This window comes from Diceros bicornis, chromosome 2, assembly GCF_020826845.1.
Source record: "Diceros bicornis minor isolate mBicDic1 chromosome 2, mDicBic1.mat.cur, whole genome shotgun sequence".
NCBI classification, from domain to species: domain Eukaryota; kingdom Metazoa; phylum Chordata; class Mammalia; order Perissodactyla; family Rhinocerotidae; genus Diceros; species Diceros bicornis.
The window spans coordinates 12,455,568-12,599,746 of NC_080741.1; the positions used below are offsets into that span (position 1 = coordinate 12,455,568).

The following is a 144,179-nucleotide window of genomic DNA, read 5'->3' on the forward strand; positions in this document are numbered from 1 at the left end:
GAACTAGTTTCCAAATATCTCTGCAATTTTCTTCAGGCTTATGACTTTTCTCTGACTCTGCAGACATCATGGGAATGGTCTTTTTTCAGAAAGGAGAAGTTTCCCTGGCATCTATGATCCCTTTGAACCGTTCAGATGTCAACTCATTTACACCAAATTGTTCAATTCCATTTATTCATTTTATCAGCAGGCTCCTGGCACATTCTCCTTCATACAGAGGGGAGAACAGGCTGTCTTTCTGGAACATTCCAAAGCATACTTGAATAAAATTATGATCTTATAACAATCAGAGAAGGATATACCACACCACAGATGGAAGGAGCCTCAAGATGTTCAATGCTTACAAAGTAACAAACAATGGAAAGGAAGGAAGACAGAAATGGGATTTGCTAACAGGTGGTCAGTATGAAAATCTGAAATCCTAATTTAGAGATGCAGATATGTATCTTTATGAAAGAAAAACTGTAAATGGTAACTAAAAGAGTAAATATATAACTTTTTTTCTTCTTATTTAAATCTCATTGAAAAGATAATTGACTGTCTAAACAAAAACAACAATGAAAAGCCCCAATAATGTGGAGTTTATAATATATGTATAAGTAAAATATATGGCAACAGAAGCAGAGGACTAGGATGGGTGAAATGAAAGCATATGATTGTAAGGTTCTTATACAGTATGAGTAGTGATAAAATATCACTTGAAGGTATAGCATGCTAAGTTAAAGATGTATAAACCTTAAAGCAACCACTAACATAACAAAACAAAGAGCTATAGCTTATAAGCCCAACAAAGGAGATAAAATGAAACATAAACAATATTCAGTTCATCCAAAAGAAGGCAGAAAAAGAAGAAAAAGGGAACAAAGAACAGATGGGGCATGAACTCCTTTTTTTAAAAAACAAACATATTTCTTGTAGGCAGTATAAAGTTGGGTCTTGTTTTTTTATCTACAAAGAAAAATCCAGGCACAGATGACTTCATTGAAGAATTCTATTAAACATTTAAGGAAGAAATAATACCAATTCTACACAAACTTTTCTAGAAAATTGAAAAGGAGGGAATCCTTTCCAACTCATTCTATGAGGTCAGCAGTATCCTGACACCAAAACCAGACACAGGACATTACAAGAAAAGAAAGCTACAAACTATATTCCTCACAAAGTTGATGCAAAAATTCAAAACAAAATGTTAGTAAATCAAATCCAAAATCTGTAAAAAAGGATAATACGTAACTGGTGAGTTTATCCCAGGAATGCAAGGTTGGTTTAACATGTGTCAATTGATCAATGCAATTCACCATATTAATAAACTGAAAAAGAAAAACCACATATTATCTTAATACATGCAGGAAAACATTTGACAAAATACAACATCCACTCCAGATAAAAACTCACAGCAAATAGCAGTTCTTCTAAAGGGAATTTCCTTAACTTGTTAAAGGACATTATGAAAAACCTATAGCTAACATCTTTGTTAAAGGTGAAAGGCTGAATATTTATACACTTAAGATCAGGAACAAAGCAAGAATGTCTGCTCTCACTGCTTCTATTCAGCATGTACTGGAGGGTCTAGCCAATGCAATAAGGCAAGGAAAAGAAATAAAAGGCATTCAGATTGGTAATGAAGAAGTCGAGCTATTCTTATTTGCAGATAGCATGATCTATTACGTAAAAAAATCCTATGAAATCTACAAAAAGACACTGGAACTAATAAATGAGTGTAGCAATGTTGTAGGATACAAGATCTACATTTAAAAATCTATTGTAATTCTTGGGGCCAGCCCGGTGGCTTAGTGGTTAAGTGCGCACGCTCCGCTACTGGCAGCCCGGGTTCGGATCCCAGGCGCGCACGGATGCACTGCCTCTCTGGCCATGCTGAGGCCGTGTCCCACATACAGCAACTAGAAGGATGTGCAGCTATGACATACAACTATCAACTGGGGCTTTGGGGGAAAAAAAGGAGGAAGATTGGCAATAGATGTTAGCTCAGAGCCGGTCTTCCTCAGCAAAAAAAGAGGAGGATTAGCACGGATGTTAGCTCAGGGCTGGTCTTCCTCACACACACACAAAAAATCTATTGTAATTCTAAATACTAGCAACCAATGATCCAAAGTAGAAAATTTTTTTTAAAAATTTACAACAGCATCAACAAACATTAAATATTTAGAAGTGAATCTCACAAAAGATGTTCAAGACTTGTCCACTAAAACTACTAATCATTTTTGAGGGAAATTAAAGAAGACAAATAAATGGAGAGAGAGATGTTTTTCATGAGTTGGAAGACTCAATATTGTTAAGATATCAATTCTTCCCAAATTGAACTATAGATTCAGTGCAATCTCTATTGAAATACAAGCAAATTTTCTTTTTGGGAGAAATTGACAAGCTGATTCTAAAATTTGGATCAAAATAAAAAGGACCTAGGGTAGCCAAAATGAATTGCATAGAGAACAAAGTTGGAGGACTAATACTAACTGATTTCAAGACTTATTATAAAGCTACAGTAGTTAAGACAGTGTAGTATTGGCATGAAGATAGACAAACAGATCAATGGAACAGAATAAAGAGTCCAGAAAAAGACCATACATATATGGACAACTGAGTTTTTACAAAAATGCAAAGGCAATTGGGTGGAGAAAGGATAGTCTTTTTAAGAGACGGTGCTGGAGGGCCAGCCTGGTGGCATAGTGGTTAAGTTCGCGTGCTCCGCTTTGGCGGCCCAGGGTGCATGGGTTTGGATCGTTAGCACGGACCTACACACCACTTATCAAGCAATGCTGTGGTGGCATCTCATATAAAGTAGAGGAAGATGGGCACGGATGTTAACCCAGGGCCAGTCTTCCTCAGCTAAAAGAGGAGGATTGGCAACGGATGTTAGCTCAGGGCTAATCTTCCTCACAAAAAAAAAAAAAACAAAGAAAGAAAGAAAGAAAGAAATGGTACTGGAATATTTGGATATTTGTGCTCAGTAGCATGACATTGATCAAAGCCTTACACAATATACAAAAATTAACTCAAAGTGGATCAAAGACCTAAATGTAAAACCTAAAGCTATAGAAATTCTAGAAGAAAATCTTTGTGATCGTGAGTAAAGCAAAGGTTTATTTAATAAGACACCAAAAGTACAGTCTATAAAAGAACAAATTAATGATTTGGACTCCAATGAAGTTAAAAACTTCTGCTCTTCAGAGAGCCTGCTCAGAGAATGAAAAGACAAGCCACGCACTGGGAAGAACAAAGCATACATCTGATAAAGGATGTGCATCCAGAATTATGTAAAGAACTCTAAAAATTTTATTTAAAAAATAAGCCAGTTAAAAATGGGAAAAAGATTTGAACAGATATTTCAGCAAAGAAGATATATGGATGGTAAATAAGCATATGAAAAGATGCTCAACATCATTCGTCATCAGGGATCCGCAAATTAAAACCTCAGTGAAATAGCACTTCACACCTAAACTTACAAAGGCTGATCATATCAAATGTTGGCTAGGATGTGAAGCAAGAGGAACTCTTACACACTGGGAATATAAAATGACCCAACAACTTTGGAAAACAATTCAGCAGTTTCTTAAAAAGTTAAACATACACCTACATACATACACCAGCACTCCACTCCTAGGTATTTACCCAAGAGAAAAGAAAGCATATGAGCATTCATAGCACCTTTATTTGTAATAGCCCAATCCAGAAGCAACCCAAATGTCCATCAATGGCGAATGGATAAACCAACTGTGGTGCATCTGTCCAGTGGAATGCTACTCAGCAGTAAAAAGGAGCTATTGCTGCACATTAAAAAGATGGCTGTATCCTAAAATAATTATTCCGAATAAAAGAACCTAGATAAAAGAGAGCACACAAGAACCAAATATGTTCATTAGTGGTCAAAAATGCAAATAAGAAGCTATTACACTCTAAGTTTAGACTCCAGTCAGTGAAGAACACATTGATGATAGAAAATTATTAGTGACCTGGAGATCAAATCATGGAATTTTATTTTCATTTTCAAAGGTTGATGAGAAATAGCAAGTTGATTTCAACAGTCAGAATCCCCCGATTAACTCATGTGATCAGATGTAAATGTTCATCCTTCCAAATCAATTCACCTGCAGAGAATCTGTTCTTTTTATTATTATTATGGACAATTTTAAACAGTAAGAGTAGAATGAACAGTGTAATAGACTGTCATGTTCCCGTCTCATCCATTTTTCCCCCACCCACTCCCTGTGCCTCCAGCCCTGACATCATAACATTTTGTATGGAAATATTTGTTTCTATTTCTACAAGAAAAGGATTACTTTCAGTCTCTGTTTTAAGCTTCTAATAATTCAGAACCAGTCCTGGGAACTTCATCTGAAAATCTTGGAGGGGTTTGGGAGGAGTGTGGGACTGCCACACACTGATAATGGAGAAGGGATTTACCTTTCAAGAGATTTTTCTAAAGAAAAGGCTTATCTTCTCTGTTTGCAAAAAAAAAAAAAGTTGATTTTTCTGTAGCTAGTGGGCAGTGATGTCCTCTTAGGCTCTAGGTGAAAATCCCACGGGGCTGTTGTGTAGTATGACCATTATCCAGGAAAGTGAGGTACATATATATATATATATATTTTTTTTTTTGGTGAGGAAGACCAGCCCTGAGCCCCGGCGTCTGATGCCAATCCTCCTTTTTTTTTTGCTGAGGAAGATTGGCCCTGAGCTAACATCCGTGCCCATCTTCCTCTACTTTATATGGGACGCTGCCACAGCATGGCTCGACAAGCAGTGCGTTGGTGTGCGCCAGGGATCCGAACTGGTGAAACCCAGGCCACTGCAGCCGAGCGCGGGCACTTAACCACTTGCGCCACCGGGCCAGCCCCAGGAATGTACATTTTTAGATGGAAATGTGAAATTCTAGAAACTATCCCCTGTGTGCAATTGGGCTGGTAAGGGCATCCACACTTGCTTGACAGGAGCCACTTGATAGGGGCGATCACCGAACAGGTGTCGTGCTCCTGGGAGTGCTTCCAGGACACCAGCTCTTTGGAGACATTTTCACGAGACAATGGGATTCTTTGTTCTTCAGAACCTTCCAATCTCTCAACCTCCTTTTCTTTCTTTTTTTTTTTTTTTTCCTGCTGTGGAACCACCTCTCTTCTCAGATGCAGTAACTGTCCTAGTTGCTGTCAATGGACATACTACATTGAACCCAAAGCATTTCTAGCGAGAAAGAAGTAACCTCATGAAAACAGAAATTTGGGGATCCTGCCCCTTCCCTCCTTTTTTTTTCTTGAATTTAGGTATTCTATACATAAACAAAGTACACGAATCCTAAGGATATAGTTTGCTGGATTTTTACACATGTATGTGTTTGTGTAACCATCACCTAGATAAAAACGTGGAACTTTTCATGGACCCCAGTAAGCTCCCTCATGCTCACTATCAAGATCAATAACACACCCCCGGCCCCTCCAAAGTAACACTATTCTGACTTCTACCACCAGAGATCACTGTTGCCTGTTCTTGAACTCACCCAGCTGGAGTTGAGTATTCTTTGATGTCGAGCTTCTTTCATTGAACACTGTCATGAGAGCCATCCATGTCGTGTGTAGAGGTAGTCTGCTTCTTTTTTTATTTTTTTATTGTTTTTGCTGAGGAAGATCAGCCTTGAGCTAACATCTGTGCCAGTCTTCCTCTATTTTGTATGTGGGTCGCCACCACGACGTGGCCTGATGAGCGGTGTAGGTCCGCACCCGGGATCTGAACCCGTGAACCCGGGCCACCAAAGTAGAGTGCAACAAACTTAACAATTATGCCACCAAGCCGGCCCCTGTTTCTTTAAAAAAATATTATATAGGGGCCAGCCTGATGGCATAGTGGTTAAGTTCGCAGGCTCTGCTGGGGCAGCCTGGGGTTCGCAGGTTCAGATCCCGGGAGCGGACATGTGCACAGCTCATAAAGTAGAGGAAGATGGGCACGGATGTTAGCCCAGGGCCAATTTTCCTCAGCAAAAAGAGGAGGATTGGCAACAGATGTCAGCTCAGGGCTAATTTTCCTCACACACACAAAATATATATACATTATATAGTATACCATTGTATGCATATGTCACAATTTGTTTTTTTCTTCTCCTGTTGATGGACGTTTGGGTTGTTTCCAGTTTGGGCTTGTTAGGAACAGTCGTGCTATCCCTGGTCAGTTAGTGTGTTGCAACTATTTTCTTCAGACTGTGCCCTGCCCTTTCTCTCTCTCAATATGTCCTTTGATGAAGAAGAGTTGTTAATTTTAATGAAGTTCAAAATATTTATCTTCTTCTTTATGGCCACTGCATTTTGTGCTGTAAGAAAGCCTTGCTCAACCCAACCCAAGGTTTCTTCCTGTTTTCTCTAGGAGCTTTGCTCGTTTTACTTTTCATGTTTAGGTCTATAATCACTTTCAATTTAACTTTTGTCTCTGATGTGAGATGGGGGTGAAGATTCATGTTTTTCCCGTGTGGACATCCAACTGACACAGGACCACTTATTGAAAAGACCATCTTCCCCCACTGGATTTCAGTAACGCAATTCATTGACCGGGTAAGCGTGGGTCTCTTTCTGGACTCTATTCTATCCATTCATCTATTCGTTTATCCTTATACCAATATCAAACTATCTTAACTATTATATCTTTGAAGTAAGTCTCAGTATCTGGTAACGTGTCTTCCTACTTTGTTTTTCTTTTTTAGGATTGTTACAGTTATTTTAGGTCCTTCGCATTTCCAAATGAATTTAGAATCAACTTGTCAATTTCCGTAACAAAACTCAGAAAATTTTTATTGTTATTGCATTGACTCTGTAGATCATTTTGCGGAGAACTGACATCTTAACAATATTGAATCTTGTGACTGACATGGTGTATCTCCCTATTTATTTAGATTTTCTTCAATGTCTCTTGACAATGTCTTGTAGTTTTCAGTACAGAGGTACTGCACATCTTTCATTAGATTTTCTTATTTTTGTTGCTATAAATGGCATTGTTTTAAATTTCATTTTCTAATTGTTGCTGATATGTAGACATACAATTTTCAAAATGTTGACCTTGTGTCTGATGACTTTTCTAAATTCTGTCTTATTAATTCTTTTTTTTTTTTTGAGGAAGATAAGCCCTGAGCTAACATCCATCTTAATCCTCCTCTTTTTGCTGAGGAAGACTGGCTCTGAGCTAACATCTATTGCCAATCCTCCTTTTTTTTCCCCAAAGCCCCAGTAGATGGTTGTATGTCATAGTTGCACATCCTTCTAGTTGCTGTATGTGGGACGTGGCCTCAGCACGACCGGAGAAGTGGTGCGTCGGTGCGCGCCCGGGATCTGAACCTGGGTCACCAGTGGTGGAGCACGCGCACTTAACCCCTAAGCCACGGGGCCAGCCCCTGTCTTAATTCTCATAGTTTTCTATAGATTCATTTCTATGTATACAATGATGTTACCTGCAATGATGGTTTTATTTCTTTCCTTCTAATTTTTATACATTTTCATTTCTTGTTCTTGTTTAATTGAACCACCTAAGATTTCCAATATAATGTTGCGTAGAAGTGAGAGTGGCAACTTTTCTTGTTTGTCATTTCAAGAGGAAAGCATTCAATAATTTATCATTAAACATGATATTAGCTGTAGGTGTTTATGAGATTAAGTCCCCCTCTTCCTAGTTTTCTGAAAGTTTTTTAAAAAGTCATAAACAGGGGCTGGCCTCGTGGCTTAGCGGTTAAGTGCGTGCGCTCCACTACTGGCGGTCCGGGTTCGGATCCGGGTGTGCACCAACGCACGGATGCACCGCTTGTCCGGCCATGCTGAGGCCGCGTCCCACATACAGCAACTAGAAGGATGTGCAGCTATGACATACAATTATCTACTGGGGCTTTGGGGAGAAAAAGGGGGGGAAAAAAAAGGAAGAGGATTGGCATAAAAAAAAAAAGAATTAATTGGGACTGTCTTAAAAAAAAAAAAGAATCATACTGGGGGAATCTGATTCCAGCTGCCCGGTGGTATCCAGGAGCTGGCTCATACTGCCTGCAATGGTGGATGGTTAACATTTCAGGAATTTTGCAAGCTGGTTATTGATTACAGACATTATTAAAAATTAAACCATATAAACTTGCAGTTAAATAAGTTATATTAAAAACAAAGATAATACATACTCAAAACTCATCACTTTTTAATTATTTTACTATCCTCTTCGCCCTTCAGGTAATTTACATTAATTGTATCTATATGGTGGAAATACTGTATAACGGACGGCTACAGATCATCTTTTCCCAACTCTGCATTTAGCGACATCATGTTGGAGCTTGAAATTGACCATGGTGGGAGTATTTACACTATGGAAAACAGCAAACACTACAAATCAGGGCTTTTTGTTTTCCCTGGAGAGCTGGTTGTTAAACATTTACAAGCGCACCATGGCAGGGACCCCGCCATCTGCTCCCTACGTCTCGTCTCTTCTCTCTTGAGCACCATCAGCTTTCTCTATATTTACCAGTTTACCTGCTTATGTACCTTTCCTACAGGAACATAAGTTCCATGAGGGTGGAGATTTTTGTTTGTTTTCTTCATGTTGGTATCCTTAGCACCACCAGCAGTGCCTGGCACACAGCAGGCCCTCAACAAATTTTTGTTGAATGAATGAGTGAATGAATGAATGGGAGTGTCCTCACATCTTCCCTTGCCTAACTCCTGCACGCGCTGCATCATAAAGCCCCAAGGACTTGGCCCGTTTCACCAGCTCTGTCTTCCCCAGCTCCCAATCCCGAGCCTTCATCCAGGCCTTCCTTCTCTCCCTGACACCAACAGCCTTTCCCTTCATTTCTCCACCTCTGCTCTTGCCTGCTTGCTAAGCCCCCCTCCACAGACCCTCCACGACATCGGGACCTCATCATTCCTGCTTCAGACTCGCTGTGGCTCCTGCAACGGCGTTTCTAAAAGTCTCGTTCCAGACCCTGGACATGCTGCTTCTTGTTCCACAGTAGGGTTGTACTTTGGGAAGAATATAATTTTGATGGCAGCCTAAGGCTCCCTTGAGAGCTTCAGGTGTTGAGCATCCGATGTTCAGGTGGGAGAGGTACAGGAGTGGGGTGCAAAAGCGCCCCAGCACAGACATTGGAACAAATTAGCTTTTATCTATTTATACGCTAAAGTTTTGGATCTTTGCAATTTTGTTTGAAAAAAGAATTTTCAGATCTATGGGATAAAGTTTACTGAATATTCTCCTCTTGATACTCGTAGATCCACCCTCCTTCCTTCTCCGCCCTGCTCTGTAGGACCTCGATGGACAACACCAGTCAGGTTCCCCTGCCCGCTATGCTCCCAGGGGTTTCAGCCAATGGGAGGTACTGATGGGAGACGGGAGGAGGGACAAGAGATGGTCAGGTTGTTATGGCCCGGCTCCCTCCCTGCCAGGCTGTGGTTGGCACTGGCTGTGGTTCTCCATCTAAGGCTGTAGCTCCTGCTGGGTGGCCCCTCTTACAGCTCCAGTTCCCCCTTTTCCAGTCACTGCTCCCTTCTCTTAGCCCTCCGAACCTAGGGACGGTAACTATTTTGCCTTCCCACTGCTGCCGGCCCAGGGTCCTTCACCCTCAGTTGTTAGTTTCCTGAGCCCTGCCCACACCTCTGTACACAGCCCCTTCATTAAACTCTCCTCGGCCTCCCTTTTGAATGTGCTGGCTATTTCCTCCTGAACTCTGACCCATACCAAGCCCTATTCTTGAGTGTGGCTTACAAGGCCCTCATCCTTCATCGTTGCACCCTTCCCCCATATAGCTTGTCCTCTGTCACCTGGGACCCGTCACCATGCCCTATCATACTCCAAGCCGTTTCCCACCTCCATGTATTGCTTCTGCTGTGCCTTCTCTCCTCTGGGCCTTTGCTCATACTGGCAGCAGGGACTTACCTCTGGCGTGTGCCCGTCGGTCTCCCTGCTGGGGTGTGTGGGTGCTCTAGGGCAGCAGGAGCAAGATCCCCCTTGGATCTGACACAAAGCCTGGTACAGACCCATTTGTTGACTCAAAGTCATGACTGAAAGGCAATTCTTTCCTTCAAATGCCATCCCTGTGCAGCGAATCATTAGCATATTATCTCCATTGGATGGAAAAATCCCCGGGCACCAGGACAGTGTTACTGAGGCCTCTGTGCTGGTCAGAAGAATGGGACATAACTTGAAGAATTTGAGATAGTGAGACCTGGCTATAAGAATGGCTTGGTTCCTAGCATTTCCAAACCTTGCTTCCTTAAGCAAGATGACACATTAGGCCAGACTTCTGGGTGGGCTGGGGAGACTTTTTTCTGGTCTATGAGAGACATTCTCACTAAGGTCAACTGCATCTCCACTGAGATGACTTACTTAAGCACCTCATCCAGTGGGGCTCAACCCTGGCTGCATGCTAGAATCACCTGGAGAGCATTAAAAACTACCGAGGCCCAGGCCCACTCCCAGAGGTCCTGAGTTAATTGGTCTGGGCAAGAGCCTGGGCACTGGGACTTTTGACAAAGTTCCTCAAGGGATCCTACCGTGCAGCCAGGCTTGTCTAATCATGTCATCCAGCTCAGTAAAGGAGGACCCACGAATTCTTCTCCTCGTCCTTTAGGAGTCCACCATCTGACCAGGGACACACACGTCATCTGTGGAGTCTGGGCAGAGATCTCAGTGTCTGTGGGTTCCGTGGGCATCAGTGGCCGAGGCTGTGAGACACTTCCAAGTCAAGTCCAGAACTAGCAGACTCCCTGCGTGAAGCCTCCCTTGGGGTGTGTGTGTGTGTGTGTGTGTGTGTGTGTACACTACTCACTGATGTGTGTTGCAGCAATAGTGCAGAGAGGCAAACTCAGAAGCCTTGACCTGGACCCAGACAGTTAAGGCCCGCGAGGGAGGTGGGCAGTGAGAGGTCCCGATGTGCCGCGGGAGGGGCGGACCCGGCGTGGATCACAGAACAGGGGCCCTTCTCAAGGGGATGTCACTACTCAGCTGCAGCCAACACCACCATAAAGGAATGTGGGCCTGCTCTTAACACATCTCCCTACTTTGCAAGAGAAGTCAGAAAGCTGGCTTTTCTGTTAAATTACTTGATTTTTTTCTGAGTTGGGCTCAATTTTATTAAACACACACAGACACTAAACGGGACGACAGCACACGTGCAGAGGGAACGGCAGACCAACTCCTTGTGTTTGGGACTAATGGTGGAGATTTCCACTCCTTGTTAGGGACCTGAGGAGTAACGCTGCGTGGTCCCCGTCCCTTTGCTGCGGTGTGGACGTCCTCCTGTTGAGGTTGCAGCTGGAGGAGGTCTGAGGCGAGGGCACAGCTGTCCTGGCACCAACTGGTCGCCATGTGTTCTTGCTACCTGCCGCCACTGTGGCTGTAACATCGCGAGGTGATGAAATCTTTGATTCTTAGTGAAAGATGGCCCCCAAAGAAGCCAGCTGCTGGCACGAGTGAGGAGAAGAAAAGCAAGGGAAAGAGGGATGGCTTTTATCTGGAAAGTCGGAATGTTAGACAGGGTGAACTGGGGAGCTCAGCAGGGTCAGAGCCGTGGGGACCGTGCCTACAGTGTGCTCTGAAACAACGGGACTGTTTCAGAAAGTGCCTCGTGAGAAACGGGTCAAGGAGAGAAGCCAAACCTCAGAGAACGTGCCAAGGATGGGAGGGGGCTGGGTTACCACGGGCACTGGCCCTGGGGAGCGGCCAGGAGGCTCCCAGGATGTCTCCAGGGAGAGGCTTTCCTCGGGTATGTGTGTGTGTGTGTGCGCGCGCGTGAGGGAGGCGGCCTAATACACAAGGAGCCCTGGAGACATGTCGCATATTCGCAGGCAAACTGAGCTGGAGCCCGGGGCAGAGTGGCAGTGCCGTGGCTCCCGACCTCAGCTCAGCTCACTGGGACACAGAAGCTCGGCATGGAGAAGGATGGGACGGCAGGAAGTCACCCCACCCAGAAAGGACCCACCACTCACTCCCTTTCACGTGTTTGGCTCTCTCTCATTTTTCCAGAACTCAGTGTCTCCCTAGAGGCCTTCCTTGCTCACTCCCAGAAATGGGGTCCTCTGCTCCCCGCTCTCTAGCCCCCACCCAGCTCATCTCTTCCCTCCATGTGTCATTGGTCTCCCCCTAAGAATGTGAGCTCCAACAGAGCAGGGCCACAGCCCTTCCTTCCTGTCCCCAGGCAGTGCTGGGCACACACAAATGCCCAACAATACCTGCATCCAAGCTGGACACTGGTGCTGAAACTGGGAGCCCATAGTTGGGAGAGGCAGAGTCCTCATCCACCGGTCCAGCCCCCACAGTGTGTAGAGGAGGAAGCGACTTACCCAAGGTCACAGCATATAAGTGACAAAGCTGAGACTCAAACCCAGGCCTCCTGACCCCAAAGCCTGAGCCTGCACCTCTGCAGGAAGCTGCCTCCCACAACCAAAATGACAGAAACCTGCCGGAGGCTGGGCCCAGCCTCCAGCCCCGAGGTGAGAGCAGGAAGAACACTCCCCCCTAGGGGCAGGGGCAGCGAGTCTGGTTCCTTTGGTCTGTCCTCCCCAAGGTTGTCTTCTCTTAAAAAGCAGGTGTGGAGTGCCTCTTCCTCTAGGAAGCCTTCCCTTCAGGCCCTGTCTCCCCCACCCCCTTCATGAGCCCCCTCTCATTTTATTAGGCTGCGTTGTAAACGTCTCCCCTGGGGCTGGGACACACCTGCCTGGGCTCTGCGTCCGCGGAGGCTGGCACAGTGAGTGCTGGCGGCCCGTGCTGCTGGATGAGTGTCGTGCAGTCCTGACCCAGACCAGCCTGAACTGCTCCTGACCTGCTCCCAGCTCCCAGCCTGGCTAAGACGCACACTCGCCCTTCAGGAATTCGCACTGCTCCTTGGTGACAACATGCACTTCCAAAGTCACAGCCAGCCCCACTTTGGGTCCACTTTGTGACTGTTGTCCCATAGGGTTGACCCTGTGCCCCATGCAGAGCCACCCTTTGGACATCACGGGGTTAGGAATTGGACCTGGTTTTCCACCATCACGCCTGGCTTTGCACAGACCCAGGACTCAGGCACACTCGCTCTTCTGGGGCATTCGCTCTTCTTTGTAAATGACTAGAGTTTGGGCTCAAGCGGGGACAAGACAGAAGACACGAGAAGCACCTGGAGAAGGATTCACATTCCTGTGTACTGAAGTCTGAGGAGGGACCAGCCAGGTCATGGAAGAAGCCCACCCAGCCCCTCCCCAAAGAGCATTTAATACACAGCTGACGGACTGAACGACAAACTTTATTAGAAACGCTCCTCATTCATCAGTCAAATTCACATTAAAGTGGGGGGAGGCAGTGCCGTCTGGGGCTCTGGTATCCCACTGCTGTGACAATTTCCAGTTAACAACGAGTCTGGGCAGAGAGCGTCAAGAACACATGAGAGATGCCCAACGGTGGCGGCGGCGACAGCAGCAGCAGCAGCGTCTTCCACGAGAGGACCCGGCTCCGAGCGGGCGGAGAGGGTGCCTCCCACATCCGCCCTTCCAGTTACAAGGCTGCCCCCAAGGCCCCAAGCTGATAAATTAACAGCACAGCACATCTGAAACAGAAACAAACTCGTACAGTCTCCTAAAGTGAAAAAATAATTCGCTCAAATAAAGCTTTGTGGCAGCCAGGCTGCCTCCTGAATGCATGGTTGCCTGGAGCCCCTCAGCACCCCAGGAAGGCTCCCCAGCCTGAGGACATCACCCACTTGGGTGTCACAATGCCCCCAATTCCCCTCATAGCACCTTTGGACCAAGTACTGCCCTCACCACACTCCTCTTTTAAAATGCAACGCTGCTTAAAATAATACTACTAAAGGATATACTCTGTCCCTGGGTGAATTAGTCAGACTCAGCTTCCCTGAATAGAGGTGCCTGGAGCATCCGGAGGATGTGGGGGGCAGGCAGGGCGGCCCTTGGAAGGGAGGTAAAGGACGTTCACAGAGGTGAGCTCCCAGGGTCTAACACCACTTTGTCCACTTGCCAGTTCTGCAGCTGGGCATCCCCGGGTAAAGTCTTCCAAAGGGGCACAAAGTCCTAACGTGTCACCACAATCCCGCTGCCCTGGCAAGGGGTGGGGCCCGGAGGGGCACGGCCATCAGGCTGCTCTCCTCAGTCATTATTCAGAGGCAATCTTCTCCCCGAGCTGGCCGACCCTCCCGCAGCCCTGTCTGCACCGGGGCGCACGGCAGAAAGTCTCCCGCCCAAACGCCTGTTCATTGTCTGGAGGAAGGAAGCAGGCTCTCCGATCAATACCAGCGGCCGCAGCGTCCCGGGCGGCGGCAGGATCTCGGCGGGCGCAGGCTCCAGACTCCTCGTGGCTTCCAAGGAGGTGTCTGACGTGAGGGCTGCGGCCAAGGCAGCAAATACTGTCGGCAACAGACATATCGCGTCCAAGCTTGGGAGCACGTCCTGGCCTTTCAAAGAGCTGCACGTCCCGGGGGGCGGGGTGCGGAGGACCCCTTCCTGGCCGTACTGCGTGACCGTGAAGGACAGCGCGGCCCTCGGCCCGCTCACTGGTACTGCAGGTAGTTTTTGAGAGACTGAGGCAGCGGCAGGGAGCCGATGTCCTGGAGGCGCGGGCGGCCCAGCGCCGAGCGGATGCATCTCCGGCACAGGTCCATCAGCGGCAGGGGCTCGGCTGCAAGGACAGGGAAGCGGGTTAGCGTCTCGCCGGTGCCTTCCTCCCACCTCCCCTCCCCCGCCCACCCGCTGCACACCACCGGCCCACCTGCTCCTCGCAGCGGACCTTCAGGGCCCCGGGCTCCTCCTCTGAGGAGGCTTCTCTGGTTACATTAGCTGCAGAAGGCTTAGAGCAGTGTTTTTCAAACTCTGGGATGCAAACCAATTAGACTAAAGAATCGTGGGGTCAATTCATCGGGTGGTGACCAGCAATTAAAAGAACAAAAAGAAGAAAGAGAAATGGAGAGCAATGCCCATAGCAAGGGCAAATATTGTTCCATGAAAGTTTTGTCTCCGATGTGGGTTTTTAGTGGGTCTCAATGTAAGAAATGCTTCTCTCTGTAGGTCATGATAACAATGAGAGCCGCTGACCCAGGGTGGATCTACAAGGGCTTCCTCTTAAAAACAGGGTAGGTCAGGGGAGGCTGTTTGAAATGCCTTTGAACCCTCAAACTTATCCTATAGCCTCTTTTGATGGTCAGCAGAGGGATGCATTTTCTCCCAATATCCAGTTCTGGAAAAATTCATGAATTAAAATCCATAAGCCATGGAACCTCTGGACGTAGGACCAAGTTTAACTAGGTTTATTGCAGACATACTTATTAAGCTCTTATTCTCTTCCAGGCCCTTTGATTGGCCCCGGAGATAGAGAGACAAGTAAGCCAAGGCCAGAGGGAGCCCTGGAAGTGGAGGAAGGCTCGTGGTCTGGGAGTTTAAACAGGTGAATACCTGTAATAGAGTGTGACCTACGCAATAATTCCTAAATGCATAGGGCCAGAAGCTGGGCAGTTCCTGCATGGAAGAGTTGTTTCAAAGCTTCAAAGAGAGGATACTTGAAGGGGGTTTTGAAGGGTGAATAGGAGTTTTATGTGATGTGAGGTTGGGGAGGGTGTTCTAGGCAGAGAGAACAGGCAAAGGCACAGAGGCATAAAACAGGACAGGCTAGGAGGTCTGGAGGAGAGGAATGGTGCCACTCAGCTGGATCAGCAATGAAGATGATGGTGGTCACACATTGTCTCGTACGGCTTGTACAGGCCTAGTTTCCCAGGCCTATAGGAACGTGCTAGAGGCCTGAAGCTGCATCTTAACACTTTTTTGGGACCTAAACAAGTGATATTTTAAAAGCATTCTATAATGTGCTAAGATATAATGAAACCATACATGGTAAATACTGACACAAGAGTTGTGATGGGAATACTATCACAAGGGAGGGGAGCTGGTCAACAGTGTTTCGTAGGGATTTCCACTGACTAGAGCTGCAGCGTTAACAAAGAGAGCCATTAGGATGAAGCGGGACTCGGCTGGGGCGTTACGCACAAGAGTGTATCCAGCTCCCCCTCATATGAGGCGAGGCCGCATGGGGCAAATCTGCATGGAGTGTTGGTGGCTTTAAACACTGTCACCTGCGTACCCTCTTTTGATCCTCACACAGACCCTTTCGGTTGGCCAGGGAGGCCTGGGCATCCCCTTTTCCAGGCCCAGAAGGCAGATCACTCACTCCAGTCACATGGTCTCACAGTCACCATGCCTAGGCCAACACTTGACACCCCCTCAAGGCGTCCCCATTTCTCCCCTAGCAACACCCCTGCACCCAGCTCTCCTGCTCCCTTTCCATACCTGGTTCTGCTCCCAGCTTTGCATGCCCCCCAAATCATGCTTCTGTGAACCCCTTGCCCTCCCCCTGACCCAAATTCTCCCGTCCTCCACATCTTGCTGGAAGCTGACCTCCCCCTGCAAGGTTCCAGGGTCTCCGTTTAGTTCCCATAGCCCAGGGCTGCCTGTGCCACTGGATGCTGGGGAGAAAGAAAACCAACAGACCTTGTTAAATGAGCAGCTGCTACCTACCTACCAGGTAGTGTGAGGAACGCAAGGGACTTGTAGCTGCTCTTTACGGAAGGCTTGTCAGGGGGCCAGGTGCTGTGCCCAGCTCTGTATTTGTATCAGCTCACAGGCATGTATGTGAGCTCAAACTCAGACCACAACAACCTCTTGGGGTCGGAACTATTATTATCATCCTCATTTTAAGGAGGAGGAAACGGAAACACAGAGAGGGTAAGTCACTTGCACAAGGACAGACAGCTGGCAAGTGGTAAAGCCTGAAGTCGAACCCAGGCAGCTGGAAGCTGGAACCTGTCTTATATCTTAACCACATTTATTGAGCATCTCTTCTGTCCCCTTTGCTACGCTAGGTTTATCTCATTTAGATGTGACCGTGCCTACTTTAGAGAAAGGAAACTGAGGCTCAGAGAGATGTCCAGAATCATACAGCCCCAAAGCCTATATTTAGAGCTGCGTGCTGCCTCCCTGAAACACCGTGCTTTAGAGTGAGAAGTGAAGGAGAGGGTCTCCTGTCTCCCAGGCGCACTGCAGAATATGACACAGTCCACAGGCTCTTACTTGGGCTCCGACCCCTTCCCAGCTCACCCTCGCCCACCTCTCCCGCGGTGAGGTCTGCACCCACCTCAGCCGCTGCCCTGCAACCAAGATGCCTTTTCTGCTCCCACACCCATCCATTCCAGTGTGGACCCCGCCAGCCACATTCCCGTTCTCATGCTCTTCGGGGCCATGTTGGACCCCACCTCCTCCGCACATGCCCTCCTGGGGATCTCCAGGAATCTGGAGTCTCTGATTTTGAGCTCTGCCAACTACAAGTTTGTGCCTTTGGGAAGCGTACTCTGAGCCCTTGTTTCTTCATCTGTAAAGTGGAGCAACAATTCCCAGGTTACAGAGAGGATGGAAGGAGAAGGCATGTGCACAGGACCTCACCCGGGGCACCGTGTGAATGGGAGCTCCGGAAGCGCTGGTCCCCACTCACGGCCGTTGGCGGCACACACCTGGGCACCGTGCACCACCCTGACCGGACGTGCTCTCTTCCTCCACTCAGACAAAGGTGGCAAGGATTTTCAGTTTCATTCATTTATCAATGAATGGTCACAAGGAGACTCTGAACTTCTTAAAGGACATGACCCTGACCCATCTGTCTTAGGACCCCCACCCCCCAGCCTGGGTCTGTCACAAAGGGATGGCCCAGAAATGTCTGCTAAATGAAGGTCTGACTTGCTGCTTTGGGCATGTCTTCCGTAGCTGTTTTAAGCTATTGAAAGGAATTGCTCTTACCTGGCGGCATTTCTGTCTTAGCTCCCCGCTCTCCTGTGAGCCCCCTGAGAACAGGGCAGGTGCTAACTGACCAGAGGCTCGTGGTGAGGGTCAAATGAGTTAGGAAGTGGAAAGCACTTGACATGGTGACCAGCACACAGTAGGTGCTTCATAGGTGCCCTCCTAGCTATCTCCTCCCATCTGGGCATTTGGTTGGTGGCCCTTTGTGAGGATACGCTTGGGGAGGGCCGTTAACAAGGTCGGCTCTGGCTGGGGGCCAGAAGCTCCTTCTCCAAGTGAGGGGAGATGGGCTTGCATTTTGCGTCAGGAAATTTTGAGCTGTTAACGTTTGATCATCATTGCCAGAGCTTCAGAGCTTTCTGAATCCCTTCAAAATTCTCAGCACATACTGGGTCCTCAACGCCTTGCGCCTGAGCCTTGTCAGCACCCAATCCCTGTGTGTCCTCTGCCTGGTTAGGAGCTGAAGGGGAGGGAAGAGCCCCGTTTATCCTCATTCCTCTGCAGTCACTGCAGTCAATCCAGAGCCCAAACGCGAAAGGAAGCGAGACAGAGGATGGAGTTCGGAGCACGTCTCAGCTCTAAATGTGAACTATATCTCATCCTCCCTCACTTCTGGGGGAACTTCACACTGACGACTGCACGGCGAGCCCCAGTGCACAGAGAAAGCCGGTGGTGCAGCTGTGGGGCTTCCAGAGCCCCGAGGATGCCCGGTGTCGGATGCCGACCTCCGACTCCTCTTTCTCACTCCCGCTGGCTTTGGAGCCCTTCGCAGAACTGCCAAATGTCGAGGCTTAGAAATGATCACCCCAGTGGGGAGAGAAACAGAATCTTTCAGCATGGGAGCCATTCTCAGAAATATTTTCTGACTAAAGATAAAATTAAGAAGGAATCATTGTTTGCAAAAGCAAATATCCAAATGGCCAATAAATATACGAAAAAGTGCTCAACTTCATGAATCATCAGAGAAGAGCAAATTAACACCATCATGTGACTCTGCTGTATCCAACCAGAATGGCTAAAACGAAAACAAGACAGCAAGTGCTGGTGAGAATGTGGAGCAACTGGAACTCTCGTAATGCTGCGGGGGAGGGGGGGCATGTAAAATGGCGCAACCACCTTGGAGAACTGGGAGCATCTCCTACAGCTGAACCTACGGCCTGCAGGTTTACTCTGGCGGACACACTCACCAAAGTGCACGTGCACAAGCGCTCATAGAAGCAGTATTTGTATCCACACGGAACCGGAAACAACAGCTCTACTGTCCGTCAACAGTGGAATGTATACATAAACTGTGCGTCTTCACTAGTGGAATACTCACCAGCCCTGAGAAAGAAGGAACCACAATCACAGCAAAAACATGTGAATCACTCAAACATAATTTTGAGTGACCGAAAAGTACATTTTGTGTGACTTCATCTGTATAGAGTTCAAAAACATGATGACCAAGTTAGGGCAGGGGTGACATTGGGGGAGCAGTGATGGGGGAGGCAGGAGGGAACTCCTCGTGGGGGGTGTTGTTCTGCTCCTTTATCTGAGTCCTGCTACACCAGTGTGTTCAGTTGGTAAAAATCATCAAGCTTCATCATCTGAGATTGGTACACTTTTGGCATATATGTTCTACTTCAAAAACAAGTTCACATTAAAAACAGTAAGTCACTGACCGAGTTAGGAGTGCCTCGGCTCCACAGTGGTGGGTGTGGACACAATGCAAACCAGGCATCGTCCCACCTGCAGCAATGGGGCCAAGTGGGGAAGGCGCTGCCTTGGAATCCCAGCTCCCGTTCCCACAGGTGGGCCAGAGAGCCGGCTCACCTTCTCAGAGCCACGTTTTCCTCATCTGTGAAACGGGGATAGCGACACCTCCATCCACGTGTTGTGAGGATGGTATGACACAACACGCCCCTTACCTTAAAGGTGTTCTCTCTACAGTATGTCTTATTTCAGGCCATCAGCCCAAGAGGTACCTTTAAAACTAGTGATAATTTACTTATTGTGGTTCTAAAAATGCCTCAGCATCATCCTAATTGACAACAATGCTCTGCTCTTGATGAAGATTTACTGGAGCCAGGGCTGGGTGTCTGGTTCTGTGCTAAAAATATCACAAGGCAATCATTTCCACAGTTCTCCACTGACTCGAATTTTCCATAATTCTCCACCACTCCCCACTGCACGACCCCGAGTAAGCTACACAACTGCCCAGGGACTCTGCTTTGCTGTTGATACAGTGGGGGCGTCAGCTCATCTGGTCACAACAGTCCACAACAGATGGAAATGGTGGGGAGCTTGGCACAGGGACTGGGGGTCTGAGTTGCTCCCCTGGGCCCTTTGAAGTCTCCTCCGACTGCAATGGGGAGATAGCAAGACGTGAGTCACCACCTACCCGCATGCCTGCATTTGTATTTTGAAAAAACATCAGCGTTTTAAGGTTAAGAGGTGAAATTCTTTTGCAACAGTTTCAGACAACGGTCAGCAGATGGGGAAGGCTTGAGTGACAGTCCTGAAATCTGAACTTAAGGAGACCTGGGCACCGTTTGTTTCCCAGAAAAGAAATGAGAAGACACATACATAGGCAAGCACACACACACTGTGCGTGTCAGACACTGTGCTAATCACTTGTCCACTGACACCTGTCCACTGTCCAAAGGCTCAGAGAATTGCCTGCATGCCTCCGGGCCTCCCCTCATGCTGCTCCTTCAGCTAGAACACCTTTCCCTGCACTGCCTGCCAGAAGCCTGCCTCCTCTTTCAGGACCCAAATCAAGAGTCACCTCCTCCCCAATGACTTGGTTCCTCTGCCCTCTGGGTCTGCACCTGTCAGGTGTCAATCCACTTAGTTAATTACACAAATGGACAAAGGTGTCATTACCCACTTACGTCTAAAATATGGCATTTCTGGACCTCCTTGCTCTGTTGTGGTCGACAGACCTCAGCTCACATCTCGAAAGCATTTGGAATCTGGAGCTTTTCCTTAGCAGTTTTCACTGTTTCCCCAGCGGAAAGGGCTGTGACTGCAGCCGGGACACAAGCAGCATCTTCAGATGAACTCTGAGCCCACAGGCGTCCTCGGCACAGATGGTGCCCACAGCCACGGTGGGGCCCTCATTTTCCCCCGGGATAGAGGGTGATCAGGTCACCTCGTGTGCACAGAGGAGTGTCGTACAGCAAGCGTCCCAAACAACGCACAGCCTTCCCAAGCCATACCGCAGAGCGAGGGCGTGGGAAACCTCCGAGGGGAGAACGCAGAACAGGGGGTTCTGGCTAGAAAACGCCGCCTGAACCATATGGGGCTGTGCTCAAGGGGGCAGCCTGGGCCCACACGCTTGGACTCCTCCGCCCAGCATCCCCCTGAAACGACAGAAGAGGGGTGAGTGTGTGAAGGACCTGACAACAGTGCTGGAAAGCAGGAAAGGCAGTCAGCAGCCCGGACAGGAGGGCAAGTTCCAGGAAGACAGAAAGCAGTGGACAGGAGGGTGGAGAAATTAGGCAGAGAACCAGCAGCCCCACGCCAAGGGGCACGTGGCTCTTACCAAAGGAGCCCGGAGAAGCCCCGAGCTCCAGCAACGAAGGGCAGACTGGGCATGGAGCAAACGTCGGGGTCATCCCTTAAAGAACTCTAAGCCCAGCCTCTGGGGCAGCTGTGTGCCCCTCTCTGCCCCAGCTGAACCTGCGCCTGTTCTCTGAACGAGGTGCGCAGCCTCGCGGAGGCTCCTGGTCAGCGTCGAGGTCCAACAGAGGACCGAATGGAACATGAGTGAGCCCTTCTCCACAGCAGAAGCGGCCACGGCGGATGGTGGAAATGAGAAGACACTTCCACCTGGATGATGTGCCCAAGGGTCTAGCCGGCCCACAAGCTCCCTGACCCAGTACCCAACAGGAAAGTATGTCCAGCAAAATATTCTCACCCAAAGACTCCACGGTAGTCCCAGGCAGAGGGGAGCTACTCTGCTGCAGAGTAAACAGCCACTACATTTTCAGATGTGCCCAGTGGCTCTAAAAGAAGAGCCTCTACCCACCCAGTCTGAAAGTTACTCAAGGAGGTGCTCCAGCAAGATTAAAAAGGATTCCGAGAAACAGGATGGCACGAGCTTCCAGGAAAAGAGGAGAGTAAATGAAATACAGAAGCAAAGGAAGGTAGAATGAATGATACGAAGATCCGTTAGCTCATGATGCTGGGAAGAGCCTCCTTCCAGTGGCCATTGTTTCTCTAAAGTGCATCCCCCATAATGCTCTGTGCCTCCTTCCCTCCAACGCCAGCCCTCAGCTTCCCCACCACCCAAATCTCCCATTGCGCCCTCTGGAACTGCTGCTCCACACACAGAAAACTGCACCCCCACCTTCTGAGCGCTCCCTCCACCTCCCGCCTTAACTGCACCGAGTATGCTCTCCCAGGACACCACTGCCCTTCAGCCTTCTCTGGGGGCTGCTTGTGCTCCCAGGGCCAGGGGGTGGGGCAAGGCTCCTTGCTCCCTCTTGCCACACGTGAAGCTCTGCCGCCTCCATCTGCTTGGGAGAAGTCCCAGCTCCTCCATGGCTCATGCCACTCGGCTGCGTCCTCTCCCGATTGATCCTTGCTGCTGTCATCTACTGACCTCTGGCGCCTCGTTTGTCAGGGCTCTGCCCTGGCCTCCCAGGTCCCCTCTCCACCCACACCTGCCATCCCCGATGACAGAATCCTCCACAGGCACAACCCTCTCGTCACTCAGGCTCCTGGTTCTGGACCGCCTCATCCTCAGGGACGCTCTCCTCTACCCAGCTACCCCTCGCTGGGCCACACCATGGACCTCAGCCTCACCCCTAAATGCCCCTTCCAGTACCCCGGTCTCTGACCACCGGATCAGCCACTCTCACTGTGACCATTATTTCCCCTCACGGAGACCTCTAGGCCACAGAGCCCCCACTTTTTGCTCAATCCATCGACATTCCTTCTCTTCACCTCCCTCCTCACCCAGCTCAACACTTTCCTACTCCTGGGGACAAAGGGTCTGGGGGCAGACAGGCAGGATGGGATGGCTGGTAAGTGGGGGCGCAGGGGGGGTGCTGGGGAATGAACTGGGAGCAAGAAGCACCTTGAGTTCAGCTCATCTCTGCTCAGTTCCATTTCAGGGCCTCCCTCCCGATCTGCCACACAGCTGAGCGGAAAGTGGCTGCACAGCTGGCAGTCCTGGGCTCTGGCCGGCCTCGGCCACCAGCTGCCAGAGTGGCCACGCCTTCCTCCTCAGGGCCCCAGCCTCTACCAGTGCTGCAAGTCACTTGGCAAGAAGGCCCAGGGTTCTTTCCACCAGCTGACACACTTGGCACAATAGAAACCACATTTCACCCTGGCAATGGAAGGACTCTGACTGGGCCCAATCAAATTAGGTTTAAACGCACATGAAAAAGTGAATGGCAAGGGCTCTGATGCTGGGAAATAAATGTTACATGAGCCTTGGAGACCCAGGGCCGTGGCTCCCAAGCTGCTGGCACAGGCCAGGTGGGCTTCCTGGGGGAGGTGGTGCTGAGCCAGGCCCAGGGGGGCTGATTGGCTATAACCTGCTGTTATTTCTTAGGCAGGGCTGGCTGCTTAGAGACTGCACTCTGCTTTACCGAGTGAGGCTCTTTTTAGCCACAGGTTCACATTAGCATTGTCAAAGGAATGTGGGATCTGGTGACCAGAATCCCTCATCCGAGGGCCTTCTGTCCACAGGCACTCTCCACCACGCTGGCTGAGATCTCAGCAGGGCTGGGGCTGCCTGTCTGCTCACTGTGCTGCATGCTCTGGGTGAGCCGAAGCCAGGTCGGGGTTAGCTAGTGCCCTCTCCCAGCTGTGAGGAAGAATGAATGGCTCCAGGCAGGCGTCAGGGACTCAGGCCCTCCTGGGGGCTTTGTGGCCTCGGCCCCTGTTGGGCCTTCTCAGCCTGTAAGCAGATGCAGCCTGGAGGAACCTTTGTGTGTTTGGGCTGGGAAGGAGTGGGGGATGGAAGAAGGTCCCGTCACTTGCCGGCTGGGGAGCCTGGCTGGGGTGGGGAGCTGTACTGGGGAGGAATCCCAGCTCAGCCCCCACCCCAGGACAAAGCCAGGGACCCTCTCCTTCAGCAGCTTGAAATTTCTCTGAATAACATACGATGTCTTCATTGGCCTGTTCTGCAGAAGGAGAAATCAAGGCATGAAGAACATCACTGTTTTAATTAAAGCCTTCTCAGGAAGAGTTTGGAAGGATACCCGAGTTCTAATGTCATTTTGTGGACTTGGAGGATAAAGTCTTATCCCACTGGTGCTCATCACACATGCACGTATTCACCAAGCTTCTACTTACAAACTTGCTTTGTAGGACCCGTGCAGGGAGCAGGGCACAGAGAACTTCACAGGGCTAGAGACAGGACAGGGAGACCTAAATAAATAGTGGCAGCCAGAGGGGTCCGTGCTTAAGAGAAGGAATTGTAGGGGAAGCTGCGAGAGCCAGGAAGAGGGGCACCTAACCCAGCCTGGGGGTATCCAGGACGGCTTCCTGGAGGAGGCTGCAGCAAAGAAGTTTTAGAGGATGAATAAGAGTAGCTCTACTGCAGGGTGAGAAGGATGTTTATTGGCTCCGAAGACATATCTCTGAGACATAGTCAAAGAAATCTCTTTTACGTAACACTGGGAAAACTATTCCCAGATGACGCTTTGAGGAAACATTAATCAATTGTTGGAGAAAATCTCTTCTGTTAAAAAAAAAGTCACTGTCCTCACCTCATGGGAACAGAGGCTGTGCCCCAGATATCTTAGTCAAGAGCCCGTGCAGGCGCCCAGGAGTGTCGGGGGATGAATCTGCCAGGGGACGTCCTGGGCATCACTTGATGTGTGTGCATCACTTTTCCAATGAAAACATTTCTAAAGAGGCACATCTCCCCTTCCTTTCTCCTATCCCTCAATTCTGACCAGAATGATCAATACGGGTATTCCTGAAGCCTGAGACACTTTTATTTTGGAGAGGAAACTAAAATGACTCCATAGACCGCAATTTAATGTGTACTTAGTGCCTACTATCACCCGAGTTAGGGATGCCGCCACACCAGCCTCCACCCTGGCTCGAGTCTGGGACCCCAGTGAGCTCGTCAGAGTGTGGTCCGTGGACCAGCAGCCTCGGCTTGGCCTGGGAGCCTGCTGGAAATCGACTGCATCAGAACCAGCGTTTTAACGAGATCCTCAGTGATTCCCACACACCCGTCTACAGACCTACTCCGTGGGGTTGCCCCACAGACACCGCAACACCCTGCAGTGAAAGCAAGTACCTCCCGTTCCTCCTCACCACTGTGCTTCTCCCATGGGATCCCTGTCCTGGGGGCCACGTCCCAGGCTCCCAAGCCTGGACCGTCAGACACACTCATCACGCCCCTCCTCTGCCCTCCAAGTCCACCCCACCCCCAAGCCCTTCCATGTCCACCTTCTAAACATCTCTGTTCCATCTTGGCTTCCCATCTTCATGACCAGCCCTCTGGTCACTTCCTGACTCCACCAGAAAGAGCAGCCTCCCGTTTTCTCTGCCTCTGCCCCTCCCCATCCAGCACAGCTCATGCCCTCTGCTGGGAGCGCCTCCCTAGGTCTCAGCATCCCCCTCCCCTCTCATCACTATGGTGACTGACTGAGGAGTTTATGGGACAACCCCAGTTGGAAACAGCCTGTTGTGGTTGTCAGACATCATTGTCTAATTTTCGGTTCAGGAAATGTGGTCTCCCAGCCCCCGCCTGCCATAAATCCCTGACCCCCTGCCGTGCTCCAGGATGGTTCCCTGCTGGGGGTGTTATCTTCACCCCGTAGACCGTGGGCTCCCACAGGAGGGACTGGCTTTTGTCCTTGCTGCCCAGCCCTTACAGCTCTGCTTCGGCCATCCTGGGCGCTTGGTCAGTGGGAAGGAGCAGGCTGCTGTCTGGGAGAGGGGAGGCAGCTGCAATGAGCCTTCGTCTCTACAAAGGAAACTCCGGCCCAGCTCTTCTGGTGCAGGGAATGAATAAAAACAGTCGTCCTTTCATACTGTCCTAAGTTGGCTAAAGAACCCTCCAGCAAGGTTCCCGTAGGCAGACAGAATTAGTAACACACTGTGCCAGTTCTCGGTCTGGAGGATGCTCCTGACTCAGCTGAAAAAGTTCCCAGAAAATCTGACTGTTCTGAATTTGGAGCCTGCTCCAGGGAGCTGCACGATGGCTGGACACCCCGGCCTCGGAGGAGGACAGCCCCTGGTCACGTGGGGAGAGCCTCGGGGGCGAGGGGGCCTCTGGCTGGCTTGCACCCTGCACCACGGATCATCCGAACTCTGCCACTGTGGGGGCAGCCGTGGGAACAACCTGGCTGCCCCCACAGATACCGAAAGAAGCACATCCAACATGGGGAGACTGGAGAGGGAAGCAGAACAGTCCTTCAGAGACAGTTGGTGCTCATCCCATCCAGGCCAGGGTGGGGACACTCAGGTGGGACCCCCATTCCTTGTGGCGTGTCCACTTCTAAAGGAGAATGAGGAGTGTAGGGGAGCAGGACTTGCCTACCAGATAGGAAGACTTACTCAAAGCCATAGCAATGAACAGAGTGTGGTACTGGCATAGGAATAGACGAGCTAGAAAGTTCGAGAACAACCAAAAGTAAACAAGGCATTGTTTAGTCACACATCTATATGCAAAAATCTATAAAGAACAATAAACAAAATTCAGAGGAGTAGTTGCCTTGAGGCAGAGGGATGGGGGTTGGCAAGGATGGACCAGGGAGGGGCACAAAGATACCCGACTGTGAATGATCTAGTCCTTGGGTTGGGTGATGGATTCACGGTGGCATTAAATTATAAAGAAGTAAATACATGAATAAGCAAATTAGAATGAAAGAGGGCTAGAGGGCTATGCATGGGACCAATGATGACAACGTATTACAACTAAGGATTATGTTTAATCCAATTCTGTGTTTCAAATGTTCAGTTAAAAACAAAAAAAAGAAAGAGAGCAAAAGTGAAGGAGAAAAGTTTTGAGTTGGCCTCAAGCTGGCTCAAACGAGAGCTTGGCCAGAAGATGAATTACAGTGAAATTCTAGTTAATGAGTAATAACAGAGTCACTCTCGCCTGCGAGAACTTAGCACTGCTCGGGGGATGGCATCGCTGGGAAGGAGAGGTGGCCAGGCCCGGAGTGAGAAGACCTAGAGCACGCTCTGGTCTTACATGGTCTTACACGGCAGGCCATCTCCTCTGTAGAACGGGGACCGCGCCGGCCCTGTGGGGAGAGTAGGGAGGATGAGACGTGGGGCAGAGGAAAGGTAGCCAGCTGAGGCCCTGGCCTATGTGGGCCATCATCAAATGACAGCTACGATTGTTTCAGAGTAGTTACTCCTTTAGGACAAAGTGAAAAAAGGAGGCAGCTGGTGTGGAGAGCTGAGGACTGGACTCCCCGCTGAGGACTGGACTCCCCACGGAGGATGACACCCCCAAACAATTCCGGCCGGAGGTCTGAGCAGGCCAGAGTAGCCCGTGCGTCAGGGAGCCGGGGTCCCAGTCCAGCTCTATGGGACCCCAGACTCCAGCCTGTCCATCAGCCTCTTCTATTTTGGGGATGTTCCTTCCAATCTTTTCATCAGAAGCAGAAGCATGAGGAAACCCACGAGTGTTGACATATTTTCCAAGTCCATCTTCTTCTCGTTGGGCTCTTTGACTGGATTATTGGCAATAACAACGGTAATAATGTGACCAGACATAGGATTGACACAGCACCTCCTGCGTCATGAGACGTTCTAATCACTTGTACGTCTTGCTGTACTTCCTCCTCTATGAGCCAACGAGGTAGCTACTGTTATGAATACCCATTTACAGAATGAGGAAATTGAGGTACAGACAGGTTAAGCAACTCGCTTAAAGCCACAGTTAAGTGGTGAAAATAGGATTGGAACTCAGGCAGTATGGTTTGGGACGCACTCTGTTTCCAAACTCTCCCGGGGAGGTAGGGTGACAGCCACTGCAAAGGACACCCAGCCCTACTGACTGTGTCACTCACTCTCAGTACCCCCACGCCCCTGCCCCCAGCCCCGCTCCATGTGGTGGTGCTGGCTTGTTTTCTGTGCATTAGAGACCCTGAATGGACGGGAGGTGGGCCCCTGACCCAACAAGCCCAGGCATGCATGGCAGGTAAGCTGTGCAGTGGCCTGGATGAAGGACTCTGCCTAGTGGGGGACAGTTACCGATGGGTTGTCCAGTCCACCTGGTTCTGTCCGGGATTTGGCCTGAAGACTTTGGAGGGAAGAAGGAAGCCAATGCAGACTGCGTTAGGGGGTCTTCTCCCCTCCAGACCCAACCACAAGAATGCCCCCATCCCTCCTGCAGCAGCCCTGGGCTGTGCTCCTCGCACCCACTGGGGCCGACCGGCACAGCTGACCGCTGTTTTCCAGCAAACAGCCAAGGTCCGGCAAACTCCCTTCCACTTGGGAAACGTCATCACTTTAGCCTCTTGCTAAACAGCACAAGCCCCAGGGGCTGAATACGCAGGCCTTCTAACGGATTATCATGTTTACTTGACCTTTCCAAGTGTGAGCTCAGAAACTGGCCCAGAGGAGGACGGTGGAAGCTTGTTTTTCTTAAATTAAGCAAAACCGATGAGTAAAACGAATTCTTGGAGGGAGTCTGCCTAGTTTTCTCACCCAAGCTCCCCACTCCTTTAGTTAAAGGATCCAATTAGGCTCAAGAGGAACCCCATATTCACCCTGGGACAGCTCTGGAAGAAGAAGACTGTCCACTAAGAAGTGGTCAATGATGAGGTCTGCAAATAAATGTTTTCAGTTGTAAAGAGCATGATACAGAACAAGAGCTGGCGAATATGGAAACTGCTGTTCTATTTCTACTTCAGTTTTCAAGGCGAATGGTTTCTTGTTTTAGGTAACTTTTCAAAAAGTTAACGATCAGCGCATGAATGAAAAGCACTTCTAGGATCACAAGTATGTTTGGATTTTAGCCCAGAGGCTGCAAACTCTCATGCCTAGGGGCCAGGCAGGTAACCTAAGTGAGTAGTGAGGAGCAGACGCGAGCAGTGGGCCTGGGGAGAGTGGGGGGCCCATGGGCACTGAGACACACACAAGGGGGCCGTCATTCACCTCCAGCCTCAGCTCCAAGCAGGAATGTGGGCCTGGTGTTATCAGATTTCCTGTTCGTTCCAAAAAAAAAAAAAAAAAAAAAAACGGGAATCCAGATTTTTATGTGACATTTCTGTGTTATTTGAATTTAGTATGGCCAAGCAAAATACTTCTATGCCCAGACACAGCGCTGGGCTGACAGTGTCACCTCTGCTGTGGAGTGAAGCTTCTCCACCACCTCTCTGGGAAGTCGGTCCCTGCCACCCGACCTGGGCGCAGCCCATCCCTCGTAAACTGCCAGAAGTTCTGATCCAACCACAGAGGCACAAACTCGATCCGATCCAGGAGTTGCTCACCGTTCTTCCATGCTGCGGACGACAGTAGCTCTAATATCCATAACTACGTGTCAGAAAACAGAACGTCATGAAACCCCACTTTCTCTCTCTGCAGTCTCTCAGCAGGGATTCTGAGGGTCCAGCTTGGGAAGGTCTCATTCATCTGGTCACCAAACCCAAGCACTCCTTCTTCCCGCCCAGTTTTCCTTGTGTGGGCACCAGGTTGGTAAAACGTACGATCCCCTGGTAAACCGTGCAGGGGTTAGAAGGCCTGGGAGTCGGGGCGATATACGACGGCCACAGAGCAATAGTCGTGTCACCACCACTCCTCCACCAATAATAATAACGGCTACTGCAGAGTGCGCCCCATGCCAGGGGCTGTGCCACGCTCTTGCCCTTTGGGAGCTCATTCAGTCCTCACAGCACCCGATGAGACAGGGCCCATGCTGACCCCCATTTTAGCATACTCAGGCACAGAGAGGTCTCCTGATTTCCAAGGTCACCCAGAAGTGCGTGGCAGAGCCGCCAGCTCCAGAGTCTGTGTTCCTTACAAGCCACTCCTCAACGCCCAGCACGTTGATGTATTTGGTGTAAAATGCCTATAATATCTATTTTTCCATAAAATCAGATACCTTCTTATTTCTTATTTTACTCCAGACAAGGGGTAGCAGATGGTAGAGGTTTATGGACAAAAATGTATTAGTAGAAGAAAATGACAGACAAAATTAACATTTTTGTGTGTGTGAGTTGGGAAAACAGAAAAATAACTTAGTTCAGGTTGTGGCAAAACCAGTTTCCTAAAGGAACATAGATTGGGAATCCCCTTGACCTTGCATAACAATAATAATAACCCAATCATACTGTATTATATACTTGCAAGTCACTAAGAGAGTAGATCTTAAATGTCCCCACCACAAATGAGAAACAGTAATTATGTGACATGATGGTGACATGCGGTGGTAATCATTTTGCCATACAGAAGTGTATCAAATCAACACCTTGTAAAGTTTAAACTTCCACAAGGTTATATGTCAACTGTAGCTCAATAAAGCTGGGGAAAAAAGACTTATTTCCCAATTTAAATCATAATGATAATGATAATAATAATCTAAGGCAAGCAGCAGCTGCCCTCTGCTGAGCCCTGCCTCTGGGCCCGGCACGGCATGGCCACACGGGGTTTAGATGCATCATCTCGCTGGGCCGGCACAGCGAGTCTAGGCACAGCACCACGGTCTGGGTTATTTCGCAGTGAGGGAAACAGGCACGAGGCTAAGCTGCTGGCCCAATACTGCAGAGCCGGCAAGGGGAGGGCAGAGCCCATGTGCACTCACTGTGTTTCTGTCAATCACCCCCAGGAGTCCCATGTTTCTTGAGGATCCCCTGTGTGCCAGGCCAGGTGCTTCGGAGTCAGAAATGAGTCAGATGCCCTCAATTTGGGAAGGGTACAGCCTCCTGGGGGAATTTGGGGGGAGTGAGGGTGCTCCCCCAGTGCCATGCTCAGGGTGACTGAGTCCACCCCTTGCATATTTTCTGCATGAACACAATTGCCCTGTTGACTGAGGTCTGGTGACAACTTCCTTGCACTGTATTTTATTTTTTGATTGAGGTGAAGTTTACATAACGTAAAATTAACGGTTTTAAAGTATATAATTCAGTGGCATTTTGTACATTCACAGTGTTGTGCAACCATCACCTCTATCAAGTTCCAAACCATTTTCATCACCCCCAAAGGAAACCCTGTGCCCATTATGCAGTCACTCCCCATTCCTCCTTCCTGCAGCCCCTGGCAACCACTAATCTGCTTTCTACCTCTATGAATTGATCTATTCTGAGTATTGCATATAAATGGAATCATACAATATCTGACTTTCTTCACTTGGCACATCTTCGAGGTTCATCTATGTTGTAGCATGTATCAGAACTTCACTCCTTTTTATGGCTGAATAATATTCCAATGTATTGATACATCACATTTCGTTTATCCATTCATCCACTGATGGACATTTTGGGGTGTTTCCACCTTTTGGCTATTGTGAAAAGTGCTCCTATGAATATCCATGTATAAGTGTTTGTTTGAATACCTGTTTTCATTTTTCTTGGGTATATACCTGGAAGTAGAATTGCTGGGTCATAAGCAGATTCTATGTTCAACTTTTTGAGGAACTGCCAAACTGTCTTCCACAGTGGCTGCATCACAGTACACTCCCACCAGCAATTTCTCCATATCCTCACCAACACTTGTTATTTTCAAATACATGAATTTAGTTGGACAAGATTCGTGGAGTAAGAGACAGAAGACACAGGTGCCAGCTCTGCCACAAACTCACTGTGAGATATATACATATATATAATATTAATAACAGCCAGCATCTCTAGTGTGTTTACTGCACCAGGCACTGTTTTAAGAACTTTCATAAGTTAACTTACTTAATCCTCACAACAACCATCAATATCTTCCTCTACAGATGAGGAAAGTGAGTCACAGGGAGGTCGTAACCCGCCCAAGGTCACACAGTTAGTGGGTTGGGACTCCAACCCAGGCAGTCTTAACCCCGGTTCTAAGGGCCACATCCCCGCCCCTCTGGGCTGCAGTTCTTAGCTGGTGTCATGGGAGAGGGCAGGTCTCTGCTAAAGCAGCAGAACCCTTGAGCCAAATGAAATTTGATGTAGAATGCCAGTCTGTTTAGCAGACAGAAGGAAGCTGCTCGGAGGACGGGGTCTCAGTTTCCACCCTTAAGGTGGGGCTTGAGGACTTTGGAGGAACAGGGTTCTCGAACCCCTCTTTGCAAATTCCACGATTCTGAGAAGCGAATGATAAGACAACACCTCAGACTGTTGCCCGAAGGCTGGAAAGGGCACAATCTTTTAAATTCAAATTTAATGTGTGAGAACAAAGCATGTTATCTTTTCCGAGGATCTTCACAAACATCCTATTTACTGTTCGAGTGAATCATCCCACAAACACACTCAGGGATTTACGAGGCCCTAAAGGACCTCTGTTTACCAGGACAGAACGCTCAGGACCAGGGGGATCCGATCCGCTGATCTCAGTCACGTGCAAACGGGAGCGTTCCCACTTCTTTCTGGCTTTGGCTTCAGCTCTGTGGCATCTCTCAGGAGCCCGCACCTCTTTCCTGCCGTGTCAGTCCAATCCAGGGCCCAGAGGAAACACCGATTATGGAGCACTTACTACGTGCTGGGCCCTGGGCTCAGAATTTTTGACACATCACCTCTCTTAATCCTCACAACCCCAGGAGGGAGGCGCTACAGATCTGAGGTCACTTATCCAAAACCCCGGGGCCAGACTGTTCCAGAATTCAGAGAGTTCCAGAGTTCAGTAATTAGACTGCACACACCATGTATCGCATAACATCCCAGCGGTCTGGGGCAGAGCCTGCAATCAAACGCATTAATATTTCTACAGTGAAACCTATGAATATTCACACGGAGTGAAATGGGGAATGACTATACATAGCCTCACACTGGTTCAGGTTGAGTCTGGCTGCCAAATGAGTTTGTCCCAAACTTAAGAATAAAGTTGTGGTTTTCAGGACACAGTCCTGCACTAGTACCGTCAGTTTACGGAGAACGGGGGTTCCGAGAGGTTAGGTGACTTGCCTAGCGAGCGTAACATAGCTGGTGGAGACTGGAGATAGGATTGAAGCCAGAAGTCTGATCTGAGAGCCCATGTCTATAACCACTTTATTACATGGGGAAAGAACACAGATTTCTGGGGGAAACAGCTGAGTGTTAAATCCCTGCTCTGCCACTTAGAAGCTGTGGGATCTGGGCAAATCGCTTCACCCCTGGGACCCTCAGCTTCTGGGGAGGTCGTTAGGACTCTTCTCAAATATTCCAGCTCTCACCCACCCGGCACGGGATCAGCTTAGCATTCCCCACTCACTTGAAGGTAGGTGTGGCCATAAGACTTGCTCTGGCTAATGAAGTGTCAAAGGAAGTGCTGTGTGTCCCTTCCACCGGAGGCTTTCGGGGCCAGTCTGTGCACTGCCACCTTCTCTTTTCCAGTGGTGACCATTCGGGGCTGCTCTCATCCTGGGCCTGAAGTGAGGACACACACCTTGTGGAGTGGAGCCTCCAGCTGACCAGCGATGGGCACGCGGCAAGAGCAAAAACTAACCTTGGTTGTGGAAGTCAGTGCGACTTGCGGCTCGGCTGCTACTGCAGCAAGATCTGGCCTATCCTGACTGATACGGGCTCCTTCTCTATAAAATGAGTCGTGTGAAGACTGAATAAGGGGGAGCGTGCAAAGCCCCAGGACAGTGCCTGGCGACCGACATTAGTTATTCGCTCTCCCATGCGCAGCCTCAATTGCCCAGCTGTAGGAAATGGGGTAATAGTTAAGATGCTTTGTGTGAATGAGTGAAACAGATTTGTCAACCCACGAGGTATTCATGGAAGGATTCTGTGGATGTTTACTCATGTATTCAGTCATAGGTGTCCCTCATCCCTGTCTGGCTTTGATGAAGAGGCTGGGGAGAGGCGGTGGGAGGTTGGGGACAGAATCCCAACCCTGAGACAAACGGCCACCTGAGGACTCCAGGTCCTGCTGGAAGTGTGGACCAGCTGTGGACCAAACATCCCCAAAAGCGGAACCACAAAAGGCCCACTGGTGTCAGGAGGAGGTCAGCAGGGCCAGGCAGCCTGCTGACAGCTGCGGAGTGCAGAGGAGGCACCATTTCCCCCGGGGGGGAATGCCAGGCGGAGCCTGCTTGGATGACAGATGGAGGGAGGGAGGCTGTGGGGAGGAGACGCTCCGTGATGAAAATGTGCAGTTGCCACGGGACTTGCATTAAGACCCCATTTAGCAATACCGATTAAGGAGCTATAAATAGCACCTGGGCTCTCTCACAGGCCATAAAACACACTTGCCTGCACCACTCCTAGCCTGCCTTAATTGGGGCTCAAAATAAAATACCTGGAAGGCCACTTTTTGACGGAAGGCCCTCGTTGTCATAGTGACCAGTTGCTGGGACAGGGATGGGGGGAGGCTTGACCCAGGGCTGCTGAGGCAAAGCTGGGGAGGAGAGAGCTAAGGAGGGGGAGCAGGAGGAGAGAGGAAGCGGGAAGGGAGAGAGCAGTGATAAAGGTTACTGTGGAAGTCTGGAATCACACATCAAGAGGCCAGTGGACACAGCAGCCTACCGCCTGTAATGGCTCCAAAAAATGGCAGCCTCACCCATTACCTTTTCCAACTGGTGGTCTGACAAATGAGGACCACCAAGGCAAGGAAGTGGGCCTGGCTGGCCTAGGCAGATATGAGAGGTAAAACACTGGAGTTTGAGTCCTGGCTCAGTCACTGAACAGCCAGGAGACCTTGGGTGGCTCCCCATCTTCCTGAGCCTTCAGTTTCTTCCCCTGTAAAGGAGGGGCAGGATGAGAAGGGCTCCAAGCTGTTGACGCACAGCTGGGGCTAGACAACTAACTCCCACCACTGTCGGGAGGAATGCAGAAGCCTCCCTGTGCTGAGTCACCTCTACGATGCAGGAAGTGAAGATAGCAAGGTGCACGTCAGGGCCTGAGGGGAATCTCTGTGTTTTTGCAGAAAATATCTTAGAAGAAAACACAAGAATCTGACAGCATCGGGTGCCTCTGGGGAGGACGGCTGGGAACAGGGGTGGGCAGGAGACTCATCACTGTCACGTTTTAATTAAACTTTATGAATGTATTTCATATAAATAAAATCTAGATTTAGAAAAAGTACTAGACTTCAAAAGGCCTGGGTTTTAATGAATGACTAAATGACCGACTAGACTAGTGGATCTCCCTCTGTGAACTGGTCTCTTCGCTGACTACTCTCTGCCGCGTATGCTCCTTGAACTTCCTGCAGTCTCCTGAACTCGGCTATGCGTCTTAAAGTCTCTGTGCCTTTGCACACGCTGTACCCACTCCTGAAATGCCTTTCTCAGCCTTTTCCATCTTGGAATATCTTTACATCTCCACTCCAGTGTCCCTCCTTTGTGAGCAATTCCCCAATCCCACAGCTGCCCCCAAACACCTGTTATTCTCTCACCTACACTCCTCCCACACCCCTTGGAGCGCTCTACTAATGCTTATCTCACCCAACTATCCTTATTGTGCAGCTGCCCCAGTAAACCAGGAGCTCTTGGAGCCAAGGCCCGAGTGTGACCCTAGGGTGTGTGCCAGGCCCTAGCACAGAGTGCTGCTCAGGACAACGCTCTGCATCTCTGAGGGATCAAACACACACAGAGCATCTGCTCCAGATGACCCCCTTGTGGTTTATCTGCCGAAAATCACATCTCTGCTCTCACGATGCTTCCTCCCTTGGCCTCATTTGAATGTGCTGGGAAAGTTAATTTTTAACATTAGCCTGAGCAAAACACAATTAGAAGGGATGCCCTGCAGCAAGAAGTAATTGCAGAAGATGCACCCAGCAACGCACACAGTGAGGGGCCCGCCCCACTGCTCTGCCAGACTGTGCATAACTGATATTGTGGACTATTCACAGCAAAGGTGTCATCTGGGCCTTCACCTCGGCTGCCTTCCTGCCTGCCCACTTGGGAATCCCACGGTAATGAGGCACCCACGGGGGTGGCTGCCAGGCAGAGGGTCTTGCCTCTGCAATTTAACTGGCTGGGTGACCTCGGCAAGGTCCCCTGACCCTCGCTGGTCCCTGTCCACAGCATGAGGCGCTTGGACCAGGGTCCCTAAGGCCCTGCCCATGTCGACACTCTACGTGGAATTTTAAACATCAGCCCAAGCAGGGCAGAACAGTGAGAGAAGCCCACTCTAGATAAACAAATGAAATCTCCAAGTGAACGTCAGAGCCCAGAGGAGGGGATGTAAGAATGTCCCAGGAATGACAGGATGATATTCACATGCAAGACACACTCCCTAGGTAAACCCAGAAACCTAAGGAAATAGATCCCCTCTTCCAGGTCTCTGAATTGAAGTCACCACTGAAATGTGTCTTCACCCGGCTTGTCCCCGTGGATGGCAATGCGAGGAGGACGGGTACAGGTGCTGCTGAATGACACTTTCCAGAGTGAATGAAGTGACGCTATCAGGATAGCCTGTATTATTACCCTGATTTATCCGAAAGATCAGTCATTTATAAACTTTCGTTCTACTAACCCTTATGTTAGTTACTAATGGATTTCTGATGGCTTTGCCTCCAGCATCCTTTGCCTTCTCTTTTAGTGAAACATCTCTGGATTCCCTTGGGGAGTGTGTTCGCTGGGAGACTTTGCCGCATCCCAGCTCCAGGAGTGGAGCCTGTGACCAGGGCTGGGCCAATCAGCACATTCCAATTCAGTGGGCACAGTGATTGATTGAGGGGTGGGCATGTGACCGAGCACGGCCAAAATGCATTCCAGGACTTGTGCCAGGACAAGGCAGGTATAAGCATGCAGGCTCCTGCTGGGTAAGGAGGGAACGGGTGGTCCCAGGGGTTCCCTGCAGTCATTTGGGGGCTTGAGAAGGAAGAAGACCCCAACCAGGGGGCCTCCAGAATGTGTGTGTGGGAGGGGCTTTGGGGTGGTGCTCTGTGGGAGATGTAGGGATCAGAGGGGAATCACTGTCTTTGCTTAGATTGTGACTTTTCACGTAGGTTGAGTATGGGGACCTAAAGCCCCATGAGACACCCCTGAGGCACCAGTAGACACGGAGGAAGAAGAGCTGAGAAATGGGAGAGAGAAACCAGATCCCGGCAATGGTTTGAACCCTGGATACAGGTGAGGCTGAAGCCATTCTGTCCCGGGACTGTCAGTGAGGAAAGCACACACCTTCCCTTTATTAACTTCAGGCAGTTTGGGTCGGGTTTCCTGTTCCTTACGAGAGAATACAACTAATACCACCCCCACTGTGCTAGGCCTTCTCTAGACCTTGGACTTGAGTTCTTGAACTGTGATCAGAGGTGGTTCCTGATGGAGACACTGGTGTGTGCAAGAGGATCTCTGCTCCAGGGAAGAAAGGCAGGGGCTGAGAACCGGCCCTAAGAGGCTTGAGTCAGAGACCGTCCCAGAGAGGTGAGAACCCCCGGTGGGGAGGAGGTGCTGCCTCCATGGAGTTGCCTGAGGGCTCTGGAAAGCCCTCCTTGCCCAACACCACTTCTCCCACTGGTGCCTCAAAATCCACCTGTGCGTTTTTTCTTCAATGTCAACATGAGAGACAACAAGAGTCAGGAAATGTCCAAGTTAGAAGGGGTCTTCAGGGACACCAGTCCCTGCAGGCCCTGCACACTTGAGGATCTGCTGCCCAGAGAGCTGAACTGGCTGACTCGATGCCAACACGGCCAGTCTGGGGCAGAGCACAGACCAGAGCCCCTGGATTCTCACTTCCAACATGGAGCCCCTTCTATCAGTCAACTGCTGCCGTCTAGATAAGTCTTTGCTCATCCTTTCTAACTCTCTCTCCCTTGCTATGCAAAAGCTCTGCCACCAGGTGGCGATGTGGAGTCACCACATGCGGTGTGGAACTGAGGGACGTGCCCATCATGGATTTGTTTTTAAGACACTGTATCTTTACTCATCTCCAAAGATAATTAGCATATAAAACTACGATTAATTTGAATACAACTTCAAAGACAAACCAAAGAATTATAATTGGGGTTATGTACACTGTTTCCACTAATTACTTGCCTCTTTCTAACCCTGCCAATAAGGGAGTGGAAAGAAGCCAGGCTTTGAAGTCAGACTGGCCTGGCTTTGAAATGCAGCTCTGCCTTGTATTAGCTGTATGTCGTTGGCAAGTCACCTCTCTACGAGCTCAACTTATGCATCTGTAACAATGGATTCACTGCTACTCTCTATAAGGCCATTGAGAAGGAGAATTTCATTGCTGCATCCTCGGGGGCTCGCACATACATAGTAGGTGTTCAGTAAATCTCAGCTGAAGGAATGAATGTGGAACCTAGTGAAGGGCTGGGCATAGCATAGCAAGTAGCCAGTAAATGACACATATTGCTAGAGGCAGAAGGGAAGCAGGCTCCCAGTGAAATTACAGGCCATGGGCAGTAAGAAAGGGGGTTTTGTAGGAGCTGTGGGAACTCACTGGAAGGCCAGAAATCACAGCACGGCCGTGGCTGACCACTCACTCACTGATAAGACTGATGCTTTTCAACCTCAGTGTACAACATCCCCTCCCCACCACACGCCTCGGCTCTGAAACCTTTCTAGAATCCTCTCTGCCTGTGAGGGACTTCTGCAGGAGAATTCCCACTCACCCTTCTCTGTGAGCTCCCTGGCCTCCCTGTGAACAGGAGGCTAACGGCTCCCTGGAAGCATAGTGCTAAAGAAGCTTCTTACGGACCTGGGTCTCCTCATCTAACACCCTCTCACGGGCTGACTTCCAGGCTCAAGGCCTCATGCACTCCGTCTGCAAAACCTGCCCCTGGCGTGGATGGTGCCCATGTCCCCTCCAGAGGTGGGACCCTGGGAACCCCTCCCCCAGGCTGACAAGCCTTCCCAGGGGCACAGAATTCTCTTAACTTCAAACCTCCTTAGCTCGAACGGAGCAAATTATGTGACACTTAATTTTTCCCAGCTTGAATGGGCAGAGCTAGCACCTCATAAAGTGACAGGGAAAATATTTGGCTGGTTTCGTAAACCGGGGCTACAAAGGCTCACTTGTGATGGCAGCCCTGCCCCGGTCTGGGCAGCGAGGTCGGCAGACACCACTGCCCGCCTGACACTGGCCACCTGCGTGCGGGCCGCGAGGATTGGCAGCCTCTCAGCCCCGCCAGGCCATCTCCCCCCACACACTTCCAGAACCTCAGCTGCCAAAAACAACCCCGGCCATCAGCCCTGCAGAGGGGATCCTCGGGGGCAGGCCTGGGAGGCCCTCAAAGAAACTTCTGTGGACCGGTCAGCGCAGCCACCCAGGAGATGTCTGCAGTGTGTCCGGGTCACAGTCTGGCCCCAGCAGGCTCCCCTCAAGGAATCCACCCACAGACTTCCCTCGGCCCAGACTCAAGTGCCTTCCGGCCGCCCTGCCTTTGCTCCTGGCATTGCCCCGCCTGGAACGCAGCTCCCGTCTCTCCATCGAGCCCGCTCCTCCCCCTTCCCGGCCCTGCACAGGGTCCCCCTCGGCCCAGTCTCTCCGTAATTCCGCACCCACAGGGACTCTTCCCCTCCTCGAGCTGTCATCACTCACCGCCTGGGCCCCTCATCAGATAATTCATCACCCTTCTTGGGGTGCCTTTATTATTTAATGCTGGGATTAGTTCACTGACACCTCATTTATTCCAAACTTAGGAAAAGAGCTTTTTCAACATCAGTGAATTTTTCTGATAAATTATCCTTTTAAGTACCAACCTTCTTTTAGTTTGAACTTGTCGGGTGGGAACTTTTCTAAAAGGCATTATGCCCTCATCTTTTTCTTAATAATTTTTTCCCTGTTTTATTGAGATATAATTGACACATAACACTGTGTAAGTTTAAGGTGTACGACATAACGATTTGATATACGCCCTCATCTTACACCCATCACCCTAAAACGTAATAGAAACTGTTTTTAAGGATTCAGAATTAGGAAAGAAAACGCCACTTTTGGTGCCGTGACCTTGCTCTGCTCGGCTCCTGAGCTGGGGCCCCTTTGCTGAGGGGCCCCAGGTGGCTGCGCCTGGCGAGCTCCTGCCTGCTGTCCCTGTCCTGTGTCCCTCCGTGGGGCGGGCCTGCGCTGCGGGCCGCGGTTGGTGCGCTTCCCTCTGGCCTCGCCTCCCCGCTCTCACTTGCCGTCTCTGTTCTGTGAAGGGAGTGGGAGGCCGACGACGACGGAACGAGGAACGACGGAGCGGGTGTAAATGCGAGTAGGGTGGAGGTGAACAGCAGATAGTATCTGAGAAGACTTTCCTAAACCTCAAAACAGAAATCGGGTTCCTTCCAAGGCCCAGAGTGAGTCTTCCGTTCATCCCCAGGGTTGGGTTGTAAGGAGGTGCGGGTGCCCCACAAGGGAGCTGTTCCTGTGTTCATGTCTCCTTGGGGTGAAGAGCGAGCTGGAGAGAAAGCTCTTTGTTCCCCTTCGTGGCCCCGCTGTGCCCACGCTGTGCCTGACCCGGAGGGCGCAGTGATAGGTCCCAGCAGACTCTCTCTGGGCAATGTGTGACCCGCGTGCTCACCCAGGGCAATGCCCTCAGGCCTGCGTTAGAATTAACCGTGTCTCGACAGAGCAGGCTGGGCCTGGAGTGGAGCTGGCCCGGCCTCATCACCGCCCCAGAGGGGCTGTGGCACCAGGTTGGTGGCAGCTGCTGTCTCCAAAGGATGCGCCTCTGGGACAAGTGGGGATTTCTAAGGTCTTATTGCAGACTCGCTGCGTCTGATCTCTGGCTCCTGGGAAAACAGAGATGTCAAACAACTTGATGCGGCGTACAGGACAGGCCTGGCCACTGAGCGGCCATTTCCTTTCTTGTAAGTCACCACAGCTAGTTCCGGCGGCAGTAAATCCTCTTTGAAGGCCCGGGATTGGGGGGCTGAGCAAAGAGCAGGGCTGGGCACGGCGATGACAGAGCCAGTCAGGAGCCAGGGACAGCAGGCGAGACGGGGCCCAGGAGGCCCCTGGTGTGCAGGTGGGAGGTGGAAGCAGAGCTGTGGCCTCTTACCCACAGGCCGGGTAGCCTGCCTCCGTGAGCCTTGAAGAGCTCTGCCCAGCAGTCTCCCCGCCCCGGTGATGCTTCCCCGGGCGGCCACTTGGACCACGAGGCATCTCAAAGGTGCCACGTGGTCACCCGAGTTAGTGAGTTTGTAATTTCGCCCACACCCCAAATTATCCTCACTCAAAATTCTTACATACACAAAGCTGTACTTCCTGCTTGCTTCCTTGAACCTTCGTGAGACACTGCCTGCCTCCCAGCCTTGTTTCCTGCCATGCTCCATGCGTGCCACCTGCTATCTCAGTTCCTAAACTGTACCAGGTTCCTTCTCGCCTTACGGCCTTTGCACATGCTGCTCTTTCTGCCTGGAATAGCTTTTTCTTCACTCCTGCTCCACAACAGACACCTTGCTGGTTCATTCCTCCTCTATGCTTAAAGGTCCCCTACCTTGGCCTTCTCTGAGCCCAGGACAGGCCAGGCTCCCCTCAGGCACTCTTCCAGCACTCTCTGCTTCCCTTCATGTGCCACCCAGCACAACAGTAACCACAGGATAATTTCTGTAATCAGTTGTGACATGTCTCCCTGTTATAAGTTCCATGGGCTGGGGTCCCTGCTGCCTCGTTCACTGCCTTATCTTCAGCGCCCAGCACAGGGCCTGGCACAGAGTACCTGGTCAGTAAATACTGACTCCGTTCATCAACCACCACACCCTTCACTCCAATTCCGGCCACGCCAACTGCCCCAGACGCCAAGCCCTCTCATACCTCTGATTTTCTTGCTCTTTCTGTCTGGATACACCTTTCTTGCCTAACTAATTCCTCTCTTTGGTGAAGGAATGGATGAATCAACGAAAGCATGAACAAATGAACAAGCTATTAGAATTTCAGAGGATTTATATGAGAATCATGAGGCTCTGCACTGCATAATGGGAAGGGCCCTGAATGTGTGGCTGACGAAGCGTCCACAGAGGAAAAGAGCTGTGAGTGGAAGTATTGTCTGCAACAGAGCTCGATGAACGCACAAGCGTCCCTCTAAAACGCTTTCAGGAAATCCTACAAAGTGTCTGGTGAGCAAGGGCTGGGGTGTGGCAATGAAGAGTGCAGAAACTATGATGATGAATTTAAGATGGGCGTATGGCATCCAGGCATCTCATATTTAGTGTGCTATCTGTTGTGCAGCTTAAGGGAAGGGAAAAAGATTCATAAGGTGGAAAGAATCTTATGAATTCTTTCCTACACCTAGGTGTAGGACACCTAGGTGTCCATGGTTTGGGGACTATTATGCACGTAACAGTAAGAGCTGGCTGGCGGTGACCACTTCTATGTGCCAGGACTGTGCTGGGCAGTTTAGACCCATTGTACTATTTAATCCTCGTTGACGGAACTTTGACAGGTGGGAGTTATTATCTCTATTTTACAGATAAGAAGATGGAGGCTTGGAGAGGTGAACTCGGCCAGGGTTAGGGAACTGGCTGTGGCAGAGCTGGCTCTACCCCTGGCTCTATGCCGAAGTCGCTGCCCCAGCAGAGTGAGGAGTTGGGCAGGGGCCCCCAGACAGGCGTCCCCCAAGCTGAAGATGAAGTGCTGCCATGGAAACGAGGTCCCAGCCTCTGGTCCTGCCAGGTCTGTTTCCCTGAGTCTGTAGTCAGGCCTTCCCCAGCCTCCAGCCAGGGTGCCTGCAGTGGCGAGGGAGGAGGGGAAGGGTGGGCCCTCAGGCCACTCGGGCCAGGCCACATGCAAGGTCAGCCTGCTGGGGGCTGTGGCAGTCTCCAAGGGACAGCAGTTGGGCTCTAAGGTCCCCCACCCCTCTGCACAGGGACCTTCTCCACTGGCAGCCTTGGAAGGTCTGAATGGCACGTTCTAGGGCCAGTGCCATCCACCTCGGACAACCCACACCTTGTCCTCCTGCAGCGTTGCAGGTCCCATGAGAAGACAGTCCTCCGCCTCCTTGAGGTTACCTTCCCTGCGTGGTCACCAGGTATCGCCCCCACCAGAGGAGCAGCCTCCTGGCTTGGGCCCTGGAAAGGGTCCTCTGACCACTTCACAGGGACTCCTTGTCAGGTTTATGCAAGAAGCTTCCCCAGAGAGCGACCACGGGGTACAAGGGCACCCTCACCTTCTCTCTAGGCTCCAGGCCCACACCCTGGACCCAGGGTGCCCACTCTGCAGGCTCTGCTCCCCTCACACCCCTCCTCACCCATTCAAGCCATCCTGATATGTCCTTCCTGAGCACATGGAGGCTCTTGCTTCACATGGTTGAGTAGATGAGCCCTTACCCCGTGTCTTAGTTGCTAGGGCAGCTGTAACAGAGTGCCACAAGACTGGGCGGCTTACACAACAGAAATTTACTGTTGCACAGTTCTGGAGGATCAAGGTGTTGGCAGGGTTGGTTCCTTCCGAGGCTGTGGGAGAGTCTGTTCCCTGTCTCCCCCTAGCCTTTGGTGGTTTGCTGACGATCTTTGGCGACCTTGGCTTGTAGACATGTCATGCTGATCTCTGCCTTCATGTTCACATGGCATTCTCCCAGTGTCGTGTCTCTGTGGACAAATTTCCCCTTTTTATAAGGACACCAGTTATATTAGATGAGGGCCCACTCTAATGACCTCATCTTAACTCACTACATCTTATTTCCAAGTAAGCTCACATTCTGAGGTGCTGGGGGTTAAGACTTCAACATATCAATTTTAGGGGGACACAATTCAACCCTTAACACTCTGTTTACTTCATGTAAAGGAGATGAAGGCTACTAGGGAAGAAAAAGACACATCCCGGCAGCTGACCGCAGTGTGGCTGGGTTGAGAAGACCCCCAAAGACACCACTGGAGAGCAATGAAGGGAAGAGGGAGACACACGTGCAAAAGGCAGCACAGAGAGGCAGAGCCGTGGAGCCAGAGGGAGAGGCCACGTGGCTGCTGCGTGGCTCACAATGACCACTGCCACAGACTCGTGGCTCCTGGGGCCTGGGCAGGACCAGTCGAGGCAACATTGGGCACGTGTCTGAGGGCGGTGCGGTTTACAACCGTCTCTCTGAAAGGATTCTCAGAAGAAGGTAAACGCAGGCTGGACTTCAGCTCAGGGTACCCCAAGAGGCCAGCCTCGGCCACATCTCTTGTTCTTAACTAAATCTGCGTTACAGTAAAATGCCTTCCCGACGAGACTGACAACCAAGCTCACTTAATACAAATCCCTCTAAGGAAGTGGTCTCCCAGTCCTGAGATTCTGCAAGGCACTAACCACCGTTTGAAGCTTTAAAATATACATGTTATTAGTTTAATTAATTTGAGAAGCCTTTTCTGGAAAATCAGTTGACATTCAGTATCAGCAATCTCAAAAAACAGTTCATATTCCTTTACACATTATTTTTATTCCTAACAATCTACCGGGCTGATATACATGAAAAAGACAGCACTTGTAAGCAAAAGCACTCACCGCAGTGTTATTAAGAAAAAGGAAAAATTAGGAACAACCTAAATGTACAGAATAGAGGATGGTTAATTAGATGATGATATAACCAAATGGAGACAAATTATTCAGTCATTAAAAATTTTATTATCCCACCAACACCAGCACTGCTTATCACTGTTCTGTACGTTCTGGCCAAACGATGAGACAAGAAAAAGAAGGGAAAATTGTCATTATCTGCAGACGATGTGACTGTGTACCTAGAACACCCAAGGGAATCAAAAGAGAACCTACTAGAGAAATAAAAATTCAGTGAGGCAGAAAATTACTGGTAATCAAAAATCAACAGCCTCCCTCTAGACATGTAACAAGATAGGAAATATAATGGAAGATAGGATTCCTTCCATAATAACAACAAAAAAGATGAAATATCTAGGGATAAACATGACAAGAAATGTGTAAGGGTAAAAACTGAAATCCTGCTGAAGGATATTAACAGACAACTTGAATAAATGGAAAGACATATTTCTATGCTTGGGTTGGAGCACTTAAGCACACAAAGGGGTCAGTTATCCCTTAAAATCATCTATGGATGCAGTATGATCTCAATTAAAATACCAACAGGATTTTGGGGGACCTTAGCAAAGTGATTAAGTGAAGTTTATCTGGAAAAGTAAACACAAAAGAAGAAACAGGAAAATACTAAAATAAAGAGTAGTGAGGTGGGAGCAGTCCTACCAGCTTTAAAGCAGATTTTTAATCATAGCATTAGAGTGATTAAAACCATTTGGTGAAGGTCTGGAAAGAGGGGTCAATGGAACGCTGCATTTCTCCAAGAATTGGCAAACACTGTAAGAAGATGGTCTGGTAGAGAAGAAAGGGCGAACCTTGAGAACCAGACGGACCTGGGCGTCCTCTCAGCCTGTGTGGCCTTGGACACTGTGCTGTCTGCTCTGAGCCTGTTTGTGTTTCGTGTGAGTATTGTGAGAATTAAATAAGGTAATGTATGTGAAGTGCTCAGAATAGGGTCTCAAATGTAGTGGATGCTCACCGAAAGGTCATTATTATTATCAATAATTTATTTTTTTTTATTTTAAAATTACTTTAACGATTGAACATTATCACTTTGCCATCCCGGCAGAGGCCCACTGGCCTTCTGTCCTGTGGCACCAGCCACATCCCAGCTCCTCTCTGGCCCTCCCTCCCAAATACAGCTGCCTGCAGATCCCTGAGCCCATCCCTCTTCACTTAACAGAGGGGAGGCCAGTCCCTTCCATGGGAGACAAGCAGAAAGTCAAAGTGAAGAGGCCTTAGGAGATATTCCCGAGAAAGGCTCAAGACTATGGGGAATGTGGGTCTTTGGAGAGAAACGTAGGCAGCCTCAGAAGCACAGTCACTGTTGTTTGAAAGCCTTTGTCATGGGCCCAGGATGGTTTTACGAAGCTCTTCCCACTCCCAGGCTGGATAAGAGCAGGGACAATGGTGGAGATGGAGAAATCAGCATGGTGGGTCCAAGGACCAAGAAAGCTGGCCTGACTTCAGGGATGGCCTATGTTAGGGCAGAGGGACACTGAGTCACACGGGAGCTGGATGCTGGTGATGGACAGCCCCCATGCAGGCTGAGTAGCCCGGCCTGGTTCTGACTACCAACAGAGACTGTCAAGAAAGGATGGAACAAAAAGAAACAGTATTTCAGGGTGATGAATCTAGAAGCCATGCACAAAACACACCAGGTTGAGGATGGGGGACCCAGACACAGGAAGGTCAGCCAGGACGCTGGTGCAGCTGACTAGAGAGAGGGGAGAAGACGATGGGCCTGCTTCAACCGCGGGGCACTCCAGGCACGTGGCTCTGGACTACAAATTTTCCAATGGCCTTAAAAAACATTTGAGACCTGGGGTGAATTTGTTGGTTCAAAAACTACTGAAAGAAAGTTGCTAAATTAAAATTAATACATTTTTAATTCAATATCTGCCACAAAGAAGAGAATTACATCAGAAAGTCAAGTGCAACTCAACACAACTCGACTCAGTTACACCTTCATCATATTTAACGTAGGATGTGGTGTGTTTTAACATGTTTGTTACGATGTTACCAAATGTGTAGGCAGCACAAGCTGGAAAGATAGATAATACCGGGTATGGAATTAGAAACCCAAATGGTCTCCATACTCTAGGAAATTTGGCACAGTGCAATAAGATGGAACCCATCAGGGATGCCTATGAAGTCCTGCTTTTAGCCTTGGAAATACATCCAGCTGGCAGGACAGGGAGAGCTGGCCTGGCAGGACATTCTATGAAAGAGGGTCACAAGCTCCCCGAGACTGGACAGGGAGAGCTGGCTGCTCAGTTAGCCAAGACTAACAGGCTGCATCAAAAGAAGTATGAGGTCCAGATGAAAGGAGGTGAGGTCCCACAATAACCGGGGTTGGAGAGGCCCCGACTGTCCATCACACCACCTCCTTCCTTTGGTCTCTAAACTCACTTGCTGTCTTATTAACCTATTTCGCTGCTTCCACCTGTGGCCCTGGGGGGACATCACAGCCCAGGTTTGGCTTCTCTTTGGAGGGAAGCATATAAGAGGCTTCTGGCTGAGGCAGAAGGTGCCTCCAGTTCTTCTGTCTTGGGTGTTATTTCTACCCCCTCCATGCTCTTCTTATGGCTCTTAAATCCGGACCTGGACTCTCAGCCCAGACTTGCTCGCAGGGGTCTCCTGGCTGCCCACCAGTTTGGACCCAAGATGTCCAGTAATGACACATCTGCTCCCTGGTCCTCCCAGCTCCACCCTGCTTGGCCCCTCGCCCAACCTCCTAAGCAGACAGCACGGGGCAGATTACCTAAAATGTCCCAGGGGGACAGGGCACAAAGGATCCCAAGCCACCCCTGTGTTCCGGGTCCCAGCTGCTTCCCAGGATGTTTGGCTGTGCACGGGCCTCCCCATCCATTCCCTTCACTTACAGGGAAAGGGACAGTTCCCTCCTTCCTCCTGATGTCTGGGGCCCTGCAGACAACAGAGCCACATGACACTAGGATTTACGTGAGTTTTGACAACATCAGGTCCCAGCAAAGTCTCCAGGGAGCTGGGCAAGGAGCAGGTGGGGAAGCGAGGAATGAATAAGTCAGTTCTGAGCCCCAGGACAGCCTCTTCCATTGTACATTTGTATTCCGCCCGTAGCCATGGCGCTCCAGGCAGCGGCCCAGACAATACAGAGGACACAGCTGTGGAGGCGCTTACAGTCTCAAATGTTCCGCCCGGAAATCCCTTCCTGAACGTGCCCTCCGCAGGCTCGGCTGTCCAGAGCGGTGCCCCCAACCCCCCGGGCCGCTGCAGGCGCTGTGGCATCACCGGCGCACCCAGCAGCAGGCCCCTGCCCCAGGCCGCTGCCTCCCCATCCCTCCCCACCGCCAACTGGACGCCGGCCCAAGAGAGGGGCCGCGGCGTTCTTCGAGTGGGGCCGGACTAGTGACGCCCTGTTGGGGAGCAGAATACAACGTAGATAGTCAAGACTTTAGTCACTGCTTTTCCTCATAAGAAGCTTCCCTGGTGGCCGGTGAGGACCACCACGTTCTCTGAGATAAAAGTGCAGCCACAGAGAAACTGGAGGGGCGGGGACAAGGGAGCCGTGGGCAGTGGAAGGTGGGGAAGTGACGCTAGGAAGGGCATGTTCTTCAGCCAGTAACCCCTGGGGACCAGAAGACGCACTCGGAGCGACCCCCTGAGGGGCGAGGGAGCTGGGGTGTTTACACAGCAGCCCCGCAGACAGTGCCTGGGGGCTGCTCCCGGGGCGTCGTGCACAGCCAGCCCCACGGCGAGAGAAAGCCTTCAATCCAGTCTGCTCAGGCCCCCGAGAGTGAGCGGCCTCCTCAGGTAGGGTCTCAGCCCTGGCAGGTGACCAGCCTCCTCCTCAAGGTGCAATAAAGTGGTTTCTCCTTGAAAGCCTTTTGTTACAGGACTTTTGGGGTTGGTTAAAAAAAAAAAAAAAAGCCAGGAGCAAACATGAGATCCAGACCATGTTCTCTTCAGGCCCTGACTCAAAAACTGCCTCCTTCTTCGCTGAGCTCAGGCACGGAAATGCGTGGAAGGAACAGCTGTCCAGCTCCGATCCCTCGGAGGTGAGTGTGGGGACGAGGAGCTGCCCCATCCCGCCTCCTTCGCCTGCTGAGGGCTGCCCGGAGGTAGCCCGCACAGATCTGCATAGAGCCGGAGCACGAATTCCACGATTCACCGAGTCCCCCAGCACCTTCTCTGTGCCAGCCTCATGGTGGAGGGAGGAGGGCTAGGCGGTGCCTGGTCAGCGCGCCGAGAAGAACGGGGCTGCCGGGGGAGCCACAGGAGGGAGACGAAGGGGGACAGGAGCTGAGGCAGCCGCACAGGGTGACCACTGTACTCCCGCTGGCCCCAGGCAGCACGGCCGCTGCAGACAGTGTCAGAAATAGAGGAGCATGCCCAGCTACCAATAACTGAGGGGAACCGGGCCAGGCCAGGGGGGCATTTGTGAAACGTGGACTCTGTGCCAGGCACCTGGCTGGCTTTTTATAGACACCACCACACCAGAGCCCCCTGGCCGTCCCAAGAGGGAGATGGAAAGAAGAGGAAGAGGAAACCAAGGCCCAGAACATGGCAGTGACTTGCCCAAGGTCACACGGGACACACAGGAGGTTTATGTGGTATTAGGGGAGGGGGCTGTTTGGCCAGAGTTCAGCAAGTCGTGCTCAGGCTCTGGATGGCCGAGGGAGTGGGCACACGGCTCTTCATCCCTGGCTGGTAAGGAGGCCCCTCGGCTTCTGGTTTGAGCCTCTTGCAGAGGTTGAGCTGTTCATAAAAACAAGTACATGTGTGATCAATATGCGTGTGGGAGGAGGGGGGAGGGGAGTGCACAGCCACGCCCTGGCAGCGGGCACACAGCCCTTCTCCAGGAGTGCAGGGGGGTAAGGTGGCTCTGGAGCTCCAGAAGCTTCTCCAGCTGTGACTAACCCACTGAGGGCCTGGTGCCCAGCTTGACCTCTCTGGGCCTCGTTTTTGTCACCTAAGGTCGAATGTTCTGATGGATTAAATTACACCTCAGTTAGTGTCGCAGAATGAGCATGTTTTTGGAACGAGGCAGACTCGGGTTTGGATCCTGGCTCTGCCACTTAGCTGGGTGACCTTGCGTAAGTTAAGTGACCTCTCTGAGCCCCGATTACCCCATCTACAAACAAAAGAAAGTAATGTCTACTCTGCAGATTTGCTGGGAAGATTAACAATACGAAAAGTGCCTACCACAGGATACGGCATTACTACATATTTTATTATTGCTGCTGTTGTCATCATGTCCAGCTGGCATCTTTAGGTTTAAGTTCCAAGAAGCCTTGATTTCTCCCTATAGACTCTATTATGAAAGGGAACAGCTTCATCTCCCCGCATGACCTCTGCAAATGTTCCCCCCTCACCAGGTCTGGCACCTTCTGCCTCCTCTTCCCCTCCCTGAGTGGGGATCCAGACACCTTTCATCTCCAGGCAGGTCAGGCTCAGCCCAGAGCCCATCACTGAAGGCTGCCCGCAGACCCCTCTGAGCAGGGCCTATGGAGGGAGGGAGGCAGAGAAGAAAGGGCATGAGCCCAAGATCAGACTGGCCTGGAAACAGCTGTGTGATCTTGGGCAAGTTGCTTACCTCTCTGAGCCTTTTAAAATGGGGAGAGCAGCCCCTCCCTGCAGTGGAGCAGGGGTGAAGGAGTCAGTAAGACAGAGTGTGTACTTTGGCACATAGGAGGGGCTCCCTCTCTGTGGAGGGCAGCATTGCCTCCTCTCTCTCCCTGCCTTGGGACAGCGTCCAGGCTGCTCACCCTGACTCATCTTCCTGCCCTGCTCTCCCCGTCTCAGGGAGCCAAGGGCTGAAGGCCCAATCTGATGCAGTCAGCAAGCTTGGGAGGCCCTTGGAGATGCTGCAGACCCCACAGCAGGCGACTGAGTCCCCATGCCAGTCATTCCTCCAAGGCCGGCTCGTGGGCAGTACACCGGCACAGCCTGTGGCTGCCTGAGCAGGGCATGGCTGCCCTGAGTGGCTCCGGCAAAGCCTGGCTGCGTCCCGGCCACAAGCTTGCCCCTGGTGCACAGGGGATACCAAGATACTGGTTGTCCCAATGATGAAGGCCTTAAATGCAGTAGGTTCCCATCAACACCTCCTGACTGACCATCTGTCGCTGGTCGGGAACGGTAGAATGTGGCTGTGGAGGAGAAGGGCTTTACTTGAATCTAGGCTGATTTCACCCTGGAAGTCTTCCTCTTGTTTGCTAACAATGCTAATCGTCATAATAACAGGATCATCTACTATTTATCAGGTCCTGTTTTGCGCCACTCACTCTCCAGGTTATTTCCAGTCCGTAAACGATGCTGAGGACCAAAGCTTACCCTCCCATCTTGCAAAAGAGAAAGCTGAACCTCCAAGAGGTGAAATAACTTGCCCCAGGTCCCCCAGCTGGGGATAAAGGAAGCTGAGATTTGAACCCAGCTCAGCTTGACTCAAAGCCAACCCAGGCCTTCCCTGACCCCAGGCCGCTAACTGGGTTCACAGCTTCCTCCAGACTTAGTTTACTGCTGTGCTGGGCGATACACTGACAGGTAAGAGAAGCAGCATCCGGGGCTCTGGCTAATTAATGCAGGTGTTGCTGAATGGAGCTTAGAATGTGAACGAGCCCTGTCTCCTCGTCTGCTTTACAAAGGAAGTTATCCGACGAAAGGAAGTCACCCTGTCCTGTCACCACCTCTGTAGGCTCCAGCCTGTGTCCCCTGGCCATTTAGCATGAACCTGGGGCCCATGGTACCACCTGCGGTGGGCACTGCCATTGGGGCTTGTCCCAAGCAGAGCTGGCGTCCACGTTCTCGCTGGCATGCCGCACCTGCTCTGCTTAGCTAGGTCATTTGTCAGCATGAACAGGCTGTGGCAGAAAGAACAGAAAAGCAGGAGTCTGGGGTCTCCGCCACCAACATGTGCTGGAGAGCCGGGCACCTCTCTTAACTTCTCTGAACCCCAGGTTTCTCACTTGCCAGATGGGGATAAGGATGCCCTGTCTCATTGCTCAGGACAGTTTTAATGGTGGAAAAAAATAGAAAGTAGACTTACATCTTGAAACGTATTTGTAAGTAAGAGGCATTCTGCTTATTGAGACAATAATTTGTATCATTAATAACAACTCACGTTTACGCTCTTCTTACTCTATGGCCTTTGTTATTAAAGGCTTTACGTGCACTGTCTCACATAACCTCCGCGACAGCCCTTAGTGATGGTTTCTGTCCCCATTTTACAGAAGGAGAAACTGAGGCTTAGTTTCTAAGCATTACACAGCCGGAGGGCTTGGTCCTGGGACTCTTCTCTTCAGTAGCCACACTCACTCCCCGGGGGATTTCACACTGTGTCACGGCTGTAAAACCACCTGTCTGCTGGACGCCCCCTTTACTCCATACCCAGCTGCCCACGCAGCTCCTCCTCCTGGATGCCGGATGGTCATGTCAACCCTCCCACGTCCAAAGTCGAGCTCCTGGTCACCACCCCCAGCCTTCAGTCTTCCCCGTCTCGGTCCGTGGCACCTCCGTCCTTCCACTTGCTGAGGGGCGTCCTTGACGTCTTAACTCTTCTCTCTCTCTCTCCCCCCACAGCAAACCCTGTTGGCCCCACCTTCAGAATACATCCAGCAGCCAGCTACTTCTCCTCACCTCTCCTGCTGCCATCCTGATCCAGCCACCAGCCTCTCTCACTTGCACTGAAATAGCCTCCTAACTGGCTCCCTTGCTTCTACCCTGGCCTCCGTACAATTTACTCCCAAGACTACAGTTAAAGTGATCCAGCTAAAACCTAAGGCAAATCATGTCATCCTCTTCCCAAAAGTCTGGAGTGATTCCCCATCTCACCCAGAGAGAAAGCCAGACGCCATACTTGGTCTGCCTGCCCCATGCCCGGTCCTCTCTGGCCTCATCCCCTGCTCCTCTTCCCTTCACCCTTCAGTTCCAGCACGTGTGCCTCGGGGCCTTTGCACTTGCTGCTACTTCTGCCTGGATAGCCCTTCCCAGACATACCCACATGGCTCATTCCCTCTCCTCTTTCGAGCTCTTTGCTCGAATGTCACTTTCTCAATATGGCCTTCCTCAACCACCTGATTTAAAATTGCAAACTCCAGCTCCTCCAACATGTCTAGCCCCTTAGAGCATTTACACTAGCTAACAATTTACTATTCATTTATCAACTGATGGTCTAGCTCCACCCACTGAAATATAAGCTTCGTAAGGACAGGGATTTTTGTCTGTCTGTCCCCGCCGTCTTGTATCCTCAGTGCATGGAATCGGACTTGGTGCACGGTAGCTGCTCAGTGAGTATGTGCAGAATGAATGAATTTTAAAAAATCGCTTGCCCAGGGTCATACAGTGGTAGAGGTGGGGTTTAAATTCCAGGCTGACCCACATGTATATTCCCCATCAGGGAGGCAGGGGAAGAGGGAGGGAGAGAAACTGCTCTGCTGAGTATTTCCCTTAATTTATAAGCCGTCTGGAAGGGTGGCAGGAGCAGCAAAGAGGGGTGGGAGGGCAGCATCCCCCGAGACTAGTGTTCACCCACGTCCCCATCCCCCCACAAGCAGATACACCCAGATTTGGCAGCTGCTTTGAAGAAGCAAAAAGAGCAATTCCAATGCAGGCTCTAAAGTGACTTTCCCAGGGTCACCCAGCTGATTAGTGGCAGAGCTGTCGACACCCACAAATTCTGGAAAGATTTCTGTGCAATCCCTGAAAATTGGTTTCTCAAAGACAACCGGCTTTTGACAAATTTCCCAAAGAACAAGGTGAGGGCTTCTGTCCAAATGTGTCCACCACCTCACCTGGGCCCTGACCATGAGGCTGCTGGCAGACGCAGGCCTGCTTGGGGAAGTCGGCGATAAAAGAATTCAGTGCAGTTGAGGAAAGAGACAGGCTGAGTCGCTGGAAACACCATGTCTGCTCGCCGCACCCTCCCCGCACCCTCCCCCCCCACCCTCTTCACACCTCCACACCTCTGCTCAAGCTGTCCCCGTGGCAAGGCAGCCTCCTCCGGGCTCTACTCCACTTAGCAGAGGTCCCTTCCTCTGCAGAGCCCTCCTTTTCTGATATCGGTGTCCCCTGTGTGGCCTCTGTCCCCTTTCTGAGGTCCCTGGGAACCTGGGGACCTTACTGGACTGTTCTACTCCTGCCGGATGGACGGGCTGGACCATGTCAGTCCATCTTTGCAGCTGCAAACCCAGCCCAGGTCTGGCCTGCAGGGGCAGGGGGAGAAGGCTCAGCCAGTGTTTGGACAGTGAATGTTGACCCGCTGGACGAGGGCGAGGATTCGTCACCCGCTACCCCTCCTTGAGGACCAGAACCTCTAGCTGGGGTTGGTCCCCTCCTTAGGGGTGTGGGTGTCCCCATAAGCAGGATTGAGGCCACCAGGAAGGGCTCCTAGGTGCACGACGGGCACCTGAAATTCCCCTGCAGTGCTTCATTCAGTCATGAAGGGGGCAGGTTGCAGAATGGTGAGTGTAGTGTGGTCCATTCGTGGATTCTCTGTTTTTACTTTACTCAGTAAACGCATTGAGTGGATGGAACAAGACAGGCATAAAGAGAACAAGATAGTAATCTAGACGTCACTATTTAGACACGGACACAGATGTGCTGTGTATGCCTGCATGTCTCAGAGCTCTACGGGAAGCTGCTCAGAGTGGGCCTGTCTTGGTTGGGCGTTCCCTGAGACAAGGCTTGGGGTGGTGGTAGTTTGGGGGGCAGGTGATCTCAGGACATAAAAATGAGGGAGAGGGGAGAGCGTTCCTGAGTCGACACTGCTGGGGGCGAGCGGGCTCATTCGCTCAGGGCCCTCTGAGCAGCCGAGTAGAACGCACCTCCAAACTGTCCCACTGGAGGCTGGGGAGCCGGGGCATGTATCCACTGACCCTGTGCCCTGGTGGTTGAGGGGGGCCCCAAAGGTATGTTCAGGTTGTGCCTGCATCTGGCTGAGGGGCTGCCTGCAGCTTAGGATGGATGCCACCGCAGAGCCGGGACAACAGGGCCTGGGACCCGCCGCTACAGCGGCTCTGAAGCCAGGTGGGCTGAGGGGACCAGGTGCGGGCCCCTCAAGAATCTGCCAGGAAGTGGAGATGGCTGGAGAGCACTTAGACTCCCCATGATTGTATCCTTTGGTGTGTGCTGATTTGGAAAGGACATTAAGCACAAAGAAGCAGGAAATTCACCTTTTCTCCTGCCACCTAGAAGGAACCTTTGATACCCTGCTTGGAGTAGAGCAAGCATTATTTTTTTTACAGTGGGGACTTCTGTAGCACATAGAACTTTGTGCCTTTTTGACACTGATGACACCTTCCCTTGAGGCTGGTGGGCCCATTTCCACGACAGGCTCAGGGAGGAGTCCTGGGTCCAGATGGAGCTCGGAGAGCAAGAGCCCCCGGTGGGCCGCCTCCCCCCGGCCCACGGCGCAGAGTGGATTTATCAGTGACGCCGCAGTCCCAGCTATTAAACACGGGGCCGCCTGAACACGGGGCCAGCGCGGCTTTAAATCTCTGCTCCAGGGCGACTTCCATTTTCCTGCTCACTGAGCACAACCAAACTTTTGCTTCCTAAAGAACAGTCTATCCTCTAAGGCTGTAAGCACGGAATGTCCCACCACCCGCACCCCTGCAGACAAGGCAGCGACTCCTCACTCGTCAGACACTCGCATCCCCCTCCCCCTCCGCCTGCCCCCACCCACGCCAGCCTTGGCCGCAGCTGGGGGGTGCGGGGCTCTGGGGCCCGGTCCAGCTCCCTGTCTGCACAACCTCCGGCAAGCCACCTCACCCTGGAGCCTCTGCTTCCTCACCTGGAGAATGGGTATGTCACACCCGCTTCCCAGGACAGTGTGAAGATCAAACAAGATCACGGATGTAGAGCAGCTGCCACTGTGCCTGACGTCGTTGGGACTCAAAACTGGGGGCTCCCAGCACACACTGGACCTTCCGCCTCCTGCTGGGTCCCTGCGTGGCCCGCCTCCCTCTTCCCCAGTCTGTCTGCAGAAGCCCACGCTGCCCCCACCCGTCCGCTAATGGGAATCCTCGGAAACCCCGCTCTCCTTGGGCTCCTCCGGCCCCTCCCGCGCTCCCGCTCCTGCGGGCTGGAGTCCGAACCTGCCGCTGGGAGCCCGCCTCATCCCTGCCCGTCGACGCCACGCCTGTCGCCCTGCCACAGTCACACTGCTGTCCACACCGCCTGCCACGCGGGCCCGAGGACAGCCCTCCTTCAGGACAGGCCCCAAGGGCGCATCCTCTGAGCGAGGCTCAGGGCCCCGCGTGTGAACTGGACTACACGGGCTCCGGAGCCCTGGTCCTCTGTGCTGCGCGGCCCCCAGGGGCCACCTCCACCCCAGCCCTACCCCTCAACCCCAGGCCTGCTCCTCTTCAGAACCGACGTTCCCAAGTGGGACAGCACAGGCTCTGGGTCAGCTGACCGAGGAGGTCACATCTCAGCTTCGTTTGTCACCAGCTGTGTGACCTTGGTGAGTCCCCATGCCTCAGTTTCCCCAGGAGGAATGTTAATAGCACCTGCCTCCAGAGCATTCTTCTGAGGTAAAGGAGCTGATCACAGTGCCTGGGACACAGCATCATTATCAGAATCTTCACCATAGCTCCCACTTATTGGGTGTGACCTGTGTGTCACTTCACAGCTATTCTGTCACTAATCCCCACCCTGCAAGGCAGGTCACATTATCCTTATTTTACAAATGAGGAAACCAGGGCCAAGGGGAGCAATTTACCTGGAATCCTCACCCTGATCCCAAAGACTGTGCTCTTCAGAGGCACTTCCTCTTACATGCACACCTGTGCCGGGTCCTGAGCTCTCTGTGTATGTTACACGCAGCTGAGCCTCAAAACAGCCCTACGAGGTAGGTACTATTATCATCATCCCCATTTCATAGATCAGGAAACAAAGGAACAGAGAAGTTAAGTAACATACGCAAGGTCACACAGCAACCAGCAGCAGAGCCAGGAATGGCACCCAGGCAGTTTGAGGCCAGAGCTACCCTCTGTGTCTCTTCCCTGCCTTGCTCTCTCTTATTTCCTGTGATTCTCCCAACAACCCCTCAAGGCGTGTAGTATTAGCCCCATTTCACAGGTAAGAAAACTGGGGCTCTGCCACACAGCGGGTGTGAAATTAAACCAGGAGACACTGCATTTCCAGCTGTGAAAATAAAATGGCTCAGAAGTTCCCTCCTATTCTTTTGTATCATTACATTCTGGAAAACCTCCCCCTGGAGATGAGGCTGCAGCTCCTTAGTAACATTGTATTTCTTTCTTGTCCTCCTAATCCATGCTCTGACCGCACAGACCTTTCTGCAGACTCCAGGCTTGCCACAGGGCAGCAGATGCCTTAAGGGGGCTGTAGATCAGGAACAAAATCCGACTGCATAGCACCAAGAAACCTTCACCTAGAACTCTGCTCAGCTTTGGGGCTTGGTGAGTGGCTGGCCATGTGCCCGGCTCTGTTTGCAGGAAGTGCACCTAACACCTTGGGAATCCCCGGGGGAGAGGACCTTCTGGCAGTAAACCAGCAAGACAAATACTGGGATGCATGCCTTTGGCTCCATGCCCACAAGGAAGGGAAGCATCATTAATTGAGCAGAGTCTTCTTTCCCCCAGAGGCAAGGTGGGGCCTCAGGATCCCTTGCAAAACAGTGTTCTAGGCAGCGATCAGAACTACATTTCCTACAGTTTTCTTGCAGCTGAGCGTGGTATGTGATAATGTTTTGACCACTGAGCTGTAAGCAGAAGCATAGTACGGTATTTCTGAGACATCTTTTTACACGGAGGCAGTGTGCCCTCCTTCAGCTCTTCTCCCATCCTACTGCTTGGAATATGGGTGCAAAGGCTGGAGCTCTGGCATCCATTGTGGAACATGAGGTACCTTTAGGAATGGAAGTCACAAGTTGGGAAGGAAGAGCAGCGGGCAGAAGGAGCCTGGAGCAGTGATCACCTCACGTATAATATCTGCATAATATCCTTGGACCGCCTACTCTCAGATTTGTCTTAAATGAGGGAGAAATGAACTTCTATTCTTGTTCAAGCCTATATTATTAGGGATTTTTGATTGTACACAATCAGACCTAATTCATACCGATATACCTCTACCCCCGTTCCCTCCCCCAGGTGTGCTTCCAGCATGCTCTCTAATTTGCAGGCCCCTGCATCTATCAGGCTGCTTCACACCCTGACCCTGCACCTGCCACATGCTAGTCCTCTGTCTGGAACACACTTCCCACTCCTCTAGCTGGCAAATACCTACTCATCCTTCAAGACTCACTCCAGTGCTCCTCCCTGGGGAGCTGTCCTGGCTCCAAGGTTATAGTGCATCCGCCCTCTGAGCTCTCACAGTGCTCTGGGTCTCCCGCTCCACTGCAGCCCCATCACTCTGTCGTGCAATCATCTATAGCCACAGCTGTCCCGGGGGCTCCTGGTAGCAAGGCCAGTGTCCCCACGGGCCCAGGCAGAAGCAGCACAGTGAATGTGGGGAGAATGAACAATATACGAATGAGTGCCTGGAGGGGGCAGACATTCCATGTTATAGGAGCTCCAGCAGCTCCCTAGAGGAGGAGGGGTAGACAGTGGCACAGAGCATACCAGCTTGGGCCCTTGGACCAGGCTACGGCCTGTGGCGCAGAAAGTAGACACCGCAAACCCTCAAGAGATCTCTATGTGGCTTAATGGAATGTCTCCAAGACAGCCCCTGAGCGGCTCTGAGAGGTCGTGGCCCCCAGCGGCGGCCAGCGCCTGCATCACCAATCAGTGTGATTGACAGGGCAGCTGCCTCAAGGAGCTCCCAGGCCCTGGGTCGGCAGGGAGGGTCCAGCATTGTTGAGAGCTGAGCTTACGCTGCGCTGGCGACGTATAGCCATCTGGTTGGGGTCAGAGGTCTCCGGGACAGGTTTGATTTATAGGCGGGGGCAGCCGCCCAGGCGGCATGGGGGGAGGGCACCGAGAGGCCAGGGCAGGGGTGTGGGGAGGAGAGGGGAAGGCCAGGCGGGGCCCCCGCAGAGGCTGAGCAAGCACTGTGCTTCTGCTCTCTGCCTTGGAGCCCCTCAGGTTACTTTTTAATAGAGAAATGTGGCAAAAGAATTGAAAAGCCAAGGAGTCTTGATTGTGCGCCCACTGTCTACCCGGAGCTGTATCACAGGCTATTAGCCAGGAGGGGAAACAATCCACGGGAGCTCCATCCGCTGAAGCCCCGCCTCGGGCGCTGTGCTGGGCTTGTCGCGCTGATGGGCCCATTGACACCCCTGCCACCCTCCAGCACAGCCATCATTAGCCGCATTTTACAGAGGATGGCACCAAAGCAAAAGCACAGAGTCCCACAGGCGTGAACGGCAGAGCTAGGATTCACCGGGACTTTCTGCCTGACTTCAGAGCCTTTCCTCTGCCCTGCAGGGGCCCCAGAGGGTTCTGGGGTTGGAGGAGGGAGAGGTAAGCAGGGGACAGAGTCCAGCGGGGAGGAGCCACAGAGAAAGATGTCCGAGCATTGGTCCCCACGGTGGCCGTGCCTTCATCTTGTCTGGGTTATAAAGCCCTGCAGAGCCCTCCATCGCCCAGATGTGCTGCAGCAGCACAGAGCAGAGTTGTCAGGATGGACTGAGATCATTACAGAGGACTTTAGAAACAAAGACGGCACCTCTCTGAGCCTTGAGGAGGACAGTTTCGGGCAGATGGAGAAGTGGGGCTGGCGTCCAGGCAGGGGGCACAGCACGGCAGAAGCGTGGGGCTGGAATCTGCCTGGAGGGATGCGGTGCTGGCCTGAGCACGGGGGCCACGCCTCTGTGACAGAAGTGCGGAGAAGCCGGCTCTGGTGAGGGAGGCCACACACAGGGCACATGTCCCTGGGTCTGCCTAGACAAAGGGGTGCAGCTAAGACCTCCCCTCCTCGGGCAGAGCCAGCTGTGGCCTCGTTCCTGCAGGAGGCTGAGGACATGGGACCCCAGTGGGGCTGATGCCTTTCCCATGTCTCTGCTGGACATGTCCTGGGACCAAGTGGGCACCACCCAGGGTTCTACTGGGGTGGGGTGGTGGCGAGCATGGGGACACCAGTGACTGTCTCCTCTGAGAGACCCCGGAGCACAGTTCCCACGGGCCCTCCAAACAAGCTGGGAGAAGCCGAGTACCTCGCACTCCCCTCTCTTGCTCCTTGGACATGTAGGTGCCCCCACTGTCTAGTGAGGGCACCTGGACTCCGGGGGTCCCGTGGCTGGCCCAGGTCACACTGCTCAGCAAAGCCTGGCCTTACACCCACGTCTAGAGGAGTTCAGACCGTCACGCTGAGGCTGAGCAAGGAACAGAGGGATGCCATGGAGCATTTTAGGAGTTTAAAAACCCTGCTGCAGCTCTGGTGATCAGAGGGAGGATACCAGGGGCAGGAGGGGAGACCCCTGGCACATCCTGAAAGGGAGACTTTGAGCCTGGGAGTCAAACAGACTCGGGTCAAATTCCAGTTCTGGCCCTGAGACCTTTTAGCCTCTCTCAGCCTCAGTTTCCTCATCCATGAAATGGGGATGCTGACATGGCCCACACAGGTCAAAGGGATTTAATGGAATTGCACATATAAAAAGCACTTAGTTTGGGGTGGGGAGATGTTCGCCACCAGTTTTGTTGGGAAGCAGACCAATCCTGTGGTGGGAAAGGCGGCTCTAGGGGATTCAAGCTCCCCTCTCTGCTCTGCCTGTGTGCAGTGGGGACTTCATGAAGACCAGAGCCAGACCTGAGCGATGACCCATCCAGGGCTGGCGTGGAGCAGGCAGTCCATCATCAATAAGTCAGCCAGAAGTGGTACCTCCCGGCTCGGAATGCAGACGAAAGGCCCATTTCAGCCTGGGGAGGGGCTGCGTCATGAAAGTAGACACCAAGACACTTCAAGCCAAGCACACCCCAGCTCTGGCCTTTGACCTCTGCCCTTGATTTGTTTACACACGGCGGGGCTGGGGTCAGAGCTCAAACAGGCCAAGAGTTCAGAAAATGATAAGCAGACCTGGCCAGATGCACACATGTGTCAGGGACAAGGAGAAGGTTCAACAACTCTCAGAGCCTACGTGCTGGGGACAGGCTGGGGACAGGTCAGGGGGAAAAGAAGGAGCTGGCATGGCCCGGCACGGCGGGTGGCCACCAGGCTGCTCTGCTCAACTGCGGCTACACAGCAGGGACAGAAAGCCGCCTGCGTGCTCGGGGCTGTGGGGACATGGGGAGGACATGCTGGTCCCCTTCTCCAAAGACCTACTGCCCAGTTGGAGAGACAGAACGGTCCCCCAGAACCTTAAAATCACATCGGAGGGCAGTCTCTGATGACACGTCAAAACGAGTCATCCACGGTGCCGGTGACAGGATCCCCGCCGTACCATTCACAGGGCTTTCATCTCCACGACAACCTCCTCCCACTCCTCCCCTCCTGCCCACGGGGACACGGGGCCTGCTCAAGCGCGCAGACTCTGCCAGGACGCTGCTGCTCCCCGCGCCTGGACTGGCCTCTTCTGGGCCGCCCGCCCCCACCGGGCCGGCGGTCCCCCCCCCCCCCCGCCCCCGCCCTCCTCCACGGCATTCCTGGCACGCCTCCTGTCCCCGCGCCCCTCCTGGCTCTCCCCGCCCAGCACCTTTGACATTCCCTGAGATTTCCTGGCCGGGCCGCACTGCTCTCCTTGGACCGCATCTGCGCGGAATCTTCCTGCGTCCACCCCCGACGAGCTGGCCCTGGGGCCCTGGAGTGACTCAGGGGAGAGCCGAGCCTCCTCTGGCGCTGGCCCCAGAAATAGTCCCACGATGGTAAGAGGGGCCCGCGCGCTCTCCATGAGGCTCCCCAGTCCTCCCCCGTGGCTCTCCAGCAGCACGGTCCCCTGGAACTTGTGCGATGACGGAAATGCTCTATGTCTGCGCTGTCCAATATGGCAGCCCCCCGCCACGTGTGGCTAGTGCAAGTGAGGAGCTGACTTTTTAATTTAATTGTAATTAATTTAAACTTAAATGTAGGCGGCCACGTGTGGCTAGTGGCTGCTGTGTTGGACAGCACAGCAGAGTAAAGTGTTTGTCATCCAGAAAGTCAGTTTCCCAACATTAGCCTCCACAGAACAACAGAGACCCTTCACGGTCATCTTGTCCCATCCCCTCCTTCCTGTGACGGAGAAACGGAGGCACAGAGTGGGGAGGTGACCTGCCCAAGGTCACACAGTGGTGGCCAAGCTGCAACAGGCTGAGCCAGGTGTCCTGGCTCCCAGTCCAGTGCTCTTTCCAGGACCTGTCCCCTCCTGCCTCTTTCCCACCCAACACCAGACTCTGGGTAAAGCAGGTTAGTTCAGACCGAGATGCTTTTTCAACTTTCACCCATCTGAATAATCCATTTTGGCAAAACACCTTAAAAAGCCGAGGGAGGCTGCCTGTGCCGGCCAGAAAGGAAACAAAAGCCCTCAGCCCACCACGTCCCTCCTGGGGGGCTTGCCCAGCCTGGAGGTGACAAGCACCCAGGCCAGCAGAGGCCTGTTGGAGCCTTGGGGCTCTGCCATACCAGGGGACAGAGAGGAAGACAGAGCCCACCCAAGCAGCACCCGCCCTGGTGTCCCCTTCCCGGGGTGCAGCCAAGAACATGGAGAAGCCACAGCACAGTGGACAGTGGAGGCCCAGGTCTCGGCTACAGGGGTGGGGTGGGCTCCAAGCCCTGGGTCACCTGCCCACTACCCGGCAGGCAAAGCTGTGAACCCCAAGGCCCGGCCATGGCGTAGCTCTCACCCAGCTGAGCAGCCTGAAAGAACAAAAGAACAGGCTCACCAAGGCCACACTGGGTACCCGCTCCACTGAGGCCCCTTCTCTCTGCTGGACGGCCAGATGGTTCTCAGTCGACCTGTGGAACTCTGTGCTTACACACATACACACACACACACACACCTGGAATTCTGCTTCTGGAGCAGTGACAAGGTGGAAACATGACAGATGGGGTTCAAATGAGCTCTCCCACTCCCAGTGGGACCTGCACGAGGCTCCCAAACTTCCTGGGCCCCAGTCAACTCATCTGTACACCGGAGACGGCAATGTCCACCTCAATCGAAGGCCACCTCACCACAGTTCCAACAACACGTCATTTTGTAGAACCAAGAGACATGTCTCAGTGGAAAAGAAACTTTAAATATTGCTTCTTTAAAATGAGGCTGTTGATGACTTTTTTTACAACAGTGGAACGGCTGAGTCTGAGGGATGGAAGGCAACGCCACAGCCCGCAGGCCCCCTGTCCAGCCCGGAGCCTCACGCCCTCGCTCCCCCTGCACCCACCGGCCTTGCTGGCCGCCCTGTTGGCCACAGACTCGCCGGCTGGACCCACCGACTCACTCTCCCCCAGATCCTCCCATGGCTGCCTCCGCCTCAGCGTGTAGCTCTCGCTCAGATGCTCCTCCCTAGGAAGGGGGCCAGGGCAGCAGCGTGGAGACACCCCTCCCCCATCACATCCTCCAGCTTGGCTCTCTTAATCACATTTTTCTATATCTAGATTTACCGTATCATTTATTTGCGTTTTTTGCTGTTTCTGTCTCTCTCTCCCCCTAAACTGTCAGTATCACCAGTGCCTGGCATGTAGGAGATGTTCAAAAAATAGCCATTGTGTGACTGGCTGACTGATAAAAAGTCTCTCTTTCTGTGACTCTGGCTCCCCAGCAGACTACTGGGGGCTCCAGAGGGAGGAAACCTGCCTGCCTCGCTCACCACTGCAGCCCGGCTCCCGGCCCAGGTCAGCACAGGGCAGGCCCTTCACAAACACCAAGTGAAAGGACAAATGACGGGTGTCACTGCCCCTCACCATGCCAGTGGGCACTGGCCTGCGCAGGACCGTGTGTGCTGGGGACAGAACAATGGCTTCTTCACACCCAGATCACATTAGTGGCTGTGGGCACGGTGTGACTAATTTCAGTGTACTATTCCTAGCTAACTGGAAACTTCTCAGGATTCCCTTCCCCAAAGTTTCAGTGAGAAGCTTGTAAACTCTTTCTGTTTTGTGCAGAAGCTGTGGGAAGAGGGCGCTCTTTCCCCGGGCCTCGCCCTCCACCCAAACGTGTGGACTCCAAGGTATCCGGCCATTCATTCAACAGACGCTTCTGAGGACCCACCACGTGCCACGAGCTGGGACACATGGGCAAATGGACGGCCTGGCCCCTGCTGGTCCGGGAGAAATGGAGCCACCTGGGAGGACTCTTGACTGTACCTGTGCCACCTCGAGGGGGCAGAAGTAGCCACACAAGAGCACTGGAGGAGACCAGTGGAGGAGGGCAGCCTTTCCAAGCTCAGGCACCCAGCACTGACACAGGCCACGTGGACTGACCGTCCACTTCCTCGGTGCTGGAGCTGAGAGAATAATCTTCAGGCCCCAGGCCTAACGTGACCCAGACCGGGAGCCTGGCCCCTGCTTCTGCCTTGGACCGCACTTCCCAGCAGCCAGTTCCTGTAAATCCAGGACGTCACTGCTTGCCCACCTGCACCCTTCCCTACGTGACCCTGCACCCCCACCCACCCAGCAGCCTCTCGCCAGCCAGGCATCACCCACCCAGCAGCCTCCCGCCAGCCAGGCCAGCTGGGTTGATGGCACCATCAACGGGGAAGCTTGTATAACACACACACACACAAACACACACACACACCAGGGCCCACTGATTCAGTAGGTGACGGCCGAAATCTGTGTCTTTCACACTACCCCTGAGGGATGCTGATGTCTGGGCAAGTGTGCTAAGGGACCAGCTCCAGGACTCCCCACCGGGGAGCCCGCGGGAACCTCTGCCCGCACCTGAGCAGCGCTGGGCCCATCCGAGGCTCTCAGGACTTTACACCAAGAAAATAACGCGCCAGCCAACCGTGAGGTGGAAGCTGGCAGGGAGCAGGGGCGGGGGCGGGGGCAGGCCAGGGTGAGCCAACACCAAGGGGCGCCCGGGGCCGGGGCGGGCGTGCAGTTGAGGCAGCAGTGCGTGCCTCAGCACAGACCTGTTCCCCCGCGCCCAACCCTCATGCAACCTTCCGCGCACCCCTTTCCCGAGGCAGCTGGGGTCTTCTGGACTGCACAGGAGCCCCCACAAGACGTCCCATGCCCACTCTGGGCGCCCGGGCTCCCTGGGGAAGCGACGTGAGTGCCATGCGCTGACGCAGACCCTCCCCACCCCCCCACAGGCGGCCGGCTCAGGGAGAACAGGACCCCACACGCCCCTCCCAGCGGGCCCGGACGTCAGGCAGAGAGCTGTCGCCCACCTCACTAAACACCAGAAGCAAACCCGCCCTCACCCTGGGACACCCTCGTGAAATGCATTTTGAGGGAGAAACATCAACAAATAGGGTAAGATCTGGAATGCAGCCGTGGCTCCAAACGGATCAGCTCAAATGCTTCTACTTAAATGACTCCAGAACCGGGACGACGATGTCTTTGCGGGCAGCTCTGGCCCCTCGCTGCTCCCAGCCGGGTCACCGGCCTTGAAGGTGGGAGAGATGGGGGGCACGACGTGCCCTGTCAAGTGTGGTCCCAGGGCCCATGATGGGGCAGCCTGTGCCCATCGGGGCTCCCAGCAGGCGGGTCTGAAGCTGGCTTGCGGCTCTGTTTATAGAAAGCGGCGGCTGCAGAGGATGAAGAACGGGAGAACCGGCAGGCAGTATTTTCCAAGCTCACGCTGTCTCGGCTTAATTTCATCCCCAGCAAATAAATCATTAAGGAGGCACCAAGCCCTGGAAGATCTGATGAAGAAGGGCCATTAAACCGCACAGCCTGAACTTGAATTATGGAGGGGCTCAGACAAGCAGCCTTATTAGTGTCTGGACCAGGCCGTAACTCACGCTAACCGCCCCCTTGCCTCAACCAAGGGACAGGACTGGGACAATCAGCTGGCTCCTGACCGTGGGCAAACAAAGGCTGCTGCCAGCCCAGCAGGCCGTGTGCTCTGCCTGGTCATTTAAACACCCTTCTAAACTTGCTTACTGTATTCTTGCTTTCCCGCAGCACCCACTCAGAGTCAGCCCCGATTCCAGCAGCAGAGGCGAGGATGAATGCAGTCTGGCTGGACTGTGTTAAGGGGGTTTAAATACTGTGGCAGAGGGGTCTGGTGACCCCTCTGTGGCCAGCTTCGGTAAACCCTTCTGCTAAACACACTCAAGCCAAGGCCTGGGACCACCCGCAAAGCCACGGAGGACTCACTGGGACCCCATGTGGTGTGGAGGGTAGAGGTGTGGGCACGGGATTGGGCCTGGATTCAAGCCTGCAGATGGTGGCCTCCCCAGCATGTGCACGAGCGGGCTCTTCGTCTCCCTCGGCCTCAGTGTCCCCGCGTGTGAGGTGGGTGACAGCACCCTCTCCCCTTCCGTGGAGACTGAATAGCTAATGTGCATAGGGTGCTTGCTAGTGTTTGTACGGGGCTGTGGAGGTTTAAAGAAGATGCACGAGCTGCGCGGAGCAGTGTCTGGCCTTTCGTAAGTGCTCAATCAATGACTGTTTAACAAAGAGCTATTTCTAGTTGCAGTAATCCCTTCCCAAACAAAGTCGCCCTCACGGGAAATTCATGGGTAATAGTGTGGATTTACTTGTGTATGCCTCGCTGGCAACTGTGAGAATCTGGGTTCCAGGACATGTAAACTGAGTCACACGGTGGTTGGGAAGAATGAAAACAAGAGGGAAGTGGGGCTGGATGGGAAAGAGAGGGGATGCAGAAGGCACAGCTGGACTGGAGGTGAGGCGCAGGCACAGGAACCGCTCTCGCATCAGCCAGGCAGGAGGGGCGGTGGGCAGAGCCAGGCTGGGCAAGGGGGCCTTGCTGGGGCCAGGAAGTGGGCCGTTTCCCACAAAGGTCAGCACAGACCAAGGCCCGGAGGAATAAGCAGGTTAGCTTGGCTGCAGCATCAGAGCAGTGTTGGGCGGGTGGACGGTGGGGAGGAGGGGACAAGCCGTGCATGCGGAGGCCTTGCCTTATGCCCGCCCTCAACAGGCAGCATCACCAGCATCAGCCAGGAGCCTGTCAGAAATGCAGAACCTGAGGACCCACCCAGTAGGACCCACCTACTAAGTCAGAACTGCTTGTAACAAGATCCCCTGCTGACCTGAATGCACATTAAGGTTTGAGAAGCACTACTGACAACAAAGCTATGGGCTAAGTCCCATCATCACACCCACTTTACAGGTAATGAGAAGGTAGGAGACTCATGCCCAGGGCATCCAGATAGTAAACGGAAAGACCAGTTGTCTCTGCTCTCTGACTGTGCTGAACCCCCTTGTTCTGTGGTCTGAATGGGGCTAGGGACAGGGTGTCTGTCATGTGCGGGCACTGAGAAGCCGTGAAGGGTCTACATGTGTGTGTATGTGGGGGTGGATGAGCACCCACCTAAACTCAGCCCAAGCTCCTAAGGCCGTTCCCCAGAAAGGCCTCCAGGCCCTGCCAGCGTCATTCTCCTCCTAAACTCCTTTGTCCTCCATCACCTATGTGGGGTTTTTTTCAATACAGACTCATAAACCACATTGACTCCTCACTCTCTTGTTTCTAGCAAGGTGCATTTTCAAGGGGGATTGGAGGCCTGGGTTTTAGTTCTGGTTCTGCTGCTAATTAGTAGGTGACCTTGGGTAAGTCCTCCCAGCTCTCTGGTCCACTCAGCTCCCACCGTAAGACGTGAGTCTTGCACTGGCTGCCAGATGGCATCTGTTCCAGCCCTAATGCCTGGGGCCCGCCTTCACCCACCCGCCAGCCCCAAAAGTGGAGACCGGCCGCCTCTTCCCTGTTCCCTTTCCTCCCGAGGTCCGGTAGCGGCCAGCCCAGAGCCAGGCTGAGTAACCATCTGTGCAGGGCAGATGCTACCCCTCAGGCCCGCCACCCCAACAGCTCGTCCCCACTGAACATCCCTGTGGGCTCAGCTGTCGAGGACGCCATGTGTTTGGACATGACCATGCCCACCATGCAAGCCAGCACAGGGAGCTACACAACACCTGACCCAGACACTTAGCTGGAAACCTTTAAAACTGCTCACAGGGAAGGCTGGAGCCTCCCAGCTCATTTGTGACAAACTCCAGTGGCCTCTGAACCTCAGGTGGCATTTCCATCAAGCTCTTAAAAAGAGTCAAAAACCTCCTTAAACCAGTGTATTCCCTTGTGTGAAAGCCCTTAGATTTCACAATGTGGACCCAAATTTAATAACAGTAATTATTTCCACATTTAGTAACACTAAGTAATTTCACTAATCTATGGGAGCTGTAACGGTCATAATTGGCGACTTTTAAACCTACCTTTTGTAGCACCTACTATGTGCCAGGCAGCAGCCCAGGCACTTGCTATAGAAATCCACGGTCCTGATGCCCTGTGGCAAAGTACATTTCTATTCCTATTACCGATGGAAACTGAGGCTCAGGGTGAAGGAACTCACTCAGGGTGACGGCTAACTAGCAGCCAATCAGGATTGAGTCCAAGGCTGGGAAACCCTGAACCCCAGTTCTCCCCACGACACCAAGACCTTCTGAGAGGATGATGACAGCAGCATATCGTTCCCAGTGCCCTCTACACACAACTCCACTGTAGCCCAGCGCAGTACTCGTCCTGACTCAGCCTGCGTTTCAAAGCCCCCTTCCTGCAGACAGGACTTCCTGGATTGAACCTACTCATGACTGTGTTAACTTTGAAAAAACCCCTCAAAGCAGGGCCCCAGTGTCTGAGCGACACCTTTTTTCAGCTGAAAGTCTGTTCCTTTTTCTGGAAAACAAAGGGCAGAGGCCAGTTTCTCAATGTCATGATCCTGAACTGAATTGCCGGGCCCATCATGCAGCCTCCGCTTGGCCTGGGTGTGGGGACAGATGTGCTGTGCACAGCACACAATGAGAGGTGGGAACAGGTCACTCAGGGGTCAGGCTTCCAGGGGGTGGCAGCTAACAGCCAGCCCCTCTCTGTTCCAGCCAACTGTGACTCAGGTCCCACTGCGGTGCAGAAAAGAAAAGCTATGCAGGTGGTGGGAGGCCAGTACATTAATATGCATTTATGCAGCACCTACTGTATACACTATTCCAACATGCTATGGGGTTGCCTGAGAAGGCTAAGATGCAGTCCCCATCTCAAAGAATTACCACTTCCAGCAGTAGCAGCAGCAGCAGCAATAACAGAACAGCAAAATACACTTATTATGGACCTGCTCTGTACAAGTAAGGGGCCCAGGGGTCTTCTGGTGCTGACATACACCGCACATAAGGATTGACAGGATTACACAACTCAAATGATTTCAGTCCAACCTTGTGTTTGAAGCCTCCTTAATAGCAAATCAATGTGACTCTTCTGTATTTTAAACTAGAAACCGAATCATTCACAAGCACTCATCAGGTACCCAGGACGAGCTAGGCACCAGGCACGGTACAGTCAGTGATGCAGGATAAGCATCCAGCACGCACCCTCTGTGAGCGGCACACTGGACCACGCTTCACTTCTGCACCAATTCTACTATGCACAGCAGCTCTGCAAGGTACATACGATTATTCCCACTGCACAGGTGGAGAAACTCGAGGATGTTAATTAGCCAGAGGGGCAGAAATAGAATTCAAACCGGGATCAAAAGTTTATTCTTAAAGATTGGAAACTGCCTAAATGTCCAAAAACAGGGGTCTGAATAATTAAATTACGATACAACCATACCATGGAAACCCAGGCAGCTGTTAATAAAGAATGAGGCGGCTCTGGATTAATCATAGTGAACAATCCCAAGATCTATTAAGGGAAAACGAGATGCAGAGCAACGTTTACAGTATGATCACATTTGTGTAAAACTTCTCTGTCGTCAAATTCTGGAAGGACACGTGAGAGACTGTTAACGGTGGGTGCCAGCAGGGAGAGGAGCCAGGGAGCTAGGGGTGGGGGTTTCACTGGACATCCTTTGGATTGTTTCAATTTGCTGCCACGTGCACAGTATACCTTTCAAAAGTAAACGCATACATAATTTTAAGTCCCTACTCTGTCCACTTCCCACGCATGCCTCCTGGGTCACCATCATGCCCTGAGGAACTCCATGTCCACCTGGGAAAAGAAGACATTCCCATGTGGAAAAGTAAGTGAATGGGCGGACGGGGGGAGACCTCAGCACTGAATTGAGGGTGCAGGGACAGAGCCCTGGTCTGAGGGCTGGGGGCTGGCGTCAGGGCAGAATGACAGGGCAGGGGGCGAAGGGGAGACCGGGCCTGGGCCCAGGTCAGGAGGGAAGAGGAGCTGAGTCCAGATGTCAGGGAGGCTGGGAGGATCACGCCCCCTGGGAGACAGGGGAGCTGAGCAGGAAGGTCGCGAGTTCAGCACAGGCTAGGAGAACAGCTCTGGCAAGGGGACGGTGTCCTTGCAGTCATCCTGGAAGAAAACACTCTCTGGCCTTCATCAATACCAGAAGCCTTGGCTGGCTGCCAGCCTCCCCTGCTGAGCCGTTGTGCCAATAAATACTTGCTGGCAGATCAATTAACCATCTAGGAACACCGTGGCTCGAGGCGGGTGGGTGAGCCCTCTCTGCTCAGGTCCTCCATCCCAGGGTTCCCACTCTCCACACACAGAAGGTCGGCCCAGGGCACCGAGGCCTGCTCTGTGGCATCGGCCCCGCCTGGTGGGCGGAGCGGAGCTGGCCCAGGCAGCGGCAGGCAGGGCCCAGGGCTGGTGACAACCTGGGCTTAGGTACAGCTCTACTGCTTGCCAGCTGTGTGGCCTTGGGCAAATTCTTCCCCTTTCCAAGATTCCGCTTCCTCATCTATAAAGTGGGGATAATAACAGTAACAGTGCCTCAAGGTTTATTGTGTGGACCGAAAAAATGAGTAAAACACTTGGCCCAGGACACAGAACATGGGTGGCATCCAAGAAAAGTCTAATTATTATGACCCGCAAATCAAAGCTGCTTAGGACTCCCAGCCCGCCTGTCCCCGTCTGGGGCTCCTCGCCACTTCCCGTGTCACTTACGCGCCACTCACCACCCCAGAACTCCGAGACACGAGACAAAGCCGTGCTGTCAGCCCTCCTGGCCGCCGGCATGGGGAAGGAGGAGCTGGGAGCTGAGGAGCAATTCCAGAAACCAGCCCGGGGCAGATTCCAAAGGCCTGGCCCACCCCAGGGGCCGACCCTCACAGCAGTTGGGACATTTTCAGTGACGTTCTCCCGTTAGCAACCAAAGCCTGCCCAAGTCACAGCCACTGCTGGGCTGTCTTTATGCAACTAGCTCTTCAGAACACCCCGTGGAGCGCCGTGCTGAGCCGAGAGCTTTGAGGGCTGGAGATGAAGCGGTGGGAGGAGGGACAGCCTCTCAGGGCCTCACCGCTGAAGGCAAGGGTCCCGTCCTTTGCTGCCCCGCTGCCTGGCCCAGTGGAGCAGTCTCTCCTATTCGTTCCCTTCCTGCCTTGTCTGCAAACGTCCCCACAAGGGCCCACTGGGCCAGCCTGCCTCAGTGTGAGTCCTGGTTCCCCCAGTCACTTGCTGTGTGACCTTGAACACCTTACTCAAGCTCCCTGTGCCTTAGTTTCTTCATCATGAAATGAATATAATAATACAGGTGTTCAGTCAAAGAGTTGTTACAAGTATTGAATGAGTTAAAATTTATAAAGTTCTCAGAATAGATCCCAGCACAGACTAAGCATTATGTAAGTGCTGGTTATTGGTGGTGTCATTGCTGTAGTTATTATTTGGGCCCTGGACCCAGTCCTCTGTAGACAGCTTGCCCATTTGCCCGGCCTCGGTTCCATGCTTCTCAGCTCACTCAGACGGCAGAGCCCCTGGGCGTCCTGCAGCTCTTTGCAGTAAACCCCGAGATGCCGAGCTGTTTCACTCCATGGTGTAGCTGAGGAAGACATCTGCAAGAGGAAAATGCGCTTCCAGGGGCTCTTGCTCTCAATTAACACGAAGTCAGAGTTCAACGTGGTTAGCCCTTTCTAAGTCTCGCTTGTACAGTTTTGAGAAAATTTGAGAAATTGAGAACATGACATCCATGAGGTTACTTCCATCACATTAGAGAAGGCTCTATTAAGGCCACTTTTGTTTTAATCCATAGGTGAACCCCAGGACCTGGCCCAGTTCAGCTAGTTAATCAAAGCAGTGAGCACCAACTGCTGTGCGTCTGCTCTGTGCCGGCAAGCTGTATCATGCCCATTTTTCAGAGGGAACACTGAGGTTCAGAGCAAGGACGTAATCATTGTGCACGGCCTCCTGAGTGCTGGGGCCAGAGTCTAACCCGGCCTGAGAGGGGTCTCGGGCAGAGTTCTCTCCCCCACAATCTTGTGGGGGGGCAACCCCAGAGAGCAGCCTGGCCTTTGGCCTCCGAAGCCTGTCTCTGACTGCGGTCCCCCACACTCCTGTCAGGTCTGAGTTTGGAGACCTGCCATCGTGTCACAACCAATGTTGGTTCAGAATTCTTCTCAAGTACAGAACCCCACCTTGGGCCACCTTCCCTCCCCAGGGACTCCCTAGGGCCAAACCCTTCCTGGTGCCCAGAGACCCACTGGTGGACTTCAGCCCAGGTCACCAGCTACATGCATCACACAGTCCCTTCTCAAGCAGCCCCTGTCAGACTCCACTGCAGCCTGTCCTGTGGCCCAGCCTGTAGTCAGGGCTTGTCCCGGGCTGACCATGAGCCTTTCAAAGCCCAGAAAAGCTGAGTTCCCCCTTTCTGCAATCACCCCCTGCCCAAGACAGAGAACATTACTCCTATCTGGAGAACAGGCCAGCGCCATGGCAGACAAGCCAATCCTCACTGAACGAGATGCCACAGGCTGGCATCACATGACATCCTGGGCCCCCTTGCCTCCTGGAGGGCATTCCAGCTTCAGCCAACCTGAAAATCACAGTGGGGAGGAGGACGGAACACTCCAAGTCTCGGTCTCACCAAGTTTCTCCAGCCACCTGAAGGATCCAAGAGCTCGAAATGCCCCAAACACGAGCGTCGTTTCCCACCCAGCTCCCACGAGCATGGCACCAAGGAGGACACCTCGTCTTCACTGCTCCTGATCTGACCACGCGTGGGGGAGCCACCTGCTACAACCTCGATAGCACCTTAACCTTGTACCTGAAAACCAAGAACAGATGCTACCTGAGTGTGGGTCAATAACCAAAAGGAATCCCACCGTGTCGCCCAACTGTGGGTCAGGTAGCTCCTGCTAGGTATCAATATCAGCCTTTAATCCCAGTACCATATTATTGGTGCCACCACCCAAGATCTCACAGCTATGAAAGGGACCTGACACTGTCCCATTGTACAGATGGGCAAAGTGAGTCATAAGGCATTAGAGTGATTCGCCAAAGACACAAAAACACTGAGCACTGGGGATGCAGGTGGAAATAAGGTGCGTCAGACTCCAGAGCTGTGGTCCACCAGGTCCACCCTTCCAGTCCAGCGATCAATTCCGGCAAAGAAATTTTCCAGTTCCACTTACGAAGAGTGTCTGTAGTTGCTGTTGGTTTTCTCAGCACGGGGGTTTGCCTGGTCACCGTGTCTACGAGGGTTCCAGACATTCTCCACAGGGCACTGGGATGACTAAACCAGCCCTCCTCAGAACACACTCGTCTGCTCCTGGATTTACCCAGTTAATCAGAGAAAGCAGAACAGCACTTGCCCTTCAACAGCAATCTTAGTCCAACAACCGTGAGAATGAAATATGATCAAGAATGTCGCCTATCATACCAGAGAGCTGAGCACCAGCCACTTTCTGCTGGCCTGCCACCCTTGAAAATGGTCAACCAACCCTACACTCCAGTAAATGTAAATTTTACTTGAGTAAAATCCTGCTCTTGACTTCTTTTCTGGAGTGTTTCTCTCAGTCCCTCAACAAAGTGGGAAGCATCGGGAAAGAGTGGGCTTCGGAGGATGACAGACCTGGGTCGGGCCCTGTTCTGGCTCCCTGTAGCTCTGCTCGTCAGTTTTCTCATCTCTGAAATTGGGGCAATCATATCTCTCATTCAGAATGAATAAACTGGAATTCTGGCTCTAAGCGCCTGCCTCCGTGAGCTTCGTCAGGGGTGTGCGGAAGTCTGTGTGGATGAGGACTGTGTGAGCCCACAAGGCTCGCTCGGCTGGGAGTCAAGGTGGGATGGGGGCGGCCCCACCTCCCCGAGGGACTCCCTCCTGAGGCCCACAACCATCTGTTACTGGGATTTTAAGCTGCCTCACAGGATGATTGTGCACGGACACGAGGGGAGGCAGAAAGCTGTCAGGGGTCAAAACCGGCAGCCTGCGGGCTTCGCTGCAGCCTGCAAGCATGTTTTGTTTGCCCACATGGTGTTTTCAGCAGCTGCCAACCTTAGAAACTGGGAGAGTTCGCACAAATTCTGGATTTCTGGGCCCTTTTGGAAAAATCAGAAGATTCTACAACTTGTGGCTGCCATTCCCCTGCAACAGTAATCAGCTAGAGATGAGAGGCAGCTGAGAGGCAGCTGCCCCCTTGAACAGTTCACCAGGTAGAGCTGGAATCTGGGTGTTCAGCCCCTGCATACAGTAGGTGGTCAATAAACGACAGTTGTTATGATCATCACTTATTATCTATCAGTAACTCGAGTGCATGGCATTCAAGTGCAGGGACTCTCGTCACTCTCCTCCCACTGTGAGCTCGAGGCTGGGCACACAGGAGACACCATTTTGCATGCCCCTTATACAGACTGAAAGATTCATAATTAGCATCAACACTCAAAGCCATTGTTAGGTGCTGGCCACTGTTCTAAGCCCTTCACATACATTAGTATTTTTACTCGATCCTCATAACAACCCTGACCAAGATTACTATCATTGTGCCACTTTTGCAGATAGGGAAACCGAGGCATAGCGCAAGATCACCAAGCCAGCAAAGGGGTGAGTCAAGGTTCAAACCCAGGAGCCTGGCCCCAGAGTCCATATCCAAACCACAACTCTACCCTGTGGGATTATCCCAAGTGATGCTGGAGGGCGGGGCCTCCCTCCCCAACTCTCCTGGGGACAGGCAGCCTCTGAAAGCCCCCTGCTCTCACCACTCGGCAGGCCACACTTACGGTCAAGGCCATTGATGTAGCGCATGGTGACTTCGCAGTGGCCCCACACGGCACTCACCACCGGGTACAGCTTCTTGCCCTTGAGGCCACGGAAGGCCACGCCCAGGTACTGGCCGTCCACGACGAAGCTGAGCGTGCCCTCGTCCATGTCCAGCACCACGAGCAGCGAGTCGGGCAGCGCGAAGGCCTCCTCGGGCCCCAGGAAGGCGGGGTAGGCCACCCCGGGCCGGTTCTTGCCGTCGTGGTAGAGGCGGCTGCGGCCCAGGTCCCAGCCCCACGACTCGGCGTCGCTGCCCACCAGGGCCGTGTAGCCCACCGAGTGCAGGGGCGCCCGGGCCGTGGCCACGCCCACGACGGCGTGGGTGCCGCGCTGCCGGGCCGGCCAGTGGATCTGCCAGGCGTGCAGGCCGCGGGCGTGGCCCACCTTGCCGCGGATGCCGTCCGTGCTCTGCGCCACCGGGTGCCGGTGGAAGGTGAGCCGGTCGTCGTCCTTGACGAAGACGTTGAGCGAGCGGTCCTCGGGGTTCCACGCGTGCCGCAGCTGCACGGCCGGCCCCGCGGCCGGCATGTCCAGCAGCTGGTCCAGGCGCGCCGGCCCGCCCCGGCTCCGCGTCCCGCAGCTCCCGCTTGGCCGGCCGCAGCGCGGGCTCTCGCACCTCCACCGACTTGAGGCTCCCCGAGAGCTTCTGGCCCATGGTTCCCTGGCGGGAGGGGGCCGCTGCGGGCCGCCGCTACCTCCTGGGAGCCTGCACTCCCCGCAGCCAGGGATGGGCCGCGGGGCTGCGAACCCGGTGTGCGGAGCGTACACCTCCACAGCCTCTGCCGGGCTGGGGCAGGGGTCCAAGCTCCTGGAAGGAAGCAAAGGACACGGGTTATAACAGCAGCATCAGCAGCCAGTTATGCCCAAGCCTTGGCTGAGCCCTTTGCATGCAGTAATAATAATAATAAATTAATATCATGATATACGGCACTTATCTACTACTTGCCATACGCTGGACACTGTTCTAAATGATTTCCGTTTAGCAGCTCATTTAATCCTTAAGACCTCCCTACAAGAAATACACGTTATGATGCCCATTTTATAGATGAGAAAAGAGCAGAGAGGGGATAAGTAATTAACCAAAATCCCACAGCTAATAAGGGGCTAAGCCAAGATTCACACTGAGGCCATCTGGCTTCAGAGTGGTGGTCTGCTCTTAAAGCGCTCACAGGCAATTTTATTTTAGATATAAGGACTGAGCCCAGAGAAGTTAAGTGATTTGCTCAAGATCACAGAGCCTGGAAAAGGACCCAGGTGCATTTGGTCCCTGGGGACAAGCCCTGCGTCAAGGCTCGGGGGACACAGTGCCCAAGACACAGGGGCAGAAGACGTGCAGGGTGTGGCCGCTTGGTTCCTATCCCTGGCTGCCCTGGGGAGCTTAAATAGCATCCAAAGTGCACCCAGGCTTGAGGAGCAGGACACAGAGCGAGGAACCACAAGGTCACCCAGGGATGTGGATGTGGACACAAGGTAACCATCTGAGGATGGGGTAGGGTCTCCATGGGAAGGGGCACAGGGGGCAGGGGAGTAAGGGAGCTGGTGTCCAGGCTCTGGAGCTGACAGACCTGCATCCAAATCCCTCTCCTCATCTTTTAGCTGTGTGTCCACAGGAAGGTCTCAGCCTTTCTGAGACTCCAGTTTCCTCATCTGTAAAATGGGGATAAAATGCTCCCTCAGGGTGGTGTGGAAATCTGAGAGACAATAATATAAAGGGCTGGGCCTGAGACTCTGCGGGCAGGTTTTCCTTTCTGGCTCTATCCTCTGGGCATCCCACATGGACCCCTTCCCTTAGAATGGGCAAGCCCTTTCTTTGGGCATTTAAACAGCAGTAACAGCATTGACCTTTGACAAACTCCTCTGAGGCAGGATCCTGGTTTTCAGGGAGGAGGACTTGGCCACCATCACTAGGAGACCAGCCAGAACCCAGGGTGATGGGTTGCTTGGGTGGGCGTTGGGTGTGGGGAGAGATGGAAGGCTGAGCCCTGCAGCCCACCCAGAGCAGAGGCCTGTGCCCCCCCCCTCCCTGGCCTGAGAGCTGCTAGGCTTAGAACAACGTCCCCTGAGACGGACCAGGAGACAGGCGTTTTTCATGCCCTGTTCTGCCCGGCCACGACCTCCCGCCCAAACGGGGGCACACTCCCAGCCAAAGTGCAGGTGAAGAAGGAAGGAACCCCCTGCCACAGAGCACAGGCAGCTAGACTGGATTTCTTCTTTAACCCTCCTATTTTATTCTTACTTCCCATTTTCTTTCCTTTCTCTTGTCAGAGCCCAGCTTCAGCTTATGCAGCCCTATCCAGAGAGCTCTGGCTAATGTCTAATCTGGGGGAATACCAGAACACATAAAAATTTGCAGCACTAGACAGTTCTAAGATAGCAGAATAAAGTTACTCCTTTCCATATCCAAAATCACCCAAAATAAAGGAGAAAGAACAACAGAAATGTAAATTCCATCTTCCTCACAGCTAGAACACATTTGTAACCCGAACCACAGCTTATAAGGAAAGGTTGCCAGAAACGGTGAAGGGCTGCCTGAAGCAGCCAAGATCCGACGTGGTAGAGGGAAACACCTACAGCAGACACCTGTGGCAGAGTTCTTTTAGCTGGCACTTCCTCGAGGAAAAAAGCAATGATTCCTAATTAGGAACAATGGGAACAGGCTATGTGGTCTGGCAGTGGGAGCTGCCTCTGCACCCTGAGGACGGAGGAAGGCAGGGCTAACAGAGAAGACCACAGGCCTGCCATCTTCACAGGAAGCAGCCTGTTGGTGAGGCAGAGCGGGAGAAGGGCCTGAGCTAGGGGGAGCCCGTAGCTGCAGATCTCTGCTGTCTGGGTAGAAGCTAAAAGAAACCGCTGCCGCAGTCCTGTGAACAACGTTATCACGAACCAGGGAGCAATCCTGCTTTCCTAAAACACTTCCTGGCACCTCCTCCATATGCATCCCCTGAAAAATGAGGATCCTAAAAGATGTGTCTCTCTCAAAGAGGAACCAGCACACGATAGAGTCAAGATGCTCGAGGAGAAATAAAGAACAGGAAAAAAGACAGCAAACCAAGAAAATTCACCAGAAAAAAAGCTGTCACACGCAGAGAAGGCATTTGACAAGATACAACATCCATTTATGATAAAAACTCTCAATAAAATGGGAATAGAAGGAAAGTACCTCAACATAATAAAGGCCATATATGACAAACCCACAGCCAACATCATACTCAACGGGGAAAGACCGAAAGCCATTCCTCTGAGAACAGGAACGAGGCAGGGCTGCCCACTCTCACCACTCCTGTTCAACATAGTACTGGGGGTTTTGGCCAGAGCAATTAGGCAAGAAAAAGGAATAAAAGGAATCCAAATAGGTAACGAAGAAGTGAAACTCTCACTATTTGCAGATGACATGATTGTATGTATAGAAAACCCTAAAGAATCTGTTGGAAAACTATTAGAAACAATCAACAACTACAGCAAAGTTGCAGGGTACAAAATCAATCTACAAAAATCAGTTGCATTTTTGTATGCTAATAATGAACTAACAGAAAGAGAGCTCAAAAAGATAATACCATTTACAATTGCATCAAAAAGAATAAAATACCTAGGAATAAATCTTACCAAGGAGGTGAAGGACCTATACAATGAGAACTACAAGACATTATTGAAAAAAATCCACGATGACATAAAGAAATGGAAAGATATCCATGCACATGGATTGGAAGAATAAACATAGTTAAAATGTCTATATTACCTAAAGCAATCTACAGATTCAATGCAATCCCAATCAGAATCCCAATGACATTCTTCACAGAAATAGAAAAAAGAATACTAAAATTTATATGGGGCAACAAAAGACCCCGAATAGCTAAAGAAATCCTAAGAAAAAAGAACAAAGCAGGAGGTATCACAATCCCTGACTTCAAAACATACTACAAAGCAATAGTAATCAAAACAGCATGGTACTGGTACAAAAACAGACACACAGATCAATGGAACAGAATTGAAAGCCCAGAAATAAAACCACACATATACGGACAGCTAATTTTCGACAAAGGTGCTAAGAACATGCAATGGAGAAAGGAAAGTCTCTTCAATAAATGGTGTTGGGAAAACTGGACAGCCACATGCAAAAGATTGAAAGTGGACCATGTGCTATCGCCATTCACAAAAATTAACTCAAAATGGATCAAAGACCTGAAGGTGAGACCTGAAACTATAAAACTCATAGAAGAAAATATAGGCAACACACTATTTGACATTGGTTTTAAAGGAATCTTCTCGGATGACATGCCTACCCAGACTAGGGAAACTAAAGAAAAAATAAACAAGTGGGACTTTATCAGATTAAAGAGCTTTTATAAGACAAATGAAACCAGAATCAAGATGAACAGACAACCAACCAGCTGGGAGAGAATATTTGCAAAACATACATCTGACAAGGGGTTGATCTCCATAATATATAAAGAACTCACACAATTGAACAGCAAAAAAACAAACAACCCGATCAAAAAATGGGCAGAGGAAATGAACAGACACTTCTCCAAGGAAGATATACAGATGGCCAATAGGCACATGAAAAGATGCTCAACATCACTAATCATCAGGGAAATGCAAATCAAAACAACACTAAGATACCACCTCATGCCCGTTAGAATGGCTATAATCACCAAGACAAAAAACAATAAATGTTGGAGAGGATGTGGAGAAACAGGAACCCTCATACACAGCTGGTGGCAATGCAAATTGGTGCAGCCTCTATGGAAAACGGTATGGAGATTCCTCAAAGAATTAAAAATAGAGATGCCCTATGACCCAGCCATCCCACTACTGGGAATCTATCCAATGAACCTGAAATCAACAATCCAAAGAGGCTTATGCACCCCTATGTTCATTGCAGCGTTATTCACCATAGCCAAGAAGTGGAAGCAACCTAAGTGTCCCTCGACTGACGATTGGATTAAGAAAATGTGGTATATAGATACAAAACCCTACCACTTGGACATTTTTTAAAACTCGCTTTTAAACAACTCAGATCACAAAAGAGATCTATATAGAAATTGCAGAATATCTAGAAAATAAGAATAATCAAAAACATCCCATATACTAGAACTTGTGGGATCCCACTAAAGTGGTGCTCAGAGGAAATCATGGCTGGTGTACTTATATTAGCAAATAAAAAATAATGAAAATACACAAATTAAGCATAATAAAATAGAAAATAGAACTAACCAAGAAATCTGTGAGCTTGTTCTTTGGGAAAAAAATAACACAAAAACAAAACCAATAAAACATATCAACCATTTAATTCAATCATTTAATCTATCATATTATGTTATCTATTATATTGTTATTAATTATATTATCTATTATATTAATCTATCATTTTGATAGTATGTATCTTTGATAGGAAGTAATGAAAGAACGCTTTACCTCTACAGTCTTCCTCCCCCAAACCCATAACCCCACTCTAATCATGAGAAAAACGTAAGACAAGCTCTAGTTGAGGAGCATCCAACAAAATACCTGACCAGTACTGCTCAAAATGGTTAAGGCATCAAAGAAGGAAAGTCTGAGAAACTGTGACAGCCAAGAAGAGCCTAAGGAGACGTGACAACTACATGTACTGTGGTGGCCTAGATGGGATCCTGGAACAGAAAAAGGATTTTGATAAAAACTAAGGAAACCTGAATAAAGTATGGCCTTTAGTTAATAACATTGTATCAATATTGGCTCATTAGTGTGATTAATGCCCCATACTAATGTTAGATGTCAGTAATAGGGGAAACTGGGTGTGAGTATGTGGGAACTCTCTGTACTGTCTGCTTAGTTTGTCTATAAATCTAAAACTATTCTAAAAATTAAAGTCTATTAATTAAAAAACATTAAATCAATTTCTAAATTTTGGAAAATTGAAAAAATGTACAGAAACTAAAACCTCCCATCTCATTAACCAGATATAAACATTGTTAGCATTTGGATTATTTCATTTTTTTCTTTCTTTGTCTACAAAATATTTGTGAATTTTCTTTTTAAAAATTGGCATTATGGGGTCGGCCCAGTGGCATAGTAGTTAAATTCTCGCACTCCGCTTTGGTGGCCTGGGGTTTGCAGGTTTGGATCCAGGGCGCGGACCTATGCACCGTTTATCAAGCCATGCTGTGGCAGGTGTGTCACATATAAAGTGGAGGAAGATGGGCACGGATGTTAGCCCAGGGCCAATCTTCCTCAGCAAAAAGAGGAGAATTGGCAACAGCTGTTAGCTCAGAGTGACTCTTCCTCACCAAAAAAATAATAAAAATAAATTAAAAAATAAATAAAAATTGGCATCATGGGCCTTTATTCAGGTTATTTCACCTAAAATTAAATAATTAACATTTTCACATGTTACTAAATATTTTTAAATGCATGACTCCAATGACTAAATAAAAAAACAATGAAACATATAAACAATATAATTTAATATTTAATTATTGCCAATTTAATCTAATCATTTAAAAGGGTGGGGAGAAGAAGACACAGAAATGTCAAACAAGAAATGAAAATGGGAAATAACCAAATGGTCTAGCAAAAAGCACTCGTAAAAGAAGCTTGATTTGTTTGTTGTTTTAATATGCAGAAATATATGTGACACAAATCACAGACAATTATATGACAAACTCCTACAAATGAGTAAGAGAAGACCAACCCAAATACAGGATGTGGAAAGATATGACAAATAGTTCACACAAGATAAACAAATGGCTCTTTTGTAAAGATGTTCGACCAAATGCCTGATAAAAGAGAAACAAGTTAGAGCCACAGTGAAATGCCGTTTTTGTCTATCAGATTAGAGAAGATCAGAGAGCTGGATAACATCTTCCTGGAGAAGCAGACAGGCTCACACATTGCTAAACTGAAGGTAAAATGGTGTCACCTCAGTGGATGGCAAATTAGCACCATGTCTCAGGATTGCAAATGCACATACCTTTGACCTAGCAATTCCACGTCCAGTATTTATTCAGTATTAAATGTGCAAAACTACATATATACGTATAACACACAATACATATATAATATGTATTATGTATAATACCTAAAACATGTGTATATAAAATATTATATGTATTACATATATATATATGCAGCATTGTTCGTAATAGCAAAATATTGGGAAAAACTCCAACTAAAGACAGGCTAAATAAATGATGGTAAACCATGTGATGGAAGACTATGCAGCTAGAGAAAAGAATGTACAGGTATGGAAGATCTAATAGATAACTGAAGTCAGACAAACGGGTGCAGAACTGTGTGTGGTGTGCTGCCATGACCGTGGATGGAGAGGGAGGGGAGGAGGAGGGGGTGGGGCATTTACCCTGAAGGGCCCAAACAGAGCTGAGGACCAGTTGTGTCTATAAGAAAACTGGACACTCCAGTTCAGGTTTACAAGACAACTTGCTTTTCTCTACTCACTGCAGAGCTTCATACTGACCTCCACCTGGCCCCGAGCCTCAGACAGGTTATGAGAAATAAGCACGATAACCTGTGAGAGGTACAGGGCGTGTAGCGGGGATTCGGTCAACAGAACCGACCCTCATCAGGGGCCGTCTCTGTAGGTGTGTACATACTGCCCAAGGGCGGCTGACTGGGAGGAGAGCAGGTGGGGAATCTGCCAATTTTTTTATTTTTTTTATAATTTTATTTATTAATTTTTCCCCCAAAGCACCAGTAGATAGTTGTATGTCATAGCTGCACATCCTTCTAGTTGCTGTATGTGGGACGCAGCCTTAGCATGGCCGGAGAAGCCGTGCGTCGGTCCGCGCCCGGGATCCGAACCGGGCCGCCAGTAGCGGAGCGCGCACACTTAACTGCTAAGCCACCGGGCCGGCCCGGGAATCTGCCACTTTTGTCATTCACTTAAAGGCACCGTATGCTCTCATTCTACCAGACAGGAAACTGAGGCTCCGAGGGGAAATAGCCTGACCAAAGTCACAGGGCTAAAGATGGTAGAGCTGGTTCCACCCTGGGTAGCCTGAACCCAAAGTCCCTGCTGCCTCCACTCCCCTGTGCTCTCTCCATCACTAACCTTAAATATCCACACTGACTCTGTGCCAGGCGGCATGACAGCCGCCTCACGGGCACCACGAGGCATTTGCCCCTTTACTCAAGAGGAAGCTGGCTCAGAGAGGTTCCCTGGGGTCACGCAGGCAGTAGTGGCAGGGCTGGGATGGACGCCAGGGCTACGGTTGGACAAGCCTGTGCTTGCCCATCTTCCTCCACACTGTTTAGAACAGGGCCTCTCCACGGCGCCGGCTGTAATCAGCTCTGTGTGGCCCACCCAGGACATTTCTAAGGGAAACTGCTTTATGCTTGTGCACAACCATCCCAACTTTGGAGTTGTTGTTGTTGATGAGATACATTTAACATGTCTGAAAGCAACAGCCAAGCAGCAGCCCCAGAGGAGACCCACGCCAGGTCGCTGAGGCCAAGGTCCCTCTTGGCTGCAGTCTCGGGCCTAAGGCCTCTGCGCCATCAGTGGCAGGCGGGGATCTCAAAGGCTGCCCAGACTGGGGGTGTGGCAAGGTGGACATATAACAGACAGCCCCTCTGCTGGTCCCCCCAAGACAAGGCCCACAGTGGAGTGCTCACATCCGCTAATGGCCATCACTAAGGAAAACTAGTGACGGTGCAGTATAAGGCAGTGCAGGGGTTGAATCCCTGCCTGTCCGTTGGGCCCTGGGCAAGGACTTCACCCGCTGAGCCTCATCTGAAGAATGCTGCTAACTATGTGCCAACCTTGCCTGCCTTGGCAAGGATCAGGGGAGACGTCTGGAAGGGCACAGGGCAGCCAGGAGGCACCCAATAAATGGTGTGTGTCCTCCGACATTGCCAGTTCACCCCCTGTATGCACCCTGAAGAAACGGCCATGGGCATGCACAAGAATTCAGCTACAGAAGCGAAGGGCAGAGCGGGTCATAGCAGCAAAGGATGGCGATCGGTGCACATGCTCAACAGCAGGGGACTACGTCTGATTCGCTGGGTCCCCAGCTTCTAGCCCCGATCCTGGCCTGCAGCGAGGGCTCTATTCTGCTCTCGCCTCCCCTGCGCCCAACCGGGACTCGCTGCCTCTGCAGTCCTCGCCCCAGAGAAGGTCCAGCTCCTATGGTCTCCTGCAACGGGTGGCTGAGCTAACACAAGAAAAAAGAGGAGCTAAGTGACTTGGTTTTAGTCCTGTGGAAGCTGTCAAGGGCACGGTCAGGATCAGGATCGAGGGACAGAATGACCAGCTGAAGACAAGGCCAAGGCGGGAGCTGGGAGACAGGAAGCTACTAATGCAGAGTCTCAACTCCTAAACCAGGGTCACAGGTTGGACTTTGTGTCTTTGTTCAGGTGGGCAGGGCCCTAGTCCTTCCTTCCTCACCTCCCCAATCCTGCCTGAGAGCCCCACCTCCCCCAGGAAGCCTGCCCTGATCCACCGGGCCTCTAGGTGCCTAACCCACACCTCTGTCCACCCTGAGCCAGCCAGGACTTTTTGGTCTTGCTGATCTGCTTTTTTCTACCTCGAGGGACATTCCTCTGAGGACAGGTGGCTTTCCGCTGGGCTCCTTTGCTTCCCGCATACACAGACACAGGCATAGTGCTTTGAAGACAGGGTGGAGTACACGCCTGGGTGTGGAGAGGAGACGCTGGGCTTCTGGGAGGTTTCACTTTCTGCTGGCTTTAGAGGATGGGGCAGGGAAAGGGCCAGAGCTAGAGTCAGGGATGGGGACACAGGGCCTAGTTCTGCCACTACCATGGTCACAGCCTCTCAGCAGCTGACTCTTGGCTGTACCCAGTCTGCTCCTTTGTTAGATGCTGCTGTGCACCCTCCCTGCTTCCATTCCTCATTCATTCATTCAACAAACACAGTGGATGCCTGCCATGTGCCATGCTCCGTGCTGCTGAGAGCTAGGGACACAGCAGTGGCCAAGTCAGGCTCAGTCCCTGCCCTTTCTCTCCAGAGGGAGTAAGTGCTTATCACATTTCTCTTCTTGTCTCCACCATAGCACATGGCACTGGGCCAGGCACACAGGAGATACAGCAGTCTCTTCCTGGTAGGAATAACACCATCTCTCACTCCAGCAAGCAGAGGGCATACTGAACAAGGCCTGTGGGTGCCTCCATCACATTGCCCCCCAAACCAAATTTAATTTCTTAGGCCATGCTTGGATGGGGATGCTTAATGACATTATCCAGAAGGATCCACCCAGGGGCTTCAATGATGGCTGAGCAAGAAAACAAAAACTCCAATTGCCAATTGCCCTCCCCAGGACCCTGGTGGGTGTTACGACCTGACAGGGAAATGAGGAGACATGAAGCATTGATGTCACATCGCTTAAGGAGCCTCGGTGGTTTGCAAAATGTGATACTCAGTCTTCAGAGGCCCAGGATCCCGTTCTCAGCAGCCTGTATGGCTGGGCTCACCTAGGCACGGGGTCTGCCAGGGGACATGGCTGCCGCAGGAATTGGTAATGACTGGGTGAAGTGTCCTCACCTCAGTGTGGCCTCTGGCTTCAGTCTTGGGGAGTAGGGGTGGGGGCAGACTTCATTTCTTCTTTTAACCAGCAGTAATGATGCCTCCCTGGGGATCTGGGGCTGCAGGAATGTATAAGACCAGATCACATCCCTCTACGGAGAGCTCACACCAAAGAGGTCAGTGACAGGTCTGGTAAAAAGCAGAGCAGTTTGGGGGCCGGCTGGGTGGCACAAGCGGTTACTGCGTGCACTCCACTGTGGCAGCCCAGGGCTCGCCAGTTCGGATCCCAGGCGCACATTGACGCACCGCTTGGCAAGCCATGCTGTGGCGGTGTCCCATATAAAGTGGAGGAAGATGGGCATGGATGTTAGCCCAGGGCCAGTCTTCCTCAGCAAAAAAAAGAGGAGGATTGGCAGATGCTAGCACAGGGCTGATCTTCCTCACCAAAAAAAAAAAAAAAAAAAAAGCAGAGCAGTTTGATACCCTTTGAATTCCTTTAATAGAATGCACATTGCTTTCAAACATGTTCCACAGCACCTGTAAAATGCAAAGCTCATCGACTCATGCTCCCTGCTTAAAATCCTCCACAGGCTCTCCACGGCTTTCAGGATAAAGAGCAGATTCCTACCCCTACCCCTCCCAAAACCCTCCACGATGCTTCCCGGGCCCATCTCCCTCTGCATTGCCTTCACCGCATCCCCACCAACCTCCTGAATTTCCCCACAGGCACTGGTAGGCCCACACATCCGGGTCCTGACATGCTGCTGCCTTCCTCCCTTCCCTCTCCCTGCACACCCCCCACCCGCACACATCTGGGTAATTCATTCAGCTCGGGTACCAACGCCTCTGGGGAGCTCCCCACCCCCCTGCTCTCAGAGCCGCTGTACCTGCCTCCACCACAGACTTATCGTAAGGGGCCAGGACGTCTCCTCAGCTGCCTCCCTCCCACCAGACGGGGGACAACTCAAGAGCAGGGCTGGGTCTCCTCACTGGAGACCCCAGGACTTTGTGTGGCTCTGGCCCAGACAAAGTGGTGGGTGAACATCTACGCAATGCACAGGTGTGAGCAGAGGAATGACAGCAACCTGCTGCCTTAGAAAGAACCTCCACCGAGCATGAGCCGGAGTGCAGAGCTCTGTGGGCATGGGCAATTCATTTACATCTCCATTCCTCAGTTCTCGTCTCTGTACTACGGTGCCAAAGATATCTGCCTGGACCTGGCTCCACTGGGATGTTTTTAAGATTTTCTTACTACAAATACTAAGAAGAGGGGCTGTTTTATTAAAAGATGCTAATTCAGAATAAATCTACCAATGGTGAATGAACTGAAGAACCCCCAAGCTTTTATTCACAGACATCCATTAGCTTTTCCCCTCTATATACATGCACGGAGCTCATGCTACAACTGCTGGCCAAGCCCTTTCTTTCCGAGAGCTCACAAAGAGAGCCATCTGTCCAGTCCCAGGTGGAACCGTCAACCGCCTGTCTTCCTGGAGCGTGAATCAATGAGGCTTCCCCGAGCCTCTCCTTCTTCTGGGGTTTCCATGGGAATCCTCCCATGCGTGACGGAGCCAGAAGCCCCCAAGGCGGAGGCTCAGGCTGTCAGCCAGCGAGGAGAGCAGCGGACAGGATGAAGGAGGTTTGCTGGGCGGTGACCAGGCCAGCATACTCTGCAAGGTCATTTGAAAGAGACACACCTTTGAGGCAGCGAGCCCAGAGGCCCTACGTGCACATGCAGCCCTGGCAAGCCTGGTCATCCCAGGCACAGGTGGGGTGGTCTGCAGGATGGCTGGCCTCTGTGAGGCCCAGCATGGCTCGGGCAGGAGCAGAGCTGGAAGAGAGGGCATGAGGGAGGATGCTGCATAATGGGATCCTCTTGGGAAAACTTCTATGAAGAAAACACAAGAATCTTCATGTCCAGCCCTTCATTTATCTCCCAAGCTGAACTTGGCCCACTTAATATAACTGGTTATCTGAAAACTCAGGATGCCTAAAGAAAAGCAAAACTATTCATGCCTCAGGCTGGATCTAGATCATAATAGGGCCCTGCTGGGATTTCTGAAGGTCCTTCTCTCAAGCCTGAGGTGTCTCTGGGAGCGTTTTTGAGATACCAAGGGAGAAACTAGAGAGGAAGAGGGGATGGTGAGGAAACCCAGAGAGAGAGAGAAGAGAGGGAGCCCCAGGTGGGAGGGAGTCCTTCGGCCCCAGGAACCTGTGGGACTCGCGTGTCTCATAGTACATGGCTGACAAGTAGCCTGGCTAACTGGACCAAGCCCCGCTCCTTTCTGGAGAAGACAGAGCTCCAGGTTCACCATAAATGGCATTTCACAGCACTCAAATCCAGGGGGGTGACTTTGGAGCTACTCTGGGCCTCTCCCTCTGGGCACACCAGCCATGGAGGTGTAGAGCTCACGGCAGCTTCCTGCCGCCTTCCGGCTCCAGGGTCCACCTTGCCTGCCCCATAAATGGGGCGCCCCCTGGGTCACATCTTCAGTTTCTGCTCCTCTCTCTCTCCTTGCATCTTCTCTGATAACCAGCATTTTCAGTCCTCTGCAGATTCTCCCCAACTGGGTCTCCAGCCCTGCCTTCTCTCCTCAGAACCAGACCCACCGACCTGGAAGCCTCTGACCACCCCAAACTAGGAGCTCCTTCAAACCACCTTGTAAAGCCAGCTGGCCTCTTCCCACTATAAGCCTTCCCCCGTGGGCACGTCCACCCTTTCCAGATGTCAGATATCTGGTGGCCCACCAGCACCTCGGAATCCACACATCCTGGGCTGCCGTGGATCCCCCTGTCTTTCTGTCTCCCTCACTCAATGCTTTCAGCTCGCCCTTAGCTCAGACCTTGCCTGGATTACTGCAACACTCTCCTAACAGGGCTCCCTGACTCCAGGCTGTGCCCCACAACCCACCCTCCATGCTGCCAAGGGATAAATCTGACCAAGCCCCCCCCGCCCCGTCTTCTCGTTCAACCCTCTAGGTGGCTTCTCCAGAAAGAAGCTGCACCCCTTAGCTTAGCACACACGAGTCCTTCAGATCTCTCTCCAGGCCAGTCTCCCAGCACTGCCCACTGTAGACCAGCCATGCTAGACTCCCCCAGGCACCACATCCCTTCCACACCTTGGGGTCCTTGGAGCCTTCCCACCTTCCTCTACCTGGCTGATAGCCTTTCACTCTTCCCCACCCCTAAGCGGGCTGGGCAGTCTCTGTAGCAGTCCTCCATCCCATTGCCTCCTCGTCCTTGCTGTCTTCTGCACCACGTGCTGCATTTCTTGCTGGTGAAGCCCTCGCCCAACTAGCCTCTACCTCCCACAACACTCAGCCAGTCTGGTAGTATTCAAAAGCATTTGTTGGAGTGAAGGACTATCCGCTCCTCATCTCCTGTAAAGTTTGCATTTCTAACAACAAACTTCTTATAATAATTATGGTACCCATTTTAAGTGGGGATTAAGTTCTAAACTCAATATGTGAAGCAAAAATCGCATGCAATCAACACTGCCCTGGAAAGTCCTTCTGAAGGTCCACAGGTTCATGATACCTGATTTGGGTTTGCCACCCTCTTCCCCAAAGAGCTCAGCACACACAACTGTTTTTCCTACAGCCTCGGAACAGATCCCTATTTTTTGAGCTGAGCGGCAGCAGATAAACCAGTTGACTTATTTAGGGACCAGGTTATATTAAAAATGGGTTGCTGTTTTATTTATTTTTTACTGTTGATCGTTTTTACCAAGTGTGTATGGTTATGTTCACATAAGTTAAGTGCACACATTTATGTATTTATTTTTCAAGATGACTATGAGGCAAAGACTTCTAGTAACTTCGCTCCAGGTACCTCCCACTGATTTTCCACTTAGAGTGGTCTCTTCTAGTGGGGGGCTGCCTGAGAGCTTTCATTCCTGTGCCAACAAAGAAGTGACCTATTGGTCACTATTTGACAAGAGGTCAGGCAACTTGGAGAAAATTAAGTGCCCCTGTGTGGTGAGTTGTACTGGGTCTTTTCCCAAAGAGGCGAGCAGCTGTGCACTGGCCCAGGCCTTGGCCACTTCCTGGGGTAGGAGTGCAGTACCCCAAGGACAGGCCTGCCTAAATGAGTAGAAGGAGCCAGTCTTAAGAAAAGCTAAGGGGAAAAGTAGCCTATGAAGGAGGAACAGAAAACGAAAAACTCCTTAGAGTGTTGGAGCAAACCCAAAAAGTCCAGGGCTGAAGATAATGAGAGGGGAAAATGGTGAGAAAGGAGGGGAGGGGACAGTCATCAGACCTGGAGGGCCTGGGGGCATCTAGACTATACTGAGGAGGTTCTAAGGTAGGGAGGGATTTGGTCTAGTTACATTTTTAAAAGATGTTTCTGATACATGGTTATTACTATTTGTTAATCTGATACTCGAAAAAATTGTATCTTACTGTAGTTTTAACTTGCATTTTTATTGAGTGAGGTAGAGCACCTTGCCACATGTTTAAGTATAATTTTGATTTCATTTTGTGTATGTGAACTGTTTATGGTCTTTGTCCGTTTTTGGTCTTCTGCTTGTTGACTTGAGGAACCTTTTACACATTAAAGAGATGAGCTCTTTGTGACAGGAGTGGCAATTCTCTCCCCAGATTGTCATATGTCTTTTAACTGTTTATGGTGATTTCTTTTCTCTGCAGATTTATAAATATATAATTGAATTTATCAGTCTTTGAAATAAAATAGAAATACAAACTGGAGAAATATTTGAGTGGAATGGCCAGAGAGTTGAATTTTGTTTGCTGTTTGTCAAAGGTGGCTTAAATTCATTTCATTACTACTTTTTAAGGAAGTTAAAAAAAAATGGAATCAATCAGAGCGTATGTGTCTCAGAGGAATATGCCCCATGTAAGGTGCGCTTATGCCACGCTGCTGACACTTTGTCTTTCTACAAACTCCATTCATCAGCAGCGCTCTTAAAAAAAAAAGAAAAGAAAAATGAAGGTTTTGGGGATTGAGGAGGGATCTCCCATCAGCTGGAGTGACAGAAGCTGCAGGATTTGGTTGGAGGATAGAGGGGCCAAGGTGAGCAAACAGAGCCTGGGAGAGTCTAGTGCACTGATCTCTTCCCACAGGGCAGTGACAGGACGGTGGGCAGATCCTGAATTCTCCTGTTCATAGCGTTTCCCTGAGGCTCTGGCATAACATTTCACGTCTTGCTGATTTAGGCGCATCAGATTGCCGGGGGCGGGGTGGGGTGGGGGGTGCGCGCGGGGAGTGTGGAAGGATGGGGCTCAGATTCCTAGAGAGGAGAGAACTCCTGCCTTGACCCCCAAGCTCCCCAGGAGGAGGATGGGGGCAGAAGAGGAAATTCAGCTGGGAGAGATTAGAGTACTTGCCCAAGGTCACACCGCGGGCTCGTGGTGAGGGCGCAATTCGAACTCAGGCCCGACTCCAGAGCCGAGAGCTCGCCACCTCCTCGCGACAGCGGTACAAGAAGTGCCCTCCTCTCGCTTCCAGTCCGCCACAGCCCACGCTCGGCCATCCGGAGGCGGGAGCCGTCACTCCTCCCGCTTCTCCTGCCAGGGAGAGGTCCTGGGCTCGGCGTCCCCTCCTGGCTCGGAGCCCGCGGCGCGTCCTGCGCTACCCGGGCGGGCGGACACATTTGCCGCGCTCCAGGCTCTGGCCTCCTCCCTCCTTCCCAGACCCCCCCCCCCCCCGCGACTTGCGGAGCCCGCGACCCCCTCCCTTCCTGAGCATCGCCAAGTTTGTCACCAAGCACGGCCAGGAACCGGCCCAGAGCAGCGCGCGGGCCGGGCGACCAGCCTCACCACCCAGCGTCAAGAGTAAACGGTAACGACAGCCACCACTTCGCCAGCGCCTACTGCGTGCCAGGCGCTTGACTTCCACCGCTCGGAATACCCCCAGCCCCGACGAACAGACCCCCAGAATTTATTGTCCGCATTACATAGACCAGGGAGCTGCTGCAGCTCAGGAAAGTTGGATGACACGCTGGGGCTCACACAGCCAACAATAATGCTCGCTAACATTTGATTGAGTGCTTCCTACGAGCCCGACACAGGTCTACGTATGTTACAAGCACCACCTCCACAGATCCACAGGGCCAACGGGTACCATTATCATCCCCATCCTACGGAGGAGGTAACCGAGGTTTGGCACCTTGCCCAAGGTCACCCAGCCAGCGAATGACGGATCTTGCCTCCAGGCAGGGTAACTCGGGGGGCTGTTTTTTGCGCTGTCTCCATTACGCAGAGAAGCAGCAGGCTTCGAACCCGCGGCACCAGGCGCCGGCCCCAAGACCCCCAAGGCTGCGCGCGAACCGACCAGCTTGGACTGCCACAGCCGGCAGAGAGGAATTCCCGGGGACTCGGACGGAACTCACGCCGGGAGCGCCGGCAGTGGGTAGTGTCGGCCCGCACGAGGTCCGCGCGGTCAGATCTTGGCTACTGGCTCTCGCGCGCCCCAGGGCGCCCCTCACCAGAAGCTGGAGAATACTTACCATAAAAGAGAGGGCGAGTGCCTGCCCTAAAGGAGTAGCCAGCGCGGGCAGGTCCTGGACTCCGGGGAGAGGCGTCTGCCACTGCCGCCCACTCAGGGGCGCCCGAGCGACCCCGAAGATGCCGGCTCGTTCCCCGCGGCCAGGGGCGCGTCCTCACGGCTGGTGCCCAGCAGCAGCTCCCCCTCTGCCCGGCAGGGTGGCCTGGAGTTGGAGCGTTCTTGGGGAAGTTGGCGCTCGGCGCGGCGGGAGGGGGCGGGAGATCGGGTGAGAGTAGGGAAGCGCCCTCCTGCTCGGATCCCCGGGGCGCGCCAAGGCCCGCGCTTTAGCCGTTCCGAAGCTCCGCGCTGAACCCGGAGGGCGGCGAGGACCGAGCTCAGGGCGCACGGGCCGCGCCTCGGCCGCCGGCCCCTGGCGCGCCCTGCGTCTTCCCCTGCGCCCTGGGCGCACGCAGCGTTGGCTGGAGCTGGGGCCCGGGCCCGGGCTGCGGTGCGCTCATCGCCCTCCCCAGGGGCTGGGCGCCTTTGTGCGCGGGGCGCGCCGGCCGCCGCGACCAGCTCTGGATGCTGCAGCTGCCGCCGCCTCCCCCTCCTCCGCCGCCGCCGCCCGCTCCCCGCCTTCCCGGCCGGCCCGGAGGCTGCAGCTGAAAGCCGATCCGGCTGAGCTCATCCCTGAAGGCCACTAATCCAATAGCCGCGGAAGGCGCGGCCGCCGGGAACGCCCCTTCCCCCACCATCCCGCGCCCCGGCCCGTCCCAGCTCGGGCCGCTGCCGGCGCCGCCACCTTCCCGAGGCCACCAGCTGGCGGGAGAGGGAAATGGAGCCCGCGCCCGCGCCAGTGTCGAGTCGGCGCGGTCGCCATTCACCCGCCCGCTGGCCCGCGCACTCCCTCACTCACGCACTCATTCATGCGCGCGGGTCCTCCCCCATTCATTCAAGCGCGCCGGGAGCGCCTGGGTGGGTGCCCCTGAGGGGGAGGAGACACCCACAGTCACTCGGCAGCTTTGGCGTCTTTACCCAACGCACGTGGGAAATAGCAGCCGGGGAAAGAGGATGTTTAATATCCTCTTCTTCAGACACGTGTCCACACTTTATTTTTTAAGATCAGGCTCCAACTCGTCTCTTCTTTTAAAGTCCAATTTCATACCGCACCTGCCTCACAGAGCCTTCCCTGCCCACCTGAGGCGCAGGGAGGTGGGTCTCTCTGTTCTGCGGGCTACCGGCGCTGAGGGTGGGCTGCTTCGTGGCGAAGAATGCGAGCTGAGAGATGAGGAAGAGGGCGTGGCCAGAGCTGAGGCCGGTAGGGTGCTTCTAGCATCTGTGCTTCCTTGAGGAAACTGAAAGTTCCTGGTCTGGGTGCCCTCGTCTGTGCTCCCAGAATCGACTTCAGTTCCATTCCACAATCATTTGGTTTGACACTAGCCCCCTCTGTGCAAGGCACCAAACAGCCGAGATGCAGAGCGCCCATTTCATCAGGACACAGACAAGTAAAGACAGCTTGCCAGGGAAGGAAATTTTTAGTGGAGGCTCTGGAGCTCCTTCCCCGGACTGGGAAGGGCAATCTGGGAATGCTTCCTAGTGGAGGTGGCTACACGAATTAGCTCCTGGAGGCAGGGGAAAATGATGGTCACCTGGCTAGGTACTACCACAGCACAGAACCTATTGTATGAGAGCAGAAAGTGGTAAGATGAAACTGGAGGGATAGACAGTGGCTAGGGTCTTGGGGGCCATCCAAAGACATTGGCCTTTCCCCAAGGTCAGCTGGAGAGGCCTTTAGCCAGGATAGTGACTGTCAGATTTGCATTCCAGAAAGATCTCACAGCAGCAGAGTGGGTGGATGGAGGAAACCAGCTTGGAAGCTACTGAAACGGTCCAAGCAAAAGAGGATGCTTCATGAACCAGGGCAGCGTGGCGGGGTGGCAAAAAGGTGTGTTGATCAAGTATTTATTGCACTTATTCTACTGTTTTGTCATTGCCAGTTTACATGTCTGTCTCCCTCCTAAGACTGAACCCCCCGGAGGGCAAGGATCTGTATTCGACACATCTCTGGATCCCCTGTGCCCAGCGCAGAACAGCTGTTGAGTAAATGTGATGTGAACTGACCCGGATGGCAGTTCTGACCTAGCTTCACGCTCACTGCATTGTCAGGAATCTGCACAGCAGCCCCTCCTGTGCCCCATCAGGAAGCTCCTGGAACACCTACTGGGCAAGCTGCTGTGGGGGCCACGGACATGACTGTGGAGCAAGAAAAGAAAATCTGAGGAGAGAAGATCAGAAGCAAAGGGGAGTTTAAAGAAGACTTTCAAAGCTCACGGTTTCTCCACCTGGACCCCGACCCAATCCGGCTGACAGGGTGGGGCAGGGGGACTCCCACTGCTTCCCCTCCTTGCTGGGAAACACCACAGCAGCTTCAAGCACAAGATGCAGAGGGAGCAATGCCACAGTTTGCAAAACGAACTCCTCCGTCCCTTGGAGGCTCCAGATAGGTTCACCACACTGGCCCCTCCAAATGAGACTATGCCTCAGGCACAAAGGAGTGGCCACAATAGCACCCCATGTGTCCCTGTAGGCCCCAAAATACTCCAGCCCCTGGATATCAGGGGAAATAACCTGCCATTTTGGAAGAAGCCAGGAGAGCCTGGCTATTAAAACTCTTCGGATTGAGGTGAGCAGCCTCTAAGATGGCCCCCAGTGATCCCTGCCTCTTGGTTTCACACCCTTGTAACCCCTCCCCTTAGGCGCAGGCTGGCCTCGCTGACCCACTTCTCACAAACAGGATACAGTAGAATTGACGGATGTCCCTCCCAAGATTAGGTTGTAAAAAGACAGTGGCTTTTGTTTTGAGCATGCGCTCTCTCCCTCTTGCTCTCTTTTGGGATCACCTCCCTGGGAGAAGCCAGCTGCCAGGTCCTGAGGCAGCCTTGTGGAGAGGCCCATGTGGTGGGGCCAACAACCATGTGAGTGAACTTAGAAGCAGATACCCCGCAGCTGAGCCTTCATATGAGACTGCAGCCCTGTCTGACACCTTGACTGCAATTTCACAAGAGACCTTGAATCAGGGACACTCAACTACACAGTGCCCAGATTCCTGACCCACAGGAGCTGTAAGAGAATAGATGTTTGTTGTCTTAAGCTGCTAAATTTGGGGGCAATTTGTTGTGCAGCAATAGACAACTAATACAAGATGTTCTTAACTGTCCAAGGGTGATTTGAAAAATAAACTCTTGAAGAACTAGCCACTCTCACCCCAAAGAAAGCGCAATGTTTCATGGGCATAGTTAGGCGGCCCTGGGCTTACATTTCAATTCAGACTTTTTGGGCCTGTGCTTTCTCATTGTAAAATGGGGACAGAAGAATTTCCTGAGTATGGTTACGCGTTACAGCATGTTACATAGTAGGGTTTCTTCTACTTCTCAGCAGTAGATCAAGATCTGCAGCATTCTTGGAATTCTTGGGCTAAGGCAAAGTCACGCCTGGAGCAGAAGCCCGTTGGGGGGCTGCCACAGTCAGGGGTCAGATCCACCACGTAAAATGCAAAGCTGTGCATCCCCCACTTGCTTGCCTCTTCTCCCAATGGGGCTTGGTTTCGAATCTCCTCACTGGGTTTCAGCAACCTTGGTCTCCTTCTCTGTCTTCCAAATGTATCAACCGTGGTCTAACAGAAGTTGAAGAAAACTCCTCAGTTCTGAGAAATTCTGGAGCTTGAGGCTTGCTCCGAGGAGGTGCATGCCAGGCAGGAGAACGGTGGTGAGTGAGAGCTGCATGTCTTCTGCCCTCCCTCAGAAGAAGCCCCGTTGGAGCCCAGCCTACAGTTGGGGGCCGCCGATGAGGTGCTCCTCTCCGATCTTGTTCCTCCCTACAGCTCAGGCTCCACCACCTCTTTCCCCAACAGTCGCAGCAGCCTCCCCGCCTCTGCCCCACTGCCAGAGCTGTCTTCACGAAGTAAAGCTCACCCCTGCATTCCCTTCAGAGGTACCCCATGGCCCACAGAGTAGTTTTCCTACTACTTAGCTGAATCTGGCTCCTGCACACTAGTCTCCCCACCCTGCATCTGTGCTCTGGGCCAGGCAACCCCTGTGAGCCAAGCTCTTTCTCCCTGACACAGACCTTTGCACACACTGACCCTTCTCCCTGGTACAGACTTTCCCCAGGTAACTCAATTCCCCCTTCAGCTTTCTGCCTGCATGCATGTCGTCTGCTCCAGGAAGCCTTCCCGACACCCTAGGCTCAGTGTGGTGCCTCCTGGGTGTGCCCTCAGGCCCATGCTTCCCTCTCTCAGGGCCCCAATCCCACTGTGGCTGCTGCCTCTGTTCTTGCCACCCTCCCCCACCCGAAGAGGCACTCACTTCTAGGACAGAGCTGTCTTTTTTATCTTTCTAGCTTTTGCACTCCCACCTATATTGCATCTTACTAATTTCCCAAAGCACAGAGCTCCACAGTCTTCCCAAGGAGCCCCAGTGGGTTAGCGGCCCCTTCTCTAGCCCTACAGCACTTTGTTGTCTCACCTCTGTCAGAGCGCTTTGCAAACCCTTTGGGAATTGTCAGGCCCTCGCAGCAGACAGCGACTCTGCTAGAGCAGGACTGTGTCTGTTTCACCCAGTGCTCCTGGCACCCAGCTAGGGCCAGGTACACAGTAGACATCCAACAAATGTTTATGGAATAAACGATTGAAGGTGAGGCAGAAGGAAGGAAAGACAAAGGTTGGAAGGATGAAAGGCTGACTCCATTGGCCTCTATTCTTTCCTTCCTTCCTTCCTTCCTTCCTTCCTTCCCTCCCTACCTGCCTCCTTCTTTCTTTCTCTCCCTCTCTTTCTTTCTTTCTTTTTCTCTCTCTCTCTCTATCTCTCTCCCTCTCTCTCTCTCTCTTTCTTTCTTTCTTTTAAAACATCGAATGCTGAGAATTGGATTAACCATCATCCTTGGTTCATGACACACTGTCACCATTAATCCATGTGGGGCCCTTATTTATTTATGTATTTATTCATTATATAATAAACACCCAGGAGCCCACCATGCAACCCGAGGCACCTACATCTCCTGATGTGCTTCTTTCCTAGACCATCTTTTTCTCTCCCCTTCCCATGAAACCACTATCTTGATTGTTAAGGTTTATCATTTCCTTGGATTATTTTTTTCAAATATATATATATAAACAATTGAAAAAATTTAGGCATATACAAGTATATGCCTAAAAGTTATTTTATTTAGTTTTACTTGTTTTTTGAACTTTATTAAAAGATGCTATACTGTATATTGTTTTCTAGGACTTGCTATTTGGACTCAACAAGATTCATCCATATTGATGCATCAACTGTAGCTCATTCGTTTTCATGGCTTATAACAGTTCATTGGGTGAACAAACACAATGTTAAAAAAATTGTGCACGACATTTGTTAAAGATGGTAAGGAAGACTCTGTTCAAGGGGGACTGCTACAATGGGGTTTTGTAGTGGGGGACAGAGATCGGACTCAACTCTGAATACAACAAGGACAAGTGGGGACTTATAGCGAAGAACGTGGGAGGGGGCCCGTGGATGGAAAATGACTAAGAGCAAACGTCAAGTGTAGGAGGATTCTTGCTAGACGACTCAACAGGGATCTTGCTGCAGGCAGGCCAGAGTGAGGGATGAGGAATTTGATCAGCTATCGGGGGTGGTCAGATACCAAAGGGTGGGAGATTTTCGCTAAACTGACTCAGCAGGATTTTTGCTAAATTGGATTCTACAAGGACAGAGAGGGAGGCCCAAAGTCAGGCCTAGTTGAGCAAAGGTTCCTGATTCTGTAATCAGGTCAAAGGAAAGAGTCTGTCAGCAATTTAATTTTCCATGCTCCTTCAAGGGGCGTTTGGATTGATTCTAGTTTGGGGCTGTTATGAACACGCTGCTACAAACTTTCTTGAACAGGTTCCCTCGAGCATCTGTGTTAATGTTTTCTTGGGGCTATTCTTAGGAGTGGAATTGTTGATTCACTGTCTACATGGGTCAGCCCATCAAAATAAAGTGCTAAAAACTGTTTCAAGCCTTCACATCATATGTCACCAGGGAAACGCAAATTAAAACAACAATGAGATACCACTACATACCTATTAGAATGGCCCAAATCCAGAACACAGACAGCACCAAATGCTGATGAGGATCTGGAACAACAGGAATCCTCATTTGTTGCTGGTGGGGATGCAACACGCTACAGCTATTTTGGAAGACAGGTTGGTAGTTTCTTATAAAACTAAACATCCTCCTACCATCTGATTAAGCAATCATGCTCCTTGGTATTTACCAAAATGAGTTGAAAACACGTCCACATAAAAACCTGCACACAGATGTTTATAGCAGTTTTATTCATAATTGCCAAATCTTGGAAGTAACCAAGATGACCCTCAGTAGGTGAATGGATAGAGAAACTGTGGTACATCCATACAATGGAATATTATTCAGCACTAAAAAGAAATGAGCTATCAAGCCATGAAAAGAAGTGGAGGAATGTTAAATGCATATTACTAAGTGAAAGAAGCCAATCTGAAAAGGCTACATACTGTATGATTCCAACTATATGACATTCTGGAAAAGGCAAAACTACGGAGACAAGAAAAAAATCAGTGGTTTCCAGGGGCTAGTGGGGAGGGAGGGATGAATAGGCAGAGCACAGAGGACTTTTAGAGCAGTGAAACTACTCTGTATGATACTATAACGGGGCATACAGGTCATTATACATTTGTCAAAACCCATAGAATATGCAACACCAAGAATGAACCCTCAGGGAAGCTATGGACTTTGGGTGATAATGATTTGTCAAGGTAGGTTCATCAGTTGTAACAAATGTACCACTCTGGTGGATGATGTTGATAAGGGGGGAAGCTGTGCATGTGTGGGAGCAGGGGGTATGTGGGAAATCTCTTTACTTTCATCTCAGTTTTGCTGTGTCTCTACAGCTGCTTAAAAAAAATAAGTATATTACTTGGAACATCAGAGTCGCTATGCAGACTAATAAACATGAACTAGAGAGAGAAAAAAAGTCTATTTAAAAAAATCCCAAAACTGTTTCAATCAAGCCACAAAACAGGGAGGATCATTGTTCCAAAAGTAATTTGCATCATTCACAAGAGACAAAAATGATTGACCCAGGCATCCCCAACACCGTTTCCTTAGAATCGTTGACATACAAATAAATGATTTACACCCTAACAGGACTGCAGATCCCAGGCCACTCCATTCCCCATCCCACTGCTCTTTACCTCTTAGCTGATTAGGGCTGGTGGGGCCCAGAAGGACTCTGGAATACACCTGAGTTCATCTGTAGTAAGAAAGAAGACAGGTGACACCTCTGTCAGTGACAGACACACCCACATTCATCCAGTGAACACTGAACTTGGTGCGGGACAAGATATTAAGGACACACACACACATGCCCACGCACACCGACACCCAGAGGCTCGGAGAGTTCAGTCGTCATAAACGTCTTGGCACTCTGGGTTGAGGTGGCAGGATGGGAGGGGCAGATCATGGAAGGGTCACATCACAGGATTTTTAGCTTTTTAATTAATTTCTATAATCCTCATTTTTTCTCTTACATATAATGGGGGCAGTAATATCTACCACAGAGAGCTGTGAGATTAGGGAAGGTGATCTCTGTAAGGGCTTGGGAAATGTTTCTTCTTCAAACTGTGATCTTGAACAAGTTACCAAACTTCTGGGAAGCTCAGTATCCAATCTGTAAAATGGAACTAATGAAAGTACCCTTCTCTAGTGACATTGGTCACTTCTGGACGTCTAGCTGCTGAACCACCTTCCTAAGCTTGAGACACCACCCTCTGCATGAGTCTGGGCGGGAAGCAGAGTCACTTCCCACTGATGGACAGTAAGCCTGGGGCTCAGTCACAGCTCTCGAATCTCTTCCAAACCCCTTTCACGGTTTACCCTTGGTAAAAATGAAACAAACAAAACCTCTTCGTGTCCTGGCCTCCCTTGCCACTGGAAGTGGATGTAATCTGGATCCTGCCAAACAGACACACCAGTCTGATTCAGAAGTGAGCCACGTGGGGAAACCCCCTAGGCCTAGGGTGTCCATTCCGGCTGGTACTTCTGGGCAAGTGGAGGCAGCTCCTGATCTCAGTTGTGGCAGAAGCTCCCTTACCAGGCCAGTTCTGTGGTGTGGTCACAGGTATTTTCCTGAAAGCGCAGTCCAGAACCTAGTTTTCAACAATCGCAGCGATTCTGTGAGCTATTTAATCCGTTTTACTAAGTCCCCAGCTGCATGAAGCAGGTGGAATAGATTCTATCGCTGGCATCTAAGAACTCCTTCTGTTACCTTTCCTTTTCCAGTCTTTCTGACAGCTTGGCCAATCAGAACCTCCCTCCTGGGTGTTCAAAGCTGAACCAGCCATTCAAAAAAGCAAAGATGGAGGAGAATTCATTCTGATGTGGGCAGAGTTGGCAGCAGCAACATCCAGACCCCAGGGACAGCATTGGCAGTGGTGCACACCTTCAGTCCATGATCAGTGCTGGGGGGGGCAGCAGTGTCTCCACAGCCTGGGTTTTGGTGTGATTCCAGCTGCAGTTCTGCTGCCCTGCGTTTGTTGTTGATTTTATTGTTGTTGTTGGGTTGTTCCTGCCTGTTTTTTTCTGGATCTGGTTCTCCAGCTTCCCAGGCATTCTGCAATTTCCCAATTTCCTTTTTTTTGTTTTTTCTTGAGGCTGGTCATACAGTGAATTACATTGATTAAGATTTGAATGTGGAACTAGCTCTGCATTCCTGGGATAAATTCCACTTGCCACGATATATTATCCTTTTAATACATTGTTGGATTCCGTGTGCATCCATGTTCATGAGGGATATTGGTCTGTGCTTTTCTTTTCTTGTAATGTCTTTACTTGACTTTGGCACCAAACTAATGCCGGCCTTCAAGGATGACTTAAGAAGTGTTCTTTTTTCTGCTGTTTTCTGGAAGAGTTTGTGTAGAATTGGTGTTTTATCCTCCTTAAATCTTTCATGGAATTCACCAGTGAAGTAATCTGGCCCTGGAATTTTCTGTGTGGGGAGGTTTTAAAATAGAAATTCAATTTATTTAATAGATCTAGAGCTATTCTGGTTGTTTCTTTTTTAGTAAACTATGGTAATTTATGTCTTTCAAGAAATTTATCCATTTTACCTAATTGTTGAATATATCAGCGTTAAGTTGTCCATAATATTTCCTTATTATCTTTCTAATCTCTGTGACTTCTGTAGTGACGTCACCTCTCTTGTTTCTGATACTGGTAATTTGGGTCTTTTCTCTCTTTTTTTGCTTGTTCAGTCTGGCTAGCAGTTTATCAATTTTATTGATCATCTCAAAGAATCAGCTTTTGGTTCCATTTATTTTTCTCTATGTTTTTCTGGTTTCTATTTCATTGAGCTTTGCTCTGATCTTTATTATTTCCTCTCTTCTGCCTACTTTGGCATCCATTTGCTCTTCTTTTTCTAGTTTCTTAAGGTGGAAGCTGAGATCATTGATTTGAGACCATTTTTCTTGTCTAATGTAGGCATATAGTGCTATAAATTTTTTCTAAGTACTGTTTTAGCTGCATCCCACAAATCTTTGCTACGCTGCATTTTCATTTTCATTCAGATCAAAATACTTTGTAACTTAAAAACAATTTCTTCTTTGACTCATAGGTTACTCAGAATTGTGTTATTTTGTTTCCAAATATTTGGAGATTTTCCAGACATCATTCTGGTATTGACTTCTAGCTTAATTCTATTGTGGTCAGAGAACATTCTTTGTATAACTTGAATAGTTTTAAAGTTACTGAAACATTTTATGACTCAGAATATGGTTGATCTTCATAAATTTCTTGGGTGCACTTACAAAGAATGTGTATTCTGCTGTTGTTGGGTGGACTGTTTGGAAATACCAGTGAGGTCAACTTGGTTGTGTTATTCAAGTCTTCTATATTCTTGCTGATTTTCTGCCTACCTGTTCTGTCAATTATTAAGAGAAAGATGTTGAAATCTATGACTATACTTGTGGATTTGTCTGCTCCTTCTTGCAGCTGTTTCAGTTTTTGTCATGTATATCAAAGCTTTGTCTTCAGTGCACACAACTTTGGGTTGTTATGTCCCTTTGTGAAATGACCCTCTTTGTGCCAGCTAATACTCACTGTTCTGAAATCTATTTTGTGGGCTATTTCTATATCCACTCTAGCTTCTTGTTAAAATTAGCATCAGCATGGTGTATCTTTCCCCATCCTTTTATTAACCTCTGTGTGTCTTTCTGTTTAAAATGGGTTACTTGTAGGTAACATATAGTTGTGATTTGATTCTATTATCTGATAGATAGGTAATCTCTGCCTTTTGACTGGGATATTTAGACTATTACATTTAATGTAATTATTGATATGGTTGGGTTTAAATCTAGCATCTTGGGTCTGGCCTGGTGGCATAGCAGTTAAGTGCGTGCACTCCTCTTCGGCTGCCTGCGGTTTGCAGGTTCGGATCCCAGGCACACACCGACGCACCACTTGTCAAGCCATGTTGTGGCGGTGTCCCATATAAAGTAGAAGAAGATGAGCACGGATGTTAGCCCAGGGCCAATCTTCCCCAGCTAAAAGAGGAGGATTGGCATCGGATGTTATCTCAGGGCTGATCTTCCTCACAAAGAAAAAAAAAATCTATCATCTTGCTGTTTGTTTTATATTTGTTCCGTTTGTTCTTTTTCTCTTTTTTCCTCTTTTTCTGCTTTCTTTTTGATTATTTTTTATAAGTCCATTTTATTTCCTTTGTTGATTTATTGGCTGTTAAGTCACTGTTGTGTTATTTTAGTTGTGTTTAGTTATTTTAGTCATTGTTGTGTTTAGTTATTTTAGGTGCTTTAGGGGTTATACTATACATCTTTAACTTGTCACAGTCTACCTTCAAGAAATATTATACCATTTTGTGTATGTATAAGAACCTCAGAACAGTGTATTTCCATGTCTCCCCTCTTGGCCTTTGTGTATAGCTGTCATATATTTTACTCCTACATATGTTATAAACCCTTTAATACATTGTTATTTTTGCTTTAAACAGTTAATTATCTTTTAAAGAGATTTAAATAATAATTTAAAAGTCATTATATTTACCCATATAGTTTCCATTTCAAATACTCTTCATTCCTTTATCTAGATCATATTTCCATGTGGTATAATTTCCCTTTGGCCTGAAGGATTTCCTTGTAACATTTCTTATAGTGCAGGTCTGATGGTAATGAGTTCTTTCAGCTTTTGTATGTCTGAAAAAGTCTTATTTGCCTTCATTTTTGAAAGATATTTTCTCTTGGTAAAGAACTGTAGGTTGATGGATTTTTTTTCTTTCAGCACTTTAAAGATGTTGCTTCATGGTCTTTTAGCTTAAATTGTTTCTGACCAGAAATCCACTGTCATTCTCACCTTTGTTCCTCTGTATCTAATGTGTTCCCTCCTCTCCCAGGCTACTTTTTAAGGTTTTTTTGCTTTATCAGTAGTTTTAATCAATTTGATTATGGTGTGCCTTGGGGTAGTTTTCCTTATGTTTCATTGAGCTTTTTACATCTGTGGGTTTATAGTTTTCATCATACTGGGAAATTTTTTATTTCTTCAAATACTTTTTCTGCCCCCTCCATTTCCTTCCAGGACTCCAACGACACATACAGAGGCCGCCTGAAGTTGTTGACAGCTCTCTATTATTCTGTTCATTTTTTCCTTTTGTTTTCTCTCTGTTTCGTTTTCAAGTTTCTATTTTTATGTCTTTAAGTTTACTAATCCTTCCTTCTGCCCTGTCTAACCTGCAATTAACCCCATCCAGTGTATCTTCATCTCAGACGTTGTAGCTTCCGTCTCTGGAAATGCAACTTGGGCCTTTTTTATATCTCCCATGTCTTTATTTAACATGTTCAATCTGTCCTCTAGTATCTTGAACATATGGAATACACTCATACATACTTTTTAAAATGTCCTTGTCTACTAAATCTATCATCAATGTCATTTCTGGGTTAGTTTCAATGGATTGATTTTTCTCCTCACTTTGGGTCGTATGTGCCTGCTTCTTTGCCTGCCTCGAAGTTTTTTTCCCACTGTAGAGCAAACCCTTCTGAGTATTCTATGTCTACTCCAGCTGGCGGGAATAGGTACTGTTTCTAGTCCTGTGTGAGCTCCAGAGATTGTTCCCTCTAGTCTTTTTGGTGGTCATTTTCCATGCCTTCAATAGTTTCCTCTTATGCGCCCTGCATGCATGTACTCAGCCTAATCCTCGAGGGGGACCCTTTGCAAATCTCCATGGTCCTCTCTCTGTGTAGCTTTCTTCTTTCCAGTAACCTGCCCTGCAAATTTTTGTCACCTTGGCCTCCCTGCTCGCAGCTCCATATTCCCAAATCAAAGAGATCACCAAGCTCTCTGCTCGACTTCCCCTTTTTTACATCGTGGCCCAGAAACTCTCTCTAGGCAGTCAGCCGGGTCAGTTGTAGGTTCATCTTGGTTGTTTCCCGTCTCTCAGAGATCACCACCTTTCACTGCCTATTGTCCAACATCTTGAGAACCTTGCTTCGTGTATGTTGTCTGTCTTTTCAGTTCTTCCAGGCAGGAGGGCACATCCAGGTGCTGTTGTTCCATCTTGGCTGGAAGCAGAAGGCTTCCTTTTGTACACAGCCGGAGCAATTTTCTGATGTTTATAACGGAAAACCTTGGCTGAAACACTACTTTACATGATTAATGTGAGGACTACATGAGAGAACATATGTAAATGCTCAGAAAAGTGCCAACACAGAGCAAGCATTCAATTAATGTTGGTGTATTAGTCAGCTTTTGCTGGGGCAACAAACCACCTCCACATCTCAGGGGCTTACAACAACAAACGTTTCTAGCTGGTGGTTCTGCTGGTCTATCGGTCTGCTTAACTCTGTCATGACTCAGCTGTGCTTGGCTCATCTTGAGCACCCGGTTTTCTCATTCTGGAACCCAGGTTAACAGTAGCATCATCTGCGAAGATAAGAGCATGAAGCCAAATAAGCCATTGAAGTGCACTCAATACTTCTGTTCTGATATGGTGCCTATTGCATCCTCTCATATTCCTCTTGCCAAAGCAGGTCACGTGGCCATCCTGAAAATCAATGCGACACCGCTGTACTCTGCCCACAGCGATTCCTGGCAGAGAAGGGATGTATGATTTTTTTTACAGAAGAGGGAGCTGATAATTGGGAACAATAACACAGTTTACCATAGCTGGCGATTGTTGTTAACATCCTCTTCTGCAAGTAAATTTCCCTGTACATTTATGCTCAAAGCAACACTTTGTTAGGAATATTGGGGTGAACACATCTCTGTCCATTAGCAGTTTTTTTATCCTAAGTATATATCCATCTTCCACTTGGTTTGTCATTGCCCGGTGGACTCATTATTTCGGGGAGGGACGATTCATTCATAGTAGGCTGAAGGCCATTGAGACAGGTGGATGGTGAGAACTGGCAGCTTGAGGGCAAACAGCATCATTGACCTGGGCGGTGGGTGGATAACGGAATGACTTTCTTTATTCTTCAACGTGCCACTTCTATCTTAGCTGCTCAAGCCCTTATTCCTTAACATTGGTGCAGAAGACAAGGCTCCCATGATGCATCTAAGAAAATCAGCCCATCCTTGGAGGATGCCAGTCACTTCCCTTTTTCATCCACCTACCTCAGCCTGAACGATTCTGCCCTCAACTGAACTCCAAGAGCCTTTATTTCAGGGCATTTTGCTTGGCGGTGAATTATAGGCTATCTTGTCATAGATCTTCTGTTATATTCTTTAACTATCAAGTGGTTTGAGGATGAAGCCACTCAGATTTTTTTCCACTCTGTGTCAGGTCCCTTACATGTAATGGCTGCTTTAAACCTCACAATGACCTGATGATGTAGGTACTGATAGCTCTGTTTTACAGGTGAGCAAATAGAGCTGCAGAGAGGTTAAGTGACTGTTCAAGGTCACATAGCTAGTTAGTGGTAGAGCTGGGTTTTGAACCCAGGTCTGTCTGCTTTGCATTGTGCTTAGTGTCCGTTAGTGGGATTTTATGTTCCTGGAAAGAAGGGCCTACATCTTATTCTTCTTTGTACCACCCACAAAATCCAACATAGAGACGAGCACAGGATAGGTGTGTTAAAACATTTATTAATTTTTCTTTATAAAGAGAGAAGCAGGTGACTTAGTGCTCCTTGAGTCCTGAAAGAAATCTTGGGTGTGGTGTTGGAAAAAGCATTGTTCCCCTTGGCTCTGGTTCCTCAGGTGGTCTGATCCTCATAGCTGGCTGATGTTACAATAGGCTGAGGCCACTGTGGGGCTGAGAGGATATGCAGATGCATAGGGCTTTGTCAGGGTGCAGAAGCAAATCCACGGAAGTTGCAGAGGGAGAAGGGAACTCACACTGTGTGTCTGTGTGCTTGGCTTTCATCACTCACTATCTCACCAAAGGCACATAATATTTTATGGGGTCAGGATTTCTTATCCCCATTTAACAGCCCAGCATCATACGGCAATAGATAACAGAGCTGGAATTTTAACACGGGTCTGGCTGACACCAAAGCTCCGAGTACTGCCACTACACCCCACTACCAATATGGATAGCACCCTTTCTGTTGAGAGGAAGCCGGGTCAAGCCATCATTGGGGACGGCTGGCCTCGAGCACATGGGAATTAATAACTCAGCCTATATTCCACCCACACAACTGAAAGTTACCTGCTCCACTCTACCTATCTATTGCCACTTGAGACATTTTTGTTAGCTATTACCTGGGTGGTAGTCCAGCATTTCATCTTTTTCATTGAATTATCTCATTACATCCTTGACATCATCTCTCATTCCCTCTGAAAATAAAGTGGTTTAAGATGAAAACTGCAATTACAATGCCATCCAGTAAAAGGATCTGGGATTCCTGTAGCATTAAAAGGAATATGTAACTGCCAATTAAAGAAAAGCATGTTATTGGCCAAAGCCATTGATTAGAAGTAAATTTGGAAAAGTTCTCTGAGCAACACCATGGACAGGCTCACACCCTTTCTCCTGGAGCCAAAGCGACCTGTGTGAGGCTCAGAGAGGTTAATGACTGGTCCAAGGTCACACAGCTAGTATTCTCCTGACACTGGAGAACGCACACTTGAAATGTATTATCCAGGGAGCTGGTACAGACAAGAGTGTGCAAGATTCTAGAAGGCTCAGTTGATTTCATGGGCAATATGTTCGTAGTAGGCCTCCCTGATTCAGGCCTTTATTATCTCTCCTGGGCCTTAGCAGTCTGATCTCCTCTCTCTCACCTCACTCGCTTCCCCCAGTGTTCTCCAAATAACACCCAGAATGATGGTGGCAGTTATCATTGGTCACCCACCGAAAAGCCTCCCCTGTCCCTTGTACATGAACAGAACAATAGTTTTAGTCCAGTAGCCGTATACCCAGCCTCAGGGACAAATCCTGACAGATTTCAGCCTTTCCTGACAACTGCATAGATGAATAAACAAGTCTTGTGTTTTACTTAATAGATTTGGATTTTCTGTAGTAGCATGAGTACAAGAATTCTGAAACTATTTTCTATGTTTTTAAGTCTGAACAAATAAGTGGATATACTAATGTTGTCGGAATCAGAGTTCTCACTGTGGAAGAAAGGAGATGTAACTGTGAAATTGGGCAGAGCAAGCATAACTCTGCAGAGCTGGATGGGAATTAGAGATATCAGTATTTCTAGCTCTGTCCAGTGAAAGGGCCTAGAAGCACTGACACCATGGGCAGTGAGAACACAAGATGAGTCTGGAACACCGTACTGTGACAGAAAGTAAGAAATAACACGAATATATAAAAAGTACACAGGAGACATCTGAAGGCAGTAAGCATATAAATCTATGACAGTACTGGATTCTAATCAATTGAATAGAATAAGAATCCATAAGTCCATACAAATAACACATATCTACCTAAAGGACAGCTCTTCCTTATTGTAGAACGCCAACTAATAAACGCAGAAGAAATGGCGATATTAGAAAATCACCATTCTGCTACCGTCCTAGTAATAGAGCCAGGCAAGAATCATCAAGGGATGCTAAAACATGTGAGTGAAAGTCTATTGAGGAACAAGATATTTATAGTCTCAACAAATCTCTTCATAAAAATAATTATTAATTAGAAAAGGAAAAATAGAAACTTGGCAGGCACAATTTTAACAAAATGATTGAAGTTAACTTCACCAGTAATGGGACAAATCAACATCAAGTGCTTCCGGATACGTTGCACTGAGAAGCACACAACATCACTTCTGTGGTCTTCTGGCCAAAAGCACACAACCTAAAACTAATAGTGAGGAAATATCAGACACATTGAAATTGAGGGACATTCCACAGAACAACTGACATGACTATACTCTTTGAAATGTCAAAGTCATGAAAGAAAAAGAAAGAATGAGGAATCGTTCCAGATTAAAGGAGACTAAAGAGACCTGATAACTATGATTGGATCCTGAACCAGGAAAAAATTGCTATAAATGATATTATTGGACGATTGGAATATGGACTATAGACTAGATAATAGCAGTTGTCAATGTTCAAATTCCTGCTGTACTGTGGATGTGTAAAAGAATTCTTTGTTCTTAGCAAATATATCAGGAAGTATTTGGGGTAAAGGAGCGTGATATATGCAACTTACTTTCAACTAGTTCAGAGAGAAGAATGATAAAGCCAATGTGGCAAAGTGTGAACAACTGGTGAACCACAGTACAATAAAGAATAAAGATGGCCACAAATTTTTTGCTACTCCTCTGATTGGGAGGTGGGAACTAATGCCCATCTTTAAATTTGAGCTGGACTTAGTGATTTGTTAGACTACCAGAACGTGGGGGAAGTGATGCCCTGGCTACGTGAGGCTACGTCATGAGAAGCTTTGCACCTTTGACCTGGGCCTCTTGGAAAGATTTCTCTGGGGACCTTGAACTGCTAGAAGACTCCCTGAGACCACCACGCTGCAGAGGCCCTGTATGGGTGCTCCTGTCAACACTTCCAGCTGAGCTCAGTCTTTTGCCATCCTCACCACGGTGCCAGACGTGAGAAATGAAGCTATCTTGGATTCTCCAGATCAGTTCACCCACCAGCTGAATACCTTTCCATGACCTCTGTCAACACCACATGGAACAGAAATGACCCAGCTGAGCTCTGCCTGAATTCTTGACACAGAAAATCATGATACATAACATAACGGTTGTTGTTTTAAGCCATTAAGTTTTGGGGTAGTTTTTTATGCAAAAATAAATAACTAGCACTAGGTGATTATAAAAAGGGCATTCTTTGTAGTGTTCTCGCAACTTTTCTGTAAGTTTGGTATTATTTTTAAGTTAAAAGAAAAAGATTTAGGGCCATAAATTAATGGTTGGAATGAGTGTATACTTCTGCTTAAACCAAAAGCTCCTTTTCTCAACAGGAAAATCATTTAGCAATTCCTTAAATGTGTGCCAACCTCTGGACCCAAGTTAAGCTTTTTGAGTGAAACTTTGTGAGTCAAGACCATGAAGGGGTTTGTTGAGCTTTGATCCTCAGTGTGGAAACCAAGACTCAGAAAGTGGAAACACACTTGTCAAAATGCCTTGCCTCTGTGCTCCATTGCCATGGATCCAACTACTTCTACTGCTCTACTCGGTATCTGAGAAGTGCTTCAACTCAACATGTCCTAACCTAACTCACATTCTCACCAACTTGAGCCCCAATCCCCACCCAAACAAACAAACAGTAAGTAGATAAATAACCTCGCCCTCCGTTAGTATTTGCTGTATCAGAGAGTGGCTGCCCCGTTCCATTGCGTTACCAGAACCAGAAATCTGGGAGTCACCTTGATGCCCCCCTCTCCTTATGTTACTGGATAGACTCCCAGGTCCAGTTTACAGATAGAAAACAAAAACCTCAAAGACCATTAACAGAACCAGAATCCAACATTCATTAATATGTATTATAGTTTCTGTTGAAACATAATTTTTCTCTCTAAAATTACCCTCCTTTTTACCAAAGATAGCCAAATTAAGACTCATTGCTTCATAAAATAAGTCTAGTTTTAATAAACTTGGCCCAATTATTTACATAAGTACAGCAAGAATAGCAACTGATCATATAGGCTCTTTTAAATCTGCTTTGCTGGAACTTTTTTTTTTTCTTTTTTTTAGAACAAGCTTTTTTTTTTTTTTTTTTGTGAGGAAGATCAGTCCTGAGCTAACATCCATGCCAATCCCCCTCTTTTTGCTGAGGAAGACTGGCCCTGAGCTAACATCTATTGCCAATCCTCCTCCTTTTTTTTTTCCCCCTTTTTCTCCCCAAAGCCCCAGTAGATAGTTGTATGTCATAGTTGCACATCCCTCTAGTTGCTGTATGTGGGACGCTGCCTCAGCGTGGCCAGACAAGTGGTGCGCTGGTGCGCACCCAGGATCTGAACCTCGGGCTGCCAGCAGTGGAGCGCAAGCACTTAACCGCTAAGCCATGGGGCTGTCCCACTGCTGGAACTTTTTATTGGGAATCTCAGATCGAACTTTAAAGGCCTCTTGAGGCCAGGAAAGCCAAGCCAACAACTTGTGTTCAGATTTGCCTGTAATACCTACAGATTTGGGTGAATTCCTCTCTTCTTTTGAGGTGCCCCAAAATAGTGAGGTTCCAGGCCCCTGCCAGATAAGTGACTTTCTTTACTTATCTGTAAGGTTGCTGTTTGGGAATGCTATAAATAAGATACCGGGCCAATACTTCCAAGTGGCTTTATTCCATAAAGTCCAATCTTCATTCCTCAAAAGCTGTCTGGTCATATCTGAGCCTGCATATATTTTTTAAATATGATGTTCCAGTCAAGGCTTTGATAATATAACCATTGTTTTTAATTGTGTCCTGTTATAAGAAGAACAGATTCTTATTGAACTTATGCAAACAACAATATTGCCAAGAAATAAGAACATTCACTTACTAAGACTTTTCAAATTCTGGAGGGATCAAGTAGGGAGAAAAAATAAATGCTTTAATTCTGCTTACAAATGTAAAAGTCATAGTTCCTTAAGAGAAAGAGAAAAAGTTTTCCTTAAACCTGAAAAAAACAAAACATTAAAAAAATAAGTAATATTTCAAACAAAAAGCCATAAAAATTATAATCATTTTTAACAGTTTACTTAGTGTCATGTAATCAAGTCTTGATCTTCTATTAGCAGTTTCACGAGGCCATCAGTTTTTCAGTTAGAATTCTGTAATTTCTTACCTGGTTTAGTTTTATAATCTGAAAGTTTATCAGAAACCTGTATTTTAGACCAAGTGTGAGAGTCTTTTCCATGAATCTCTCTAAAGATGAAACACATCTGCAAAAACACCAGAGTAAAGCAACAACCTTCTGCAAATGACAAAACATTTAAAAACGGCAGTTGATAAAGACACTTGGCTATTTCTGTAACATACAACACTTTGAGATAATAACCAGAATTATGACTGACAACCAGGACAGATCAGAACTTTTGGGATGTTATATATTTTTTTAAACAGTCAAAGGCAAACAGAGAATTAAAACAGTCAAAAAACAAAAACAAAAACCTTAATAGAGAGACCTCAGTCCTTTTGAACATAGGAAATGATTTTAACAAAACATAGGTGTTCTGTCTTTTATATAGACTTACTCAAAGGAATACCTTTTTAACCTCTATATAAAGAGCAGACCAAAAGTTCAAGAAAATTACCTTTATAAGAGACAAAGCCAAATCCTAATTTTCCACCAGCTTACTTTAGCCAACTTGACCATGTACAAAACTCCTCAGGGTTTTACTTCCACAAACCTTCTGTCACTTACTTTTTACATTTAGAATTTGTGCCATGCCTCCTTTTCTTTTTTCTTTCCCAGTACTTTAGGAGAAATTTATCTTTCTTAACAAAACAAACAAAAATATCTCTATTCTTCATACCTTCTTTATGGACAACATACATTTTGCTTTTCTTCTATACAGACTTTCCAGAAATATGTACTTTCTCATAGAAAATTTCTCAACATGTACAGAACATGCTTATCAATAAACCCAAGCATCTTTCAGTTTCTCTGAGATAAGAAACCAAAGGCAGACAAATCTATACTTAGTAACCAATTTTTAATGTTTTATCTTATGTGGAAATGACCCAGAGACTTAATAAATTTTTATTAATTTAGCAAAACTCTAAAGTTTTAAGTTACTAAAAAGATTTTGGAAGCAAAATACCACAAAACATAATTATTGTTAAAAAGGCTCCCCCAAAACTTTTATCCTTTTCACATCTATTTTGTTTGTTCCCAATAATTATATTTAGATTGCCTATAGAAACCTTACGAGACATCATACAGAAACAGTTATTATTCTGTTATTACTTTTGCTGACTAATTTTGCAACAGAGATAACATGTTTGCATCATATCCAATGTTGATAACTCTGAAAACATATTTATTTCAATGAAACCAATGAACTTAAACAAGCTTTTCATTTATTAAAGATCATTTTATATCATGTTAATTTGAAAGACACCTGGGCTAGCTCTATTACGTTTAGAAATAACTTGTAGAAGTGTTTACTCACAGCCAATTAAACAGAGCTCCTTTAGAAACCGTGCCGTCCAGAGGCAGACAAATATACACAGAGGCAGATAAACACAAACAGAGATCCTCAAAATTTTAGCCAAGTCTCAGGTATAAAACTCAGAAGAACAGTTAGATTCAAATTATTTTTCTAGCAGGTGGATCTGCTCAGATAGCCAAAAAGGCTGTAAGGCCTTTTCACAGCTGTTTTTTTGTTTTTTAAAGATTTTATTTATTTATTTATTTTCCCCCAAAAGCCCCAGTAGATAGTTGTATGTCGTAGTTGCACATCCTTCTAGTTGCTGTATGTGGGACGCCGCCTCAGCATGGCCGGAGAAGCAGTGTATTGGTACGCACCCAGGATCCGAACCTGGGCCGCCAGCAGCAGAGCGCGCGCCCTCAACCGCTAAGCCACGGGGCCGGCCCTTTACAGCTGTTTTTGAAATAACTTTGTCTTTTAGGAGTTTCTGTATATTAATTAAAGATTGCATCCCATCGTGAGAGGTTTTGAATCCTCTATTTTAAGGGTGACCCTTAAGGTGGACTCATCTGAAACAGGTTCTCTAGAATGGCCATTACAATTCCAAATTATCTTAAAAGTTTACTTGTTTTCACTTGCTGAATTTTAGATCAGGAATTTCGGGGTAGTTGAAGTGGGGAAGCTCAGCCAGAGGAGAGAGCAGTAGCAGATTTAGCTTCAGCTGCTGGCATGTTTAATTATTTTCTTTTAAAGAGGCAGTAAAGTATACCTGATTTCATTTAGAAGCCTCAACAGATTAAAATAGGTTTCCCATTGGTTGTTTAACTTTATAGCTGGCTTTTTCCAATTGCATAAGCAAATATACCAGTTTGAGTAAACTGAAATTGCCCCATTTTGGCCATTTTCTCTCTGGAGTCTATGGAATATTGTGGCATGTGGTGTTATAAGGAAAAATTATCTTCTTCCTGGGCATGGGCTCATAGCTGAGTCAGCCCATTTAGCCAAGAGGTGGCCCAGAGGGCTTTTCTTGGGGTGAGATGGAGTTCCCCCCCTTTCAGAATTATAAGCTCACAGAACAGATAGCCAGACGGGATCCCAAAAGAACAGACAGGTGCATCCAACAGATTCTGGGTGAAAGCCCTACAACTAGTCCCACTCCAGTAGGGCGCCTTATTAACCAGATGGCCCTGCCTCTCAAAGAGATAGGACCCCAGATGGAGGGGAAGTGAGTTCTTGGTGTACATCCGAGGCAACTTACCCTGCTCCAGATGGAGTCTGACTCACCAGAAGCAAAAACAAACAAACAAACAATTCTAGAGCCTGTTTCCTTGCCGTAAGAAAATGTGCCTAGGGTCAGCGCTGCTGGGTGAGACAGAAAGCACTGGGGGCAGTCCCTAGGGCAAGTCACTGAGGCAGCTGCTGGACTGTTTCCCAGGACATCCCACCCGGCCCAGGGCCGCAGAGCCACAGGCAAAGAGCCTCCTGGCTGGCTCGCCAAATTGTTACCAGATACATACCCACACAAGAGGGGCCAAATAAAACTAGAATGCCAGGCTTATGGCAAGGAAAGAGTTTTTATTTTGGGTGACGTCAGCCGGGAGACAGAGCTCTCAGATTTGTCCCATCTCCCGGAAAGATGAGAGGCAAGGGGTTTTAAAGGTTGTGAGGGAGAGCATGTGCTGGGGGCTTAGGTAGGGGAGGGGGAGCATGCGGACGTGCTGGCTGGCACCTTCCCACAAGCTTGTGTTTGGCCTTGAAAACTGAATTTCTTTCCCTTGACTGTCTGGACTTTTCTGGTTAGTTATCATCTTCAGCCTGCGTTTGGCCTTGTGAGGCTGAATCTTGATGGCTGGACCTTGATTTCCTGGGAAAGACAGCTCACTCATATACTAAGGAAGGACAGAAAGACCTGGTTAGTTTTAAACAACAGTTGATTATGCTGAATATGCACAGCTGCAGTTAGCAAAGCTTATCCCAAAGTTTTTGCTAACTTCTTCTAGCCCAGGGAAGATTTTTTAACCTCTTCGTGCTTGGTTTCACTTACTCTCCATCACCTGATATATTGGTTTTGCCTCCTGATATCTCTCCCACTTGTCCCCTTCAAGCTAAGTTACCATCACCTCCCACCTTCTAACCATTCTCCCTGTGTTTAATCTCGTCCTCCTGAGGTTTGGTCTCCGGTTCTCTGCGCAGCAGCCACATTTAAAATGCAAATCAGATCATATCACTTCCATGGTTAAAACCATTTAAGGCTTCCATTTGTTCTTAGACTTCCTTCAGGAAGCCATAAAGGAAAATTTTAAATTTAATTGAGAAAATATACAAAACTCCCAGAGGCAAAAAAGAATACATATATATTATCATAAGAAGGCCAAAAACAAATAAAAAATTGGAGGGAGGGACGGCCCCATGGCTTAGTGGTTAAGTGCACGCGCTCCGCTGCTGGTGGCCCGGGTACGGATCCCGGGCGCGCACCGACGCACCGCTTCTCCGGCCATGCTGAGGCCGCGTCCCACATACAGCAACTGGAAGGATGTGCAACTGTGACATACAACTATCTACTGGGGCTTTGGGGGAAAAATAAGTAAATAAATAAAATTATATAAAAAAAAATTAGAGGGAAATATTTGCAACACCACATGACTAACAAAGAGCTATATTCCTCATTATGTAAAAAGACCTAACAAATCAACAAGAAAATGATCAACATCCAATAGCAAAATGGATCTAGAACACAAACATTCAGTTCACAATAAAAGAGAAAATGGCATAAAGTACACAAAAAAGATACTCAACTGCTCTCATAATTAAATAAATATGAAATTAATAAACATGCAAAAAAATTGCCTATCATGTTGGCATAGCTTTAAAGTTTTGAAAATACACAACGTTGATGAAGATATAAGGATACAGGCAATTTCCTACAGGGTTTGTACAATCAAGGCCATTTTAAGGCCTTTACAGATCTCAGGCACTCTTACTTTTGGAAGCCAGACCCTACATAAGATAAGATATATTAAAACATATATACATCCTATGCTAAGTATAATTTTTGCTGATATTGATATATTGAAAGAGTTTTATAATTTTCCTTTGAAATTACTTGGTGATAAGTAATTCTTATGAGAGGCTAGTTACTTTGTGATAGTCTATTTCTCAACAGTCATACATACAAAATGAGCAAAATATATAACCTACAAATTGTTTGCAAATATTATGAACTTTTTACAAATAATATTACAAGTAATGCATTGTAGAGATATTTAATTAAATATTTATTGATCTCAAATTTGCAGTTTCCCTTTGTGTCAGGATGCTGATACATACTGTTCAGTGCCCAGACGTTTCCTAGGCCCCTGATAATAAGCTATGCCGATAGAACGTTTTAATGGTGAAGGCACCCTGGACAAACATCTCTGCAGGACAATTAGGCAATGCCTCTCGAAATTATAAATGTGCACACTGTTTCACCAAGAAATTCCACTGAAGTGAATTTATCCTACACGTGTACTCACACATGTGCCCAAATATGTCTTTACAAGAGGGTTCCTGGCCACACTGTTTGTAATAATAAGGAATAGAAGGAACTTAAAATATCCATGCCTCAGAGACTGAGTAAATGCACAGTGGCACACCACGCGCTGGACTACACGCAGCTCTTGAAAAACTGATGTGTACTCGACTGTGCCGATGTGGAAAAGTCTCTACATGTTTTGTCAAGTGAAACAAATGAAGGCACAAAATACCATGCATAGAACCCCTGCCTCCGAACCCCACACACCAGTCTTTTTGAGAAGAAGCTATATATTCTTACGCGTGTGTGTGAAATAGTCCTAGAAGCACAAATGGGAAACCTTGACAGTGGGTATTTCCATGGAGTGGAACAGGATGGGGGGGAGGACATTGAGTCGTCTTTGAATACAATCCATGAGTTATTTTCATAACAATTTAGCAAAAGGATGAGAGGAGAAGGAGGATGGACAAGGGGAGGGGAAGGAAAAGCAAATTCCTCAACTGGACTACAAGGTTTGCCTCTTTGGATGCAAAGGATCTGCCCTCTCAGGCTTTATCTTGTGCTACTTGCCCTCACTGTTCTCCGTGCTCTAGTTCACTGGTCTGCTGCCAGTTCTTCAAAATTTTGATCCTCTCTCTCATCTCTGGGTCTTTACACATGCTGTTCCTCTGCCTGGAATTACCCCCACTAGCACATGCGCTTAGTTAACTTTTCCTCTTCTTACCAATGATTTCTCGCTCCTAAAGGAGGCTTTCTCTGACGTCTCAGGCTGGGCCAAGCTCCCCATTAGGCACTCTATACTTTTAACACACAGCACTAATCACAGTTTAAATTCTATACCTGTGGGTTGTTGTTTCCTGTCTGGCTCCCTCAGTCAATTGCAGATCATCACATCCCCGTCACCCGGCACCTCATCTGGCACATACTAGGTGCTCCGTACACAGTTAAGAGTAAATGAATCACCGGGGGAGCATGCAGGGGGACACTCTCCCGCCATGGAGGGGTGGGGCATTGGTCCTCTAGCACAGCCCCTTTCAAGTTCTTCCCACCCAACAGCCTCATAGCAGGAGCTAACAACTTTGTCTTCCTCACAGAAAAGTGTTCTGCAAAGAGCTTCCCCTCCACACTGTTAGAACACACAAGAACGAACATTTTCTTATGGAGAACTGGGAGGGGCGTCAATAGGCTTCATGTTAGTAACCGTGGATTTTTGTTGACGTCACGATTGTTAGAACTCAGCAAAATAAAAATCCATTTTATAGCGGACAATATCTTGTCACACATACGTCACACAGGCCTAAAGTAAATTTAAAAGGAGCAACTATATAGACAAAACAAAGGTAAAAGGAGATTTCCACTGCCAGTAGGGCCAATGGACCTGACCCTCCCAGAGAAAACAATGTAAACTTTGGATAAACTTAAAAAAAAAAAAAAAATGACCTGATGACACTGAAGAATGAACAAAAGCAAGCAGACTGGAGAGGAGTCAACACTTGGGAAAAATGAAGGGCCCAGGATGAGTTACTCATATTTATGGCTTTATTCCTAGGCTAAGCCTAAGCCAGCACCACAGGAGGCAGCTAAGCCTTGGCTAGAACACCTGCACTCTTTGGCCTGAAACGAGAGAGGTCAGAGTTCAGGCCACCTGTAGGCACTGAAAAGCGAAGGGGGTCCTGTAAAGGAGGATCCTCTCTGAGAAAGTCCCACATTCTGTGCAAAATCTCTCCTTAAATCTCTGTGACCGCTCATCCATGCGTGCCTGGGGCAGACTGTGAGCAGCCCAGTTAAGCAAAAAAGAAGTGAACTGAGATTAGAGCTGCTGCTCAAGGGACAGAATTTGCAGTTGGAATCCAACAAAGGTAATTGCCTACTAAGAAAAACAAACATACAAACCAGAATCTTGAGTCTCTACAACATAATATTCACAATGTTGGGGATACAGTCCAAAATTATTTGACATATGAAGATCAGGAAAATGACCCATCATCAAGAAAAAAGAAAATCAACGAAGACCAACCTTGAGATAACTCAGATGTTCAAAGGAGCGTATAAGGATTTTAAAGCAGCTATTATAATTCCGTATAATTCTACACAAACTCTTCCAGAAAATAGAAGAGAACACTTCCCAACTCATTCTACAAGGCCAACATTGTGCCAAAGCTGAAGACACGGCAAGAAAGAAAACCACAGCAATGTGAACTTAGTGCAAACATTCCTTTGAAAATTTAGCAAATTTAATTCAACAGCATATTGAAGAAGAGAATACATCATGACCAAGTGGGGTTTATCCCAGGAATGCAAGATTGGCTCAACATTCGAAGGTCAATGTAATTCACAATATCAACAGACTGAAAAAGAAAACTGTGATCATCTTAAAAGATGCAAAAAACGCATTTGATAAAATTCAATTCTCATTTATGATAAAAACTCTCAGCAAACTAGGAATAGAAGGGGATAAGGCGAATTTCTCAACCTGATAAAGCATATCTACTAAAAATCTACAGCTAAACTCATGCTCATTGGTGAAAGACTGCAGGCTTTTCCCCAAGAATGGGAACAAGAATGTCCACACTCATCACTCCTAACCAACATCATACTGGAGATCCTCGCAGAAGCAATGAGGCAAGAAACAGAAAGGAAAGGCATTAAATCGGAAATAAAGAAACAAAACTGTCTTTGTCCATCAACGACATGATCACCTGGGTAAAAAATTCCAAAGAATTGACAAAAAAGCTTTCAAGACTATTAAGCTAGTTTAGTGATATCAGAGGACACAAAGTCAATATACAAAAGTCAATCAGGGGCCTGCCCTGTGGCTTACCAGTTAAGTGCGCACCATCCGCTACTGGCGGCCCGGGTTCGGATCCCGGGCGCGCACCCACGCACCACTTGTCCAGCCATGCTGAGGCTGCCTCTCACATACAGCAGCTAGAAGGATGTGCAACTATGAGATACAACTATCTATTGGGGCTTTGGGGAGAAAAGATGAGCCACAGTGGGAGAAAATATGTGCAAAACACACAGCTGATAAGGGACTTGTATCCAGGATTTGTGAAGAACTCGCACAGCTCAACAAGGGAACGAAAAAAAAAAGAAGGAGGAGGATTGGCAATAGATGTTAGCTCAGGGCCGGTCTTCCTCAGCAAAAACAGGAGGATTGGCATGGATGTTAGCTCGGGGCTGATCTTCCTCACACACACACAAAAAAGTCAATCGTATTTTTATATACTTTCAATGAACAATTGTAAATTGAAATTTACAAAACAGTGCCATTTATAAAAGAATAAAAAACATAAAATATATAGGAATAAATTTTTAAAAGCAAGTGCAAGATTTGTACGAGAGAAATCGAAGAAGACTTTAAACAGATATACTATGTTCATAAATCAGAAGACTCATTATTAAGATGTCAATTCCCCCAAATTGATGTATAGACAACACAATCCCAATCAACATTCCAGGAGGCTTTCAAAATTGACAAGCTTGTTCTAAAATTCACATGGAAAACAAAGAATCTATAATAGTCAAACAATTTGAGAAGAAAGAACAAGTTAAAAGACTCACATTGCCTGGTTTCATGGCTTTCTATAAAGCCAGAATAATCAAGACAGTGTGGTATTGGCAGAAGAGTAGACACATAGATCAATGGAACAGAATAGAGCCCAGAAATAGACCCACTCATACACAGTTAATTATTTTTAAACAAAGGTGCTAAGATAATTCAATGGAGAAAACATAGTTTTTTCAAAAAAAGAACCTTGCAGGTCACTTTTTTAAAACTTACACCACATACAAAAATTAATTTGAAACGGATCATAGAGTTCATGTAAAATCTTTCTGATCTTAGATTTAGGCAAAGATTTCTTAGAGAGGACACAAAAAACAGAAACTTTACGAGAAAAATTGGTAAATTGGACTTCCTCGAAGTGAAAAGTTTCTGTTCTTTGAAAGACTTTGTTAAGAGTTTGAAAAGACAAGCCACAGTGGGAGAAAATAGGTGCAAAACACACAGCTGATAAGGGACTTGTATCCAGGATTTGTGAAGAACTTGCACAGCTCAACAATAAGAAAACGAATAAGTCAGTAAAAAAAATGGGCAATAAAATTTGTATATGTACAAAAATATAGAATGTTAATAGAAGCATACATTACCCTTTTTTATACGTAAGGAAAAACAAAGTGGGGTCTTGGAGACCCTCGCTGTTTGGGGTGTGGGCTGGGAAAAGCATTGGGTCATAGGAAGCATGGGGGCCCAAGTGTGTGCTGTGGGCATGCAGAGTCGCTGAAGGTCAGGGTGCTGAGATGGCTTCTTTCTGTCACTTGTGTGTGTATTTTCCCCTTCTGCTGCCAGGCCTCCTCCCTGGCTCTGCCTCTAGGACGCCCCTCATCCCTCCTGCCCTTGCCCGTGGCCGCCTCAGCCTTTCCATCGTCATCCCTCCTCTTCGGAGCCATCACAGTCAGCCGCCTGCTCTCTGCCCAGAGGGGCGGCGGTTCTCCCCTTCTCTATCCAGGGGATCCCTGAGCCACAGTGGAGCATGCCTGGACTGCGAATGCAGCCAGTTCAAAGAAACCACAGGGCTCACAGTCTCGGGATACAAAGCAGCACCCTTACAGAGAACAGCTGCTCTTTATACTTTGAAGGGGTCCTCCATCTCTATGATCTCACTGAAGCCTCAGGACCGCCTTGTGCAGTGGATGAGTAATATCCCCACTTTACGAGGAAGAGGACTCAGGCCCGCAGGGCCTTCCCCACTGCCCTCAAAATGAGTGAGCAAGGAAAACACCTTGCTCACAGGTTGCTCTATGTCTCACAGGACACTGGTGAGTGCTGAAATGAGCGCAGGCTTTGGAACCAGAGAAACTCAGGTCTGAGTTGGCCTCCCACTTGCCAGCTGTGTGACTTTAGGCAAATCACTTACCTTCTCTGAGCTTTCATTTCCTGTGCTCTGCTGTGATAATAGTACCTACTTCCCAGGGTTATTGATGATGATCAAATGCACAAGGAAGGTAAAATTCTTCTACAAGGAACTATTTGCTTATTTGTGATTTTTCTTTGTGAGTGTCTTTCCTCACCTACTTTATTTTGAAATATTAAAACCTAAACATTTGAAGCCTCATTTTTGTATATAAATAAAAATGGACCTATTTCCCCCCCAATTATTTGAAACTATTCTCTTCCTTCTCTGTTTTTCCTTCTTCCCTCCCTCTATTCCCTCCCCCTGGTCCCCTGCACACGACCACCCACTCTCAGTCCTTGAGTCCTCCCTGTGCTTGAGTTCAGCTCAGAAAAAATCCACAGAGGACAAGGGAGCCCTGGAGCACTGCCGGTGGGAAGGTAAATTGGTACAGCCACTGTGGAAACAGTATGGAGGGTCCTCCAAATATTAAAAATAGAACTACCATATGATCCAGCAATCCTACTTCTGGGAATATATCTGAAGGAAATGAAATTATTATCTTGAAGAGATATCTGCATCCCCATATTCATTGCAGTATTATTCACAATAGCCAAGACGTGGACACCACCTGAAGGTCCATCAACAGATGAATGGGTAAAGAAAATGTGTATATATACAATGGAACATTATTCAGCCATAAAAAAGAAGGAAATCTTGCCATTTGCAACAACATGGATGGACCTTGAGTGCATTATGCTAAGTGAAATAAGTCAGAGAGAGAAAGACAAATACTCAATGTTCTCATATATGGAATAAAAAAAAAGCTGAACACACAGAAATAGAGAGTAGAATGGTGGTTACGAGGGGCTGGAGGGCAGGGGAAATGGGGAAATGTTGGTCAAAGGGTATAAACTCCCCATTCTAAGATGAATAAGTTCTGGGGATCTGATGTCCAGTATGGTGACTATAATTAACAATACCGTACCGTATAATTGATAGTTGTTAAGAGAGTAGATCTTAAATGTTACCCCTACACACACAAAAAAAGGTAATTATGTGAGATGATGGAGGTGTGAACTAACTTTATTGTGGTAATCTTTTTGCAACATATCAAATCATCACATTGTACACCTTAAACTTACATATGTTATATGTCAATATCTTAATAACGCTGGAAAAGGAAAAATTCAGAGAGTCATTCTAAGAAAATTAAATGAGAGAGAGAACTTCTGTAATGAATGGTCACCTAAACACATTGTATGGGTTGATATCCAAGAGGGAGGAAGAAGGGGAACAGCCCACAGGAGAAAGAATTAACTGTGCATAAAGTTCTCATAAATGCAGACTCACTCGTGCCTCTAGGCCTGGTCCGTCCCCACACAGACTCAGAACTATCCCTTCTGCGGAAACCAAGGCCTGGGGTGAACAGCGGGGAAGTCTGGGAGGCTGCGTTTGCCTGTGGCCATCCCTGTCCTCTGTCCCCCACATTCCTGTCCACAAAGCCCCCCTTCAACGTCCTCCGCAAGGGTCTCGGCCACGGGCCCATCTGGGCTTGGCTGTGAGGGAGAGAGGCCGCCAGGAGGACACAAAAGCCGAGGCCTGACCCGGCCCCAGAAGGCGGCCCTGCATTGTTCTGAAGGAGGCCCAGGGCAGCCCCGGGACTGGGGGAGGGGACCAGGCGGCGCTCAGACGGCGGGCGGCACCCCGGCCAGACAGATGGCCAACAAAGGGGCACACAAAGGAGGCAGAGACACCGGGCAGTCCCCACCGAGGGCCCTGACCGCTGCCTCACGCGCACGCTGCCCCTCAGGCCAGGGGGACACAGAGGGAGAAAGGGAGCAGCCGTTGGTGCTTTCCTGCCTGAGCTGGGCCTGATAAGTTTCCTCATTTAAATTTCACAGCCAAATTCTAACTCCCAATTTATAGACGAGGAAACTGGTCTGAGAAATGCTTGACCAAGGTCACAGTTCAGGATTGAAACCAATCTGTTTCCAAAGCCTGTGTTCTTGATCCACTCCACTGACTCTTCCTGTGCCGTAAATACTGAGCTCTGGGCCTCTTGCACACGACTTCCAGTCACGGTCAGAAAGACAGACTCTCTAAGTTCCTCAACCTGGGTTATCCAAAGCCAGGAAGCGTCAGAATTCTCAGGGGACAGATGAATCAAGACGCCAAATTGCTTGACTGGAGATATTTATATTACAATAAAATATGTCTTCAGATGTTTAAAATAATTGTCTTTAAACAGAGAGAGTGTTTGGCCACACGCGGTTGTGCTGAAGCACCACGATCTGGACAGCAGCTGGGTCCACTGGACACGTCCTGCCAGCGCCCAGGGGCGGCCTAACCAGTGCTGTGCAGCACTCCTCCCCGGGGGTCGGCCAATGCCAGGGCTCCCTGGCACCCCGGGGAGGAAGGATGGCGACGGAGGTGGCTGTCCCCCAGCACGCACGTGCTGACTCAGGCGTGCCTGGAGCACGAGCTCTGTCTCCACGGAAAGCAACAGAGACGGAACGGGTAGCGAGAGTGGAGGGCAAAACAGCCACGTTGTCAGATCGCGGAGTGCAGGATTTTGCAGATCCCACTGACTCCTCGAGCAGGCAGCACCATCTCCATTTCACAGATGGGCAAATGGAGGCTGGAGATGCTGAAGTGAAAAAGGGATATCTGTGTGTCTTCTCTGCCAAGGGTCGGGTCTCCCTTCTTCTGGCAATAGCAACGCCATTCTCCCTTGCCCACCCACAGTCTACTGTGACTCCAGTGAGGCTCCTGGAACCCAGCTGGGCCCCTCACCACATTCAATCCCTAAGACACGGGGATTGGCTCCGGGTGTGCTCGGGTGACCCAAGTCAGCCAAAAAGATTCAGTGTTGTGGCTTCTGCTGGCCTCTTGGGAAAGGGGAGACCTCTTTCCACTGAAATGGCAGGAATGATAGGTGGGTAGTTGGCCTCAAGAGGCTAGGGACTTCCTGTGGAGTGACAGCCGTCCTGAGACTGACCCATACAGAGTAGGACCAGGAGATGAGTGAGACCCAACCCTAGGGTCCTCTGAGTCCTGAATTGCTTGAAGCCTCTCAGATATGTGAGCAAAGCAACACCCAATTCTGATTAAGCCCATTGTTTTTCTTTTTCCACTGATTTCCCTTACTTCCCTGGTGCGTCCGGTGGGGCTAACATGTTCCTTAGTCACGATTGTCCTCCTTAGTCACTGGAAGGCTCAGGGGGCAGAGGATGGGCACACGGGAAGACAGACTAGAGTCTGTCCTTCAGCTAGCGGGGCATGCGACTGCGTTCCAGCCCTTCTTCCTTCAGTTATTCTGTCTAGTCTCCACTCACCTTTTTTTTTCCCCTGGATCATTCTAAAGTAAATTCTAGACTCTTATCACTTTACCCCAAGAGAAGGACTTTTAAAAAACATTGGCACAATACCATTATCACACCCAATAAAATTATGGTAATTTCTTAAAATCATCTAATACTCAATCCATGTTTGTGTTTCCCCAATTGTCTTAAAATGCATTTCCTGTAGTCAGTTTGGCCAAATCAGAATCCAATTATGCTTCTTTTGTATGTGGCTTATGTATCTTAATGTCTTCCAAGTTTATTTTAATCTATAATAATAGCCTCGTTCATTCTTTACCCCACATCATTTATTTATTGGAGAAACAGTCATTTATCCTGTAGAATTCCAACATTCTGGCCTTGGTGAATTGTATCCTCACAGGGTTTCTTAACACGTTCCTCAATCTCTTGTATTTTCTGTAAAGTGGTGGGGCGATCTAGAGGCGTGGTTTGATTCAGGTTCAATTTTTTTTTGGCAAGAACACTTCCTAGCGGTGCTGTGTGTTTCCTACGGCGTCACAGCTGGAAGCGCATCACTTGGAGCGATGTTCAAATTGCTCAGGGGCTCAGGTATCAACCCGATTGTCCATCATAAAGCACCTTCACTGTTCACCTCACGCTGTTGGCAGCATTGATGATTGCGGCTTAGATCCACTATTTCAATAGGGGTTGCAAAATGGTGGTTTTCTAATTCAGACGTGTCTCTTGCTTTTTTTAGCCGTGATTCTTCTATAAAGATAAACTTTTCCCTATCAAGGATTTGATTACTCTGAAATATAGTCCATCTAGTAAAGATGGGATAAGTGCTTATTTCTTTCCTTATATTTACTTGTTTTCAGAACGAGTTATTCCCTACCAAACTTAAGCAAACAAAAAACCCACAGTAAGTTTTTAATGAATATCATTTAAAGAGGATGTAAAGTACACATGATATTTCAATAAATTGTAATCAATAATCCTTTTGATGCTCAAACTGTCTCATCTTTGGCCACTGAAAGCCCCTTCAAGTTGGACTCTATGTCCTTCTATCCTTTCCACAGGACCTGGGAGTCCTGATGTCTTCCTTGCTTTCTGGCATGAGATGTCTCAGGCTTATCTTGTCCATATCCTGCCCCAGCCCTGGAGCCACTCATTTCTCCAAGGATCCCTGGCTCCTTTTGGTGGTAAATGGTGCTTAAAATAACATGATCATTTTAAAAGCCCTCCCCTGTGGAAGCGAAGCAGACAAGCTGTTCCCACAATCACCGGTCAGATCTTTTCTCGTGCAGCCAGGGGAGACAGATGCTGCAAAGCAACCTCACTGCATTCAAGATTTTGGCCTCTGGCTGGCCCTGCCGGAAAGGACCATGGAGAAAAGCCCAGAAAAACCAAGCCCAGCTGTCTTCGCATCCTCCCCGCAGAGCAACTGGCCAAGAGCTGACAGGTGTGAGGCTGTATTTTCCTGGAGACCTGCTTCCTCTGCTCACCAAGCTGATATCTCAAACAAAGTGTGCCGGGCTTCCTCACAGAGGACCCAGTGGTGCCGTCGCTAAGGGTGTAATTGTGTATGCATGTGGGGAGGAGAGTGAATGTTCCTAAGGGCTATTGGTAAGGACTTTACAAACAATGTACACCTCACAACCACCCGAGGAGCTAAGTACCATTTCTATCCCCGTTGTACAGATGAGGAAAATGAGGCTCAAAGAGGTTAAGTCACATGGTTAAGGTCACTACATAACAAGTAAGTGGATGCACTGCAGTGTGACACGGGTCTCTTGGAACTTCACAATAATGAAGCTCCATAAGCCTGGGGAGGGAGGTGCTTCCACAATATCACAAACACTAGCAGCAGCAGCAGCAACTGAAACTGCTAGGTGCCACCTCAATATCCATTCTCCCTTTCTTTCTTATTATCAGAATTCTGCTTTTATTCTGCAGAACGATGTGCACAGCTGAAAGACTACATTTCCCAGCCTCCCTTGCAGTTCAGGGCAGCCAATGAGATGTAAGCAGGAGTTGTTGGATGGGACTTCTGGGTAAGCTCCTTATGAGGGGACAGACAGCTACAGGATACCCCATTGCCCTCCTCTCATGCCTAGCTTCCTGCTTACATACTGACCAAGATGACTGGAGCTCCAGTGTCATCTTGGATCATAAAACGGCTTTTTTTTTTTTTTCGGTGAGGAAGATTAGCCCTGAGCTAACATCTGTTGCCAATCTTCTTCTACTTTATATGTGGGTCGCCACCACAGCGTGGCTGATGAGCAGTGTAGGTCTGTGCCTGGGATCCGAAACTGCAATCCCTGGCCGCCGAAGTGGAACGTGCCAAACTTAACCGCTATGCCACAAGGCTAGCCCCCATAAAACAGCTTTGCAAATGGAAGTCTGGCATCAAGGATAAGGTAACAGAAAGATAGAAGGAGGCTGGGTCCCTAATGACCGAGGAATTGCCATGCCAGCTGGAGTGTCTGTGACCAAGATTCTCTCCTCAATCAAACTCTCAGCTGGCTCTGACTATTGAGCTTCTGCATTCATCTCTGCACTGTCCAATTTTAGCAAGAATCCTGCTAAGTCAGCTTAGCCAGAACCCTCTCGTTCTCAATATCTGATCACCTTTGATAACTGATCATCTTCCCCATCCTCCACCATCCTCCAGGTGAGGTCTGATCACCCTGGTCTGCCTTCAGCAAGAATCCTGTTAGGTCAGTTTAGCCGGAATCCTCCTTACCCTTGACGTTCGCTCTTAGTCATTTTCCATCCCCTGGCCCTCACCCTGCTCCTTGGCTATAAGTCCCCACTTGTCTTTGTTGTATTCGGAGTTGAGCCTGATCTCTGTCCCCTACTGCAAAACCCCATTATAGTAGCCCCCCTTGAATAGAGTCTTCCTTACCATCTTTGACAAGCGTCACGCATAATTTTTTCTTTGACACCTATCTTTGGACTTCATTCATCGGAGAAAGAAACAGATCTCTGCCTTTTTAAGCCATTATTTGGGTATTTTGTTCAGGGCAGATGAGCTTAACCCAAATAGATATAAACAACAACATCAAAAGCAGAAGTAGCGTAGAATTCCGGATCTTCAGTGATGCCCTAGTTCAGAAGCTATCTGCCTTCCTGATAAAACTTTCCTTTGGTATGTCAAATATTTTGCAAGGACCCCTTTATCATCTTGAAATAAAATTCGCATGTAATATACCCAAATCAATATAGTGTCCCAATTCTAATATAAAGGAGAAATAAAAAGAAAGTAATTTGTAAAAACACGTATTTCAGTGTACAAATGCTTGGGCACAATTACACCAGCAGACACAATGACGTACGTAGTCAGATGCCAAGACCTATGCATGAGCTCACTGGGCATGCGCCAGCTTCTGATGCAGACTGACAGGGGTCTTTTATTAGTGACTCAAATACAGCAGGGAGATTGTCATTGGTGTTGTGCCTTGTTGAAATGGCAAACTCTTGGTGAAGTTTCAATCATAATGAAACAAAGCATAGTCTTACCTTGATTTACAGAGTTAGATGCATTTCTAGAAAACACAATATTAAAACCACACACAAATACTTTGTGTTTATCTATAAAACAGAGAGTTCTAGGATGAGCTAATTGTGAACAGGTTTCTCATCTACGTGAATTTCTGGTAGGACACTGAGAATTCATGTGGGGTGCAGGACAGCTTTGTTGTATGGGACTGTCCCACAGATTGCAGGGGACAAGGCACCATCAGCCACACCTACTGTACCGTCTCCTCTCCAGTCAACCTGGCATTGAGAGCCCCTCTCAAACTTCCTCAGCGCCCCCTAGTGTGTGGTACCGTCCTCGCTGCAAGTTGCCGGCAGAGTGCCGCTCTCTGAAATGCACACGCCAGCCCTGCATCTTCAGAATGACAGCAGAATCGCCACAATGAGAGTAGTGCCTTCTGCTTCATGCTCCCCCTGGACCCCAGGGGCGACTCTGGGGAGTGGGTATCATTGTCGCCATTTGCCAGATGAAGAAGCAGAAGACGCTGGGAAATTGCTGATGCTAAAAGCGCCATGCCTTCAGCCCCTTAACGACTGCAATTCCAAATCTCTAAGAGCTCTAACAAAGAAGAAGGAAGGACAACAAGCAACACAACTCCCTCTGTTTTATGGACAAACACCCAGCTCACGCTGCACATTTTTCTTGTAAGACATTTGCCAATTAAGTTGGGTTGGGTAATTAACCCTCGGATGCTATGAAATTATACTCTAATGATGCTTTGCTTGCGTCGTAAGAAGAGAGAGGAAAGGGCTCTGTGGCCGATTTCCGCGAACAGCCGCTCAACCTGCAAAGCAAGGTGGAAGTGCGGGAGCGCCCTGTCGACTCCCATCCCACAGCTGCCCCCGGCTGACGGCCTGCAAGGAGGACCTCACTAGGAGTGCCCAAGAGCAGTGACGCGAGGGGAAGCCACGCGAGGTACACAAACCTTCATCTTTCTTCCACAGAAAAGCTGACCAGCGTCTCGCCGTCCAGCCCAGCGGGGCTTGGCGGCGCCCTGGGCATGGTGAACGGACACGTGGTCTCTCCTTCCCTTCGGGGGCCCTGGGTGAACACCCAGCTGACTGACATGTCCCTCCCGTTGTTTCCAGATACACTCTTCATTTTAAAATATAGAAAAATGCTTTCTTTACCAAATTCTTCCCTTCCCGACACAAGTCTTTGCGTTTTTTCTTGAAACAGCAAAGATTGAGGCTGGCAGAAGTTTCCCCATGTCTAGTCAGGCAGATACAGGGTTCAGCGGAGGTGCTGTTGACTGCTTTGCTGTGACTGAGCAGAAGGGAGGCCCAAAGGACAGCGCACGGGTTGGTCTTCCACTGTGTGGCAGAGTGTCTCACACGCGCTTATCACACTTAATTCTCCAAGTGGCCCTGGGGGGTGGGTATCAGAATCTTCATTTTATAGATGGGAAAAATAGGAGAAGACTTGCTCAAGTTCCCAGAGTGAGTGCCAGACTCAGGATGTGAACCCAGATCTGTCTGGACCAGGAACATGGTGATTCTATCCCGCCCTTTGATAATCACGTGTCTGAACAACTCTGCCCTCCTCCACCGCCTCACACGGGCAGGGCGCTCACTGCCCATCAGGCGTGATTCTCAGTGTGGCGCAATGCACTGGACTCTCTGCCCTTGGAAACTGTCTCAGTCCCCAGATCTGCAACTCCAGGAGCCCAATTGTAAATGCAAATTCTATCTACAAAATCCTTTGGAAAGCAGCTGTCTCTCCTAGTTCTGTCTCTCTCCCAAATATAACTGGGTACAATTATATTGGTCTTTCACTATAAACAATAAAAACTGTTGAGGAGGTTCTAAATTCCAGCGAGCTATGCCAGGATTTCTCTGTAACTCCGTAAACATTTGCTGAGTATTAATAAACAAATAAACAGAAAGTGATGAATATATTCTGTGCTTCTGTAGACTGAGAGTCATTCTCAGTGATGGGGACCGAGGGAGCAGTGGGAACAGGCCTCCTGTAGTCATTGGCTCTTCTCCTTGTCCCACCTGCTTTAAAGTGAAACCCTCCAGGAACACAGAGGAAATTGCACCAATAAACACAATACGACTTTAAATCCTTGATTTCCTGTATGACACAGCAAAGTATTTACTCGAAAAGCCGCTCAAGTCTGCTTGAAATCCCATCCCCCAAAAGGAGAGGGGCCAGAAGGAGATAAAAAGAGGGTGTTTATCACAACTGCAACTAGAATCAGGATCCCATTGTTTTAAAGATATAATGTCAATATTTTGCAGACTATTCCCCTACGAATTGGAGAATCTGGGAGTACCAGCTTCTGTTTTCAACTTCATAATCTCATTCTGGCTAAATTATACCATTAAATCATAAAATTATTAATATGCAGCCCACATTTGGACATATACAACAGTACCAAATAGTATCTTAGAGGACAAGTACCTAACGGTGAATATATTTATTCAAGTTACATTTAATTTGCCCTTTATCATCACAGAAGACTATAAAACCATTCTTTATTTCTCTCCATGTTTCAACGTTTGTAATGTACCAGGCCCTTAGGCATCTCCCAGATTTTCCTAAAATGTTAATGTGACGCACTTTTAGGGGTGCTCCTCTGTGGGTGGGTGCTGCTTCCAGGTTCTGACGGTTCTGGGTGCCAGCTCCTGGGCTCAGAGCGGAAGAGCCTGCTGCGGGACCGGAAGAAAGATGAGGCTGCAGGCTCCACAGCAGCTGCCGGGCGCCCCCTAGGGCTTCTGCAAGGGCGGGACAGCTTATTTCTGTGTAAGTCTTCCACTGATTCGGTTCCTAAAGCCTTTCAATTAGGAACATGTTTAGATTGAGAGAAACATTGCGGTGTTTTTTTTTCTAACTATTTTTCACGTAAATTAAAAACATGGTTGCATTGGTAATCGTTTTCCAGTTGTTTCAGGAATAGAATGAGCTCTTTAAACACCTGGCAACAATACAGGATCATTTCCGTGGGTTTCCTTCCCAAAGAGCATAACCTCAATCTAATCATGAGGATAAAATAAGACAAACTCAATAGTTATGGGTCATTCTACAAAAGAATTGGTCGGTACTTTGAAAAATATTAGTTTCTTGAGAGTGAAAAGCTGAGAACTGCTCCAGAGTGCAGGAGACTAAAGAGACACAACAACTAAATGCAGTGTGTGGTTCTGAACTGGATCTTTTTGCTATAAAGGGCGTTACTGGGACAACCAACAATATTGGAATATGCACTGTAATTAGACATTAGTATTGTGTAAATGTTACTTTTCCTGAATTTGGTAATTGCACTATTGTTGTCACCCACTAGGGGCCTCCAGAAACTCAAAGGTGCGTTTGGAAGCAATTAACTGTTTTTCCGGGAAAGATGTTTCTTTTCCTTTTGTATGTATGTTAACGAGATGTAACCACCAGCCATCCTGAAACTGAAATTTTTGTGCAAAGATCTCTCCAGGAGAAGCTTAGGCCTCATTATGTGGAAGCCTGTTCTCCAACCGAGCCTGTGCAAGGTAATACCTGCCTCTCCCTTTTGAATATTCATTCCCCAACCAAAATAAAAGTTCCTGTTTCCCTTCGTTCGGGGCGCCATGACTTTGGAAATGATGCCTCATGGCCTCCTATATGCTGCAAATACACTTTACTTTGTGAGACAACTTCCACTGGTGTAGAGTCTTATTTAACTCACCAGGAGGCGAGCCCACTTGGTTCGGTAACCTTGTTATATGAGAGAATGATCTTGATCTGGGAAACTTACTCTTAACTGAAAAAAACTAAACTAAAAAAAAAAAACTTGAACAAGAATGTGTATATAATATGTACATTGTATTAGTTTCCTATTCTTACTTTAACAAATTACCACAAACTCTGTAGCTTTAAATAACACATATTTATTATCTTACAGTTCTGGAAGCCAGAAGTCTGAAATGGGTCTTACTGGGCTAAAATCAAGGTATCTGCAGGACTGCATTCCTTTCTGGAGGGTTTAGGGGAGGATGTGTTTTCTGGCCTTTTCTGGCCTTCCAGAGGTTGCCTGCATTCCTTGGCTCATGGCCCCTTCCATCTTCAAAGCCCGCAGTGGCCGATCAAGTCTTGTCAGGATGCTAGCTCTTTGTTTCTGGCTGTTACCTCTCTTTTCCCCATTTATAAGGACTCTTGTGACTACGTTGGACCAACCTGGATAATCCAGGATAATCTCTTTATCTCTAAAAGTCGGCTGATTTGCAACCTTAATTTCATCTGCAACTTTAATTTCCCTTTGCCATGCAATATAATATATTCATAGACTCCAGGGATTAGGATGTGGACATCTTTGGGGGCCATTATTCTGCCTAACATACACACACCCACACACACACCCACATACGCACACACAATGAGAGAAAGAGAGAGAGAAAAAGCAAATATGTTAAGATGTTAACCAGTTAACAATAAATGAAGAGATATGGAAGTTAATTGTAATATTCTTGTGACTGTTTGTGAGTTTGAAATTTTTTTTAAATAAAAAATGTAATAAAAAAAAAACCGTCCTTACAATAGTGCTGGATATTTGAAGCAACACAAATCCACAATCCCTTAATATGAAATTTAAATACTCTGAAAACTGACCGTTTTTTCATAACTCCTTTGGCTTCAAAGCCCCCCCGGATTTCACGAGGCTCTTCACAGCCTCTGTTGACTCCCTTGCTGTGACCGTTCATGAGCGCCCCTTCCTTGCTTCTCTAACGTTTCACCCGGGGTGGCTCATGGGCTGGGCTTTGGGCTAGGTCCTGGGAGGCAAAACATGGGGTGGGTCCCCCAACTGCCCAGAGTTGAATGGAACAAATGCCCAAGCTACTGTGAGGTCAGCGGAACCCAACCTGGGCCTGAGGGTGGGGAGCTGAGGAGCGGGGACAGAGATGGCTTTGGGGGGAGGTGAGGCACGTTAGTAAAAGAAAGGAGAAGATCAACGGGGAGAAGACAGCCTGCGTGGGAGAACAGTGTGGAATGTGCTAGAGGCTTGAGTGCACAGGGCCTGTTTGAGAAAATCAAGTCAATGAGTTTGATGGGAGAGACAGTGGAGGTTGGAGGGCAGACAAGGCCAGGCGATGGAAGAGGGCTTCTTAGCGCAGGATTACCATGGTAAGGAAACTACTTTGATCCTGAAGTTCCTGGGGAGCTGCCATAGGGATTTTTATTATGGAATATTTAATAGAGGACACACACATACTCAAATATATGTGTCACGCAGCTTTTTAAATGGCTGTCAGTGGTTCCTGCTTCTTCTTTTTTTTTTGTGAGGAAGATCAGCCCTGAGCTAACATCTATTGCCAGTCCTCCTCCTTTTTTTCCCTTTTTCTCCCCACAGCCCCAGTAGATAGTTGTATGTCATAGTTGCACATCCTTCTAGTTGCTGTATGTGGGACGCGGCCTCAGCATGGCTGGACAAGCAGTGCATCGGTGCACGCCCGGGATCTGAAACCGGGCCGCCAGTAGCAGAGTGCGCACACTTAACCGCTAAGCCACGGGGCCAGCCCCTGGTTCCTGCTTCTTGGTATTCACATTCTTATGTAATTCCCTCCTCTTGAGTGTGGGCTGGACCTGTGACTTGCTTCTAATGAATAGAATATGGCAAAAGTAATGGGCCGTCACTTCTGAGATTAGTTTATGAAGACTCTGACTTCCTTCTCCCTCACCTCTTTTGCTTCCACTCACTCTAATGAAGCCAGCCACCACGTCTGAACTGCTCTATGGAGAGGTCCACGTGGCAAGGAACTGAGAGTGGCTTTTGGCCAAGAGCTATCAAGGATCTGGGCCCTCAGTCCAACGACTCGTGAGGAACTGAATCCTGCCGACAATCACATGAGTGAGCGTGGAAACAGATCCTTCCCCAGTCGAACCTTGAGTTGATTGCAGCCCCAGCTGACACTTCCAGCCTCTGCGAGTCCCTGAGATGAAAGACTCAGATCTACAGAAACTGAGAGATAGTAAGTATTTGTTGCTTTAAGTTACTAAGTTTTGGGGTAACTTGTTATGCAGTGATAGATAAGAAACGTTTTAGAAATCACCTGACCCACCAGCTGCTTGAAGACCTAGAGCATCATTCCTTCAAGGCCTCCTGCGTGCCTTTTCTCCATCCCACCCTACCCCTACCTTCTCCATCCAGAATTTTTCTTTATCATTCTCTTGCTTTTCTTTATCATTTCAACACATTCACAGTTGCTTAAACAAATTTGAGTTTTGCAGGTTTTTGAACTTGATATAAACGGAATCTCACTATACACATGCTTCTGTGATTTGCTTTTCTTATTCAAAATTATGTTCCTAAGATTGAGCCACATTGGTCCTCTGGTTCATCCATTTCCATTGATGTGCATTTCTCCGTTCTCCTGTCCTTGGACACTTAGAATGTTTTCAGTATTTTGTTTTTATGACCAGGCTGCTATGAACATTCTTGGGCATGACTCCAGGAACATAGAATCCAGGGTTTCTCTGGGTATAGACCTAGGAGTGGAAGTGCCAGCTTATATGGTATAAGCATCTTCAACTTTAGAATATAATGCAAAACTTTTCCAAAGTGATGGTACCACTTTACACTCCCAACTGGAGTGCATAGGGATTCCTTTACTGAACATCCATTTGAAGCTGTCTGATTTATTCATTCTCACCTTTGTAATGGTTGTAAAATGACATCTTGTGATTTTCATTTGCAGTTCCCTAATTACTACTAAGATGAACTTTTTTTTCACGTGCTTATTGCATATTAGGTTTTATTCTCCTGTGAAATGTTTCTTTATGATTTTGTCTAGGTTTTTATTGGGTTGTCTTTAATTGATTGATTCACAGGAGTTCTTTACATATTCTGATTCTGTACTTTGTCAGTTATATGTGTTGCAAATATATTCTTCTAGTTTTTGGATTATCTTTTCATTCTTTTTGCAGTATTTTGAGGAAAAGAAGTTATAAAGTTTAATGTAGTCTAATTTATTCATCTTTTCCTGTATGATGTACACTTTTTACATTTTGCCTAAGAAAATCTTTTTCTCCCACTAATTTATAAAGACTTTCTCCTATATTTTCTTCTTAAAGTTGTAAAAGTTTGGCCTCTCACATTTAAGTCTAATCCCTTTGAAATGGATTCTTTTAGTATGGTATAAGGTATCCAACTTATATGAATATCCAATTTCATATTTTTTTGTGTGGATAACCTTGAACCAGCACCATTGTTGAACAGTCCATCCAGTTCTCACTGGTTTGCGCAGTGCTATCTCGAACACAATCAAGCTTCTGTGTAGCTTCTGTGTGTCCGTGTCTGGGCTCTGTCTTCTGTTCCAATGCTCTAATTGTATATCTCTGTACCAACCCCATATATCTTAATTACTCCAACTTTATAATAATAATGTCACCTTATCCTTCTTCTTTGGAAATGTCTAGGTTATTCTGGCCCTTTGTTTTACTATGTACTTTTTGCAATTATTTTAATTAAATTCTAAGAAAAATGCTGTTAAGATTAAATTGTATAGAATCCATAGGTCTACTGGAGGCAATTGGTATTGTTCTAATACTAAGTTTTCCTGCCCAGGACGTGTTGTATCTCTCCAATTATTTGGGACTTCTTTAATAGTTTTCCAAAAGAGTTTTATCATTTTCTCCACATTTTCTTCATACATGTTCTGAGCTTTATGTCCATGTAGGTTATTTTTCACTGTTGCTATTGTAAATGGTATTATTTAAAATTTACATTTTGTTTGTTACTGCTATAAAACACAATTATTTGTATATATCTAGCAACACTGTTTAACACACATAGTAGCTCTAATAATTTACCTATAGATGCTTTTGAGTTTTCCATATAGATAATCATAATAGCTTAGTTTCTTCCTTTCTAACCATTTCAGGCTAGGATCTTAAATACAGTGTTGAATAAAAATGGTAATACCAGGCATTCTTGACTTGTTCTTGATTTTAAAGGAACTACTGTAATATTTCACTTATAAGTATTATGTCCACTATAGGTTTATTGAGGATATTTTTTATCAAGTTAAAAAAGTCTATATCCTTGTGACAAGTTTTATCATGACCAAATATTAAATTTCACTGGATATTTTTTCCACATCTGTGATGATCATATGGTTTTTCTTCACTAATTTCCTGATGTGATACATTTACATTAATAAATTATTTAATGTTAAACTAACCTTCTATTGTTGGGATTAACCCAATTTGGTTATAATCTACTATCTTTTAGAAAAAAATACTTTCAATTAATTCAGTTTAAGTCTGAGTGAGATTGGCCTGCAATTTTTCTTTTTTTTTTTTTAATTTTATTTATTTATTTATTTTTTCCCCCAAAGCCCCAATAGATAGTTGTATGTCATAGCTGCACATCCTTCCAGTTGCTGTATGTGGGACGCGGCCTCAGCATGGCTGGAGAAGTGGTGCGTCGGTGCGCGCCCGGGATCCAATCGCGGGCCGCCAGCAGCAGAGCGCGCACACTTAACCGCTAAGCCACAGGGCCAGCCCATGCCTGCAATTTTTCTTACTGTACTCTTGTTGCCTGCTTTTGCAATCAGGACACACTAACTCAAAAAATGAATTAGAGAGTATACCCTCGTTTCCTTTTCTCTCAAAAAATACATGTAAATTTGAAATTATCTGTTCCATAAGTGGTTGGTAAGATTTGATGATTAAAACTTTCCAGGATTTGTGTGTGTGCTGTGAAAAATTTTTTTAACTACAGATTAAATTTCTTTTCATAAGTCAGTTTTGATAGTTTTGGTAAGTGATTTTTATTATAAATTTGTTCATTTCATTCATTTACAAATTTATTAAAGTAACATTTTCATAATCATACAATTAAGAATTGCATTTATCTGTAACAGAAATGCAAAATCTAGTGGTTTAATCAGGTTTTGTTTTCTTCCTGTAATGGTTGTAATGTAAAGGTTGGTTGTCCAGAGTGGTATGACAGCTCTACAGTGCCAGCTGGGACCCAGATTCCCTTGTCTTTCTGCTTAGTCACATACTGTGTGCTTGTAACTGCCTTGGCACAAGTTGGTTGGCCTCAAAGATGATGACTACATTCCAGGCAGGATGAAGTGAAAAGGTAAAGAGAATAAGATGTGGTCCACATGGAGATAGACACCTGGCACAAGGTTTCTATCCATTGTTAAAACTGTGGAAGCGAATGCACTAAGTGGTATAATATATCATGCATTTGAAAAATACCGGTGTGTGTGGCTAACTAGTAATCACAAGGAAATGCGATTGGGTGGCTACTGCTAAGCTCTAGGAAAAGAAGTTAATAAAAGGCTAAGAGTGATTAACATGCAATTGAAAGCCATTGTGAAAGCCAGAGGGTTTCCTTGGCAGCACACAAAGAAGGACTCATCTCTGCAGCGGGAAGGGAGAGAGCTGACGCCCAGGCCCAGGACTTAATCATCACAGTAGTCACGCTCCAAACTCCCAACCAAGGCAGGTCTGCTACGCCCAGGGCAGGGCTGTGATTGGGAAAGAACGGGACCTTGACACATGTGGTAGGGTAGTCTGGGTTGATGCTTCTGAAAATCTTTAATTTGTACTCTTGTGCTGACAAAGGGCACAAGAGCAAAGTAACCACAGTGCCAGAGATGGAGGCTCTGTCTGGACCCAACAGCATGGGCTCCCACTTACCAAGGCATATCTAGCTAATGCTGCCACCAAGTGTCCTGCCTTCCAGCAAGAGACTAATGCTGAGCACCCAACATGGCAGCATTCCTTGAGAGGACTCAGCAGCCATTATGCGGGAAGTTAAATATAATTGGCCTCTTGCATTTGAGAAGGGCCAGCAATTTGTTCTGACAGGACTAGACACATATTTCAGGCGTGGGTGTGCCTTTCCTGTCTATAGAGCCTCACCATTTGAGAACTTACAGAGAGTTTGATCCACTGGCACATCGTATCAGATCAGGGGGCCCACTTTCCAGTGAAGGAAGTGTGGGAGTGGGCCTTCGATCACGGGATTTACTGGTTGTACCATGTGCTGCACCACCCAAAAAGCTTCTGGCCTAACAGAGCATTGCAACGGCCTGCTGAGAGCACAGCTCATGCTCCAGTTCACGGGTCATACTTAATTTAGATGGGGTACCATCTAAATGGTATACAAACCAAAGACCATTATAGGGTTCTGCATGCCCAATGGGAAGAATACATGGGTCCAAAGGGGAGACCCCATTTAACATCACTCCTAGCTGGTGAGATTCATCTTCTCACAACTCTGGGCTCTGCGGATTTAGAGGTCCTGGTCTCCAGAGGGAGGAATACATCTGTCAGCATATATAGCGAGACTCCATTTGAACTGTAAGGTGCATCTGCCACCCGAGCATTTCAAGATCTTTGTGTGCGGGGACCAGCGGGCAAAAAGAGGAGTCACCGTTTTGTCAAGGGGAACCGACCTCAATCATTAGGAGAAAGCTAGGGTTTCTGTTGCAGAATGAGGGCAGGGAGGAATATGAGGGGGACCCAGATGATCCACTTGGGTGCCTCTTGGTTCTCCCTTGTCCAGTTCCAATGGTAACTGGACAAGTGCAGGAACCTGTCCTGAAAAGGGCCTGGGGACCAGAGACTCAGACCTTGCTGAGATGAGAGGTTAGGTCATGCCACTATATAAGCCACTGAGATCAGCATAATTGTGACTTGAAAGTGAGGGAAATCTAGAATGGATGGTGGAACAGGGGAACAATGAGTATTAGTTGCAGCTCCAAGACCAGCTACGGTGCTGGGGGCTGTAATTCATCTCGCTAACCTTCCTCTTAAGTTTCCCAGGAAGAGCGGTCCACTGGCATTCTGGAGTTGCTTTCAGAACACGTGGGTAGAGGTGGATGTGAGTGGTGCAGGGTAGACTGTAATGGACAGGGAGACGCAGCACACAGGAAGATCTGTACACTGAAAACGACAAGACTTTGATGAAAGAAACTGAAGATGACACAAACAAATGTTAAGATAGCCCATTTCATGGATCAGAAGAGTTAATATTATTAAAATGTCCACACTACCCAAAGCCATCTATTGATTCAATGTAATCCCAATCAAAATTCCAAAGTCATTTTTCACAGAAATAGAAAAAATAATCCCAGAATTCATATGGAACCATGAAAATCCCTGAATAGCCAAAGCTATCTTGAAAAAGAAGAAAACAGCTGGAGAAACCACCCTTCCTGATTTCAAACCGTATTACAAAGCTGTAGTCATCAAAACAGAATGGTACTGGCATAAAAACAGGTACATAGACCCATGGAATAGAATTGAGAGCCCCAAAATAAACCCTCACACATACAGTCAACTAACATTTGTCAAGGGGGCCAAGAATACTCAATGGGGAAAAGATTGTCTTCTCACTAAGTTGTGCTGGGAAAATTGATATTCACATGCAAAAGAATGAAACTGGACCCCTATCTTACACAGCTCACAAAAATTAAGTCAAAATGGATTATAGGCTTAAGACCTGAAACTGTAAAACTCCTAGAAGAAAACAGAGGGAAAAAGCTCCCTGACATTGGTCTTGGCAACGATGTTTTGGATATGACACCAAAAGTAAAAATTAATAAGTGGGACTACATCAAATTAAAAAGTCTTGCATAGCAAAAGAAACAATCAACAAAATGAAAAGGCAACCTACTGAATGGGAGAAAATATTTGCAAACCATACATCTGATAAGGGGTTTAATATCCAAGAATATATAAGGAATTCAAACAACTCAGTAACAACAAGCAAAAATAATCAGATTAAAAAATTGGCAGAGGAACTGAACAGACATTTTTCCAAAGGAGACATACAAATGGCCAATAGGTACAAGAAAAGATGCTCAACACCACTAATCATCAGGGAAATGGAAATCAAAACCACAATGAGATATCACCTCACATCTATTAGAATGGCTATTATCAAAAAGATAAGAGATAAGTGTTGGTGAGGATGTGGAGAAAAGGGAACACGTGTGCTTTTGGTGAGAATGTAAATTGGTGCAGCCACTATAGAAAACAGTATGGAGGTTTTCCTCAAAAAAAAAAAAAAAAGTAGAACAACTGTATGATCCAGTAACCCCACTTCCCGCTAGATAGTCAAAGGAAATGAAATCACTATCTCAAAGAGATATCCACACCCCAATGTTCATCACAGCATTATTCACAATAGCTAAGACAAGGAAACAACCTAAGTGTCCATCAACGGATGAATGGATAAAGAAGCTGTGAGATATATATGTGTGTGTGTGTATATATATATATAATGGAATACTATTGAACCATAAAAAAGAAAGAAGTCCTGCCTTTTGTGACAACATGCATTATGCTAAGTGAAATGTCACACAGAGAAAGACAAATACTGTATGATCTCACTTACATGTGGAATCTATAAAAGCTGAACCCACAGAAATAGGGAGTACAATGGTAGCTGCCAGGCGCTGAAGGGCAGGGGAAATGGGGAGATGTTGGTCAAAGGGTACAAACTCCCTGCTCTAAGATGAATAAGTTCTGGGGATCTAATGTACAGTATGGTACCTATAATTAACAACACTGTACTGTACAATTGATAATTGTTAAGAGAGTAGATTTTAAATGTTATCGTCACACACACAAAAAAGGTAATTACGTGAGAGGATGGAAGTGTTGACTAACCTTATTGTGGTAATCATTTTGCAATATATACGTGTATCAAATCATCACATTGTACACCTTAAACTTATACAATGTTATACGTCAATTATTTCTCAATAAAGCTGAGGAAATAAAAGAAAATATTTTGGTAATGGTATGGGGAAAATACATCTAATAGTTCTATTTTCTGAATTACTTCCCCAAATGATGGAATTTTGCTGACCTATTACAGTTTCTCTAAGGTAGATGACATTTATTTTCTACTTTAAACAAAAACCACAACACCAGAAAAACAAAACAGAACAAAACAAGCCCTCCACGGGATTTGCATACATGTTGAAGTTAGAGAGCCACAGCCCCAGTGCGACCTTGGAAGGCAAGTGTTGAGAACAGCAGAGCCTCAGGCTGCTGAGTACCTGAGGGACTGTTGCTCAGAGCAGAATCAACCTGCTCCTCTGTCCAGGATCGTTCAATGAGCAAGCAATAAATGTCTCTTAGGTTGAGCCATTATGCATCTGAGTCTCTAAACTACCGTGCCCTAGCCAACCCTAACTAATACAAATGCTTGCCTCATTAATTTTTAGGCTTTTTTGTTTTCTAACGTATGAACTCAAAATTTTAAATTTTCTCTAGGGATTGCTTAAGCTGCATTCATCAGTTTTGACATTTAGAATTTTTATTATCATTCAGTTCAAAATATTTTACCCATTTGATTGTGCAGACGTGTCGGTTATTCAGAAGCATGTGTCTACACTTACAAACTTATGAAGTTCTTCAATTGTCTTCTTGTGGATTTCCAGTTTAATTGCATTATGGTCAGAGAACATCCTTGATACAATTTTAATACTTTGAAATTTGATGAGATTGCTTGGGTCAGTTTTTATAACTATTCTGTGTGTGCTTGAGAAAGCATACCCATCCTGCAGACCCCGAGCGCAGTGTCCTATGCATTTCTACTGGGTCAAGGTTGTTAACTATGTTGTTGAAATCTATATGCTTACTATTTTTATTTGCTTGTTCTATCAACTTCTGAGATAAGTTGGTTAAAAACTCCCACTATTGTTGTGGATTTGTCTGTTTCTTCTTGTGGTTCTTTCAATTTTGGTTCTATACAATGAGTAAATTTTATTAGGTGTATGAAAAATTTAAATTATTGTATCTTCAGTGAAACAAACCTTTTACTATCACGCGGTGCCCAACCTTCCCGAGTTCTAGTGAAGCTTTCTTGCCTTACAGTCTGTTTTCTCTGGTAGAGATACAGTTACACCTGTGTTCCTTTGGGTAGTATTTTCATGTCTTACTCTTTTTCATGCTTTTACTTTCAACCTTAAGGTGTCCTTGTGGTTTAGCTACGTCTCTCATAAACAGTTTTGTTGTGTTCGTTGTTATTGTTTTTTTTTTTTTTAATTGATGTTTTAATGGTTTCTAACATTGTGAAATTTTGGGTTGTACATTTTTGTTTGTCCATCACCCCATATATGACTCCCTTCACCCCTTGTGCCCACCCCCCACCCCCACTTCCCGGGTAACCACAGTCCAGTTTTCTCTGTCCATGTGTTGGTTTATATTCCACATATGAGTGAGATCATACAGTGTTTGTCTTTCTCTTTCTGGCTTATTTCACTTAACATAATACGCTCCAGGCCCATCCATGTTGTTGCAAATGGGACGATTTTGTCTTTTTTTATGGCTGAGTAGTATTCCATTGTATATATATACCACATTTTCTTAATCCAATCGTCAGTCGAGGGACACTTAGGTTGCTTCCACTTCTTGGCTATGGTGAATAATGATGCAATGAACATAGGGGTGCATAAGCCTCTTTGGATTGTTGATTTCAGGTGCGTTGGATAGATTCCCAGTAGTGGGATGGCTGGATCATAGGGCATCTCTATTTTTAATTCTTTGAGGAATCTCCATACCGTTTTCCATAGAGGCTGCACCAATTTGCATTCCCACCAGCTGTGTATGAGGGTTCCTGTTTCTCCACATCTTCTCCAACATTTGTTGTTTTTTGTCTTGGTGATTATAGCCATTCTAACGGGCGTGAGGTGGTATCTTAGTGTTGTTTTGATTTGCATTTCCCTGATGATTAGTGATGTTGAGCATCTTTTCATGTGCCTATTGGCCATCTGTATATCTTCCTTGGAGAAGTGTCTGTTCATTTCCTCTGCCCATTTTTTGATCGGGTTGTTTGTTTTTTTGCTGTTCAATTGTGTGAGTTCTTTATATATTATGGAGATCAACCCCTTGTCAGATGTATGTTTTGCAAATATTCTCTCCCAGCTGGTTGGTTGTTTGTTCATCTTGATTCTGGTTTCATTTGTCTTATAAAAGCTCTTTAGTCTGATAAAGTCCCACTTGTTTATTTTTTCTTTAGTTTCCCTAGTCTGGGTAGGCATGTCATCCGAAAAGATTCCTTTAAAACCAATGTCAAATAGTGTGTTGCCTATATTTTCTTCTATGAGTTTTATAGTTTCAGGTCTCACCTTCAGGTCTTTGATCCATTTTGAGTTAATTTTTGTGAATGGCGATAGCACATGGTCCACTTTCATTCTTTTGCATGTGGCTGTCCAGTTTTCCCAACACCATTTATTGAAGAGACTTTCCTTTCTCCATTGCATGTTCTTAGCACCTTTGTCGAAAATTAGCTGTCTGTATATGTGTGGTTTTATTTCTGGGCTTTCAATTCTGTTCCATTGATCTGTGTGTCTGTTTTTGTACCAGTACCATGCTGTTTTGATTACTATTGCTTTGTAGTATGTTTTGAAGTCAGGAATTGTGATGCCTCCTGCTTTGTTCTTTTTCTTTAGGATTTCTTTAGCTATTCGGGGTCTTTTGTTGCCCCATATAAATTTTAGTATTCTTTTTTCTATTTCTGTGAAGAATGTCATTGGGATTCTGATTGGGATTGCATTGAATCTGTAGATTGCTTTAGGTAATATAGACATTTTAACTATGTTTATTCTTCCAATCCACGTGCATGGGATATCTTTCCATTTCTTTATGTCATCGTGGATTTCCCTCAATAATGTCTTGTAGTTCTCATTGTATAGGTCCTTCACCTCCTTGGTAAGATTTATTCCTAGGTATTTTATTCTTTTTGATGCAATTGTAAATGGTATTATCTTTTTGAGCTCTCTTTCTGCTAGTTCATTATTAGCATATAGAAATGCAACTGATTTTTGTAGATTGATTTTGTACCCTGCAACTTTGCTGTAGTTGTTGATTGTTTCTAACAGTTTTCCAACAGATTCTTTAGGGTTTTCTATATATACAATCATGTCATCTGCAAATAGTGAGAGTTTCACTTCTTCGTTACCTATTTGGATTCCTTTTATTCCTTTTTCTTGCCTAATTGCTCTGGCCAAAACCTCCAGTACTATGTTGAACAGGAGTGGTGAGAGTGGGCAGCCCTGCCTCGTTCCTGTTCTCAGAGGAATGGCTTTCAGTCTTTCCCCGTTGAGTATGATGTTAGCTGTGGGTTTGTCATATATGGCCTTTATTATGTTGAGGTACTTTCCTTCTATTCCCATTTTATTGAGAGTTTTTATCATAAATGGATGTTGTATCTTGTCAAATGCCTTCTCTGCGTCTATTGAGACGATCATGTGGTTTTTATTCTTTGTTTTGTTGATGTGATGTATCACGTTGATTGATTTGCGGATGTTGAACCATCCCTGCGTCTCTGGTATAAATCCCACTTGATCATGGTGTATAATCTTTTTAATATATTGTTGTATTCGGTTTGCCAATATTTTGTTGAGGATTTTTGCATCAATGTTCATCAGCGATATTGGCCTGTAATTTTCTTTCTTTGTATTGTCTTTGTCTGGTTTTGGTATCAGGGTGATGTTGGCCTCATAGAATGATTCAGGAAGTGTTCCATCTTCCTCTATTTTTTGGAATAGTTTGAGGAGGATGGGTATTAAATCTTCTTTGAATGTTTGGTAAAATTCACTGGAGAAGCCATCTGGTCCTGGACTTTTATTTTTTGGGAGGTTTTTGATTACTATTTCAATCTCTTTACTTGTGATTGGTCTATTCAGATTCTCCATTTCTTCTTGGTTCAATTTTGGGAGGTTGTATAAGTCTAAGAATTTATCCATTTCTTCTAGATTGTCCAATTTGTTGGCACATAATTTCTCATAGTATTCTCTTATAATCCTCTGTATTTCCATGGTATCCGTTGTAATTTCTCCTCTTTCATTTCTAATTTTATTTACTTGAGCCTTTTCTCTTTTTTTCTTAGTTAGCCTGGCTAAGGGTTTGTCTATTTTGTTTATCTTCTCGAAGAACCAACTCTTTGTGTCATTAATCTTTTCTACTGTTTTTTTGGTCTCAATATCATTTATTTCTGCTCTGATTTTTATTATTTCTCTCCTTCTGCTGGCTTTGGGCTTTGTTTGTTCTTCTTTTTCTAGTTCTGGTAGGTGTAATTTAAGGTTGCCTATTAGGGCTTTTTCTTGTTTGTTAAGGTGGGCTTGTATCGCTATGAGTTTCCCTCTCAGGACCGCTTTTGCTGCATCCCATATGGTTTGATATGGCATGTTATCATTTTCGTTTGTTTCCAGATAGTTTTTGATTTCTCCTTTAATTTCATCAATGATCCGTTGGTTGTTCAGTAGCATGTTGTTTAGTCTCCACATTTTTGTCACTTTCCCAGTTTTTTTTTCCTGGTTCATTTCCAGTTTCATAGCCTTATGGTCTGAAAAGATGCTTGTTATG

At 48.4% G+C, this 144,179-nt stretch overlaps 1 protein-coding gene across 1 annotated transcript; it reads right to left on the reverse strand.

Moving 5' to 3' along the window:
• Window positions 1-13,216: 13,216 nt before the first annotated feature.
• SPSB4 (splA/ryanodine receptor domain and SOCS box containing 4) lies at window positions 13,217-74,870 on the reverse strand. The gene is given in 3 exon segments (XM_058551967.1): window positions 13,217-14,622; window positions 74,118-74,712; window positions 74,714-74,870. Coding segments are annotated over 3 exon segments (822 nt in total). The 5' UTR covers window positions 74,813-74,870; the 3' UTR covers window positions 13,217-14,494.
• Between the last annotated feature and the right edge of the window lie 69,309 nt (window positions 74,871-144,179).